Source organism: Ursus arctos, unplaced genomic scaffold (assembly GCF_023065955.2).
Source record: "Ursus arctos isolate Adak ecotype North America unplaced genomic scaffold, UrsArc2.0 scaffold_31, whole genome shotgun sequence".
NCBI classification, from domain to species: Eukaryota; Metazoa; Chordata; class Mammalia; order Carnivora; family Ursidae; genus Ursus; species Ursus arctos.
The window spans coordinates 34,807,240-34,940,365 of NW_026622997.1; positions in this window are offsets into that span (position 1 = coordinate 34,807,240).

The window sequence follows — 133,126 nt, forward strand, 5'->3', positions numbered from 1 at the left end:
AGCAGCCCGGGTGCCAGGGGGCTGCAGGGTGAGTACGGCCCTGGGGCTAAGACGTCCAGGATCCCCGGCGTGGCTGCGCAAGGCCCCTTGGAGGGGTCCCTCAGGGACCGCCCTAGGGTTAAGGTTACCCCCAGGTGGCCGGCAGGTCCGATCCGCCTGCTGTCTTTCGAGCGGAGGGGCCGCTTGAGGTGAGGGCGCTGACTGGTGGGAACGTGGGCCCAAGCGCTTTGGGGCGGGGGGCCATCAAAGCTCGCCGGGGACTCGGAGGGCCCTACCCGTTCTCCCGCCCTGAATGACCGGTGGCGCCCCTACGGCCCAGGTGGCGGTGGGCTGCAGGGTGAGTCCAGTGCTGGGGTTTGGAGCTTCCCAATCCCCGGCGTTAGGGCGCCCGGCCCCTTGGATGGGGCCCCTCAGGAGCCCACCTAGATATCGGGTTAGCCCCCAGGAGTCCGGCAAGCCCGATCTGCTGGATGTGCAGCGAGCGGAGGGGCAGGCCGAGCTGAGGGCGCTGAGGAGTGGGAACGTGGGCCCAAGCGCTTTGGGGCGGGGGCCATCGAAGGTCCGCGGGGGCTCGGAGGGCCCTGCCCCTTCTCCAGCCCTCAATGAGAGACAGCGCCCCTAGTGGCCCAGGTGGTGGACGGCAGCAGTGGTAGTCTGGCCCTGGGGCTCGGGGGTCCCCAATCCCCAGCGTTGCAGCCCCAGGCCCCTTGTCAGGGGCCTCTCGGGGACTGACCTAGGGTTAGGGTTAGCAAGAAGGATGCCGGCAGGCCCGAAATGCCCGCTTTGCAGCGAGTGGAGGGGCGAGCGGAGTGAGGGCGCTGGCGAGCTGGAGCCTTGGCCCAAACATTTTGGAGCGGGGGGGGGACCTTAGAAGGTTGCCTGCGGCACAGAGGGCCCTGCCCGTTCTCACGCCCTGAATGACCGGCGGGCCCCCTAGCGGCCCAGGTGGCGGGGGGCTGCAGGGTGAGTCCGGCGCTGGGTCTCGGGTCCCCAATCTCCGGCGTTGAGGCACCAGGCCCCTTGGGTGGGGCCCCTCAGGAGCCCACCTAGAGTTAGTGTTAGCCCCCGGGAGGCCGGCAAGCCTGACCTGCTGGATGTGCGGCGAGCAGAGGGGTAGGCCGAGCTGAGGGTGCTGAGGAGTGGGAGCGTGGGCCCAACCGTTCTGGCGCGGGGGCCTTCGAAGGTCATCAGGGGCTAGGAGGGCCCTGCTCCTTCTCCCGCCTGAATGACCGGCGGCGTCCCTAGCGGCCGGAGTGGTGGGGGGCTGCAGGGTGATTCCACCGCTGGGGTTCGGTGGTTCCCAATCCCCGGCGTTGGGTCGCCAAGCCCCTTGGGAGGGGCCCATCGGGGACCCACCTAGGGTTCGGGTTAGCCCCCAGGAGTCCGGCAGGTCCAATCCGCCTGCTGTGTTTCGAGCGGAGGGGCGGGTTGAGGTGAGGGCGCTGACTAGTGGGAACGTGGGCCCAAGCCCTTTGGGGCGGGGGGGCCGTCGAAGGTCGGCGGGGGCTCGGAGGGCCCTGCCCCTTCTCCCGCCTGAATGACTGGGGGGCGCCCCTAGCGGCCCGGGTGGCGGGGGGCTGCAGGGTGAGTCCAGCGCTGGGGTTTGGAGGTTCCCAATCGCCGGCGTTGGGGCGCCAAGCCCCTTGGGATGGGCCCCTCGGGGACCCACCTGGGGTTTGGGTTAGCCCCCAGGAGGCCTTCAGGCCCAATTCCCTGGCTGTGTGGCTCGCGGTGGGGCGGGCCGAGGGGAGGGAGCTGGAGAGCGGGACCGTGGGCCCACAGGTTTTGGCGCGGGGGCCTTCGAAGGAGGTCGGGGATAGGAGGGCCCTGCCCCTTCTCCCGCCTGAATGACCGGCGGTGCCCCTAGCAGCCCGGGTGCCAGGGGGCTGCAGGGTGAGTACGGCCCTGGGGCTAAGACGTCCAGGATCCCCGGCGTGGCTGCGCAAGGCCCCTTGGAGGGGTCCCTCGGGGACCGCCCTAGGGTTAAGGTTACCCCCAGGTGGCCGGCAGGTCCGATCCGCCTGCTGTCTTTCGAGCGGAGGGGCCGCTTGAGGTGAGGGCGCTGACTGGTGGGAACGTGGGCCCAAGCGCTTTGGGGCGGGGGGCCATCAAAGGTCGGCGGGGGCTCAGAGGGCCCTGCCCCTCCTCCAGCCCTGAATGAGCGGCAGCGCCCCTAGTGCCCAGGTGGTGGAGGGGCAGCAGTGTTAGTCTTGCCCTGGGGCTGGGGGTCCCCAATGCCTGGAGTTGCGGTGCCAGGCCCCTTGGGATGGGCTCTTCGGGGGCCCACCTAGGTTTAGGATTAGCCCTCAGGACGCCGGCAGGCAGGATCCACCGGCGGTGTGGCGAGCGGGGGGTGGGGCGGAGGGGAGGGCGCTGGAGAGATGGAGCGAGGGCCCAAGTGTTTTGGCGCACGGGGCCTTCGAAGCTCGCCGGGGACTCGGAGGGCCCTACCCGTTCTCCCGCCCTGAATGACCGGTGGCGCCCCTACGGCCCAGGTGGCGGTGGGCTGCAGGGTGAGTCCAGTGCTGGGGTTTGGAGCTTCCCAATCCCCGGCGTTAGGGCGCCAGGCCCCTTGGATGGGGCCCCTCAGGAGCCCACCTAGAGGTCGGGTTAGCCCCCAGGAGTCCGGCAAGCCCGATCTGCTGGATGTGCAGCGAGCGGAGGGGCAGGCCGAGCTGAGGGCGCTGAGGAGTGGGAACGTGGGCCCAAGCGCTTTGGGGCGGGGGCCATCGAAGGTCCGCGGGGGCTCGGAGGGCCCTGCCCCTTCTCCAGCCCTCAATGAGAGACAGCGCCCCTAGTGGCCCAGGTGGTGGACGGCAGCAGTGGTAGTCTGGCCCTGGGGCTCGGGGGTCCCCAATCCCCAGCGTTGCAGCCCCAGGCCCCTTGTCAGGGGCCTCTCGGGGACTGACCTAGGGTTAGGGTTAGCAAGAAGGATGCCGGCAGGCCCGAAATGCCCGCTTTGCAGCGAGTGGAGGGGCGAGCGGAGTGAGGGCGCTGGCGAGCTGGAGCCTTGGCCCAAACATTTTGGAGCGGGGGGGGGACCTTAGAAGGTTGCCTGCGGCACAGAGGGCCCTGCCCGTTCTCACGCCCTGAATGACCGGCGGGCCCCCTAGCGGCCCAGGTGGCGGGGGGCTGCAGGGTGAGTCCGGCGCTGGGTCTCGGGTCCCCAATCTCCGGCGTTGAGGCACCAGGCCCCTTGGGTGGGGCCCCTCAGGAGCCCACCTAGAGTTAGTGTTAGCCCCCGGGAGGCCGGCAAGCCTGACCTGCTGGATGTGCGGCGAGCAGAGGGGTAGGCCGAGCTGAGGGTGCTGAGGAGTGGGAGCGTGGGCCCAACCGTTCTGGCGCGGGGGCCTTCGAAGGTCATCAGGGGCTAGGAGGGCCCTGCTCCTTCTCCCGCCTGAATGACCGGCGGCGTCCCTAGCGGCCGGAGTGGTGGGGGGCTGCAGGGTGATTCCACCGCTGGGGTTCGGTGGTTCCCAATCCCCGGCGTTGGGTCGCCAAGCCCCTTGGGAGGGGCCCATCGGGGACCCACCTAGGGTTCGGGTTAGCCCCCAGGAGTCCGGCAGGTCCAATCCGCCTGCTGTGTTTCGAGCGGAGGGGCGGGTTGAGGTGAGGGCGCTGACTAGTGGGAACGTGGGCCCAAGCCCTTTGGGGCGGAGGGGCCGTCGAAGGTCGGCGGGGGCTCGGAGGGCCCTGCCCCTTCTCCCGCCTGAATGACTGGGGGGCGCCCCTAGCGGCCCGGGTGGCGGGGGGCTGCAGGGTGAGTCCAGCGCTGGGGTTTGGAGGTTCCCAATCGCCGGCGTTGGGGCGCCAAGCCCCTTGGGATGGGCCCCTCGGGGACCCACCTGGGGTTTGGGTTAGCCCCCAGGAGGCCTTCAGGCCCAATCCCCTGGCTGTGTGGCTCGCGGTGGGGCGGGCCGAGGGGAGGGAGCTGGAGAGCGGGACCGTGGGCCCACAGGTTTTGGCGCGGGGGCCTTCGAAGGAGGTCGGGGATAGGAGGGCCCTGCCCCTTCTCCCGCCTGAATGACCGGCGGTGCCCCTAGCAGCCCGGGTGCCAGGGGGCTGCAGGGTGAGTACGGCCCTGGGGCTAAGACGTCCAGGATCCCCGGCGTGGCTGCGCAAGGCCCCTTGGAGGGGTCCCTCGGGGACCGCCCTAGGGTTAAGGTTACCCCCAGGTGGCCGGCAGGTCCGATCCGCCTGCTGTCTTTCGAGCGGAGGGGCCGCTTGAGGTGAGGGCGCTGACTGGTGGGAACGTGGGCCCAAGCGCTTTGGGGCGGGGGGCCATCAAAGGTCGGCGGGGGCTCAGAGGGCCCTGCCCCTCCTCCAGCCCTGAATGAGCGGCAGCGCCCCTAGTGCCCAGGTGGTGGAGGGGCAGCAGTGTTAGTCTTGCCCTGGGGCTGGGGGTCCCCAATGCCTGGAGTTGCGGTGCCAGGCCCCTTGGGATGGGCTCTTCGGGGGCCCACCTAGGTTTAGGATTAGCCCTCAGGACGCCGGCAGGCAGGATCCACCGGCGGTGTGGCGAGCGGGGGGTGGGGCGGAGGGGAGGGCGCTGGAGAGATGGAGCGAGGGCCCAAGTGTTTTGGCGCACGGGGCCTTCGAAGCTCGCCGGGGACTCGGAGGGCCCTACCCGTTCTCCCGCCCTGAATGACCGGTGGCGCCCCTACGGCCCAGGTGGCGGTGGGCTGCAGGGTGAGTCCAGTGCTGGGGTTTGGAGCTTCCCAATCCCCGGCGTTAGGGCGCCAGGCCCCTTGGATGGGGCCCCTCAGGAGCCCACCTAGAGGTCGGGTTAGCCCCCAGGAGTCCGGCAAGCCCGATCTGCTGGATGTGCAGCGAGCGGAGGGGCAGGCCGAGCTGAGGGCGCTGAGGAGTGGGAACGTGGGCCCAAGCGCTTTGGGGCGGGGGCCATCGAAGGTCCGCGGGGGCTCGGAGGGCCCTGCCCCTTCTCCAGCCCTCAATGAGAGACAGCGCCCCTAGTGGCCCAGGTGGTGGACGGCAGCAGTGGTAGTCTGGCCCTGGGGCTCGGGGGTCCCCAATCCCCAGCGTTGCAGCCCCAGGCCCCTTCTCAGGGGCCTCTCGGGGACTGACCTAGGGTTAGGGTTAGCAAGAAGGATGCCGGCAGGCCCGAAATGCCCGCTTTGCAGCGAGTGGAGGGGCGAGCGGAGTGAGGGCGCTGGCGAGCTGGAGCCTTGGCCCAAACATTTTGGAGCGGGGGGGGGGACCTTAGAAGGTTGCCTGCGGCACAGAGGGCCCTGCCCGTTCTCACGCCCTGAATGACCGGCGGGCCCCCTAGCGGCCCAGGTGGCGGGGGGCTGCAGGGTGAGTCCGGCGCTGGGTCTCGGGTCCCCAATCTCCGGCGCTGAGGCGCCAGGCCCCTTGGGTGGGGCCCCTCAGGAGCCCACCTAGAGTTAGTGTTAGCCCCCGGGAGGCCGGCAAGCCCGACCTGCTGGATGTGCGGCGAGCAGAGGGGTAGGCCGAGCTGAGGGTGCTGAGGAGTGGGAGCGTGGGCCCAACCGTTTTGGCGCGGGGGCCTTCGAAGGTCATCAGGGGCTAGGAGGGCCCTGCTCCTTCTCCCGCCTGAATGACCAGCGGCGTCCCTAGCGGCCGGAGTGGTGGGGGGCTGCAGGGTGATTCCACCGCTGGGGTTCGGTGGTTCCCAATCCCCGGCGTTGGGTCGCCAAGCCCCTTGGGAGGGGCCCCTCGGGGACCCACCTAGGGTTCGGGTTAGCCCCCAGGAGTCCGGCAGGTCCAATCCGCCTGCTGTGTTTCGAGCGGAGGGGCGGGTTGAGGTGAGGGCGCTGACTAGTGGGAACGTGGGCCCAAGCCCTTTGGGGCGGGGGGGCCGTCGAAGGTCGGCGGGGGCTCGGAGGGCCCTGCCTCTTCTCCCGCCTGAATGACTGGGGGGCGCCCCTAGCGGCCCGGGTGGCGGGGGGCTGCAGGGTGAGTCCAGCGCTGGGGTTTGGAGGTTCCCAATCGCCGGCGTTGGGGCGCCAAGCCCCTTGGGATGGGCCCCTCGGGGACCCACCTGGGGTTTGGGTTAGCCCCCAGGAGGCCTTCAGGCCCAATCCCCTGGCTGTGTGGCTCGCGGTGGGGCGGGCCGAGGGGAGGGAGCTGGAGAGCAGGACCGTGGGCCCACAGGTTTTGGCGCGGGGGCCTTCGAAGGAGGTCGGGGATAGGAGGGCCCTGCCCCTTCTCCCGCCTGAATGACCGGCGGTGCCCCTAGCAGCCCGGGTGCCAGGGGGCTGCAGGGTGAGTACGGCCCTGGGGCTAAGACGTCCAGGATCCTCGGCGTGGCTGCCCAAGGCCCCTTGGAGGGGTCCCTCGGGGACCGCCCTAGGGTTAAGGTTACCCCCAGGTGGCCGGCAGGTCCGATCCGCCTGCTGTCTTTCGAGCGGAGGGGCCGCTTGAGGTGAGGGCGCTGACTGGTGGGAACGTGGGCCCAAGCGCTTTGGGGCGGGGGGCCATCAAAGCTCGCCGGGGACTCGGAGGGCCCTACCCGTTCTCCCGCCCTGAATGACCGGTGGCGCCCCTACGGCCCAGGTGGCGGTGGGCTGCAGGGTGAGTCCAGTGCTGGGGTTTGGAGCTTCCCAATCCCCGGCGTTAGGGCGCCAGGCCCCTTGGATGGGGCCCCTCAGGAGCCCACCTAGAGGTCGGGTTAGCCCCCAGGAGTCCGGCAAGCCCGATCTGCTGGATGTGCAGCGAGCGGAGGGGCAGGCCGAGCTGAGGGCGCTGAGGAGTGGGAACGTGGGCCCAAGCGCTTTGGGGCGGGGGCCATCGAAGGTCCGCGGGGGCTCGGAGGGCCCTGCCCCTTCTCCAGCCCTGAATGATAGACAGCGCCCCTAGTGGCCCAGGTGGTGGACGGCAGCAGTGGTAGTCTGGCCCTGGGGCTCGGGGGTCCCCAATCCCCAGCGTTGCAGCCCCAGGCCCCTTGTCAGGGGCCTCTCGGGGACTGACCTAGGGTGAGGGTTAGCAAGAAGGATGCCGGCAGGCCCGAAATGCCCGCTTTGCAGCGAGTGGAGGGGCGAGCGGAGTGAGGGCGCTGGCGAGCTGGAGCCTTGGCCCAAACATTTTGGAGCGGGGGGGCCTTCGAAGGTTGCCTGCGGCACAGAGGGCCCTGCCCGTTCTCACGCCCTGAATGACCGGCGGGCCCCCTAGCGGCCCAGGTGGCGGGGGGCTGCAGGGTGAGTCCGGCGGTGGGTCTCGGGTCCCCAATCTCCGGCGTTGAGGCGCCAGGCCCCTTGGGTGGGGCCCCTCAGGAGCCCACCTAGAGTTAGTGTTAGCCCCCGGGAGGCCGGCAAGCCCGACCTGCTGGATGTGCGGCGAGCAGAGGGGTAGGCCGAGCTGAGGGTGCTGAGGAGTGGGAGCGTGGGCCCAACCGTTTTGGCGCGGGGGCCTTCGAAGGTCATCAGGGGCTAGGAGGGCCCTGCTCCTTCTCCCGCCTGAATGACCGGCGGCGTCCCTAGCGGCCGGAGTGGTGGGGCGCTGCAGGGTGATTCCACCGCTGGGGTTCGGTGGTTCCCAATCCCCGGCGTTGGGTCGCCAAGCCCCTTGGGAGGGGCCCCTCGGGGACCCACCTAGGGTTCGGGTTAGCCCCCAGGAGTCCGGCAGGTCCAATCCGCCTGCTGTGTTTCGAGCGGAGGGGCGGGTTGAGGTGAGGGCGCTGACTAGTGGGAACGTGGGCCCAAGCCCTTTGGGGCGGGGGGGCCGTCGAAGGTCGGCGGGGGCTCGGAGGGCCCTGCCCCTTCTCCCGCCTGAATGACTGGGGGGCGCCCCTAGCGGCCCGGGTGGCGGGGGGCTGCAGGGTGAGTCCAGCGCTGGGGTTTGGAGGTTCCCAATCGCCGGCGTTGGGGCGCCAAGCCCCTTGGGATGGGCCCCTCGGGGACCCACCTAGGGTTTGGGTTAGCCCCCAGGAGGCCTTCAGGCCCAATCCCCTGGCTGTGTGGCTCGCGGTGGGGCGGGCCGAGGGGAGGGAGCTGGAGAGCGGGACCGTGGGCCCACAGGTTTTGGCGCGGGGGCCTTCGAAGGAGGTCGGGGATAGGAGGGCCCTGCCCCTTCTCCCGCCTGAATGACCGGCGGTGCCCCTAGCAGCCCGGGTGCCAGGGGGCTGCAGGGTGAGTACGGCCCTGGGGCTAAGACGTCCAGGATCCCCGGCGTGGCTGCGCAAGGCCCCTTGGAGGGGTCCCTCGGGGACCGCCCTAGGGTTAAGGTTACCCCCAGGTGGCCGGCAGGTCCGATCCGCCTGCTGTCTTTCGAGCGGAGGGGCCGCTTGAGGTGAGGGCGCTGACTGGTGGGAACGTGGGCCCAAGCGCTTTGGGGCGGGGGGCCATCAAAGGTCGGCGGGGGCTCAGAGGGCCCTGCCCCTCCTCCAGCCCTGAATGAGCGGCAGCGCCCCTAGTGCCCAGGTGGTGGAGGGGCAGCAGTGTTAGTCTTGCCCTGGGGCTGGGGGTCCCCAATGCCTGGAGTTGCGGTGCCAGGCCCCTTGGGATGGGCTCTTCGGGGGCCCACCTAGGTTTAGGATTAGCCCTCAGGACGCCGGCAGGCAGGATCCACCGGCGGTGTGGCGAGCGGGGGGTGGGGCGGAGGGGAGGGCGCTGGAGAGATGGAGCGAGGGCCCAAGTGTTTTGGCGCACGGGGCCTTCGAAGCTCGCCGGGGACTCGGAGGGCCCTACCCGTTCTCCCGCCCTGAATGACCGGTGGCGCCCCCACGGCCCAGGTGGCGGTGGGCTGCAGGGTGAGTCCAGTGCTGGGGTTTGGAGCTTCCCAATCCCCGGCGTTAGGGCGCCAGGCCCCTTGGATGGGGCCCCTCAGGAGCCCACCTAGAGGTCGGGTTAGCCCCCAGGAGTCCGGCAAGCCCGATCTGCTGGATGTGCAGCGAGCGGAGGGGCAGGCCGAGCTGAGGGCGCTGAGGAGTGGGAACGTGGGCCCAAGCGCTTTGGGGCGGGGGCCATCGAAGGTCCGCGGGGGCTCGGAGGGCCCTGCCCCTTCTCCAGCCCTCAATGAGAGACAGCGCCCCTAGTGGCCCAGGTGGTGGACGGCAGCAGTGGTAGTCTGGCCCTGGGGCTCGGGGGTCCCCAATCCCCAGCGTTGCAGCCCCAGGCCCCTTGTCAGGGGCCTCTCGGGGACTGACCTAGGGTTAGGGTTAGCAAGAAGGATGCCGGCAGGCCCGAAATGCCCGCTTTGCAGCGAGTGGAGGGGCGAGCGGAGTGAGGGCGCTGGCGAGCTGGAGCCTTGGCCCAAACATTTTGGAGCGGGGGGGCCTTCGAAGGTTGCCTGCGGCACAGAGGGCCCTGCCCGTTCTCACGCCCTGAATGACCGGCGGGCCCCCTAGCGGCCCAGGTGGCGGGGGGCTGCAGGGTGAGTCCGGCGGTGGGTCTCGGGTCCCCAATCTCCGGCGCTGAGGCGCCAGGCCCCTTGGGTGGGGCCCCTCAGGAGCCCACCTAGAGTTAGTGTTAGCCCCCGGGAGGCCGGCAAGCCCGACCTGCTGGATGTGCGGCGAGCAGAGGGGTAGGCCGAGCTGAGGGTGCTGAGGAGTGGGAGCGTGGGCCCAACCGTTTTGGCGCGGGGGCCTTCGAAGGTCATCAGGGGCTAGGAGGGCCCTGCTCCTTCTCCCGCCTGAATGACCGGCGGCGTCCCTAGCGGCCGGAGTGGTGGGGGGCTGCAGGGTGATTCCACCGCTGGGGTTCGGTGGTTCCCAATCCCCGGCGTTGGGTCGCCAAGCCCCTTGGGAGGGGCCCCTCGGGGACCCACCTAGGGTTCGGGTTAGCCCCCAGGAGTCCGGCAGGTCCAATCCGCCTGCTGTGTTTCGAGCGGAGGGGCGGGTTGAGGTGAGGGCGCTGACTAGTGGGAACGTGGGCCCAAGCCCTTTGGGGCGGGGGGGCCGTCGAAGGTCGGCGGGGGCTCGGAGGGCCCTGCCCCTTCTCCCGCCTGAATGACTGGGGGGCGCCCCTAGCGGCCCGGGTGGCGGGGGGCTGCAGGGTGAGTCCAGCGCTGGGGTTTGGAGGTTCCCAATCGCCGGCGTTGGGGCGCCAAGCCCCTTGGGATGGGCCCCTCGGGGACCCACCTGGGGTTTGGGTTAGCCCCCAGGAGGCCTTCAGGCCCAATCCCCTGGCTGTGTGGCTCGCGGTGGGGCGGGCCGAGGGGAGGGAGCTGGAGAGCGGGACCGTGGGCCCACAGGTTTTGGCGCGGGGGCCTTCGAAGGAGGTCGGGGATAGGAGGGCCCTGCCCCTTCTCCCGCCTGAATGACCGGCGGTGCCCCTAGCAGCCCGGGTGCCAGGGGGCTGCAGGGTGAGTACGGCCCTGGGGCTAAGACGTCCAGGATCCCCGGCGTGGCTGCGCAAGGCCCCTTGGAGGGGTCCCTCGGGGACCGCCCTAGGGTTAAGGTTACCCCCAGGTGGCCGGCAGGTCCGATCCACCTGCTGTCTTTCGAGCGGAGGGGCCGCTTGAGGTGAGGGCGCTGACTGGTGGGAACGTGGGCCCAAGCGCTTTGGGGCGGGGGGCCATCAAAGGTCGGCGGGGGCTCAGAGGGCCCTGCCCCTCCTCCAGCCCTGAATGAGCGGCAGCGCCCCTAGTGCCCAGGTGGTGGAGGGGCAGCAGTGTTAGTCTTGCCCTGGGGCTGGGGGTCCCCAATGCCTGGAGTTGCGGTGCCAGGCCCCTTGGGATGGGCTCTTCGGGGGCCCACCTAGGTTTAGGATTAGCCCTCAGGACGCCGGCAGGCAGGATCCACCGGCGGTGTGGCGAGCGGGGGGTGGGGCGGAGGGGAGGGCGCTGGAGAGATGGAGCGAGGGCCCAAGTGTTTTGGCGCACGGGGCCTTCGAAGCTCGCCGGGGACTCGGAGGGCCCTACCCGTTCTCCCGCCCTGAATGACCGGTGGCGCCCGTACGGCCCAGGTGGCGGTGGGCTGCAGGGTGAGTCCAGTGCTGGGGTTTGGAGCTTCCCAATCCCCGGCGTTAGGGCGCCAGGCCCCTTGGATGGGGCCCCTCAGGAGCCCACCTAGAGGTCGGGTTAGCCCCCAGGAGTCCGGCAAGCCCGATCTGCTGGATGTGCAGCGAGCGGAGGGGCAGGCCGAGCTGAGGGCGCTGAGGAGTGGGAACGTGGGCCCAAGCCCTTTGGGGCGGGGGCCATCGAAGGTCCGCGGGGGCTCGGAGGGCCCTGCCCCTTCTCCAGCCCTCAATGAGAGACAGCGCCCCTAGTGGCCCAGGTGGTGGACGGCAGCAGTGGTAGTCTGGCCCTGGGGCTTGGGGGTCCCCAATCCCCAGCGTTGCAGCCCCAGGCCCCTTGTCAGGGGCCTCTTGGGGACTGACCTAGGGTTAGGGTTAGCAAGAAGGATGCCGGCAGGCCCGAAATGCCCGCTTTGCAGCGAGTGGAGGGGCGAGCGGAGTGAGGGCGCTGGCGAGCTGGAGCCTTGGCCCAAACATTTTGGAGCGGGGGGGGGGGGGGGCCTTCGAAGGTTGCCTGCGGCACAGACGGCCCTGCCCATTCTCACGCCCTCAATGACCGGCGGGCCCCCTAGCGGCCCAGGTGGCGGGGGGCTGCAGGGTGAGTCCTGCGCTGGGTCTCGGGTCCCCAATCTCCGGCGTTGAGGCGCCAGGCCCCTTGGGTGGGGCCCCTCAGGAGCCCACCTAGAGTTAGTGTTAGCCCCCGGGAGGCCGGCAAGCCCGACCTGCTGGATGTGCGGCGAGCAGAGGGGTAGGCCGAGCTGAGGGTGCTGAGGAGTGGGAGCGTGGGCCCAACCGTTTTGGCGCGGGGGCCTTCGAAGGTCATCAGGGGCTAGGAGGGCCCTGCTCCTTCTCCCGCCTGAATGACCGGCGGCGTCCCTAGCGGCCGGAGTGGTGGGGGGCTGCAGGGTGATTCCACCGCTGGGGTTCGGTGGTTCCCAATCCCCGGCGTTGGGTCGCCAAGCCCCTTGGGAGGGGCCCCTCGGGGACCCACCTAGGGTTCGGGTTAGCCCCCAGGAGTCCGGCAGGTCCAATCCGCCTGCTGTGTTTCGAGCGGAGGGGCGGGTTGAGGTGAGGGCGCTGACTAGTGGGAACGTGGGCCCAAGCCCTTTGGGGCGGGGGGGCCGTCGAAGGTCGGCGGGGGCTCGGAGGGCCCTGCCCCTTCTCCCGCCTGAATGACTGGGGGGCGCCCCTAGCGGCCCGGGTGGCGGGGGGCTGCAGGGTGAGTCCAGCGCTGGGGTTTGGAGGTTCCCAATCGCCGGCGTTGGGGCGCCAAGCCCCTTGGGATGGGCCCCTCGGGGACCCACCTAGGGTTTGGGTTAGCCCGCAGGAGGCCTTCAGGCCCAATCCCCTGGCTGTGTGGCTCGCGGTGGGGCGGGCCGAGGGGAGGGAGCTGGAGAGCGGGACCGTGGGCCCACAGGTTTTGGCGCGGGGGCCTTCGAAGGAGGTCGGGGATAGGAGGGCCCTGCCCCTTCTCCCGCCTGAATGACCGGCGGTGCCCCTAGCAGCCCGGGTGCCAGGGGGCTGCAGGGTGAGTACGGCCCTGGGGCTAAGACGTCCAGGATCCCTGGTGTGGCTGCGCAAGGCCCCTTGGAGGGGTCCCTCGGGAACGCCCTAGGGTTAAGGTTACCCCCAGGTGGCCGGCAGGTCCGATCCGCCTGCTGTCTTTCGAGCGGAGGGGCCGCTTGAGGTGAGGGCGCTGACTGGCGGGAACGTGGGCCCAAGCGCTTTGGGGCGGGGGGCCATCAAAGGTCGGCGGGGGCTCAGAGGGCCCTGCCCCTCCTCCAGCCCTGAATGAGCGGCAGCGCCCCTAGTGCCCAGGTGGTGGAGGGGCAGCAGTGTTAGTCTTGCCCTGGGGCTGGGGGTCCCCAATGCCTGGAATTGCGGTGCCAGGCCCCTTGGGATGGGCTCTTCGGGGGCCCACCTAGGTTTAGGATTAGCCCTCAGGACGCCGGCAGGCAGGATCCACCGGCGGTGTGGCGAGCGGGGGGTGGGGCGGAGGGGAGGGCGCTGGAGAGCTGGAGCGAGGGCCCAAGTGTTTTGGCGCACGGGGCCTTCGAAGCTCGCCGGGGACTCGGAGGGCCCTACCCGTTCTCCCGCCCTGAATGACCGGTGGCGCCCCTACGGCCCAGGTGGCGGTGGGCTGCAGGGTGAGTCCAGTGCTGGGGTTTGGAGCTTCCCAATCCCCGGCGTTAGGGCGCCAGGCCCCTTGGATGGGGCCCCTCAGGAGCCCACCTAGAGGTCGGGTTAGCCCCCAGGAGTCCGGCAAGCCCGATCTGCTGGATGTGCAGCGAGCGGAGGGGCAGGCCGAGCTGAGGGCGCTGAGGAGTGGGAACGTGGGCCCAAGCGCTTTGGGGCGGGGGCCATCGAAGGTCCGCGGGGGCTCGGAGGGCCCTGCCCCTTCTCCAGCCCTCAATGAGAGACAGCGCCCCTAGTGGCCCAGGTGGTGGACGGCAGCAGTGGTAGTCTGGCCCTGGGGCTCGGGGGTCCCCAATCCCCAGCGTTGCAGCCCCAGGCCCCTTGTCAGGGGCCTCTCGGGGACTGACCTAGGGTTAGGGTTAGCAAGAAGGATGCCGGCAGGCCCGAAATGCCCGCTTTGCAGCGAGTGGAGGGGCGAGCGGAGTGAGGGCGCTGGCGAGCTGGAGCCTTGGCCCAAACATTTTGGAGCGGGGGGGGGGGCCTTCGAAGGTTGCCTGCGGCACAGAGGGCCCTGCCCGTTCTCACGCCCTGAATGACCGGCGGGCCCCCTAGCGGCCCAGGTGGCGGGGGGCTGCAGGGTGAGTCCGGCGCTGGGTCTCGGGTCCCCAATCTCGGTTGTTGAGGCGCCAGGCCCCTTGGGTGGGGCCCCTCAGGAGCCCACCTAGAGTTAGTGTTAGCCCCCGGGAGGCCGGCAAGCCCGACCTGCTGGATGTGCGCCGAGCGGGGGGTGGGGCGGAGGGGAGGGCGCTGGAGAGATGGAGCGAGGGCCCAAGTGTTTTGGCGCACGGGGCCTTCGAAGCTCGCCGGGGACTCGGAGGGCCCTACCCGTTCTCCCGCCCTGAATGACCGGTGGCGCCCCTACGGCCCAGGTGGCGGTGGGCTGCAGGGTGAGTCCAGTGCTGGGGTTTGGAGCTTCCCAATCCCCGGCGTTAGGGCGCCAGGCCCCTTGGATGGGGCCCCTCAGGAGCCCACCTAGAGGTCGGGTTAGCCCCCAGGAGTCCGGCAAGCCCGATCTGCTGGATGTGCAGCGAGCGGAGGGGCAGGCCGAGCTGAGGGCGCTGAGGAGTGGGAACGTGGGCCCAAGCGCTTTGGGGCGGGGGCCATCGAAGGTCCGCGGGGGCTCGGAGGGCCCTGCCCCTTCTCCAGCCCTCAATGAGAGACAGCGCCCCTAGTGGCCCAGGTGGTGGACGGCAGCAGTGGTAGTCTGGCCCTGGGGCTCGGGGGTCCCCAATCCCCAGCGTTGCAGCCCCAGGCCCCTTGTCAGGGGCCTCTCGGGGACTGACCTAGGGTTAGGGTTAGCAAGAAGGATGCCGGCAGGCCCGAAATGCCCGCTTTGCAGCGAGTGGAGGGGCGAGCGGAGTGAGGGCGCTGGCGAGCTGGAGCCTTGGCCCAAACATTTTGGAGCGGGGGGGGGGGGCCTTCGAAGGTTGCCTGCGGCACAGAGGGCCCTGCCCGTTCTCACGCCCTGAATGACCGGCGGGCCCCCTAGCGGCCCAGGTGGCGGGGGGCTGCAGGGTGAGTCCGGCGCTGGGTCTCGGGTCCCCAATCTCCGGCGCTGAGGCGCCAGGCCCCTTGGGTGGGGCCCCTCAGGAGCCCACCTAGAGTTAGTGTTAGCCCCCGGGAGGCCGGCAAGCCCGACCTGCTGGATGTGCGGCGAGCAGAGGGGTAGGCCGAGCTGAGGGTGCTGAGGAGTGGGAGCGTGGGCCCAACCGTTTTGGCGCGGGGGCCTTCGAAGGTCATCAGGGGCTAGGAGGGCCCTGCTCCTTCTCCCGCCTGAATGACCGGCGGCGTCCCTAGCGGCCGGAGTGGTGGGGGGCTGCAGGGTGATTCCACCGCTGGGGTTCGGTGGTTCCCAATCCCCGGCGTTGGGTCGCCAAGCCCCTTGGGAGGGGCCCCTCGGGGACCCACCTAGGGTTCGGGTTAGCCCCCAGGAGTCCGGCAGGTCCAATCCGCCTGCTGTGTTTCGAGCGGAGGGGCGGGTTGAGGTGAGGGCGCTGACTAGTGGGAACGTGGGCCCAAGCCCTTTGGGGCGGGGGGGCCGTCGAAGGTCGGCGGGGGCTCGGAGGGCCCTGCCCCTTCTCCCGCCTGAATGACTGGGGGGCGCCCCTAGCGGCCCGGGTGGCGGGGGGCTGCAGGGTGAGTCCAGCGCTGGGGTTTGGAGGTTCCCAATCGCCGGCGTTGGGGCGCCAAGCCCCTTGGGATGGGCCCCTCGGGGACCCACCTGGGGTTTGGGTTAGCCCCCAGGAGGCCTTCAGGCCCAATCCCCTGGCTGTGTGGCTCGCGGTGGGGCGGGCCGAGGGGAGGGAGCTGGAGAGCGGGACCGTGGGCCCACAGGTTTTGGCGCGGGGGCCTTCGAAGGAGGTCGGGGATAGGAGGGCCCTGCCCCTTCTCCCGCCTGAATGACCGGCGGTGCCCCTAGCAGCCCGGGTGCCAGGGGGCTGCAGGGTGAGTACGGCCGTGGGGCTAAGACGTCCAGGATCCCCGGCGTGGCTGCGCAAGGCCCCTTGGAGGGGTCCCTCGGGGACCGCCCTAGGGTTAAGGTTACCCCCAGGTGGCCGGCAGGTCCGATCCGCCTGCTGTCTTTCGAGCGGAGGGGCCGCTTGAGGTGAGGGCGCTGACTGGTGGGAACGTGGGCCCAAGCGCTTTGGGGCGGGGGGCCATCAAAGGTCGGCGGGGGCTCAGAGGGCCCTGCCCCTCCTCCAGCCCTGAATGAGCGGCAGCGCCCCTAGTGCCCAGGTGGTGGAGGGGCAGCAGTGTTAGTCTTGCCCTGGGGCTGGGGGTCCCCAATGCCTGGAGTTGCGGTGCCAGGCCCCTTGGGATGGGCTCTTCGGGGGCCCACCTAGGTTTAGGATTAGCCCTCAGGACGCCGGCAGGCAGGATCCACCGGCGGTGTGGCGAGCGGGGGGTGGGGCGGAGGGGAGGGCGCTGGAGAGATGGAGCGAGGGCCCAAGTGTTTTGGCGCACGGGGCCTTCGAAGCTCGCCGGGGACTCGGAGGGCCCTACCCGTTCTCCCGCCCTGAATGACCGGTGGCGCCCCTACGGCCCAGGTGGCGGTGGGCTGCAGGGTGAGTCCAGTGCTGGGGTTTGGAGCTTCCCAATCCCCGGCGTTAGGGCGCCAGGCCCCTTGGATGGGGCCCCTCAGGAGCCCACCTAGAGGTCGGGTTAGCCCCCAGGAGTCCGGCAAGCCCGATCTGCTGGATGTGCAGCGAGCGGAGGGGCAGGCCGAGCTGAGGGCGCTGAGGAGTGGGAACGTGGGCCCAAGCGCTTTGGGGCGGGGGCCATCGAAGGTCCGCGGGGGCTCGGAGGGCCCTGCCCCTTCTCCAGCCCTCAATGAGAGACAGCGCCCCTAGTGGCCCAGGTGGTGGACGGCAGCAGTGGTAGTCTGGCCCTGGGGCTCGGGGGTCCCCAATCCCCAGCGTTGCAGCCCCAGGCCCCTTGTCAGGGGCCTCTCGGGGACTGACCTAGGGTTAGGGTTAGCAAGAAGGATGCCGGCAGGCCCGAAATGCCCGCTTTGCAGCGAGTGGAGGGGCGAGCGGAGTGAGGGCGCTGGCGAGCTGGAGCCTTGGCCCAAACATTTTGGAGCGGGGGGGCCTTCGAAGGTTGCCTGCGGCACAGAGGGCCCTGCCCGTTCTCACGCCCTGAATGACCGGCGGGCCCCCTAGCGGCCCAGGTGGCGGGGGGCTGCAGGGTGAGTCCGGCGGTGGGTCTCGGGTCCCCAATCTCCGGCGCTGAGGCGCCAGGCCCCTTGGGTGGGGCCCCTCAGGAGCCCACCTAGAGTTAGTGTTAGCCCCCGGGAGGCCGGCAAGCCCGACCTGCTGGATGTGCGGCGAGCAGAGGGGTAGGCCGAGCTGAGGGTGCTGAGGAGTGGGAGCGTGGGCCCAACCGTTTTGGCGCGGGGGCCTTCGAAGGTCATCAGGGGCTAGGAGGGCCCTGCTCCTTCTCCCGCCTGAATGACCGGCGGCGTCCCTAGCGGCCGGAGTGGTGGGGGGCTGCAGGGTGATTCCACCGCTGGGGTTCGGTGGTTCCCAATCCCCGGCGTTGGGTCGCCAAGCCCCTTGGGAGGGGCCCCTCGGGGACCCACCTAGGGTTCGGGTTAGCCCCCAGGAGTCCGGCAGGTCCAATCCGCCTGCTGTGTTTCGAGCGGAGGGGCGGGTTGAGGTGAGGGCGCTGACTAGTGGGAACGTGGGCCCAAGCCCTTTGGGGCGGGGGGGCCGTCGAAGGTCGGCGGGGGCTCGGAGGGCCCTGCCCCTTCTCCCGCCTGAATGACTGGGGGGCGCCCCTAGCGGCCCGGGTGGCGGGGGGCTGCAGGGTGAGTCCAGCGCTGGGGTTTGGAGGTTCCCAATCGCCGGCGTTGGGGCGCCAAGCCCCTTGGGATGGGCCCCTCGGGGACCCACCTAGGGTTTGGGTTAGCCCCCAGGAGGCCTTCAGGCCCAATCCCCTGGCTGTGTGGCTCGCGGTGGGGCGGGCCGAGGGGAGGGAGCTGGAGAGCGGGACCGTGGGCCCACAGGTTTTGGCGCGGGGGCCTTCGAAGGAGGTCGGGGATAGGAGGGCCCTGCCCCTTCTCCCGCCTGAATGACCGGCGGTGCCCCTAGCAGCCCGGGTGCCAGGGGGCTGCAGGGTGAGTACGGCCCTGGGGCTAAGACGTCCAGGATCCCCGGCGTGGCTGCGCAAGGCCCCTTGGAGGGGTCCCTCGGGGACCGCCCTAGGGTTAAGGTTACCCCCAGGTGGCCGGCAGGTCCGATCCGCCTGCTGTCTTTCGAGCGGAGGGGCCGCTTGAGGTGAGGGCGCTGACTGGTGGGAACGTGGGCCCAAGCGCTTTGGGGCGGGGGGCCATCAAAGGTCGGCGGGGGCTCAGAGGGCCCTGCCCCTCCTCCAGCCCTGAATGAGCGGCAGCGCCCCTAGTGCCCAGGTGGTGGAGGGGCAGCAGTGTTAGTCTTGCCCTGGGGCTGGGGGTCCCCAATGCCTGGAGTTGCGGTGCCAGGCCCCTTGGGATGGGCTCTTCGGGGGCCCACCTAGGTTTAGGATTAGCCCTCAGGACGCCGGCAGGCAGGATCCACCGGCGGTGTGGCGAGCGGGGGGTGGGGCGGAGGGGAGGGCGCTGGAGAGATGGAGCGAGGGCCCAAGTGTTTTGGCGCACGGGGCCTTCGAAGCTCGCCGGGGACTCGGAGGGCCCTACCCGTTCTCCCGCCCTGAATGACCGGTGGCGCCCCTACGGCCCAGGTGGCGGTGGGCTGCAGGGTGAGTCCAGTGCTGGGGTTTGGAGCTTCCCAATCCCCGGCGTTAGGGCGCCAGGCCCCTTGGATGGGGCCCCTCAGGAGCCCACCTAGAGGTCGGGTTAGCCCCCAGGAGTCCGGCAAGCCCGATCTGCTGGATGTGCAGCGAGCGGAGGGGCAGGCCGAGCTGAGGGCGCTGAGGAGTGGGAACGTGGGCCCAAGCGCTTTGGGGCGGGGGCCATCGAAGGTCCGCGGGGGCTCGGAGGGCCCTGCCCCTTCTCCAGCCCTCAATGAGAGACAGCGCCCCTAGTGGCCCAGGTGGTGGACGGCAGCAGTGGTAGTCTGGCCCTGGGGCTCGGGGGTCCCCAATCCCCAGCGTTGCAGCCCCAGGCCCCTTGTCAGGGGCCTCTCGGGGACTGACCTAGGGTTAGGGTTAGCAAGAAGGATGCCGGCAGGCCCGAAATGCCCGCTTTGCAGCGAGTGGAGGGGCGATCGGAGTGAGGGCGCTGGCGAGCTGGAGCCTTGGCCCAAACATTTTGGAGCGGGGGGGGGGGCCTTCGAAGGTTGCCTGCGGCACAGAGGGCCCTGCCCGTTCTCACGCCCTGAATGACCGGCGGGCCCCCTAGCGGCCCAGGTGGCGGGGGGCTGCAGGGTGAGTCCGGCGCTGGGTCTCGGGTCCCCAATCTCCGTTGTTGAGGCGCCAGGCCCCTTGGGTGGGGCCCCTCAGGAGCCCACCTAGAGTTAGTGTTAGCCCCCGGGAGGCCGGCAAGCCCGACCTGCTGGATGTGCGCCGAACGGGGGGTGGGGTGGAGGGGAGGGCGCTGGAGAGATGGAGCGAGGGCCCAAGTGTTTTGGCGCACGGGGCCTTCGAAGCTCGCCGGGGACTCGGAGGGCCCTACCCGTTCTCCCGCCCTGAATGACCGGTGGCGCCCCTACGGCCCAGGTGGCGGTGGGCTGCAGGGTGAGTCCAGTGCTGGGGTTTGGAGCTTCCCAATCCCCGGCGTTAGGGCGCCAGGCCCCTTGGATGGGGCCCCTCAGGAGCCCACCTAGAGGTCGGGTTAGCCCCCAGGAGTCCGGCAAGCCCGATCTGCTAGATGGGCAGCGAGCGGAGGGGCAGGCCGAGCTGAGGGCGCTGAGGAGTGGGAACGTGGGCCCAAGCGCTTTGGGGCGGGGGCCATCGAAGGTCCGCGGGGGCTCGGAGGGCCCTGCCCCTTCTCCAGCCCTCAATGAGAGACAGCGCCCCTAGTGGCCCAGGTGGTGGACGGCAGCAGTGGTAGTCTGGCCCTGGGGCTCGGGGGTCCCCAATCCCCAGCGTTGCAGCCCCAGGCCCCTTGTCAGGGGCCTCTCGGGGACTGACCTAGGGTTAGGGTTAGCAAGAAGGATGCCGGCAGGCCCGAAATGCCCGCTGTGCTGCGAGTGGAGGGGCGAGCGGAGTGAGGGCGCTGGCGAGCTGGAGCCTTGGCCCAAACATTTTGGAGCGGGGGGGGGCCTTCGAAGGTTGCCTGCGGCACAGAGGGCCCTGCCCGTTCTCACGCCCTGAATGACCGGCGGGCCCCCTAGCGGCTCAGGTGGCGGGGGAATGCAGGGTGAGTCCGGCGCTGGGTCTCGGGTCCCCAATCTCCGGCGTTGAGGCGCCAGGCCCCTTGGGTGGGGCCCCTGAGGAGCCCACCTAGAGTTAGTGTTAGCCCCCGGGAGGCCGGCAAGCCCGACCTGCTGGATGTGCGGCGAGCAGAGGGGTAGGCCGAGCTGAGGGTGCTGAGGAGTGGGAGCGTGGGCCCAACCGTTTTGGCGCGGGGGCCTTCGAAGGTCATCAGGGGCTAGGAGGGCCCTGCTCCTTCTCCCGCCTGAATGACCGGCGGCGTCCCTAGCGGCCGGAGTGGTGGGGGGCTGCAGGGTGATTCCACCGCTGGGGTTCGGTGGTTCCCAATCCCCGGCGTTGGGTCGCCAAGCCCCTTGGGAGGGGCCCCTCGGGGACCCACCTAGGGTTCGGGTTAGCCCCCAGGAGTCCGGCAGGTCCAATCCGCCTGCTGTGTTTCGAGCGGAGGGGCGGGTTGAGGTGAGGGCGCTGACTAGTGGGAACGTGGGCCCAAGCCCTTTGGGGCGGGGGGCCGTCGAAGGTCGGCGGGGGCTCGGAGGGCCCTGCCCCTTCTCCCGCCTGAATGACTGGGGGGCGCCCCTAGCGGCCCGGGTGGCGGGGGGCTGCAGGGTGAGTCCAGCGCTGGGGTTTGGAGGTTCCCAATCGCCGGCGTTGGGGCGCCAAGCCCCTTGGGATGGGCCCCTCGGGGACCCACCTGGGGTTTGGGTTAGCCCCCAGGAGGCCTTCAGGCCCAATCCCCTGGCTGTGTGGCTCGCAGTGGGGCGGGCCGAGGGGAGGGAGCTGGAGAGCGGGACCGTGGGCCCACAGGTTTTGGCGCGGGGGCCTTCGAAGGAGGTCGGGGATAGGAGGGCCCTGCCCCTTCTCCCGCCTGAATGACCGGCGGTGCCCCTAGCAGCCCGGGTGCCAGGGGGCTGCAGGGTGAGTACGGCCCTGGGGCTAAGACGTCCAGGATCCCTGGCGTGGCTGCGCAAGGCCCCTTGGAGGGGTCCCTCGGGGACCGCCCTAGGGTTAAGGTTACCCCCAGGTGGCCGGCAGGTCCGATCCGCCTGCTGTCTTTCGAGCGGAGGGGCCGCTTGAGGTGAGGGCGCTGACTGGTGGGAACGTGGGCCCAAGCGCTTTGGGGCGGGGGGCCATCAAAGGTCGGCGGGGGCTCAGAGGGCCCTGCCCCTCCTCCAGCCCTGAATGAGCGGCAGCGCCCCTAGTGCCCAGGTGGTGGAGGGGCAGCAGTGTTAGTCTTGCCCTGGGGCTGGGGGTCCCCAATGCCTGGAGTTGCGGTGCCAGGCCCCTTGGGATGGGCTCTTCGGGGGCCCACCTAGGTTTAGGATTAGCCCTCAGGACGCCGGCAGGCAGGATCCACCGGCGGTGTGGCGAGCGGGGGGGTGGGGCGGAGGGGAGGGCGCTGGAGAGATGGAGCGAGGGCCCAAGTGTTTTGGCGCACGGGGCCTTCGAAGCTCGCCGGGGACTCGGAGGGCCCTACCCGTTCTCCCGCCCTGAATGACCGGTGGCGCCCCTACGGCCCAGGTGGCGGTGGGCTGCAGGGTGAGTCCAGTGCTGGGGTTTGGAGCTTCCCAATCCCCGGCGTTAGGGCGCCAGGCCCCTTGGATGGGGCCCCTCAGGAGCCCACCTAGAGGTCGGGTTAGCCCCCAGGAGTCCGGCAAGCCCGATCTGCTGGATGTGCAGCGAGCGGAGGGGCAGGCCGAGCTGAGGGCGCTGAGGAGTGGGAACGTGGGCCCAAGCGCTTTGGGGCGGGGGCCATCGAAGGTCCGCGGGGGCTCGGAGGGCCCTGCCCCTTCTCCAGCCCTCAATGAGAGACAGCGCCCCTAGTGGCCCAGGTGGTGGACGGCAGCAGTGGTAGTCTGGCCCTGGGGCTCGGGGGTCCCCAATCCCCAGCGTTGCAGCCCCAGGCCCCTTGTCAGGGGCCTCTCGGGGACTGACCTAGGGTTAGGGTTAGCAAGAAGGATGCCGGCAGGCCCGAAATGCCCGCTTTGCAGCGAGTGGAGGGGCGAGCGGAGTGAGGGCGCTGGCGAGCTGGAGCCTTGGCCCAAACATTTTGGAGCGGGGGGGCCTTCGAAGGTTGCCTGTGGCACAGAGGGACCTGCCCGTTCTCACGCCCTGAATGACCGGCGGGCCCCCTAGCGGCCCAGGTGGCGGGGGGCTGCAGGGTGAGTCTGGCGCTGGGTCTCGGGTCCCCAACCTCCGGCGTTGAGGCGCCAGGCCCCTTGGGTGGGGCCCCTCAGGAGCCCACCTAGAGTTAGTGTTAGCCCCCGGGAGGCCGGCAAGCCCGACCTGCTGGATGTGCGGCGAGCAGAGGGGTAGGCCGAGCTGAGGGTGCTGAGGAGTGGGAGCGTGGGCCCAACCGTTTTGGCGCGGGGGCCTTCGAAGGTCATCAGGGGCTAGGAGGGCCCTGCTCCTTCTCCCGCCTGAATGACCGGCGGCGTCCCTAGCGGCCGGAGTGGTGGGGGGCTGCAGGGTGATTCCGCCGCTGGGGTTCGGTGGTTCCCAATCCCCGGCGTTGGGTCGCCAAGCCCCTTGGGAGGGGCCCCTCGGGGACCCACCTAGGGTTCGGGTTAGCCCCCAGGAGTCCGGCAGGTCCAATCCGCCTGCTGTGTTTCGAGCGGAGGGGCGGGTTGAGGTGAGGGCGCTGACTAGTGGGAACGTGGGCCCAAGCCCTTTGGGGCGGGGGGGCCGTCGAAGGTCGGCGGGGGCTCGGAGGGCCCTGCCCCTTCTCCCGCCTGAATGACTGGGGGGCGCCCCTAGCGGCCCGGGTGGCGGGGGGCTGCAGGGTGAGTCCAGCGCTGGGGTTTGGAGGTTCCCAATCGCCGGCGTTGGGGCGCCAAGCCCCTTGGGATGGGCCCCTCGGGGACCCACCTGGGGTTTGGGTTAGCCCCCAGGAGGCCTTCAGGCCCAATCCCCTGGCTGTGTGGCTCGCGGTGGGGCGGGCCGAGGGGAGGGAGCTGGAGAGCGGGACCGTGGGCCCACAGGTTTTGGCGCGGGGGCCTTCGAAGGAGGTCGGGGATAGGAGGGCCCTGCCCCTTCTCCCGCCTGAATGACCGGCGGTGCCCCTAGCAGCCCGGGTGCCAGGGGGCTGCAGGGTGAGTACGGCCCTGGGGCTAAGACGTCCAGGATCCCCGGCGTGGCTGCGCAAGGCCCCTTGGAGGGGTCCCTCGGGGACCGCCCTAGGGTTAAGGTTACCCCCAGGTGGCCGGCAGGTCCGATCCGCCTGCTGTCTTTCGAGCGGAGGGGCCGCTTGAGGTGAGGGCGCTGACTGGTGGGAACGTGGGCCCAAGCGCTTTGGGGCGGGGGGCCATCAAAGGTCGGCGGGGGCTCAGAGGGCCCTGCCCCTCCTCCAGCCCTGAATGAGCGGCAGCGCCCCTAGTGCCCAGGTGGTGGAGGGGCAGCAGTGTTAGTCTTGCCCTGGGGCTGGGGGTCCCCAATGCCTGGAGTTGCGGTGCCAGGCCCCTTGGGATGGGCTCTTCGGGGGCCCACCTAGGTTTAGGATTAGCCCTCAGGACGCCGGCAGGCAGGATCCACCGGCGGTGTGGCGAGCGGGGGGTGGGGCGGAGGGGAGGGCCCTGGAGAGATGGAGCGAGGGCCCAAGTGTTTTGGCGCACGGGGCCTTCGAAGCTCGCCGGGGACTCGGAGGGCCCTACCCGTTCTCCCGCCCTGAATGACCGGTGGCGCCCCTACGGCCCAGGTGGCGGTGGGCTGCAGGGTGAGTCCAGTGCTGGGGTTTGGAGCTTCCCAATCCCCGGCGTTAGGGCGCCAGGCCCCTTGGATGGGGCCCCTCAGGAGCCCACCTAGACGTCGGGTTAGCCCCCAGGAGTCCGGCAAGCCCGATCTGCTGGATGTGCAGCGAGCGGAGGGGCAGGCCGAGCTGAGGGCGCTGAGGAGTGGGAACGTGGGCCCAAGCGCTTTGGGGCGGGGGCCATCGAAGGTCCGCGGGGGCTCGGAGGGCCCTGCCCCTTCTCCAGCCCTCAATGAGAGACAGCGCCCCTAGTGGCCCAGGTGGTGGACGGCAGCAGTGGTAGTCTGGCCCTGGGGCTCGGGGGTCCCCAATCCCCAGCGTTGCAGCCCCAGGCCCCTTGTCAGGGGCCTCTCGGGGACTGACCTAGGGTTAGGGTTAGCAAGAAGGATGCCGGCAGGCCCGAAATGCCCGCTTTGCAGCGAGAGGAGGGGCGATCGGAGTGAGGGCGCTGGCGAGCTGGAGCCTTGGCCCAAACATTTTGGAGCGGGGGGGGCCTTCGAAGGTTGCCTGCGGCACAGAGGGCCCTGCCCGTTCTCACGCCCTGAATGACCGGCGGGCCCCCTAGCGGCCCAGGTGGCGGGGGGCTGCAGGGTGAGTCCGGCGCTGGGTCTCGGGTCCCCAATCTCCGTTGTTGAGGCGCCAGGCCCCTTGGGTGGGGCCCCTCAGGAGCCCACCTAGAGTTAGTGTTAGCCCCCGGGAGGCCGGCAAGCCCGACCTGCTGGATGTGCGCCGAACGGGGGGTGGGGTGGAGGGGAGGGCGCTGGAGAGATGGAGCGAGGGCCCAAGTGTTTTGGCGCACGGGGCCTTCGAAGCTCGCCGGGGACTCGGAGGGCCCTACCCGTTCTCCCGCCCTGAATGACCGGTGGCGCCCCTACGGCCCAGGTGGCGGTGGGCTGCAGGGTGAGTCCAGTGCTGGGGTTTGGAGCTTCCCAATCCCCGGCGTTAGGGCGCCAGGCCCCTTGGATGGGGCCCCTCAGGAGCCCACCTAGAGGTCGGGTTAGCCCCCAGGAGTCCGGCAAGCCCGATCTGCTAGATGGGCAGCGAGCGGAGGGGCAGGCCGAGCTGAGGGCGCTGAGGAGTGGGAACGTGGGCCCAAGCGCTTTGGGGCGGGGGCCATCGAAGGTCCGCGGGGGCTCGGAGGGCCCTGCCCCTTCTCCAGCCCTCAATGAGAGACAGCGCCCCTAGTGGCCCAGGTGGTGGACGGCAGCAGTGGTAGTCTGGCCCTGGGGCTCGGGGGTCCCCAATCCCCAGCGTTGCAGCCCCAGGCCCCTTGTCAGGGGCCTCTCGGGGACTGACCTAGGGTTAGGGTTAGCAAGAAGGATGCCGGCAGGCCCGAAATGCCCGCTGTGCTGCGAGTGGAGGGGCGAGCGGAGTGAGGGCGCTGGCGAGCTGGAGCCTTGGCCCAAACATTTTGGAGCGGGGGGGCCTTCGAAGGTTGCCTGCGGCACAGAGGGCCCTGCCCGTTCTCACGCCCTGAATGACCGGCGGGCCCCCTAGCGGCTCAGGTGGCGGGGGAATGCAGGGTGAGTCCGGCGCTGGGTCTCGGGTCCCCAATCTCCGGCGTTGAGGCGCCAGGCCCCTTGGGTGGGGCCCCTGAGGAGCCCACCTAGAGTTAGTGTTAGCCCCCGGGAGGCCGGCAAGCCCGACCTGCTGGATGTGCGGCGAGCAGAGGGGTAGGCCGAGCTGAGGGTGCTGAGGAGTGGGAGCGTGGGCCCAACCGTTTTGGCGCGGGGGCCTTCGAAGGTCATCAGGGGCTAGGAGGGCCCTGCTCCTTCTCCCGCCTGAATGACCGGCGGCGTCCCTAGCGGCCGGAGTGGTGGGGGGCTGCAGGGTGATTCCACCGCTGGGGTTCGGTGGTTCCCAATCCCCGGCGTTGGGTCGCCAAGCCCCTTGGGAGGGGCCCCTCGGGGACCCACCTAGGGTTCGGGTTAGCCCCCAGGAGTCCGGCAGGTCCAATCCGCCTGCTGTGTTTCGAGCGGAGGGGCGGGTTGAGGTGAGGGCGCTGACTAGTGGGAACGTGGGCCCAAGCCCTTTGGGGCGGGGGGCCGTCGAAGGTCGGCGGGGGCTCGGAGGGCCCTGCCCCTTCTCCCGCCTGAATGACTGGGGGGCGCCCCTAGCGGCCCGGGTGGCGGGGGGCTGCAGGGTGAGTCCAGCGCTGGGGTTTGGAGGTTCCCAATCGCCGGCGTTGGGGCGCCAAGCCCCTTGGGATGGGCCCCTCGGGGACCCACCTGGGGTTTGGGTTAGCCCCCAGGAGGCCTTCAGGCCCAATCCCCTGGCTGTGTGGCTCGCAGTGGGGCGGGCCGAGGGGAGGGAGCTGGAGAGCGGGACCGTGGGCCCACAGGTTTTGGCGCGGGGGCCTTCGAAGGAGGTCGGGGATAGGAGGGCCCTGCCCCTTCTCCCGCCTGAATGACCGGCGGTGCCCCTAGCAGCCCGGGTGCCAGGGGGCTGCAGGGTGAGTACGGCCCTGGGGCTAAGACGTCCAGGATCCCTGGCGTGGCTGCGCAAGGCCCCTTGGAGGGGTCCCTCGGGGACCGCCCTAGGGTTAAGGTTACCCCCAGGTGGCCGGCAGGTCCGATCCGCCTGCTGTCTTTCGAGCGGAGGGGCCGCTTGAGGTGAGGGCGCTGACTGGTGGGAACGTGGGCCCAAGCGCTTTGGGGCGGGGGGCCATCAAAGGTCGGCGGGGGCTCAGAGGGCCCTGCCCCTCCTCCAGCCCTGAATGAGCGGCAGCGCCCCTAGTGCCCAGGTGGTGGAGGGGCAGCAGTGTTAGTCTTGCCCTGGGGCTGGGGGTCCCCAATGCCTGGAGTTGCGGTGCCAGGCCCCTTGGGATGGGCTCTTCGGGGGCCCACCTAGGTTTAGGATTAGCCCTCAGGACGCCGGCAGGCAGGATCCACCGGCGGTGTGGCGAGCGGGGGGGTGGGGCGGAGGGGAGGGCGCTGGAGAGATGGAGCGAGGGCCCAAGTGTTTTGGCGCACGGGGCCTTCGAAGCTCGCCGGGGACTCGGAGGGCCCTACCCGTTCTCCCGCCCTGAATGACCGGTGGCGCCCCTACGGCCCAGGTGGCGGTGGGCTGCAGGGTGAGTCCAGTGCTGGGGTTTGGAGCTTCCCAATCCCCGGCGTTAGGGCGCCAGGCCCCTTGGATGGGGCCCCTCAGGAGCCCACCTAGAGGTCGGGTTAGCCCCCAGGAGTCCGGCAAGCCCGATCTGCTGGATGTGCAGCGAGCGGAGGGGCAGGCCGAGCTGAGGGCGCTGAGGAGTGGGAACGTGGGCCCAAGCGCTTTGGGGCGGGGGCCATCGAAGGTCCGCGGGGGCTCGGAGGGCCCTGCCCCTTCTCCAGCCCTCAATGAGAGACAGCGCCCCTAGTGGCCCAGGTGGTGGACGGCAGCAGTGGTAGTCTGGCCCTGGGGCTCGGGGGTCCCCAATCCCCAGCGTTGCAGCCCCAGGCCCCTTGTCAGGGGCCTCTCGGGGACTGACCTAGGGTTAGGGTTAGCAAGAAGGATGCCGGCAGGCCCGAAATGCCCGCTTTGCAGCGAGTGGAGGGGCGAGCGGAGTGAGGGCGCTGGCGAGCTGGAGCCTTGGCCCAAACATTTTGGAGCGGGGGGGCCTTCGAAGGTTGCCTGTGGCACAGAGGGCCCTGCCCGTTCTCACGCCCTGAATGACCGGCGGGCCCCCTAGCGGCCCAGGTGGCGGGGGGCTGCAGGGTGAGTCTGGCGCTGGGTCTCGGGTCCCCAACCTCCGGCGTTGAGGCGCCAGGCCCCTTGGGTGGGGCCCCTCAGGAGCCCACCTAGAGTTAGTGTTAGCCCCCGGGAGGCCGGCAAGCCCGACCTGCTGGATGTGCGGCGAGCAGAGGGGTAGGCCGAGCTGAGGGTGCTGAGGAGTGGGAGCGTGGGCCCAACCGTTTTGGCGCGGGGGCCTTCGAAGGTCATCAGGGGCTAGGAGGGCCCTGCTCCTTCTCCCGCCTGAATGACCGGCGGCGTCCCTAGCGGCCGGAGTGGTGGGGGGCTGCAGGGTGATTCCGCCGCTGGGGTTCGGTGGTTCCCAATCCCCGGCGTTGGGTCGCCAAGCCCCTTGGGAGGGGCCCCTCGGGGACCCACCTAGGGTTCGGGTTAGCCCCCAGGAGTCCGGCAGGTCCAATCCGCCTGCTGTGTTTCGAGCGGAGGGGCGGGTTGAGGTGAGGGCGCTGACTAGTGGGAACGTGGGCCCAAGCCCTTTGGGGCGGGGGGGCCGTCGAAGGTCGGCGGGGGCTCGGAGGGCCCTGCCCCTTCTCCCGCCTGAATGACTGGGGGGCGCCCCTAGCGGCCCGGGTGGCGGGGGGCTGCAGGGTGAGTCCAGCGCTGGGGTTTGGAGGTTCCCAATCGCCGGCGTTGGGGCGCCAAGCCCCTTGGGATGGGCCCCTCGGGGACCCACCTGGGGTTTGGGTTAGCCCCCAGGAGGCCTTCAGGCCCAATCCCCTGGCTGTGTGGCTCGCGGTGGGGCGGGCCGAGGGGAGGGAGCTGGAGAGCGGGACCGTGGGCCCACAGGTTTTGGCGCGGGGGCCTTCGAAGGAGGTCGGGGATAGGAGGGCCCTGCCCCTTCTCCCGCCTGAATGACCGGCGGTGCCCCTAGCAGCCCGGGTGCCAGGGGGCTGCAGGGTGAGTACGGCCCTGGGGCTAAGACGTCCAGGATCCCCGGCGTGGCTGCGCAAGGCCCCTTGGAGGGGTCCCTCGGGGACCGCCCTAGGGTTAAGGTTACCCCCAGGTGGCCGGCAGGTCCGATCCGCCTGCTGTCTTTCGAGCGGAGGGGCCGCTTGAGGTGAGGGCGCTGACTGGTGGGAACGTGGGCCCAAGCGCTTTGGGGCGGGGGGCCATCAAAGGTCGGCGGGGGCTCAGAGGGCCCTGCCCCTCCTCCAGCCCTGAATGAGCGGCAGCGCCCCTAGTGCCCAGGTGGTGGAGGGGCAGCAGTGTTAGTCTTGCCCTGGGGCTGGGGGTCCCCAATGCCTGGAGTTGCGGTGCCAGGCCCCTTGGGATGGGCTCTTCGGGGGCCCACCTAGGTTTAGGATTAGCCCTCAGGACGCCGGCAGGCAGGATCCACCGGCGGTGTGGCGAGCGGGGGGTGGGGCGGAGGGGAGGGCCCTGGAGAGATGGAGCGAGGGCCCAAGTGTTTTGGCGCACGGGGCCTTCGAAGCTCGCCGGGGACTCGGAGGGCCCTACCCGTTCTCCCGCCCTGAATGACCGGTGGCGCCCCTACGGCCCAGGTGGCGGTGGGCTGCAGGGTGAGTCCAGTGCTGGGGTTTGGAGCTTCCCAATCCCCGGCGTTAGGGCGCCAGGCCCCTTGGATGGGGCCCCTCAGGAGCCCACCTAGACGTCGGGTTAGCCCCCAGGAGTCCGGCAAGCCCGATCTGCTGGATGTGCAGCGAGCGGAGGGGCAGGCCGAGCTGAGGGCGCTGAGGAGTGGGAACGTGGGCCCAAGCGCTTTGGGGCGGGGGCCATCGAAGGTCCGCGGGGGCTCGGAGGGCCCTGCCCCTTCTCCAGCCCTCAATGAGAGACAGCGCCCCTAGTGGCCCAGGTGGTGGACGGCAGCAGTGGTAGTCTGGCCCTGGGGCTCGGGGGTCCCCAATCCCCAGCGTTGCAGCCCCAGGCCCCTTGTCAGGGGCCTCTCGGGGACTGACCTAGGGTTAGGGTTAGCAAGAAGGATGCCGGCAGGCCCGAAATGCCCGCTTTGCAGCGAGAGGAGGGGCGATCGGAGTGAGGGCGCTGGCGAGCTGGAGCCTTGGCCCAAACATTTTGGAGCGGGGGGGGGCCTTCGAAGGTTGCCTGCGGCACAGAGGGCCCTGCCCGTTCTCACGCCCTGAATGACCGGCGGGCCCCCTAGCGGCCCAGGTGGCGGGGGGCTGCAGGGTGAGTCCGGCGCTGGGTCTCGGGTCCCCAATCTCCGTTGTTGAGGCGCCAGGCCCCTTGGGTGGGGCCCCTCAGGAGCCCACCTAGAGTTAGTGTTAGCCCCCGGGAGGCCGGCAAGCCCGACCTGCTGGATGTGCGCCGAACGGGGGGTGGGGTGGAGGGGAGGGCGCTGGAGAGATGGAGCGAGGGCCCAAGTGTTTTGGCGCACGGGGCCTTCGAAGCTCGCCGGGGACTCGGAGGGCCCTACCCGTTCTCCCGCCCTGAATGACCGGTGGCGCCCCTACGGCCCAGGTGGCGGTGGGCTGCAGGGTGAGTCCAGTGCTGGGGTTTGGAGCTTCCCAATCCCCGGCGTTAGGGCGCCAGGCCCCTTGGATGGGGCCCCTCAGGAGCCCACCTAGAGGTCGGGTTAGCCCCCAGGAGTCCGGCAAGCCCGATCTGCTAGATGGGCAGCGAGCGGAGGGGCAGGCCGAGCTGAGGGCGCTGAGGAGTGGGAACGTGGGCCCAAGCGCTTTGGGGCGGGGGCCATCGAAGGTCCGCGGGGGCTCGGAGGGCCCTGCCCCTTCTCCAGCCCTCAATGAGAGACAGCGCCCCTAGTGGCCCAGGTGGTGGACGGCAGCAGTGGTAGTCTGGCCCTGGGGCTCGGGGGTCCCCAATCCCCAGCGTTGCAGCCCCAGGCCCCTTGTCAGGGGCCTCTCGGGGACTGACCTAGGGTTAGGGTTAGCAAGAAGGATGCCGGCAGGCCCGAAATGCCCGCTGTGCTGCGAGTGGAGGGGCGAGCGGAGTGAGGGCGCTGGCGAGCTGGAGCCTTGGCCCAAACATTTTGGAGCGGGGGGGCCTTCGAAGGTTGCCTGCGGCACAGAGGGCCCTGCCCGTTCTCACGCCCTGAATGACCGGCGGGCCCCCTAGCGGCTCAGGTGGCGGGGGAATGCAGGGTGAGTCCGGCGCTGGGTCTCGGGTCCCCAATCTCCGGCGTTGAGGCGCCAGGCCCCTTGGGTGGGGCCCCTCAGGAGCCCACCTAGAGTTAGTGTTAGCCCCCGGGAGGCCGGCAAGCCCGACCTGCTGGATGTGCGGCGAGCAGAGGGGTAGGCCGAGCTGAGGGTGCTGAGGAGTGGGAGCGTGGGCCCAACCGTTTTGGCGCGGGGGCCTTCGAAGGTCATCAGGGGCTAGGAGGGCCCTGCTCCTTCTCCCGCCTGAATGACCGGCGGCGTCCCTAGCGGCCGGAGTGGTGGGGGGCTGCAGGGTGATTCCACCGCTGGGGTTCGGTGGTTCCCAATCCCCGGCGTTGGGTCGCCAAGCCCCTTGGGAGGGGCCCCTCGGGGACCCACCTAGGGTTCGGGTTAGCCCCCAGGAGTCCGGCAGGTCCAATCCGCCTGCTGTGTTTCGAGCGGAGGGGCGGGTTGAGGTGAGGGCGCTGACTAGTGGGAACGTGGGCCCAAGCCCTTTGGGGCGGGGGGCCGTCGAAGGTCGGCGGGGGCTCGGAGGGCCCTGCCCCTTCTCCCGCCTGAATGACTGGGGGGCGCCCCTAGCGGCCCGGGTGGCGGGGGGCTGCAGGGTGAGTCCAGCGCTGGGGTTTGGAGGTTCCCAATCGCCGGCGTTGGGGCGCCAAGCCCCTTGGGATGGGCCCCTCGGGGACCCACCTGGGGTTTGGGTTAGCCCCCAGGAGGCCTTCAGGCCCAATCCCCTGGCTGTGTGGCTCGCAGTGGGGCGGGCCGAGGGGAGGGAGCTGGAGAGCGGGACCGTGGGCCCACAGGTTTTGGCGCGGGGGCCTTCGAAGGAGGTCGGGGATAGGAGGGCCCTGCCCCTTCTCCCGCCTGAATGACCGGCGGTGCCCCTAGCAGCCCGGGTGCCAGGGGGCTGCAGGGTGAGTACGGCCCTGGGGCTAAGACGTCCAGGATCCCTGGCGTGGCTGCGCAAGGCCCCTTGGAGGGGTCCCTCGGGGACCGCCCTAGGGTTAAGGTTACCCCCAGGTGGCCGGCAGGTCCGATCCGCCTGCTGTCTTTCGAGCGGAGGGGCCGCTTGAGGTGAGGGCGCTGACTGGTGGGAACGTGGGCCCAAGCGCTTTGGGGCGGGGGGCCATCAAAGGTCGGCGGGGGCTCAGAGGGCCCTGCCCCTCCTCCAGCCCTGAATGAGCGGCAGCGCCCCTAGTGCCCAGGTGGTGGAGGGGCAGCAGTGTTAGTCTTGCCCTGGGGCTGGGGGTCCCCAATGCCTGGAGTTGCGGTGCCAGGCCCCTTGGGATGGGCTCTTCGGGGGCCCACCTAGGTTTAGGATTAGCCCTCAGGACGCCGGCAGGCAGGATCCACCGGCGGTGTGGCGAGCGGGGGGGTGGGGCGGAGGGGAGGGCGCTGGAGAGATGGAGCGAGGGCCCAAGTGTTTTGGCGCACGGGGCCTTCGAAGCTCGCCGGGGACTCGGAGGGCCCTACCCGTTCTCCCGCCCTGAATGACCGGTGGCGCCCCTACGGCCCAGGTGGCGGTGGGCTGCAGGGTGAGTCCAGTGCTGGGGTTTGGAGCTTCCCAATCCCCGGCGTTAGGGCGCCAGGCCCCTTGGATGGGGCCCCTCAGGAGCCCACCTAGAGGTCGGGTTAGCCCCCAGGAGTCCGGCAAGCCCGATCTGCTGGATGTGCAGCGAGCGGAGGGGCAGGCCGAGCTGAGGGCGCTGAGGAGTGGGAACGTGGGCCCAAGCGCTTTGGGGCGGGGGCCATCGAAGGTCCGCGGGGGCTCGGAGGGCCCTGCCCCTTCTCCAGCCCTCAATGAGAGACAGCGCCCCTAGTGGCCCAGGTGGTGGACGGCAGCAGTGGTAGTCTGGCCCTGGGGCTCGGGGGTCCCCAATCCCCAGCGTTGCAGCCCCAGGCCCCTTGTCAGGGGCCTCTCGGGGACTGACCTAGGGTTAGGGTTAGCAAGAAGGATGCCGGCAGGCCCGAAATGCCCGCTTTGCAGCGAGTGGAGGGGCGAGCGGAGTGAGGGCGCTGGCGAGCTGGAGCCTTGGCCCAAACATTTTGGAGCGGGGGGGCCTTCGAAGGTTGCCTGTGGCACAGAGGGCCCTGCCCGTTCTCACGCCCTGAATGACCGGCGGGCCCCCTAGCGGCCCAGGTGGCGGGGGGCTGCAGGGTGAGTCTGGCGCTGGGTCTCGGGTCCCCAACCTCCGGCGTTGAGGCGCCAGGCCCCTTGGGTGGGGCCCCTCAGGAGCCCACCTAGAGTTAGTGTTAGCCCCCGGGAGGCCGGCAAGCCCGACCTGCTGGATGTGCGGCGAGCAGAGGGGTAGGCCGAGCTGAGGGTGCTGAGGAGTGGGAGCGTGGGCCCAACCGTTTTGGCGCGGGGGCCTTCGAAGGTCATCAGGGGCTAGGAGGGCCCTGCTCCTTCTCCCGCCTGAATGACCGGCGGCGTCCCTAGCGGCCGGAGTGGTGGGGGGCTGCAGGGTGATTCCGCCGCTGGGGTTCGGTGGTTCCCAATCCCCGGCGTTGGGTCGCCAAGCCCCTTGGGAGGGGCCCCTCGGGGACCCACCTAGGGTTCGGGTTAGCCCCCAGGAGTCCGGCAGGTCCAATCCGCCTGCTGTGTTTCGAGCGGAGGGGCGGGTTGAGGTGAGGGCGCTGACTAGTGGGAACGTGGGCCCAAGCCCTTTGGGGCGGGGGGGCCGTCGAAGGTCGGCGGGGGCTCGGAGGGCCCTGCCCCTTCTCCCGCCTGAATGACTGGGGGGCGCCCCTAGCGGCCCGGGTGGCGGGGGGCTGCAGGGTGAGTCCAGCGCTGGGGTTTGGAGGTTCCCAATCGCCGGCGTTGGGGCGCCAAGCCCCTTGGGATGGGCCCCTCGGGGACCCACCTGGGGTTTGGGTTAGCCCCCAGGAGGCCTTCAGGCCCAATCCCCTGGCTGTGTGGCTCGCGGTGGGGCGGGCCGAGGGGAGGGAGCTGGAGAGCGGGACCGTGGGCCCACAGGTTTTGGCGCGGGGGCCTTCGAAGGAGGTCGGGGATAGGAGGGCCCTGCCCCTTCTCCCGCCTGAATGACCGGCGGTGCCCCTAGCAGCCCGGGTGCCAGGGGGCTGCAGGGTGAGTACGGCCCTGGGGCTAAGACGTCCAGGATCCCCGGCGTGGCTGCGCAAGGCCCCTTGGAGGGGTCCCTCGGGGACCGCCCTAGGGTTAAGGTTACCCCCAGGTGGCCGGCAGGTCCGATCCGCCTGCTGTCTTTCGAGCGGAGGGGCCGCTTGAGGTGAGGGCGCTGACTGGTGGGAACGTGGGCCCAAGCGCTTTGGGGCGGGGGGCCATCAAAGGTCGGCGGGGGCTCAGAGGGCCCTGCCCCTCCTCCAGCCCTGAATGAGCGGCAGCGCCCCTAGTGCCCAGGTGGTGGAGGGGCAGCAGTGTTAGTCTTGCCCTGGGGCTGGGGGTCCCCAATGCCTGGAGTTGCGGTGCCAGGCCCCTTGGGATGGGCTCTTCGGGGGCCCACCTAGGTTTAGGATTAGCCCTCAGGACGCCGGCAGGCAGGATCCACCGGCGGTGTGGCGAGCGGGGGGTGGGGCGGAGGGGAGGGCCCTGGAGAGATGGAGCGAGGGCCCAAGTGTTTTGGCGCACGGGGCCTTCGAAGCTCGCCGGGGACTCGGAGGGCCCTACCCGTTCTCCCGCCCTGAATGACCGGTGGCGCCCCTACGGCCCAGGTGGCGGTGGGCTGCAGGGTGAGTCCAGTGCTGGGGTTTGGAGCTTCCCAATCCCCGGCGTTAGGGCGCCAGGCCCCTTGGATGGGGCCCCTCAGGAGCCCACCTAGAGGTCGGGTTAGCCCCCAGGAGTCCGGCAAGCCCGATCTGCTGGATGTGCAGCGAGCGGAGGGGCAGGCCGAGCTGAGGGCGCTGAGGAGTGGGAACGTGGGCCCAAGCGCTTTGGGGCGGGGGCCATCGAAGGTCCGCGGGGGCTCGGAGGGCCCTGCCCCTTCTCCAGCCCTCAATGAGAGACAGCGCCCCTAGTGGCCCAGGTGGTGGACGGCAGCAGTGGTAGTCTGGCCCTGGGGCTCGGGGGTCCCCAATCCCCAGCGTTGCAGCCCCAGGCCCCTTGTCAGGGGCCTCTCGGGGACTGACCTAGGGTTAGGGTTAGCAAGAAGGATGCCGGCAGGCCCGAAATGCCCGCTTTGCAGCGAGAGGAGGGGCGATCGGAGTGAGGGCGCTGGCGAGCTGGAGCCTTGGCCCAAACATTTTGGAGCGGGGGGGGCCTTCGAAGGTTGCCTGCGGCACAGAGGGCCCTGCCCGTTCTCACGCCCTGAATGACCGGCGGGCCCCCTAGCGGCCCAGGTGGCGGGGGGCTGCAGGGTGAGTCCGGCGCTGGGTCTCGGGTCCCCAATCTCCGTTGTTGAGGCGCCAGGCCCCTTGGGTGGGGCCCCTCAGGAGCCCACCTAGAGTTAGTGTTAGCCCCCGGGAGGCCGGCAAGCCCGACCTGCTGGATGTGCGCCGAACGGGGGGTGGGGTGGAGGGGAGGGCGCTGGAGAGATGGAGCGAGGGCCCAAGTGTTTTGGCGCACGGGGCCTTCGAAGCTCGCCGGGGACTCGGAGGGCCCTACCCGTTCTCCCGCCCTGAATGACCGGTGGCGCCCCTACGGCCCAGGTGGCGGTGGGCTGCAGGGTGAGTCCAGTGCTGGGGTTTGGAGCTTCCCAATCCCCGGCGTTAGGGCGCCAGGCCCCTTGGATGGGGCCCCTCAGGAGCCCACCTAGAGGTCGGGTTAGCCCCCAGGAGTCCGGCAAGCCCGATCTGCTAGATGGGCAGCGAGCGGAGGGGCAGGCCGAGCTGAGGGCGCTGAGGAGTGGGAACGTGGGCCCAAGCGCTTTGGGGCGGGGGCCATCGAAGGTCCGCGGGGGCTCGGAGGGCCCTGCCCCTTCTCCAGCCCTCAATGAGAGACAGCGCCCCTAGTGGCCCAGGTGGTGGACGGCAGCAGTGGTAGTCTGGCCCTGGGGCTCGGGGGTCCCCAATCCCCAGCGTTGCAGCCCCAGGCCCCTTGTCAGGGGCCTCTCGGGGACTGACCTAGGGTTAGGGTTAGCAAGAAGGATGCCGGCAGGCCCGAAATGCCCGCTGTGCTGCGAGTGGAGGGGCGAGCGGAGTGAGGGCGCTGGCGAGCTGGAGCCTTGGCCCAAACATTTTGGAGCGGGGGGGCCTTCGAAGGTTGCCTGCGGCACAGAGGGCCCTGCCCGTTCTCACGCCCTGAATGACCGGCGGGCCCCCTAGCGGCTCAGGTGGCGGGGGAATGCAGGGTGAGTCCGGCGCTGGGTCTCGGGTCCCCAATCTCCGGCGTTGAGGCGCCAGGCCCCTTGGGTGGGGCCCCTCAGGAGCCCACCTAGAGTTAGTGTTAGCCCCCGGGAGGCCGGCAAGCCCGACCTGCTGGATGTGCGGCGAGCAGAGGGGTAGGCCGAGCTGAGGGTGCTGAGGAGTGGGAGCGTGGGCCCAACCGTTTTGGCGCGGGGGCCTTCGAAGGTCATCAGGGGCTAGGAGGGCCCTGCTCCTTCTCCCGCCTGAATGACCGGCGGCGTCCCTAGCGGCCGGAGTGGTGGGGGGCTGCAGGGTGATTCCACCGCTGGGGTTCGGTGGTTCCCAATCCCCGGCGTTGGGTCGCCAAGCCCCTTGGGAGGGGCCCCTCGGGGACCGCCGTAGGGTTAAGGTTACCCCCAGGTGGCCGGCAGGTCCGATCCGCCTGCTGTCTTTCGAGCGGAGGGGCCGCTTGAGGTGAGGGCGCTGACTGGTGGGAACGTGGGCCCAAGCGCTTTGGGGCGGGGGGCCATCAAAGGTCGGCGGGGGCTCAGAGGGCCCTGCCCCTCCTCCAGCCCTGAATGAGCGGCAGCGCCCCTAGTGCCCAGGTGGTGGAGGGGCAGCAGTGTTAGTCTTGCCCTGGGGCTGGGGGTCCCCAATGCCTGGAGTTGCGGTGCCAGGCCCCTTGGGATGGGCTCTTCGGGGGCCCACCTAGGTTTAGGATTAGCCCTCAGGACGCCGGCAGGCAGGATCCACCGGCGGTGTGGCGAGCGGGGGGGTGGGGCGGAGGGGAGGGCGCTGGAGAGATGGAGCGAGGGCCCAAGTGTTTTGGCGCACGGGGCCTTCGAAGCTCGCCGGGGACTCGGAGGGCCCTACCCGTTCTCCCGCCCTGAATGACCGGTGGCGCCCCTACGGCCCAGGTGGCGGTGGGCTGCAGGGTGAGTCCAGTGCTGGGGTTTGGAGCTTCCCAATCCCCGGCGTTAGGGCGCCAGGCCCCTTGGATGGGGCCCCTCAGGAGCCCACCTAGAGGTCGGGTTAGCCCCCAGGAGTCCGGCAAGCCCGATCTGCTGGATGTGCAGCGAGCGGAGGGGCAGGCCGAGCTGAGGGCGCTGAGGAGTGGGAACGTGGGCCCAAGCGCTTTGGGGCGGGGGCCATCGAAGGTCCGCGGGGGCTCGGAGGGCCCTGCCCCTTCTCCAGCCCTCAATGAGAGACAGCGCCCCTAGTGGCCCAGGTGGTGGACGGCAGCAGTGGTAGTCTGGCCCTGGGGCTCGGGGGTCCCCAATCCCCAGCGTTGCAGCCCCAGGCCCCTTGTCAGGGGCCTCTCGGGGACTGACCTAGGGTTAGGGTTAGCAAGAAGGATGCCGGCAGGCCCGAAATGCCCGCTTTGCAGCGAGTGGAGGGGCGAGCGGAGTGAGGGCGCTGGCGAGCTGGAGCCTTGGCCCAAACATTTTGGAGCGGGGGGGCCTTCGAAGGTTGCCTGCGGCACAGAGGGCCCTGCCCGTTCTCACGCCCTGAATGACCGGCGGGCCCCCTAGCGGCTCAGGTGGCGGGGGAATGCAGGGTGAGTCCGGCGCTGGGTCTCGGGTCCCCAATCTCCGGCGTTGAGGCGCCAGGCCCCTTGGGTGGGGCCCCTCAGGAGCCCACCTAGAGTTAGTGTTAGCCCCCGGGAGGCCGGCAAGCCCGACCTGCTGGATGTGCGGCGAGCAGAGGGGTAGGCCGAGCTGAGGGTGCTGAGGAGTGGGAGCGTGGGCCCAACCGTTTTGGCGCGGGGGCCTTCGAAGGTCATCAGGGGCTAGGAGGGCCCTGCTCCTTCTCCCGCCTGAATGACCGGCGGCGTCCCTAGCGGCCGGAGTGGTGGGGGGCTGCAGGGTGATTCCGCCGCTGGGGTTCGGTGGTTCCCAATCCCCGGCGTTGGGTCGCCAAGCCCCTTGGGAGGGGCCCCTCGGGGACCCACCTAGGGTTCGGGTTAGCCCCCAGGAGTCCGGCAGGTCCAATCCGCCTGCTGTGTTTCGAGCGGAGGGGCGGGTTGAGGTGAGGGCGCTGACTAGTGGGAACGTGGGCCCAAGCCCTTTGGGGCGGGGGGGCCGTCGAAGGTCGGCGGGGGCTCGGAGGGCCCTGCCCCTTCTCCCGCCTGAATGACTGGGGGGCGCCCCTAGCGGCCCGGGTGGCGGGGGGCTGCAGGGTGAGTCCAGCGCTGGGGTTTGGAGGTTCCCAATCGCCGGCGTTGGGGCGCCAAGCCCCTTGGGATGGGCCCCTCGGAGACCCACCTGGGGTTTGGGTTAGCCCCCAGGAGGCCTTCAGGCCCAATCCCCTGGCTGTGTGGCTCGCGGTGGGGCGGGCCGAGGGGAGGGAGCTGGAGAGCGGGACCGTGGGCCCACAGGTTTTGGCGCGGGGGCCTTCGAAGGAGGTCGGGGATAGGAGGGCCCTGCCCCTTCTCCCGCCTGAATGACCGGCGGTGCCCCTAGCAGCCCGGGTGCCAGGGGGCTGCAGGGTGAGTACGGCCCTGGGGCTAAGACGTCCAGGATCCCCGGCGTGGCTGCGCAAGGCCCCTTGGAGGGGTCCCTCGGGGACCGCCCTAGGGTTAAGGTTACCCCCAGGTGGCCGGCAGGTCCGATCCGCCTGCTGTCTTTCGAGCGGAGGGGCCGCTTGAGGTGAGGGCGCTGACTGGTGGGAACGTGGGCCCAAGCGCTTTGGGGCGGGGGGCCATCAAAGGTCGGCGGGGGCTCAGAGGGCCCTGCCCCTCCTCCAGCCCTGAATGAGCGGCAGCGCCCCTAGTGCCCAGGTGGTGGAGGGGCAGCAGTGTTAGTCTTGCCCTGGGGCTGGGGGTCCCCAATGCCTGGAGTTGCGGTGCCAGGCCCCTTGGGATGGGCTCTTCGGGGGCCCACCTAGGTTTAGGATTAGCCCTCAGGACGCCGGCAGGCAGGATCCACCGGCGGTGTGGCGAGCGGGGGGTGGGGCGGAGGGGAGGGCGCTGGAGAGATGGAGCGAGGGCCCAAGTGTTTTGGCGCACGGGGCCTTCGAAGCTCGCCGGGGACTCGGAGGGCCCTACCCGTTCTCCCGCCCTGAATGACCGGTGGCGCCCCTACGGCCCAGGTGGCGGTGGGCTGCAGGGTGAGTCCAGTGCTGGGGTTTGGAGCTTCCCAATCCCCGGCGTTAGGGCGCCAGGCCCCTTGGATGGGGCCCCTCAGGAGCCCACCTAGAGGTCGGGTTAGCCCCCAGGAGTCCGGCAAGCCCGATCTGCTGGATGTGCAGCGAGCGGAGGGGCAGGCCGAGCTGAGGGCGCTGAGGAGTGGGAACGTGGGCCCAAGCGCTTTGGGGCGGGGGCCATCGAAGGTCCGCGGGGGCTCGGAGGGCCCTGCCCCTTCTCCAGCCCTCAATGAGAGACAGCGCCCCTAGTGGCCCAGGTGGTGGACGGCAGCAGTGGTAGTCTGGCCCTGGGGCTCGGGGGTCCCCAATCCCCAGCGTTGCAGCCCCAGGCCCCTTGTCAGGGGCCTCTCGGGGACTGACCTAGGGTTAGGGTTAGCAAGAAGGATGCCGGCAGGCCCGAAATGCCCGCTTTGCAGCGAGAGGAGGGGCGAGCGGAGTGAGGGCGCTGGCGAGCTGGAGCCTTGGCCCAAACATTTTGGAGCGGGGGGGGCCTTCGAAGGTTGCCTGTGGCACAGAGGGCCCTGCCCGTTCTCACGCCCTGAATGACCGGCGGGCCCCCTAGCGGCCCAGGTGGCGGGGGGCTGCAGGGTGAGTCCGGCGCTGGGTCTCGGGTCCCCAATCTCCGTTGTTGAGGCGCCAGGCCCCTTGGGTGGGGCCCCTCAGGAGCCCACCTAGAGTTAGTGTTAGCCCCCGGGAGGCCGGCAAGCCCGACCTGCTGGATGTGCGCCGAACGGGGGGTGGGGTGGAGGGGAGGGCGCTGGAGAGATGGAGCGAGGGCCCAAGTGTTTTGGCGCACGGGGCCTTCGAAGCTCGCCGGGGACTCGGAGGGCCCTACCCGTTCTCCCGCCCTGAATGACCGGTGGCGCCCCTACGGCCCAGGTGGCGGTGGGCTGCAGGGTGAGTCCAGTGCTGGGGTTTGGAGCTTCCCAATCCCCGGCGTTAGGGCGCCAGGCCCCTTGGATGGGGCCCCTCAGGAGCCCACCTAGAGGTCGGGTTAGCCCCCAGGAGTCCGGCAAGCCCGATCTGCTAGATGTGCAGCGAGCGGAGGGGCAGGCCGAGCTGAGGGCGCTGAGGAGTGGGAACGTGGGCCCAAGCGCTTTGGGGCGGGGGCCATCGAAGGTCCGCGGGGGCTTGGAGGGCCCTGCCCCTTCTCCAGCCCTCAATGAGAGACAGCGCCCCTAGTGGCCCAGGTGGTGGACGGCAGCAGTGGTAGTCTGGCCCTGGGGCTCGGGGGTCCCCAATCCCCAGCGTTGCAGCCCCAGGCCCCTTGTCAGGGGCCTCTCGGGGACTGACCTAGGGTTAGGGTTAGCAAGAAGGATGCCGGCAGGCCCGAAATGCCCGCTGTGCTGCGAGTGGAGGGGCGAGCGGAGTGAGGGCGCTGGCGAGCTGGAGCCTTGGCCCAAACATTTTGGAGCGGGGGGGCCTTCGAAGGTTGCCTGCGGCACAGAGGGCCCTGCCCGTTCTCACGCCCTGAATGACCGGCGGGCCCCCTAGCGGCTCAGGTGGCGGGGGAATGCAGGGTGAGTCCGGCGCTGGGTCTCGGGTCCCCAATCTCCGGCGTTGAGGCGCCAGGCCCCTTGGGTGGGGCCCCTCAGGAGCCCACCTAGAGTTAGTGTTAGCCCCCGGGAGGCCGGCAAGCCCGACCTGCTGGATGTGCGGCGAGCAGAGGGGTAGGCCGAGCTGAGGGTGCTGAGGAGTGGGAGCGTGGGCCCAACCGTTTTGGCGCGGGGGCCTTCGAAGGTCATCAGGGGCTAGGAGGGCCCTGCTCCTTCTCCCGCCTGAATGACCAGCGGCGTCCCTAGCGGCCGGAGTGGTGGGGGGCTGCAGGGTGATTCCACCGCTGGGGTTCGGTGGTTCCCAATCCCCGGCGTTGGGTCGCCAAGCCCCTTGGGAGGGGCCCCTCGGGGACCCACCTAGGGTTCGGGTTAGCCCCCAGGAGTCCGGCAGGTCCAATCCGCCTGCTGTGTTTCGAGCGGAGGGGCGGGTTGAGGTGAGGGCGCTGACTAGTGGGAACGTGGGCCCAAGCCCTTTGGGGCGGGGGGCCGTCGAAGGTCGGCGGGGGCTCGGAGGGCCCTGCCCCTTCTCCCGCCTGAATGACTGGGGGGCGCCCCTAGCGGCCCGGGTGGCGGGGGGCTGCAGGGTGAGTCCAGCGCTGGGGTTTGGAGGTTCCCAATCGCCGGCGTTGGGGCGCCAAGCCCCTTGGGATGGGCCCCTCGGGGACCCACCTGGGGTTTGGGTTAGCCCCCAGGAGGCCTTCAGGCCCAATCCCCTGGCTGTGTGGCTCGCAGTGGGGCGGGCCGAGGGGAGGGAGCTGGAGAGCGGGACCGTGGGCCCACAGGTTTTGGCGCGGGGGCCTTCGAAGGAGGTCGGGGATAGGAGGGCCCTGCCCCTTCTCCCGCCTGAATGACCGGCGGTGCCCCTAGCAGCCCGGGTGCCAGGGGGCTGCAGGGTGAGTACGGCCCTGGGGCTAAGACGTCCAGGATCCCCGGCGTGGCTGCGCAAGGCCCCTTGGAGGGGTCCCTCGGGGACCGCCCTAGGGTTAAGGTTACCCCCAGGTGGCTGGCAGGTCCGATCCGCCTGCTGTCTTTCGAGCGGAGGGGCCGCTTGAGGTGAGGGCGCTGACTGGTGGGAACGTGGGCCCAAGCGCTTTGGGGCGGGGGGCCATCAAAGGTCGGCGGGGGCTCAGAGGGCCCTGCCCCTCCTCCAGCCCTGAATGAGCGGCAGCGCCCCTAGTGCCCAGGTGGTGGAGGGGCAGCAGTGTTAGTCTTGCCCTGGGGCTGGGGGTCCCCAATGCCTGGAGTTGCGGTGCCAGGCCCCTTGGGATGGGCTCTTCGGGGGCCCACCTAGGTTTAGGATTAGCCCTCAGGACGCCGGCAGGCAGGATCCACCGGCGGTGTGGCGAGCGGGGGGTGGGGCGGAGGGGAGGGCGCTGGAGAGATGGAGCGAGGGCCCAAGTGTTTTGGCGCACGGGGCCTTCGAAGCTCGCCGGGGACTCGGAGGGCCCTACCCGTTCTCCCGCCCTGAATGACCGGTGGCGCCCCTACGGCCCAGGTGGCGGTGGGCTGCAGGGTGAGTCCAGTGCTGGGGTTTGGAGCTTCCCAATCCCCGGCGTTAGGGCGCCAGGCCCCTTGGATGGGGCCCCTCAGGAGCCCACCTAGAGGTCGGGTTAGCCCCCAGGAGTCCGGCAAGCCCGATCTGCTGGATGTGCAGCGAGCGGAGGGGCAGGCCGAGCTGAGGGCGCTGAGGAGTGGGAACGTGGGCCCAAGCGCTTTGGGGCGGGGGCCATCGAAGGTCCGCGGGGGCTCGGAGGGCCCTGCCCCTTCTCCAGCCCTCAATGAGAGACAGCGCCCCTAGTGGCCCAGGTGGTGGACGGCAGCAGTGGTAGTCTGGCCCTGGGGCTCGGGGGTCCCCAATCCCCAGCGTTGCAGCCCCAGGCCCCTTGTCAGGGGCCTCTCGGGGACTGACCTAGGGTTAGGGTTAGCAAGAAGGATGCCGGCAGGCCCGAAATGCCCGCTTTGCAGCGAGTGGAGGGGCGAGCGGAGTGAGGGCGCTGGCGAGCTGGAGCCTTGGCCCAAACATTTTGGAGCGGGGGGGCCTTCGAAGGTTGCCTGCGGCACAGAGGGCCCTGCCCGTTCTCACGCCCTGAATGACCGGCGGGCCCCCTAGCGGCCCAGGTGGCGGGGGGCTGCAGGGTGAGTCCGGCGCTGGGTCTCGGGTCCCCAATCTCCGGCGTTGAGGCGCCAGGCCCCTTGGGTGGGGCCCCTCAGGAGCCCACCTAGAGTTAGTGTTAGCCCCCGGGAGGCCGGCAAGCCCGACCTGCTGGATGTGCGGCGAGCAGAGGGGTAGGCCGAGCTGAGGGTGCTGAGGAGTGGGAGCGTGGGCCCAACCGTTTTGGCGCGGGGGCCTTCTAAGGTCATCAGGGGCTAGGAGGGCCCTGCTCCTTCTCCCGCCTGAATGACCGGCGGCGTCCCTAGCGGCCGGAGTGGTGGGGGGCTGCAGGGTGATTCCGCCGCTGGGGTTCGGTGGTTCCCAATCCCCGGCGTTGGGTCGCCAAGCCCCTTGGGAGGGGCCCCTCGGGGACCCACCTAGGGTTCGGGTTAGCCCCCAGGAGTCCGGCAGGTCCAATCCGCCTGCTGTGTTTCGAGCGGAGGGGCGGGTTGAGGTGAGGGCGCTGACTAGTGGGAACGTGGGCCCAAGCCCTTTGGGGCGGGGGGGCCGTCGAAGGTCGGCGGGGGCTCGGAGGGCCCTGCCCCTTCTCCCGCCTGAATGACTGGGGGGCGCCCCTAGCGGCCCGGGTGGCGGGGGGCTGCAGGGTGAGTCCAGCGCTGGGGTTTGGAGGTTCCCAATCGCCGGCGTTGGGGCGCCAAGCCCCTTGGGATGGGCCCCTCGGGGACCCACCTGGGGTTTGGGTTAGCCCCCAGGAGGCCTTCAGGCCCAATCCCCTGGCTGTGTGGCTCGCGGTGGGGCGGGCCGAGGGGAGGGAGCTGGAGAGCGGGACCGTGGGCCCACAGGTTTTGGCGCGGGGGCCTTCGAAGGAGGTCGGGGATAGGAGGGCCCTGCCCCTTCTCCCGCCTGAATGACCGGCGGTGCCCCTAGCAGCCCGGGTGCCAGGGGGCTGCAGGGTGAGTACGGCCCTGGGGCTAAGACGTCCAGGATCCTCGGCGTGGCTGCGCAAGGCCCCTTGGAGGGGTCCCTCGGGGACCGCCCTAGGGTTAAGGTTACCCCCAGGTGGCCGGCAGGTCCGATCCGCCTGCTGTCTTTCGAGCGGAGGGGCCGCTTGAGGTGAGGGCGCTGACTGGTGGGAACGTGGGCCCAAGCGCTTTGGGGCGGGGGGCCATCAAAGCTCGCCGGGGACTCGGAGGGCCCTACCCGTTCTCCCGCCCTGAATGACCGGTGGCGCCCCTACGGCCCAGGTGGCGGTGGGCTGCAGGGTGAGTCCAGTGCTGGGGTTTGGAGCTTCCCAATCCCCGGCGTTAGGGCGCCAGGCCCCTTGGATGGGGCCCCTCAGGAGCCCACCTAGAGGTCGGGTTAGCCCCCAGGAGTCCGGCAAGCCCGATCTGCTGGATGTGCAGCGAGCGGAGGGGCAGGCCGAGCTGAGGGCGCTGAGGAGTGGGAACGTGGGCCCAAGCGCTTTGGGGCGGGGGCCATCGAAGGTCCGCGGGGGCTCGGAGGGCCCTGCCCCTTCTCCAGCCCTCAATGAGAGACAGCGCCCCTAGTGGCCCAGGTGGTGGACGGCAGCAGTGGTAGTCTGGCCCTGGGGCTCGGGGGTCCCCAATCCCCAGCGTTGCAGCCCCAGGCCCCTTGTCAGGGGCCTCTCGGGGACTGACCTAGGGTTAGGGTTAGCAAGAAGGATGCCGGCAGGCCCGAAATGCCCGCTTTGCAGCGAGTGGAGGGGCGAGCGGAGTGAGGGCGCTGGCGAGCTGGAGCCTTGGCCCAAACATTTTGGAGCGGGGGGGCCTTCGAAGGTTGCCTGCGGCACAGAGGGCCCTGCCCGTTCTCACGCCCTGAATGACCGGCGGGCCCCCTAGCGGCCCAGGTGGCGGGGGGCTGCAGGGTGAGTCCGGCGGTGGGTCTCGGGTCCCCAATCTCCGGCGTTGAGGCGCCACGCCCCTTGGGTGGGGCCCCTCAGGAGCCCACCTAGAGTTAGTGTTAGCCCCCGGGAGGCCGGCAAGCCCGACCTGCTGGATGTGCGGCGAGCAGAGGGGTAGGCCGAGCTGAGGGTGCTGAGGAGTGGGAGCGTGGGCCCAACCGTTTTGGCGCGGGGGCCTTCGAAGGTCATCAGGGGCTAGGAGGGCCCTGCTCCTTCTCCCGCCTGAATGACCAGCGGCGTCCCTAGCGGCCGGAGTGGTGGGGGGCTGCAGGGTGATTCCACCGCTGGGGTTCGGTGGTTCCCAATCCCCGGCGTTGGGTCGCCAAGCCCCTTGGGAGGGGCCCCTCGGGGACCCACCTAGGGTTCGGGTTAGCCCCCAGGAGTCCGGCAGGTCCAATCCGCCTGCTGTGTTTCGAGCGGAGGGGCGGGTTGAGGTGAGGGCGCTGACTAGTGGGAACGTGGGCCCAAGCCCTTTGGGGCGGGGGGGCCGTCGAAGGTCGGCGGGGGCTCGGAGGGCCCTGCCCCTTCTCCCGCCTGAATGACTGGGGGGCGCCCCTAGCGGCCCGGGTGGCGGGGGGCTGCAGGGTGAGTCCAGCGCTGGGGTTTGGAGGTTCCCAATCGCCGGCGTTGGGGCGCCAAGCCCCTTGGGATGGGCCCCTCGGGGACCGACCTGGGGTTTGGGTTAGCCCCCAGGAGGCCTTCAGGCCCAATCCCCTGGCTGTGTGGCTCGCGGTGGGGCGGGCCGAGGGGAGGGAGCTGGAGAGCGGGACCGTGGGCCCACAGGTTTTGGCGCGGGGGCCTTCGAAGGAGGTCGGGGATAGGAGGGCCCTGCCCCTTCTCCCGCCTGAATGACCGGCGGTGCCCCTAGCAGCCCGGGTGCCAGGGGGCTGCAGGGTGAGTACGGCCCTGGGGCTAAGACGTCCAGGATCCTCGGCGTGGCTGCGCAAGGCCCCTTGGAGGGGTCCCTCGGGGACCGCCCTAGGGTTAAGGTTACCCCCAGGTGGCCGGCAGGTCCGATCCGCCTGCTGTGTTTCGAGCGGAGGGGCCGCTTGAGGTGAGGGCGCTGACTGGTGGGAACGTGGGCCCAAGCGCTTTGGGGCGGGGGGCCATCAAAGCTCGCCGGGGACTCGGAGGGCCCTACCCGTTCTCCCGCCCTGAATGACCGGTGGCGCCCCTACGGCCCAGGTGGCGGTGGGCTGCAGGGTGAGTCCAGTGCTGGGGTTTGGAGCTTCCCAATCCCCGGCGTTAGGGCGCCAGGCCCCTTGGATGGGGCCCCTCAGGAGCCCACCTAGAGGTCGTGTTAGCCCCCAGGAGTCCGGCAAGCCCGATCTGCTGGATGTGCAGCGAGCGGAGGGGCAGGCCGAGCTGAGGGCGCTGAGGAGTGGGAACGTGGGCCCAAGCGCTTTGGGGCGGGGGCCATCGAAGGTCCGCGGGGGCTCGGAGGGCCCTGCCCCTTCTCCAGCCCTCAATGAGAGACAGCGCCCCTAGTGGCCCAGGTGGTGGACGGCAGCAGTGGTAGTCTGGCCCTGGGGCTCGGGGGTCCCCAATCCCCAGCGTGGCAGCCCCAGGCCCCTTGTCAGGGGCCTCTCGGGGACTGACCTAGGGTTAGGGTTAGCAAGAAGGATGCCGGCAGGCCCGAAATGCCCGCTTTGCAGCGAGTGGAGGGGCGAGCGGAGTGAGGGCGCTGGCGAGCTGGAGCCTTGGCCCAAACATTTTGGAGCGGGGGGGCCTTCGAAGGTTGCCTCCGGCACAGAGGGCCCTGCCCGTTCTCACGCCCTGAATGACCGGCGGGCCCCCTAGCGGCCCAGGTGGCGGGGGGCTGCAGGGTGAGTCCGGTGGTGGGTCTCGGGTCCCCAATCTCCGGCGTTGAGGCGCCAGGCCCCTTGGGTGGGGCCCCTCAGGAGCCCACCTAGAGTTAGTGTTAGCCCCCGGGAGGCCGGCAAGCCCGACCTGCTGGATGTGCGGCGAGCAGAGGGGTAGGCCGAGCTGAGGGTGCTGAGGAGTGGGAGCGTGGGCCCAACCGTTTTGGCGCGGGGGCCTTCGAAGGTCATCAGGGGCTAGGAGGGCCCTGCTCCTTCTCCCGCCTGAATGACCGGCGGCGTCCCTAGCGGCCGGAGTGGTGGGGGGCTGCAGGGTGATTCCGCCGCTGGGGTTCGGTGGTTCCCAATCCCCGGCGTTGGGTCGCCAAGCCCCTTGGGAGGGGCCCCTCGGGGACCCACCTAGGGTTCGGGTTAGCCCCCAGGAGTCTGGCAGGTCCAATCCGCCTGCTGTGTTTCGAGCGGAGGGGCGGGTTGAGGTGAGGGCGCTGACTAGTGGGAACGTGGGCCCAAGCCCTTTGGGGCGGGGGGGCCGTCGAAGGTCGGCGGGGGCTCGGAGGGCCCTGCCCCTTCTCCCGCCTGAATGACTGGGGGGCGCCCCTAGCGGCCCGGGTGGCGGGGGGCTGCAGGGTGAGTCCAGCGCTGGGGTTTGGAGGTTCCCAATCGCCGGCGTTGGGGTGCCAAGCCCCTTGGGATGGGCCCCTCGGGGACCCACCTGGGGTTTGGGTTAGCCCCCAGGAGGCCTTCAGGCCCAATCCCCTGGCTGTGTGGCTCGCGGTGGGGCGGGCCGAGGGGAGGGAGCTGGAGAGCGGGACCGTGGGCCCACAGGTTTTGGCGCGGGGGCCTTCGAAGGAGGTCGGGGATAGGAGGGCCCTGCCCCTTCTCCCGCCTGAATGACCGGCGGTGCCCCTAGCAGCCCGGGTGCCAGGGGGCTGCAGGGTGAGTACGGCCCTGGGGCTAAGACGTCCAGGATCCCCGGCGTGGCTGCGCAAGGCCCCTTGGAGGGGTCCCTCGGGGACCGCCCTAGGGTTAAGGTTACCCCCAGGTGGCTGGCAGGTCCGATCCGCCTGCTGTCTTTCGAGCGGAGGGGCCGCTTGAGGTGAGGGCGCTGACTGGTGGGAACGTGGGCCCAAGCGCTTTGGGGCGGGGGGCCATCAAAGGTCGGCGGGGGCTCAGAGGGCCCTGCCCCTCCTCCAGCCCTGAATGAGCGGCAGCGCCCCTAGTGCCCAGGTGGTGGAGGGGCAGCAGTGTTAGTCTTGCCCTGGGGCTGGGGGTCCCCAATGCCTGGAGTTGCGGTGCCAGGCCCCTTGGGATGGGCTCTTCGGGGGCCCACCTAGGTTTAGGATTAGCCCTCAGGACGCCGGCAGGCAGGATCCACCGGCGGTGTGGCGAGCGGGGGGTGGGGCGGAGGGGAGGGCGCTGGAGAGATGGAGCGAGGGCCCAAGTGTTTTGGCGCACGGGGCCTTCGAAGCTCGCCGGGGACTCGGAGGGCCCTACCCGTTCTCCCGCCCTGAATGACCGGTGGCGCCCCTACGGCCCAGGTGGCGGTGGGCTGCAGGGTGAGTCCAGTGCTGGGGTTTGGAGCTTCCCAATCCCCGGCGTTAGGGCGCCAGGCCCCTTGGATGGGGCCCCTCAGGAGCCCACCTAGAGGTCGGGTTAGCCCCCAGGAGTCCGGCAAGCCCGATCTGCTGGATGTGCAGCGAGCGGAGGGGCAGGCCGAGCTGAGGGCGCTGAGGAGTGGGAACGTGGGCCCAAGCGCTTTGGGGCGGGGGCCATCGAAGGTCCGCGGGGGCTCGGAGGGCCCTGCCCCTTCTCCAGCCCTCAATGAGAGACAGCGCCCCTAGTGGCCCAGGTGGTGGACGGCAGCAGTGGTAGTCTGGCCCTGGGGCTCGGGGGTCCCCAATCCCCAGCGTTGCAGCCCCAGGCCCCTTGTCAGGGGCCTCTCGGGGACTGACCTAGGGTTAGGGTTAGCAAGAAGGATGCCGGCAGGCCCGAAATGCCCGCTTTGCAGCGAGTGGAGGGGCGAGCGGAGTGAGGGCGCTGGCGAGCTGGAGCCTTGGCCCAAACATTTTGGAGCGGGGGGGGGCCTTCGAAGGTTGCCTGCGGCACAGAGGGCCCTGCCCGTTCTCACGCCCTGAATGACCGGCGGGCCCCCTAGCGGCCCAGGTGGCGGGGGGCTGCAGGGTGAGTCCGGCGCTGGGTCTCGGGTCCCCAATCTCCGGCGCTGAGGCGCCAGGCCCCTTGGGTGGGGCCCCTCAGGAGCCCACCTAGAGTTAGTGTTAGCCCCCGGGAGGCCGGCAAGCCCGACCTGCTGGATGTGCGGCGAGCAGAGGGGTAGGCCGAGCTGAGGGTGCTGAGGAGTGGGAGCGTGGGCCCAACCGTTTTGGCGCGGGGGCCTTCGAAGGTCATCAGGGGCTAGGAGGGCCCTGCTCCTTCTCCCGCCTGAATGACCGGCGGCGTCCCTAGCGGCCGGAGTGGTGGGGGGCTGCAGGGTGATTCCGCCGCTGGGGTTCGGTGGTTCCCAATCCCCGGCGTTGGGTCGCCAAGCCCCTTGGGAGGGGCCCCTCGGGGACCCACCTAGGGTTCGGGTTAGCCCCCAGGAGTCCGGCAGGTCCAATCCGCCTGCTGTGTTTCGAGCGGAGGGGCGGGTTGAGGTGAGGGCGCTGACTAGTGGGAACGTGGGCCCAAGCCCTTTGGGGCGGGGGGGCCGTCGAAGGTCGGCGGGGGCTCGGAGGGCCCTGCCCCTTCTCCCGCCTGAATGACTGGGGGGCGCCCCTAGCGGCCCGGGTGGCGGGGGGCTGCAGGGTGAGTCCAGCGCTGGGGTTTGGAGGTTCCCAATCGCCGGCGTTGGGGCGCCAAGCCCCTTGGGATGGGCCCCTCGGGGACCCACCTGGGGTTTGGGTTAGCCCCCAGGAGGCCTTCAGGCCCAATCCCCTGGCTGTGTGGCTCGCGGTGGGGCGGGCCGAGGGGAGGGAGCTGGAGAGCGGGACCGTGGGCCCACAGGTTTTGGCGCGGGGGCCTTCGAAGGAGGTCGGGGATAGGAGGGCCCTGCCCCTTCTCCCGCCTGAATGACCGGCGGTGCCCCTAGCAGCCCGGGTGCCAGGGGGCTGCAGGGTGAGTACGGCCCTGGGGCTAAGACGTCCAGGATCCCCGGCGTGGCTGCGCAAGGCCCCTTGGAGGGGTCCCTCGGGGACCGCCCTAGGGTTAAGGTTACCCCCAGGTGGCCGGCAGGTCCGATCCGCCTGCTGTCTTTCGAGCGGAGGGGCCGCTTGAGGTGAGGGCGCTGACTGGTGGGAACGTGGGCCCAAGCGCTTTGGGGCGGGGGGCCATCAAAGGTCGGCGGGGGCTCAGAGGGCCCTGCCCCTCCTCCAGCCCTGAATGAGCGGCAGCGCCCCTAGTGCCCAGGTGGTGGAGGGGCAGCAGTGTTAGTCTTGCCCTGGGGCTGGGGGTCCCCAATGCCTGGAGTTGCGGTGCCAGGCCCCTTGGGATGGGCTCTTCGGGGGCCCACCTAGGTTTAGGATTAGCCCTCAGGACGCCGGCAGGCAGGATCCACCGGCGGTGTGGCGAGCGGGGGGTGGGGCGGAGGGGAGGGCGCTGGAGAGATGGAGCGAGGGCCCAAGTGTTTTGGCGCACGGGGCCTTCGAAGCTCGCCGGGGACTCGGAGGGCCCTACCCGTTCTCCCGCCCTGAATGACCGGTGGCGCCCCTACGGCCCAGGTGGCGGTGGGCTGCAGGGTGAGTCCAGTGCTGGGGTTTGGAGCTTCCCAATCCCCGGCGTTAGGGCGCCAGGCCCCTTGGATGGGGCCCCTCAGGAGCCCACCTAGAGGTCGGGTTAGCCCCCAGGAGTCCGGCAAGCCCGATCTGCTGGATGTGCAGCGAGCGGAGGGGCAGGCCGAGCTGAGGGCGCTGAGGAGTGGGAACGTGGGCCCAAGCGCTTTGGGGCGGGGGCCATCGAAGGTCCGCGGGGGCTCGGAGGGCCCTGCCCCTTCTCCAGCCCTCAATGAGAGACAGCGCCCCTAGTGGCCCAGGTGGTGGACGGCAGCAGTGGTAGTCTGGCCCTGGGGCTCGGGGGTCCCCAATCCCCAGCGTTGCAGCCCCAGGCCCCTTGTCAGGGGCCTCTCGGGGACTGACCTAGGGTTAGGGTTAGCAAGAAGGATGCCGGCAGGCCCGAAATGCCCGCTTTGCAGCGAGTGGAGGGGCGAGCGGAGTGAGGGCGCTGGCGAGCTGGAGCCTTGGCCCAAACATTTTGGAGCGGGGGGCCTTCGAAGGTTGCCTGCGGCACAGAGGGCCCTGCCCGTTCTCACGCCCTGAATGACCGGCGGGCCCCCTAGCGGCCCAGGTGGCGGGGGGCTGCAGGGTGAGTCCGGCGCTGGGTCTCGGGTCCCCAATCTCCGGCGTTGAGGCGCCAGGCCCCTTGGGTGGGGCCCCTCAGGAGCCCACCTAGAGTTAGTGTTAGCCCCCGGGAGGCCGGCAAGCCCGACCTGCTGGATGTGCGGCGAGCAGAGGGGTAGGCCGAGCTGAAGGTGCTGAGGAGTGGGAGCGTGGGCCCAACCGTTTTGGCGCGGGGGCCTTCGAAGGTCATCAGGGGCTAGGAGGGCCCTGCTCCTTCTCCCGCCTGAATGACCGGCGGCGTCCCTAGCGGCCGGAGTGGTGGGGGGCTGCAGGGTGATTCCACCGCTGGGGTTCGGTGGTTCCCAATCCCCGGCGTTGGGTCGCCAAGCCCCTTGGGAGGGGCCCCTCGGGGACCCACCTAGGGTTCGGGTTAGCCCCCAGGAGTCCGGCAGGTCCAATCCGCCTGCTGTGTTACGAGCGGAGGGGCGGGTTGAGGTGAGGGCGCTGACTAGTGGGAACGTGGGCCCAAGCCCTTTGGGGCGGGGGGGGCCGTCGAAGGTCGGCGGGGGCTCGGAGGGCCCTGCCCCTTCTCCCGCCTGAATGACTGGGGGGCGCCCCTAGCGGCCCGGGTGGCGGGGGGCTGCAGGGTGAGTCCAGCGCTGGGGTTTGGAGGTTCCCAATCGCCGGCGTTGGGGCGCCAAGCCCCTTGGGATGGGCCCCTCGGGGACCCACCTGGGGTTTGGGTTAGCCCCCAGGAGGCCTTCAGGCCCAATCCCCTGGCTGTGTGGCTCGCGGTGGGGCGGGCCGAGGGGAGGGAGCTGGAGAGCGGGACCGTGGGCCCACAGGTTTTGGCGCGGGGGCCTTCGAAGGAGGTCGGGGATAGGAGGGCCCTGCCCCTTCTCCCGCCTGAATGACCGGCGGTGCCCCTAGCAGCCCGGGTGCCAGGGGGCTGCAGGGTGAGTACGGCCCTGGGGCTAAGACGTCCAGGATCCCCGGCGTGGCTGCGCAAGGCCCCTTGGAGGGGTCCCTCGGGGACCGCCCTAGGGTTAAGGTTACCCCCAGGTGGCCGGCAGGTCCGATCCGCCTGCTGTCTTTCGAGCGGAGGGGCCGCTTGAGGTGAGGGCGCTGACTGGTGGGAACGTGGGCCCAAGCGCTTTGGGGCGGGGGGCCATCAAAGGTCGGCGGGGGCTCAGAGGGCCCTGCCCCTCCTCCAGCCCTGAATGAGCGGCAGCGCCCCTAGTGCCCAGGTGGTGGAGGGGCAGCAGTGTTAGTCTTGCCCTGGGGCTGGGGGTCCCCAATGCCTGGAGTTGCGGTGCCAGGCCCCTTGGGATGGGCTCTTCGGGGGCCCACCTAGGTTTAGGATTAGCCCTCAGGACGCCGGCAGGCAGGATCCACCGGCGGTGTGGCGAGCGGGGGGTGGGGCGGAGGGGAGGGCGCTGGAGAGATGGAGCGAGGGCCCAAGTGTTTTGGCGCACGGGGCCTTCGAAGCTCGCCGGGGACTCGGAGGGCCCTACCCGTTCTCCCGCCCTGAATGACCGGTGGCGCCCCTACGGCCCAGGTGGCGGTGGGCTGCAGGGTGAGTCCAGTGCTGGGGTTTGGAGCTTCCCAATCCCCGGCGTTAGGGCGCCAGGCCCCTTGGATGGGGCCCCTCAGGAGCCCACCTAGAGGTCGGGTTAGCCCCCAGGAGTCCGGCAAGCCCGATCTGCTGGATGTGCAGCGAGCGGAGGGGCAGGCCGAGCTGAGGGCGCTGAGGAGTGGGAACGTGGGCCCAAGCGCTTTGGGGCGGGGGCCATCGAAGGTCCGCGGGGGCTCGGAGGGCCCTGCCCCTTCTCCAGCCCTCAATGAGAGACAGCGCCCCTAGTGGCCCAGGTGGTGGACGGCAGCAGTGGTAGTCTGGCCCTGGGGCTCGGGGGTCCCCAATCCCCAGCGTTGCAGCCCCAGGCCCCTTGTCAGGGGCCTCTCGGGGACTGACCTAGGGTTAGGGTTAGCAAGAAGGATGCCGGCAGGCCCGAAATGCCCGCTTTGCAGCGAGTGGAGGGGCGAGCGGAGTGAGGGCGCTGGCGAGCTGGAGCCTTGGCCCAAACATTTTGGAGCGGGGGGGCCTTCGAAGGTTGCCTGCGGCACAGAGGGCCCTGCCCGTTCTCACGCCCTGAATGACCGGCGGGCCCCCTAGCGGCCCAGGTGGCGGGGGGCTGCAGGGTGAGTCCGGCGCTGGGTCTCGGGTCCCCAATCTCCGGCGTTGAGGCGCCAGGCCCCTTGGGTGGGGCCCCTCAGGAGCCCACCTAGAGTTAGTGTTAGCCCCCGGGAGGCCGGCAAGCCCGACCTGCTGGATGTGCGGCGAGCAGAGGGGTAGGCCGAGCTGAGGGTGCTGAGGAGTGGGAGCGTGGGCCCAACCGTTTTGGCGCGGGGGCCTTCGAAGGTCATCAGGGGCTAGGAGGGCCCTGCTCCTTCTCCCGCCTGAATGACCGGCGGCGTCCCTAGCGGCCGGAGTGGTGGGGGGCTGCAGGGTGATTCCGCCGCTGGGGTTCGGTGGTTCCCAATCCCCGGCGTTGGGTCGCCAAGCCCCTTGGGAGGGGCCCCTCGGGGACCCACCTAGGGTTCGGGTTAGCCCCCAGGAGTCCGGCAGGTCCAATCCGCCTGCTGTGTTTCGAGCGGAGGGGCGGGTTGAGGTGAGGGCGCTGACTAGTGGGAACGTGGGCCCAAGCCCTTTGGGGCGGGGGGGCCGTCGAAGGTCGGCGGGGGCTCGGAGGGCCCTGCCCCTTCTCCCGCCTGAATGACTGGGGGGCGCCCCGAGCGGCCCGGGTGGCGGGGGGCTGCAGGGTGAGTCCAGCGCTGGGGTTTGGAGGTTCCCAATCGCCGGCGTTGGGGCGCCAAGCCCCTTGGGATGGGCCCCTCGGGGACCCACCTGGGGTTTGGGTTAGCCCCCAGGAGGCCTTCAGGCCCAATCCCCTGGCTGTGTGGCTCGCGGTGGGGCGGGCCGAGGGGAGGGAGCTGGAGAGCGGGACCGTGGGCCCACAGGTTTTGGCGCGGGGGCCTTCGAAGGAGGTCGGGGATAGGAGGGCCCTGCCCCTTCTCCCGCCTGAATGACCGGCGGTGCCCCTAGCAGCCCGGGTGCCAGGGGGCTGCAGGGTGAGTACGGCCCTGGGGCTAAGACGTCCAGGATCCCCGGCGTGGCTGCGCAAGGCCCCTTGGAGGGGTCCCTCGGGGACCGCCCTAGGGTTAAGGTTACCCCCAGGTGGCCGGCAGGTCCGATCCGCCTGCTGTCTTTCGAGCGGAGGGGCCGCTTGAGGTGAGGGCGCTGACTGGTGGGAACGTGGGCCCAAGCGCTTTGGGGCGGGGGGCCATCAAAGGTCGGCGGGGGCTCAGAGGGCCCTGCCCCTCCTCCAGCCCTGAATGAGCGGCAGCCCCCCGAGTGCCCAGGTGGTGGAGGGGCAGCAGTGTTAGTCTTGCCCTGGGGCTGGGGGTCCCCAATGCCTGGAGTTGCGGTGCCAGGCCCCTTGGGATGGGCTCTTCGGGGGCCCACCTAGGTTTAGGATTAGCCCTCAGGACGCCGGCAGGCAGGATCCACCGGCGGTGTGGCGAGCGGGGGGTGGGGCGGAGGGGAGGGCGCTGGAGAGATGGAGCGAGGGCCCAAGTGTTTTGGCGCACGGGGCCTTCGAAGCTCGCCGGGGACTCGGAGGGCCCTACCCGTTCTCCCGCCCTGAATGACCGGTGGCGCCCCTACGGCCCAGGTGGCGGTGGGCTGCAGGGTGAGTCCAGTGCTGGGGTTTGGAGCTTCCCAATCCCCGGCGTTAGGGCGCCAGGCCCCTTGGATGGGGCCCCTCAGGAGCCCACCTAGAGGTCGGGTTAGCCCCCAGGAGTCCGGCAAGCCCGATCTGCTGGATGTGCAGCGAGCGGAGGGGCAGGCCGAGCTGAGGGCGCTGAGGAGTGGGAACGTGGGCCCAAGCGCTTTGGGGCGGGGGCCATCGAAGGTCCGCGGGGGCTCGGAGGGCCCTGCCCCTTCTCCAGCCCTCAATGAGAGACAGCGCCCCTAGTGGCCCAGGTGGTGGACGGCAGCAGTGGTAGTCTGGCCCTGGGGCTCGGGGGTCCCCAATCCCCAGCGTTGCAGCCCCAGGCCCCTTGTCAGGGGCCTCTCGGGGACTGACCTAGGGTTAGGGTTAGCAAGAAGGATGCCGGCAGGCCCGAAATGCCCGCTTTGCAGCGAGTGGAGGGGCGAGCGGAGTGAGGGCGCTGGCGAGCTGGAGCCTTGGCCCAAACATTTTGGAGCGGGGGGGGGGGCCTTCGAAGGTTGCCTGCGGCACAGAGGGCCCTGCCCGTTCTCACGCCCTGAATGACCGGCGGGCCCCCTAGCGGCCCAGGTGGCGGGGGGCTGCAGGGTGAGTCCGGCGCTGGGTCTCGGGTCCCCAATCTCCGGCGCTGAGGCGCCAGGCCCCTTGGGTGGGGCCCCTCAGGAGCCCACCTAGAGTTAGTGTTAGCCCCCGGGAGGCCGGCAAGCCCGACCTGCTGGATGTGCGGCGAGCAGAGGGGTAGGCCGAGCTGAGGGTGCTGAGGAGTGGGATCGTGGGCCCAACCGTTTTGGCGCGGGGGCCTTCGAAGGTCATCAGGGGCTAGGAGGGCCCTGCTCCTTCTCCCGCCTGAATGACCGGCGGCGTCCCTAGCGGCCGGAGTGGTGGGGGGCTGCAGGGTGATTCCGCCGCTGGGGTTCGGTGGTTCCCAATCCCCGGCGTTGGGTCGCCAAGCCCCTTGGGAGGGGCCCCTCGGGGACCCACCTAGGGTTCGGGTTAGCCCCCAGGAGTCCGGCAGGTCCAATCCGCCTGCTGTGTTTCGAGCGGAGGGGCGGGTTGAGGTGAGGGCGCTGACTAGTGGGAACGTGGGCCCAAGCCCTTTGGGGCGGGGGGCCGTCGAAGGTCGGCGGGGGCTCGGAGGGCCCTGCCCCTTCTCCCGCCTGAATGACTGGGGGGCGCCCCTAGCGGCCCGGGTGGCGGGGGGCTGCAGGGTGAGTCCAGCGCTGGGGTTTGGAGGTTCCCAATCGCCGGCGTTGGGGCGCCAAGCCCCTTGGGATGGGCCCCTCGGGGACCCACCTGGGGTTTGGGTTAGCCCCCAGGAGGCCTTCAGGCCCAATCCCCTGGCTGTGTGGCTCGCAGTGGGGCGGGCCGAGGGGAGGGAGCTGGAGAGCGGGACCGTGGGCCCACAGGTTTTGGCGCGGGGGCCTTCGAAGGAGGTCGGGGATAGGAGGGCCCTGCCCCTTCTCCCGCCTGAATGACCGGCGGTGCCCCTAGCAGCCCGGGTGCCAGGGGGCTGCAGGGTGAGTACGGCCCTGGGGCTAAGACGTCCAGGATCCCCGGCGTGGCTGCGCAAGGCCCCTTGGAGGGGTCCCTCGGGGACCGCCCTAGGGTTAAGGTTACCCCCAGGTGGCCGGCAGGTCCGATCCGCCTGCTGTCTTTCGAGCGGAGGGGCCGCTTGAGGTGAGGGCGCTGACTGGTGGGAACGTGGGCCCAAGCGCTTTGGGGCGGGGGGCCATCAAAGGTCGGCGGGGGCTCAGAGGGCCCTGCCCCTCCTCCAGCCCTGAATGAGCGGCAGCGCCCCTAGTGCCCAGGTGGTGGAGGGGCAGCAGTGTTAGTCTTGCCCTGGGGCTGGGGGTCCCCAATGCCTGGAGTTGTGGTGCCAGGCCCCTTGGGATGGGCTCTTCGGGGGCCCACCTAGGTTTAGGATTAGCCCTCAGGCCGCCGGCAGGCAGGATCCACCGGCGGTGTGGCGAGCGGGGGGTGGGGCGGAGGGGAGGGCGCTGGAGAGATGGAGCGAGGGCCCAAGTGTTTTGGCGCACGGGGCCTTCGAAGCTCGCCGGGGACTCGGAGGGCCCTACCCGTTCTCCCGCCCTGAATGACCGGTGGCGCCCCTACGGCCCAGGTGGCGGTGGGCTGCAGGGTGAGTCCAGTGCTGGGGTTTGGAGCTTCCCAATCCCCGGCGTTAGGGCGCCAGGCCCCTTGGATGGGGCCCCTCAGGAGCCCACCTAGAGGTCGGGTTAGCCCCCAGGAGTCCGGCAAGCCCGATCTGCTGGATGTGCAGCGAGCGGAGGGGCAGGCCGAGCTGAGGGCGCTGAGGAGTGGGAACGTGGGCCCAAGCGCTTTGGGGCGGGGGCCATCGAAGGTCCGCGGGGGCTCGGAGGGCCCTGCCCCTTCTCCAGCCCTCAATGAGAGACAGCGCCCCTAGTGGCCCAGGTGGTGGACGGCAGCAGTGGTAGTCTGGCCCTGGGGCTCGGGGGTCCCCAATCCCCAGCGTTGCAGCCCCAGGCCCCTTGTCAGGGGCCTCTCGGGGACTGACCTAGGGTTAGGGTTAGCAAGAAGGATGCCGGCAGGCCCGAAATGCCCGCTTTGCAGCGAGTGGAGGGGCGAGCGGAGTGAGGGCGCTGGCGAGCTGGAGCCTTGGCCCAAACATTTTGGAGCGGGGGGGCCTTCGAAGGTTGCCTGCGGCACAGAGGGCCCTGCCCGTTCTCACGCCCTGAATGACCGGCGGGCCCCCTAGCGGCCCAGGTGGCGGGGGGCTGCAGGGTGAGTCCGGCGCTGGGTCTCGGGTCCCCAATCTCCGGCGTTGAGGCGCCAGGCCCCTTGGGTGGGGCCCCTCAGGAGCCCACCTAGAGTTAGTGTTAGCCCCCGGGAGGCCGGCAAGCCCGACCTGCTGGATGTGCGGCGAGCAGAGGGGTAGGCCGAGCTGAGGGTGCTGAGGAGTGGGAGCGTGGGCCCAACCGTTTTGGCGCGGGGGCCTTCTAAGGTCATCAGGGGCTAGGAGGGCCCTGCTCCTTCTCCCGCCTGAATGACCGGCGGCGTCCCTAGCGGCCGGAGTGGTGGGGGGCTGCAGGGTGATTCCGCCGCTGGGGTTCGGTGGTTCCCAATCCCCGGCGTTGGGTCGCCAAGCCCCTTGGGAGGGGCCCCTCGGGGACCCACCTAGGGTTCGGGTTAGCCCCCAGGAGTCCGGCAGGTCCAATCCGCCTGCTGTGTTTCGAGCGGAGGGGCGGGTTGAGGTGAGGGCGCTGACTAGTGGGAACGTGGGCCCAAGCCCTTTGGGGCGGGGGGGCCGTCGAAGGTCGGCGGGGGCTCGGAGGGCCCTGCCCCTTCTCCCGCCTGAATGACTGGGGGGCGCCCCTAGCGGCCCGGGTGGCGGGGGGCTGCAGGGTGAGTCCAGCGCTGGGGTTTGGAGGTTCCCAATCGCCGGCGTTGGGGCGCCAAGCCCCTTGGGATGGGCCCCTCGGGGACCCACCTGGGGTTTGGGTTAGCCCCCAGGAGGCCTTCAGGCCCAATCCCCTGGCTGTGTGGCTCGCGGTGGGGCGGGCCGAGGGGAGGGAGCTGGAGAGCGGGACCGTGGGCCCACAGGTTTTGGCGCGGGGGCCTTCGAAGGAGGTCGGGGATAGGAGGGCCCTGCCCCTTCTCCCGCCTGAATGACCGGCGGTGCCCCTAGCAGCCCGGGTGCCAGGGGGCTGCAGGGTGAGTACGGCCCTGGGGCTAAGACGTCCAGGATCCTCGGCGTGGCTGTGCAAGGCCCCTTGGAGGGGTCCCTCGGGGACCGCCCTAGGGTTAAGGTTACCCCCAGGTGGCCGGCAGGTCCGATCCGCCTGCTGTCTTTCGAGCGGAGGGGCCGCTTGAGGTGAGGGCGCTGACTGGTGGGAACGTGGGCCCAAGCGCTTTGGGGCGGGGGGCCATCAAAGCTCGCCGGGGACTCGGAGGGCCCTACCCGTTCTCCCGCCCTGAATGACCGGTGGCGCCCCTACGGCCCAGGTGGCGGTGGGCTGCAGGGTGAGTCCAGTGCTGGGGTTTGGAGCTTCCCAATCCCCGGCGTTAGGGCGCCAGGCCCCTTGGATGGGGCCCCTCAGGAGCCCACCTAGAGGTCGTGTTAGCCCCCAGGAGTCCGGCAAGCCCGATCTGCTGGATGTGCAGCGAGCGGAGGGGCAGGCCGAGCTGAGGGCGCTGAGGAGTGGGAACGTGGGCCCAAGCGCTTTGGGGCGGGGGCCATCGAAGGTCCGCGGGGGCTCGGAGGGCCCTGCCCCTTCTCCAGCCCTCAATGAGAGACAGCGCCCCTAGTGGCCCAGGTGGTGGACGGCAGCAGTGGTAGTCTGGCCCTGGGGCTCGGGGGTCCCCAATCCCCAGCGTTGCAGCCCCAGGCCCCTTGTCAGGGGCCTCTCGGGGACTGACCTAGGGTTAGGGTTAGCAAGAAGGATGCCGGCAGGCCCGAAATGCCCGCTTTGCAGCGAGTGGAGGGGCGAGCGGAGTGAGGGCGCTGGCGAGCTGGAGCCTTGGCCCAAACATTTTGGAGCGGGGGGGCCTTCGAAGGTTGCCTGCGGCACAGAGGGCCCTGCCCGTTCTCACGCCCTGAATGACCGGCGGGCCCCCTAGCGGCCCAGGTGGCGGGGGGCTGCAGGGTGAGTCCGGCGCTGGGTCTCGGGTCCCCAATCTCCGGCGTTGAGGCGCCACGCCCCTTGGGTGGGGCCCCTCAGGAGCCCACCTAGAGTTAGTGTTAGCCCCCGGGAGGCCGGCAAGCCCGACCTGCTGGATGTGCGGCGAGCAGAGGGGTAGGCCGAGCTGAGGGTGCTGAGGAGTGGGAGCGTGGGCCCAACCGTTTTGGCGCGGGGGCCTTCGAAGGTCATCAGGGGCTAGGAGGGCCCTGCACCTTCTCCCGCCTGAATGACCAGCGGCGTCCCTAGCGGCCGGAGTGGTGGGGGGCTGCAGGGTGATTCCACCGCTGGGGTTCGGTGGTTCCCAATCCCCGGCGTTGGGTCGCCAAGCCCCTTGGGAGGGGCCCCTCGGGGACCCACCTAGGGTTCGGGTTAGCCCCCAGGAGTCCGGCAGGTCCAATCCGCCTGCTGTGTTTCGAGCGGAGGGGCGGGTTGAGGTGAGGGCGCTGACTAGTGGGAACGTGGGCCCAAGCCCTTTGGGGCGGGGGGGCCGTCGAAGGTCGGCGGGGGCTCGGAGGGCCCTGCCCCTTCTCCCGCCTGAATGACTGGGGGGCGCCCCTAGCGGCCCGGGTGGCGGGGGGCTGCAGGGTGAGTCCAGCGCTGGGGTTTGGAGGTTCCCAATCGCCGGCGTTGGGGCGCCAAGCCCCTTGGGATGGGCCCCTCGGGGACCCACCTGGGGTTTGGGTTAGCCCCCAGGAGGCCTTCAGGCCCAATCCCCTGGCTGTGTGGCTCGCGGTGGGGCGGGCCGAGGGGAGGGAGCTGGAGAGCGGGACCGTGGGCCCACAGGTTTTGGCGCGGGGGCCTTCGAAGGAGGTCGGGGATAGGAGGGCCCTGCCCCTTCTCCCGCCTGAATGACCGGCGGTGCCCCTAGCAGCCCGGGTGCCAGGGGGCTGCAGGGTGAGTACGGCCCTGGGGCTAAGACGTCCAGGATCCCCGGCGTGGCTGCGCAAGGCCCCTTGGAGGGGTCCCTCGGGGACCGCCCTAGGGTTAAGGTTACCCCCAGGTGGCCGGCAGGTCCGATCCGCCTGCTGTCTTTCGAGCGGAGGGGCCGCTTGAGGTGAGGGCGCTGACTGGTGGGAACGTGGGCCCAAGCGCTTTGGGGCGGGGGGCCATCAAAGGTCGGCGGGGGCTCAGAGGGCCCTGCCCCTCCTCCAGCCCTGAATGAGCGGCAGCGCCCCTAGTGCCCAGGTGGTGGAGGGGCAGCAGTGTTAGTCTTGCCCTGGGGCTGGGGGTCCCCAATGCCTGGAGTTGCGGTGCCAGGCCCCTTGGGATGGGCTCTTCGGGGGCCCACCTAGGTTTAGGATTAGCCCTCAGGACGCCGGCAGGCAGGATCCACCGGCGGTGTGGCGAGCGGGGGGTGGGGCGGAGGGGAGGGCGCTGGAGAGATGGAGCGAGGGCCCAAGTGTTTTGGCGCACGGGGCCTTCGAAGCTCGCCGGGGACTCGGAGGGCCCTACCCGTTCTCCCGCCCTGAATGACCGGTGGCGCCCCTACGGCCCAGGTGGCGGTGGGCTGCAGGGTGAGTCCAGTGCTGGGGTTTGGAGCTTCCCAATCCCCGGCGTTAGGGCGCCAGGCCCCTTGGATGGGGCCCCTCAGGAGCCCACCTAGAGGTCGGGTTAGCCCCCAGGAGTCCGGCAAGCCCGATCTGCTGGATGTGCAGCGAGCGGAGGGGCAGGCCGAGCTGAGGGCGCTGAGGAGTGGGAACGTGGGCCCAAGCGCTTTGGGGCGGGGGCCATCGAAGGTCCGCGGGGGCTCGGAGGGCCCTGCCCCTTCTCCAGCCCTCAATGAGAGACAGCGCCCCTAGTGGCCCAGGTGGTGGACGGCAGCAGTGGTAGTCTGGCCCTGGGGCTCGGGGGTCCCCAATCCCCAGCGTTGCAGCCCCAGGCCCCTTGTCAGGGGCCTCTCGGGGACTGACCTAGGGTTAGGGTTAGCAAGAAGGATGCCGGCAGGCCCGAAATGCCCGCTTTGCAGCGAGTGGAGGGGCGAGCGGAGTGAGGGCGCTGGCGAGCTGGAGCCTTGGCCCAAACATTTTGGAGCGGGGGGGCCTTCGAAGGTTGCCTGCGGCACAGAGGGCCCTGCCCGTTCTCACGCCCTGAATGACCGGCGGGCCCCCTAGCGGCCCAGGTGGCGGGGGGCTGCAGGGTGAGTCCGGCGCTGGGTCTCGGGTCCCCAATCTCCGGCGTTGAGGCGCCAGGCCCCTTGGGTGGGGCCCCTCAGGAGCCCACCTAGAGTTAGTGTTAGCCCCCGGGAGGCCGGCAAGCCCGACCTGCTGGATGTGCGGCGAGCAGAGGGGTAGGCCGAGCTGAGGGTGCTGAGGAGTGGGAGCGTGGGCCCAACCGTTTTGGCGCGGGGGCCTTCGAAGGTCATCAGGGGCTAGGAGGGCCCTGCTCCTTCTCCCGCCTGAATGACCGGCGGCGTCCCTAGCGGCCGGAGTGGTGGGGGGCTGCAGGGTGATTCCGCCGCTGGGGTTCGGTGGTTCCCAATCCCCGGCGTTGGGTCGCCAAGCCCCTTGGGAGGGGCCCCTCGGGGACCCACCTAGGGTTCGGGTTAGCCCCCAGGAGTCCGGCAGGTCCAATCCGCCTGCTGTGTTTCGAGCGGAGGGGCGGGTTGAGGTGAGGGCGCTGACTAGTGGGAACGTGGGCCCAAGCCCTTTGGGGCGGGGGGGCCGTCGAAGGTCGGCGGGGGCTCGGAGGGCCCTGCCCCTTCTCCCGCCTGAATGACTGGGGGGCGCCCCGAGCGGCCCGGGTGGCGGGGGGCTGCAGGGTGAGTCCAGCGCTGGGGTTTGGAGGTTCCCAATCGCCGGCGTTGGGGCGCCAAGCCCCTTGGGATGGGCCCCTCGGGGACCCACCTGGGGTTTGGGTTAGCCCCCAGGAGGCCTTCAGGCCCAATCCCCTGGCTGTGTGGCTCGCGGTGGGGCGGGCCGAGGGGAGGGAGCTGGAGAGCGGGACCGTGGGCCCACAGGTTTTGGCGCGGGGGCCTTCGAAGGAGGTCGGGGATAGGAGGGCCCTGCCCCTTCTCCCGCCTGAATGACCGGCGGTGCCCCTAGCAGCCCGGGTGCCAGGGGGCTGCAGGGTGAGTACGGCCCTGGGGCTAAGACGTCCAGGATCCCCGGCGTGGCTGCGCAAGGCCCCTTGGAGGGGTCCCTCGGGGACCGCCCTAGGGTTAAGGTTACCCCCAGGTGGCCGGCAGGTCCGATCCGCCTGCTGTCTTTCGAGCGGAGGGGCCGCTTGAGGTGAGGGCGCTGACTGGTGGGAACGTGGGCCCAAGCGCTTTGGGGCGGGGGGCCATCAAAGGTCGGCGGGGGCTCAGAGGGCCCTGCCCCTCCTCCAGCCCTGAATGAGCGGCAGCCCCCCGAGTGCCCAGGTGGTGGAGGGGCAGCAGTGTTAGTCTTGCCCTGGGGCTGGGGGTCCCCAATGCCTGGAGTTGCGGTGCCAGGCCCCTTGGGATGGGCTCTTCGGGGGCCCACCTAGGTTTAGGATTAGCCCTCAGGACGCCGGCAGGCAGGATCCACCGGCGGTGTGGCGAGCGGGGGGTGGGGCGGAGGGGAGGGCGCTGGAGAGATGGAGCGAGGGCCCAAGTGTTTTGGCGCACGGGGCCTTCGAAGCTCGCCGGGGACTCGGAGGGCCCTACCCGTTCTCCCGCCCTGAATGACCGGTGGCGCCCCTACGGCCCAGGTGGCGGTGGGCTGCAGGGTGAGTCCAGTGCTGGGGTTTGGAGCTTCCCAATCCCCGGCGTTAGGGCGCCAGGCCCCTTGGATGGGGCCCCTCAGGAGCCCACCTAGAGGTCGGGTTAGCCCCCAGGAGTCCGGCAAGCCCGATCTGCTGGATGTGCAGCGAGCGGAGGGGCAGGCCGAGCTGAGGGCGCTGAGGAGTGGGAACGTGGGCCCAAGCGCTTTGGGGCGGGGGCCATCGAAGGTCCGCGGGGGCTCGGAGGGCCCTGCCCCTTCTCCAGCCCTCAATGAGAGACAGCGCCCCTAGTGGCCCAGGTGGTGGACGGCAGCAGTGGTAGTCTGGCCCTGGGGCTCGGGGGTCCCCAATCCCCAGCGTTGCAGCCCCAGGCCCCTTGTCAGGGGCCTCTCGGGGACTGACCTAGGGTTAGGGTTAGCAAGAAGGATGCCGGCAGGCCCGAAATGCCCGCTTTGCAGCGAGTGGAGGGGCGAGCGGAGTGAGGGCGCTGGCGAGCTGGAGCCTTGGCCCAAACATTTTGGAGCGGGGGGGGGGCCTTCGAAGGTTGCCTGCGGCACAGAGGGCCCTGCCCGTTCTCACGCCCTGAATGACCGGCGGGCCCCCTAGCGGCCCAGGTGGCGGGGGGCTGCAGGGTGAGTCCGGCGCTGGGTCTCGGGTCCCCAATCTCCGGCGCTGAGGCGCCAGGCCCCTTGGGTGGGGCCCCTCAGGAGCCCACCTAGAGTTAGTGTTAGCCCCCGGGAGGCCGGCAAGCCCGACCTGCTGGATGTGCGGCGAGCAGAGGGGTAGGCCGAGCTGAGGGTGCTGAGGAGTGGGATCGTGGGCCCAACCGTTTTGGCGCGGGGGCCTTCGAAGGTCATCAGGGGCTAGGAGGGCCCTGCTCCTTCTCCCGCCTGAATGACCGGCGGCGTCCCTAGCGGCCGGAGTGGTGGGGGGCTGCAGGGTGATTCCGCCGCTGGGGTTCGGTGGTTCCCAATCCCCGGCGTTGGGTCGCCAAGCCCCTTGGGAGGGGCCCCTCGGGGACCCACCTAGGGTTCGGGTTAGCCCCCAGGAGTCCGGCAGGTCCAATCCGCCTGCTGTGTTTCGAGCGGAGGGGCGGGTTGAGGTGAGGGCGCTGACTAGTGGGAACGTGGGCCCAAGCCCTTTGGGGCGGGGGGCCGTCGAAGGTCGGCGGGGGCTCGGAGGGCCCTGCCCCTTCTCCCGCCTGAATGACTGGGGGGCGCCCCTAGCGGCCCGGGTGGCGGGGGGCTGCAGGGTGAGTCCAGCGCTGGGGTTTGGAGGTTCCCAATCGCCGGCGTTGGGGCGCCAAGCCCCTTGGGATGGGCCCCTCGGGGACCCACCTGGGGTTTGGGTTAGCCCCCAGGAGGCCTTCAGGCCCAATCCCCTGGCTGTGTGGCTCGCAGTGGGGCGGGCCGAGGGGAGGGAGCTGGAGAGCGGGACCGTGGGCCCACAGGTTTTGGCGCGGGGGCCTTCGAAGGAGGTCGGGGATAGGAGGGCCCTGCCCCTTCTCCCGCCTGAATGACCGGCGGTGCCCCTAGCAGCCCGGGTGCCAGGGGGCTGCAGGGTGAGTACGGCCCTGGGGCTAAGACGTCCAGGATCCCCGGCGTGGCTGCGCAAGGCCCCTTGGAGGGGTCCCTCGGGGACCGCCCTAGGGTTAAGGTTACCCCCAGGTGGCCGGCAGGTCCGATCCGCCTGCTGTCTTTCGAGCGGAGGGGCCGCTTGAGGTGAGGGCGCTGACTGGTGGGAACGTGGGCCCAAGCGCTTTGGGGCGGGGGGCCATCAAAGGTCGGCGGGGGCTCAGAGGGCCCTGCCCCTCCTCCAGCCCTGAATGAGCGGCAGCGCCCCTAGTGCCCAGGTGGTGGAGGGGCAGCAGTGTTAGTCTTGCCCTGGGGCTGGGGGTCCCCAATGCCTGGAGTTGTGGTGCCAGGCCCCTTGGGATGGGCTCTTCGGGGGCCCACCTAGGTTTAGGATTAGCCCTCAGGCCGCCGGCAGGCAGGATCCACCGGCGGTGTGGCGAGCGGGGGGTGGGGCGGAGGGGAGGGCGCTGGAGAGATGGAGCGAGGGCCCAAGTGTTTTGGCGCACGGGGCCTTCGAAGCTCGCCGGGGACTCGGAGGGCCCTACCCGTTCTCCCGCCCTGAATGACCGGTGGCGCCCCTACGGCCCAGGTGGCGGTGGGCTGCAGGGTGAGTCCAGTGCTGGGGTTTGGAGCTTCCCAATCCCCGGCGTTAGGGCGCCAGGCCCCTTGGATGGGGCCCCTCAGGAGCCCACCTAGAGGTCGGGTTAGCCCCCAGGAGTCCGGCAAGCCCGATCTGCTGGATGTGCAGCGAGCGGAGGGGCAGGCCGAGCTGAGGGCGCTGAGGAGTGGGAACGTGGGCCCAAGCGCTTTGGGGCGGGGGCCATCGAAGGTCCGCGGGGGCTCGGAGGGCCCTGCCCCTTCTCCAGCCCTCAATGAGAGACAGCGCCCCTAGTGGCCCAGGTGGTGGACGGCAGCAGTGGTAGTCTGGCCCTGGGGCTCGGGGGTCCCCAATCCCCAGCGTTGCAGCCCCAGGCCCCTTGTCAGGGGCCTCTCGGGGACTGACCTAGGGTTAGGGTTAGCAAGAAGGATGCCGGCAGGCCCGAAATGCCCGCTTTGCAGCGAGTGGAGGGGCGAGCGGAGTGAGGGCGCTGGCGAGCTGGAGCCTTGGCCCAAACATTTTGGAGCGGGGGGGCCTTCGAAGGTTGCCTGCGGCACAGAGGGCCCTGCCCGTTCTCACGCCCTGAATGACCGGCGGGCCCCCTAGCGGCCCAGGTGGCGGGGGGCTGCAGGGTGAGTCCGGCGCTGGGTCTCGGGTCCCCAATCTCCGGCGTTGAGGCGCCAGGCCCCTTGGGTGGGGCCCCTCAGGAGCCCACCTAGAGTTAGTGTTAGCCCCCGGGAGGCCGGCAAGCCCGACCTGCTGGATGTGCGGCGAGCAGAGGGGTAGGCCGAGCTGAGGGTGCTGAGGAGTGGGAGCGTGGGCCCAACCGTTTTGGCGCGGGGGCCTTCTAAGGTCATCAGGGGCTAGGAGGGCCCTGCTCCTTCTCCCGCCTGAATGACCGGCGGCGTCCCTAGCGGCCGGAGTGGTGGGGGGCTGCAGGGTGATTCCGCCGCTGGGGTTCGGTGGTTCCCAATCCCCGGCGTTGGGTCGCCAAGCCCCTTGGGAGGGGCCCCTCGGGGACCCACCTAGGGTTCGGGTTAGCCCCCAGGAGTCCGGCAGGTCCAATCCGCCTGCTGTGTTTCGAGCGGAGGGGCGGGTTGAGGTGAGGGCGCTGACTAGTGGGAACGTGGGCCCAAGCCCTTTGGGGCGGGGGGGCCGTCGAAGGTCGGCGGGGGCTCGGAGGGCCCTGCCCCTTCTCCCGCCTGAATGACTGGGGGGCGCCCCTAGCGGCCCGGGTGGCGGGGGGCTGCAGGGTGAGTCCAGCGCTGGGGTTTGGAGGTTCCCAATCGCCGGCGTTGGGGCGCCAAGCCCCTTGGGATGGGCCCCTCGGGGACCCACCTGGGGTTTGGGTTAGCCCCCAGGAGGCCTTCAGGCCCAATCCCCTGGCTGTGTGGCTCGCGGTGGGGCGGGCCGAGGGGAGGGAGCTGGAGAGCGGGACCGTGGGCCCACAGGTTTTGGCGCGGGGGCCTTCGAAGGAGGTCGGGGATAGGAGGGCCCTGCCCCTTCTCCCGCCTGAATGACCGGCGGTGCCCCTAGCAGCCCGGGTGCCAGGGGGCTGCAGGGTGAGTACGGCCCTGGGGCTAAGACGTCCAGGATCCTCGGCGTGGCTGTGCAAGGCCCCTTGGAGGGGTCCCTCGGGGACCGCCCTAGGGTTAAGGTTACCCCCAGGTGGCCGGCAGGTCCGATCCGCCTGCTGTCTTTCGAGCGGAGGGGCCGCTTGAGGTGAGGGCGCTGACTGGTGGGAACGTGGGCCCAAGCGCTTTGGGGCGGGGGGCCATCAAAGCTCGCCGGGGACTCGGAGGGCCCTACCCGTTCTCCCGCCCTGAATGACCGGTGGCGCCCCTACGGCCCAGGTGGCGGTGGGCTGCAGGGTGAGTCCAGTGCTGGGGTTTGGAGCTTCCCAATCCCCGGCGTTAGGGCGCCAGGCCCCTTGGATGGGGCCCCTCAGGAGCCCACCTAGAGGTCGTGTTAGCCCCCAGGAGTCCGGCAAGCCCGATCTGCTGGATGTGCAGCGAGCGGAGGGGCAGGCCGAGCTGAGGGCGCTGAGGAGTGGGAACGTGGGCCCAAGCGCTTTGGGGCGGGGGCCATCGAAGGTCCGCGGGGGCTCGGAGGGCCCTGCCCCTTCTCCAGCCCTCAATGAGAGACAGCGCCCCTAGTGGCCCAGGTGGTGGACGGCAGCAGTGGTAGTCTGGCCCTGGGGCTCGGGGGTCCCCAATCCCCAGCGTTGCAGCCCCAGGCCCCTTGTCAGGGGCCTCTCGGGGACTGACCTAGGGTTAGGGTTAGCAAGAAGGATGCCGGCAGGCCCGAAATGCCCGCTTTGCAGCGAGTGGAGGGGCGAGCGGAGTGAGGGCGCTGGCGAGCTGGAGCCTTGGCCCAAACATTTTGGAGCGGGGGGGCCTTCGAAGGTTGCCTGCGGCACAGAGGGCCCTGCCCGTTCTCACGCCCTGAATGACCGGCGGGCCCCCTAGCGGCCCAGGTGGCGGGGGGCTGCAGGGTGAGTCCGGCGCTGGGTCTCGGGTCCCCAATCTCCGGCGTTGAGGCGCCACGCCCCTTGGGTGGGGCCCCTCAGGAGCCCACCTAGAGTTAGTGTTAGCCCCCGGGAGGCCGGCAAGCCCGACCTGCTGGATGTGCGGCGAGCAGAGGGGTAGGCCGAGCTGAGGGTGCTGAGGAGTGGGAGCGTGGGCCCAACCGTTTTGGCGCGGGGGCCTTCGAAGGTCATCAGGGGCTAGGAGGGCCCTGCACCTTCTCCCGCCTGAATGACCAGCGGCGTCCCTAGCGGCCGGAGTGGTGGGGGGCTGCAGGGTGATTCCACCGCTGGGGTTCGGTGGTTCCCAATCCCCGGCGTTGGGTCGCCAAGCCCCTTGGGAGGGGCCCCTCGGGGACCCACCTAGGGTTCGGGTTAGCCCCCAGGAGTCCGGCAGGTCCAATCCGCCTGCTGTGTTTCGAGCGGAGGGGCGGGTTGAGGTGAGGGCGCTGACTAGTGGGAACGTGGGCCCAAGCCCTTTGGGGCGGGGGGGCCGTCGAAGGTCGGCGGGGGCTCGGAGGGCCCTGCCCCTTCTCCCGCCTGAATGACTGGGGGGCGCCCCTAGCGGCCCGGGTGGCGGGGGGCTGCAGGGTGAGTCCAGCGCTGGGGTTTGGAGGTTCCCAATCGCCGGCGTTGGGGCGCCAAGCCCCTTGGGATGGGCCCCTCGGGGACCGACCTGGGGTTTGGGTTAGCCCCCAGGAGGCCTTCAGGCCCAATCCCCTGGCTGTGTGGCTCGCGGTGGGGCGGGCCGAGGGGAGGGAGCTGGAGAGCGGGACCGTGGGCCCACAGGTTTTGGCGCGGGGGCCTTCGAAGGAGGTCGGGGATAGGAGGGCCCTGCCCCTTCTCCCGCCTGAATGACCGGCGGTGCCCCTAGCAGCCCGGGTGCCAGGGGGCTGCAGGGTGAGTACGGCCCTGGGGCTAAGACGTCCAGGATCCTCGGCGTGGCTGCGCAAGGCCCCTTGGAGGGGTCCCTCGGGGACCGCCCTAGGGTTAAGGTTACCCCCAGGTGGCCGGAAGGTCCGATCCGCCTGCTGTCTTTCGAGCGGAGGGGCCGCTTGAGGTGAGGGCGCTGACTGGTGGGAACGTGGGCCCAAGCGCTTTGGGGCGGGGGGCCATCAAAGCTCGCCGGGGACTCGGAGGGCCCTACCCGTTCTCCCGCCCTGAATGACCGGTGGCGCCCCTACGGCCCAGGTGGCGGTGGGCTGCAGGGTGAGTCCAGTGCTGGGGTTTGGAGCTTCCCAATCCCCGGCGTTAGGGCGCCAGGCCCCTTGGATGGGGCCCCTCAGGAGCCCACCTAGAGGTCGGGTTAGCCCCCAGGAGTCCGGCAAGCCCGATCTGCTGGATGTGCAGCGAGCGGAGGGGCAGGCCGAGCTGAGGGCGCTGAGGAGTGGGAACGTGGGCCCAAGCGCTTTGGGGCGGGGGCCATCGAAGGTCCGCGGGGGCTCGGAGGGCCCTGCCCCTTCTCCAGCCCTCAATGAGAGACAGCGCCCCTAGTGGCCCAGGTGGTGGACGGCAGCAGTGGTAGTCTGGCCCTGGGGCTCGGGGGTCCCCAATCCCCAGCGTGGCAGCCCCAGGCCCCTTGTCAGGGGCCTCTCGGGGACTGACCTAGGGTTAGGGTTAGCAAGAAGGATGCCGGCAGGCCCGAAATGCCCGCTTTGCAGCGAGTGGAGGGGCGAGCGGAGTGAGGGCGCTGGCGAGCTGGAGCCTTGGCCCAAACATTTTGGAGCGGGGGGGCCTTCGAAGGTTGCCTGCGGCACAGAGGGCCCTGCCCGTTCTCACGCCCTGAATGACCGGCGGGCCCCCTAGCGGCCCAGGTGGCGGGGGGCTGCAGGGTGAGTCCGCTGGTGGGTCTCGGGTCCCCAATCTCCGGCGTTGAGGCGCCAGGCCCCTTGGGTGGGGCCCCTCAGGAGCCCACCTAGAGTTAGTGTTAGCCCCCGGGAGGCCGGCAAGCCCGACCTGCTGGATGTGCGGCGAGCAGAGGGGTAGGCCGAGCTGAGGGTGCTGAGGAGTGGGAGCGTGGGCCCAACCGTTTTGGCGCGGGGGCCTTCGAAGGTCATCAGGGGCTAGGAGGGCCCTGCTCCTTCTCCCGCCTGAATGACCGGCGGCGTCCCTAGCGGCCGGAGTGGTGGGGGGCTGCAGGGTGATTCCACCGCTGGGGTTCGGTGGTTCCCAATCCCCGGCGTTGGGTCGCCAAGCCCCTTGGGAGGGGCCCCTCGGGGACCCACCTAGGGTTCGGGTTAGCCCCCAGGAGTCCGGCAGGTCCAATCCGCCTGCTGTGTTTCGAGCGGAGGGGCGGATTGAGGTGAGGGCGCTGACTAGTGGGAACGTGGGCCCAAGCCCTTTGGGGCGGGGGGGCCGTCGAAGGTCGGCGGGGGCTCGGAGGGCCCTGCCCCTTCTCCCGCCTGAATGACTGGGGGGCGCCCCTAGCGGCCCGGGTGGCGGGGGGCTGCAGGGTGAGTCCAGCGCTGGGGTTTGGAGGTTCCCAATCGCCGGCGTTGGGGCGCCAAGCCCCTTGGGATGGGCCCCTCGGGGACCCACCTAGGGTTTGGGTTAGCCCCCAGGAGGCCTTCAGGCCCAATCCCCTGGCTGTGTGGCTCGCGGTGGGGCGGGCCGAGGGGAGGGAGCTGGAGAGCGGGACCGTGGGCCCACAGGTTTTGGCGCGGGGGCCTTCGAAGGAGGTCGGGGATAGGAGGGCCCTGCCCCTTCTCCCGCCTGAATGACCGGCGGTGCCCCTAGCAGCCCGGGTGCCAGGGGGCTGCAGGGTGAGTACGGCCCTGGGGCTAAGACGTCCAGGATCCCCGGCGTGGCTGCGCAAGGCCCCTTGGAGGGGTCCCTCGGGGACCGCCCTAGGGTTAAGGTTACCCCCAGGTGGCCGGCAGGTCCGATCCGCCTGCTGTCTTTCGAGCGGAGGGGCCGCTTGAGGTGAGGGCGCTGACTGGTGGGAACGTGGGCCCAAGCGCTTTGGGGCGGGGGGCCATCAAAGGTCGGCGGGGGCTCAGAGGGCCCTGCCCCTCCTCCAGCCCTGAATGAGCGGCAGCGCCCCTAGTGCCCAGGTGGTGGAGGGGCAGCAGTGTTAGTCTTGCCCTGGGGCTGGGGGTCCCCAATGCCTGGAGTTGCGGTGCCAGGCCCCTTGGGATGGGCTCTTCGGGGGCCCACCTAGGTTTAGGATTAGCCCTCAGGACGCCGGCAGGCAGGATCCACCGGCGGTGTGGCGAGCGGGGGGTGGGGCGGAGGGGAGGGCGCTGGAGAGATGGAGCGAGGGCCCAAGTGTTTTGGCGCACGGGGCCTTCGAAGCTCGCCGGGGACTCGGAGGGCCCTACCCGTTCTCCCGCCCTGAATGACCGGTGGCGCCCCTACGGCCCAGGTGGCGGTGGGCTGCAGGGTGAGTCCAGTGCTGGGGTTTGGAGCTTCCCAATCCCCGGCGTTAGGGCGCCAGGCCCCTTGGATGGGGCCCCTCAGGAGCCCACCTAGAGGTCGGGTTAGCCCCCAGGAGTCCGGCAAGCCCGATCTGCTGGATGTGCAGCGAGCGGAGGGGCAGGCCGAGCTGAGGGCGCTGAGGAGTGGGAACGTGGGCCCAAGCGCTTTGGGGCGGGGGCCATCGAAGGTCCGCGGGGGCTCGGAGGGCCCTGCCCCTTCTCCAGCCCTCAATGAGAGACAGCGCCCCTAGTGGCCCAGGTGGTGGACGGCAGCAGTGGTAGTCTGGCCCTGGGGCTCGGGGGTCCCCAATCCCCAGCGTTGCAGCCCCAGGCCCCTTGTCAGGGGCCTCTCGGGGACTGACCTAGGGTTAGGGTTAGCAAGAAGGATGCCGGCAGGCCCGAAATGCCCGCTTTGCAGCGAGTGGAGGGGCGAGCGGAGTGAGGGCGCTGGCGAGCTGGAGCCTTGGCCCAAACATTTTGGAGCGGGGGGGGGGCCTTCGAAGGTTGCCTGCGGCACAGAGGGCCCTGCCCGTTCTCACGCCCTGAATGACCGGCGGGCCCCCTAGCGGCCCAGGTGGCGGGGGGCTGCAGGGTGAGTCCGGCGCTGGGTCTCGGGTCCCCAATCTCCGGCGCTGAGGCGCCAGGCCCCTTGGGTGGGGCCCCTCAGGAGCCCACCTAGAGTTAGTGTTAGCCCCCGGGAGGCCGGCAAGCCCGACCTGCTGGATGTGCGGCGAGCAGAGGGGTAGGCCGAGCTGAGGGTGCTGAGGAGTGGGAGCGTGGGCCCAACCGTTTTGGCGCGGGGGCCTTCGAAGGTCATCAGGGGCTAGGAGGGCCCTGCTCCTTCTCCCGCCTGAATGACCGGCGGCGTCCCTAGCGGCCGGAGTGGTGGGGGGCTGCAGGGTGATTCCGCCGCTGGGGTTCGGTGGTTCCCAATCCCCGGCGTTGGGTCGCCAAGCCCCTTGGGAGGGGCCCCTCGGGGACCCACCTAGGGTTCGGGTTAGCCCCCAGGAGTCCGGCAGGTCCAATCCGCCTGCTGTGTTTCGAGCGGAGGGGCGGGTTGAGGTGAGGGCGCTGACTAGTGGGAACGTGGGCCCAAGCCCTTTGGGGCGGGGGGGCCGTCGAAGGTCGGCGGGGGCTCGGAGGGCCCTGCCCCTTCTCCCGCCTGAATGACTGGGGGGCGCCCCTAGCGGCCCGGGTGGCGGGGGGCTGCAGGGTGAGTCCAGCGCTGGGGTTTGGAGGTTCCCAATCGCCGGCGTTGGGGCGCCAAGCCCCTTGGGATGGGCCCCTCGGGGACCCACCTGGGGTTTGGGTTAGCCCCCAGGAGGCCTTCAGGCCCAATCCCCTGGCTGTGTGGCTCGCGGTGGGGCGGGCCGAGGGGAGGGAGCTGGAGAGCGGGACCGTGGGCCCACAGGTTTTGGCGCGGGGGCCTTCGAAGGAGGTCGGGGATAGGAGGGCCCTGTCCCTTCTCCCGCCTGAATGACCGGCAGTGCCCCTAGCAGCCCGGGTGCCAGGGGGCTGCAGGGTGAGTACGGCCCTGGGGCTAAGACGTCCAGGATCCCCGGCGTGGCTGCGCAAGGCCCCTTGGAGGGGTCCCTCGGGGACCGCCCTAGGGTTAAGGTTACCCCAGGTGGCCGGCAGGTCCGATCCGCCTGCTGTCTTTCGAGCGGAGGGGCCGCTTGAGGTGAGGGCGCTGACTGGTGGGAACGTGGGCCCAAGCGCTTTGGGGCGGGGGGCCATCAAAGGTCGGCGGGGGCTCAGAGGGCCCTGCCCCTCCTCCAGCCCTGAATGAGCGGCAGCGCCCCTAGTGCCCAGGTGGTGGAGGGGCAGCAGTGTTAGTCTTGCCCTGGGGCTGGGGGTCCCCAATGCCTGGAGTTGCGGTGCCAGGCCCCTTGGGATGGGCTCTTCGGGGGCCCACCTAGGTTTAGGATTAGCCCTCAGGACGCCGGCAGGCAGGATCCACCGGCGGTGTGGCGAGCGGGGGGGTGGGGCGGAGGGGAGGGCGCTGGAGAGATGGAGCGAGGGCCCAAGTGTTTTGGCGCACGGGGCCTTCGAAGCTCGCCGGGGACTCGGAGGGCCCTACCCGTTCTCCCGCCCTGAATGACCGGTGGCGCCCCTACGGCCCAGGTGGCGGTGGGCTGCAGGGTGAGTCCAGTGCTGGGGTTTGGAGCTTCCCAATCCCCGGCGTTAGGGCGCCAGGCCCCTTGGATGGGGCCCCTCAGGAGCCCACCTAGAGGTCGGGTTAGCCCCCAGGAGTCCGGCAAGCCCGATCTGCTGGATGTGCAGCGAGCGGAGGGGCAGGCCGAGCTGAGGGCGCTGAGGAGTGGGAACGTGGGCCCAAGCGCTTTGGGGCGGGGGCCATCGAAGGTCCGCGGGGGCTCGGAGGGCCCTGCCCCTTCTCCAGCCCTCAATGAGAGACAGCGCCCCTAGTGGCCCAGGTGGTGGACGGCAGCAGTGGTAGTCTGGCCCTGGGGCTCGGGGGTCCCCAATCCCCAGCGTTGCAGCCCCAGGCCCCTTGTCAGGGGCCTCTCGGGGACTGACCTAGGGTTAGGGTTAGCAAGAAGGATGCCGGCAGGCCCGAAATGCCCGCTTTGCAGCGAGTGGAGGGGCGAGCGGAGTGAGGGCGCTGGCGAGCTGGAGCCTTGGCCCAAACATTTTGGAGCGGGGGGCCTTCGAAGGTTGCCTGCGGCACAGAGGGCCCTGCCCGTTCTCACGCCCTGAATGACCGGCGGGCCCCCTAGCGGCCCAGGTGGCGGGGGGCTGCAGGGTGAGTCCGGCGCTGGGTCTCGGGTCCCCAATCTCCGGCGTTGAGGCGCCAGGCCCCTTGGGTGGGGCCCCTCAGGAGCCCACCTAGAGTTAGTGTTAGCCCCCGGGAGGCCGGCAAGCCCGACCTGCTGGATGTGCGGCGAGCAGAGGGGTAGGCCGAGCTGAGGGTGCTGAGGAGTGGGAGCGTGGGCCCAACCGTTTTGGCGCGGGGGCCTTCGAAGGTCATCAGGGGCTAGGAGGGCCCTGCTCCTTCTCCCGCCTGAATGACCGGCGGCGTCCCTAGCGGCCGGAGTGGTGGGGGGCTGCAGGGTGATTCCACCGCTGGGGTTCGGTGGTTCCCAATCCCCGGCGTTGGGTCGCCAAGCCCCTTGGGAGGGGCCCCTCGGGGACCCACCTAGGGTTCGGGTTAGCCCCCAGGAGTCCGGCAGGTCCAATCCGCCTGCTGTGTTTCGAGCGGAGGGGCGGGTTGAGGTGAGGGCGCTGACTAGTGGGAACGTGGGCCCAAGCCCTTTGGGGCGGGGGGGCCGTCGAAGGTCGGCGGGGGCTCGGAGGGCCCTGCCCCTTCTCCCGCCTGAATGACTGGGGGGCGCCCCTAGCGGCCCGGGTGGCGGGGGGCTGCAGGGTGAGTCCAGCGCTGGGGTTTGGAGGTTCCCAATCGCCGGCGTTGGGGCGCCAAGCCCCTTGGGATGGGCCCCTCGGGGACCCACCTGGGGTTTGGGTTAGCCCCCAGGAGGCCTTCAGGCCCAATCCCCTGGCTGTGTGGCTCGCGGTGGGGCGGGCCGAGGGGAGGGAGCTGGAGAGCGGGACCGTGGGCCCACAGGTTTTGGCGCGGGGGCCTTCGAAGGAGGTCGGGGATAGGAGGGCCCTGCCCCTTCTCCCGCCTGAATGACCGGCGGTGCCCCTAGCAGCCCGGGTGCCAGGGGGCTGCAAGGTGAGTACGGCCGTGGGGCTAAGACGTCCAGGATCCCCGGCGTGGCTGCGCAAGGCCCCTTGGAGGGGTCCCTCGGGGACCGCCCTAGGGATAAGGTTACCCCCAGGTGGCCGGCAGGTCCGATCCGCCTGCTGTCTTTCGAGCGGAGGGGCCGCTTGAGGTGAGGGCGCTGACTGGTGGGAACGTGGGCCCAAGCGCTTTGGGGCGGGGGGCCATCAAAGCTCGCCGGGGACTCGGAGGGCCCTACCCGTTCTCCCGCCCTGAATGACCGGTGGCGCCCCTACGGCCCAGGTGGCGGTGGGCTGCAGGGTGAGTCCAGTGCTGGGGTTTGGAGCTTCCCAATCCCCGGCGTTAGGGCGCCAGGCCCCTTGGATGGGGCCCCTCAGGAGCCCACCTAGAGGTCGGGTTAGCCCCCAGGAGTCCGGCAAGCCCGATCTGCTGGATGTGCAGCGAGCGGAGGGGCAGGCCGAGCTGAGGGCGCTGAGGAGTGGGAACGTGGGCCCAAGCGCTTTGGGGCGGGGGCCATCGAAGGTCCGCGGGGGCTCGGAGGGCCCTGCCCCTTCTCCAGCCCTCAATGAGAGACAGCGCCCCTAGTGGCCCAGGTGGTGGACGGCAGCAGTGGTAGTCTGGCCCTGGGGCTCGGGGGTCCCCAATCCCCAGCGTTGCAGCCCCAGGCCCCTTGTCAGGGGCCTCTCGGGGACTGACCTAGGGTTAGGGTTAGCAAGAAGGATGCCGGCAGGCCCGAAATGCCCGCTTTGCAGCGAGTGGAGGGGCGAGCGGAGTGAGGGCGCTGGCGAGCTGGAGCCTTGGCCCAAACATTTTGGAGCGGGGGGGCCTTCGAAGGTTGCCTGTGGCACAGAGGGCCCTGCCCGTTCTCACGCCCTGAATGACCGGCGGGCCCCCTAGCGGCCCAGGTGGCGGGGGGCTGCAGGGTGAGTCTGGCGCTGGGTCTCGGGTCCCCAACCTCCGGCGTTGAGGCGCCAGGCCCCTTGGGTGGGGCCCCTCAGGAGCCCACCTAGAGTTAGTGTTAGCCCCCGGGAGGCCGGCAAGCCCGACCTGCTGGATGTGCGGCGAGCAGAGGGGTAGGCCGAGCTGAGGGTGCTGAGGAGTGGGAGCGTGGGCCCAACCGTTTTGGCGCGGGGGCCTTCGAAGGTCATCAGGGGCTAGGAGGGCCCTGCTCCTTCTCCCGCCTGAATGACCGGCGGCGTCCCTAGCGGCCGGAGTGGTGGGGGGCTGCAGGGTGATTCCGCCGCTGGGGTTCGGTGGTTCCCAATCCCCGGCGTTGGGTCGCCAAGCCCCTTGGGAGGGGCCCCTCGGGGACCCACCTAGGGTTCGGGTTAGCCCCCAGGAGTCCGGCAGGTCCAATCCGCCTGCTGTGTTTCGAGCGGAGGGGCGGGTTGAGGTGAGGGCGCTGACTAGTGGGAACGTGGGCCCAAGCCCTTTGGGGCGGGGGGGCCGTCGAAGGTCGGCGGGGGCTCGGAGGGCCCTGCCCCTTCTCCCGCCTGAATGACTGGGGGGCGCCCCTAGCGGCCCGGGTGGCGGGGGGCTGCAGGGTGAGTCCAGCGCTGGGGTTTGGAGGTTCCCAATCGCCGGCGTTGGGGCGCCAAGCCCCTTGGGATGGGCCCCTCGGGGACCCACCTGGGGTTTGGGTTAGCCCCCAGGAGGCCTTCAGGCCCAATCCCCTGGCTGTGTGGCTCGCGGTGGGGCGGGCCGAGGGGAGGGAGCTGGAGAGCGGGACCGTGGGCCCACAGGTTTTGGCGCGGGGGCCTTCGAAGGAGGTCGGGGATAGGAGGGCCCTGCCCCTTCTCCCGCCTGAATGACCGGCGGTGCCCATGGCAGCCCGGGTGCCAGGGGGCTGCAGGGTGAGTACGGCCCTGGGGCTAAGACGTCCAGGATCCCCGGCGTGGCTGCGCAAGGCCCCTTGGAGGGGTCCCTCGGGGACCGCCCTAGGGTTAAGGTTACCCCCAGGTGGCCGGCAGGTCCGATCCGCCTGCTGTCTTTCGAGCGGAGGGGCCGCTTGAGGTGAGGGCGCTGACTGGTGGGAACGTGGGCCCAAGCGCTTTGGGGCGGGGGGCCATCAAAGGTCGGCGGGGGCTCAGAGGGCCCTGCCCCTCCTCCAGCCCTGAATGAGCGGCAGCGCCCCTAGTGCCCAGGTGGTGGAGGGGCAGCAGTGTTAGTCTTGCCCTGGGGCTGGGGGTCCCCAATGCCTGGAGTTGCGGTGCCAGGCCCCTTGGGATGGGCTCTTCGGGGGCCCACCTAGGTTTAGGATTAGCCCTCAGGACGCCGGCAGGCAGGATCCACCGGCGGTGTGGCGAGCGGGGGGTGGGGCGGAGGGGAGGGCGCTGGAGAGATGGAGCGAGGGCCCAAGTGTTTTGGCGCACGGGGCCTTCGAAGCTCGCCGGGGACTCGGAGGGCCCTACCCGTTCTCCCGCCCTGAATGACCGGTGGCGCCCCTACGGCCCAGGTGGCGGTGGGCTGCAGGGTGAGTCCAGTGCTGGGGTTTGGAGCTTCCCAATCCCCGGCGTTAGGGCGCCAGGCCCCTTGGATGGGGCCCCTCAGGAGCCCACCTAGAGGTCGGGTTAGCCCCCAGGAGTCCGGCAAGCCCGATCTGCTGGATGTGCAGCGAGCGGAGGGGCAGGCCGAGCTGAGGGCGCTGAGGAGTGGGAACGTGGGCCCAAGCCCTTTGGGGCGGGGGCCATCGAAGGTCCGCGGGGGCTCGGAGGGCCCTGCCCCTTCTCCAGCCCTCAATGAGAGACAGCGCCCCTAGTGGCCCAGGTGGTGGACGGCAGCAGTGGTAGTCTGGCCCTGGGGCTCGGGGGTCCCCAATCCCCAGCGTTGCAGCCCCAGGCCCCTTGTCAGGGGCCTCTCGGGGACTGACCTAGGGTTAGGGTTAGCAAGAAGGATGCCGGCAGGCCCGAAATGCCCGCTTTGCAGCGAGTGGAGGGGCGAGCGGAGTGAGGGCGCTGGCGAGCTGGAGCCTTGGCCCAAACATTTTGGAGCGGGGGGGGGGGACCTTAGAAGGTTGCCTGCGGCACAGAGGGCCCTGCCCGTTCTCACGCCCTGAATGACCGGCGGGCCCCCTAGCGGCCCAGGTGGCGGGGGGCTGCAGGGTGAGTCCGGCGCTGGGTCTCGGGTCCCCAATCTCCGGCGTTGAGGCGCCAGGCCCCTTGGGTGGGGCCCCTCAGGAGCCCACCTAGAGTTAGTGTTAGCCCCCGGGAGGCCGGCAAGCCTGACCTGCTGGATGTGCGGCGAGCAGAGGGGTAGGCCGAGCTGAGGGTGCTGAGGAGTGGGAGCGTGGGCCCAACCGTTCTGGCGCGGGGGCCTTCGAAGGTCATCAGGGGCTAGGAGGGCCCTGCTCCTTCTCCCGCCTGAATGACCGGCGGCGTCCCTAGCGGCCGGAGTGGTGGGGGGCTGCAGGGTGATTCCACCGCTGGGGTTCGGTGGTTCCCAATCCCCGGCGTTGGGTCGCCAAGCCCCTTGGGAGGGGCCCATCGGGGACCCACCTAGGGTTCGGGTTAGCCCCCAGGAGTCCGGCAGGTCCAATCCGCCTGCTGTGTTTCGAGCGGAGGGGCGGGTTGAGGTGAGGGCGCTGACTAGTGGGAACGTGGGCCCAAGCCCTTTGGGGCGGGGGGGCCGTCGAAGGTCGGCGGGGGCTCGGAGGGCCCTGCCCCTTCTCCCGCCTGAATGACTGGGGGGCGCCCCTAGCGGCCCGGGTGGCGGGGGGCTGCAGGGTGAGTCCAGCGCTGGGGTTTGGAGGTTCCCAATCGCCGGCGTTGGGGCGCCAAGCCCCTTGGGATGGGCCCCTCGGGGACCCACCTGGGGTTTGGGTTAGCCCCCAGGAGGCCTTCAGGCCCAATCCCCTGGCTGTGTGGCTCGCGGTGGGGCGGGCCGAGGGGAGGGAGCTGGAGAGCGGGACCGTGGGCCCACAGGTTTTGGCGCGGGGGCCTTCGAAGGAGGTCGGGGATAGGAGGGCCCTGCCCCTTCTCCCGCCTGAATGACCGGCGGTGCCCCTAGCAGCCCGGGTGCCAGGGGGCTGCAGGGTGAGTACGGCCCTGGGGCTAAGACGTCCAGGATCCCCGGCGTGGCTGCGCAAGGCCCCTTGGAGGGGTCCCTCGGGGACCGCCCTAGGGTTAAGGTTACCCCCAGGTGGCCGGCAGGTCCGATCCGCCTGCTGTCTTTCGAGCGGAGGGGCCGCTTGAGGTGAGGGCGCTGACTGGTGGGAACGTGGGCCCAAGCGCTTTGGGGCGGGGGGCCATCAAAGGTCGGCGGGGGCTCAGAGGGCCCTGCCCCTCCTCCAGCCCTGAATGAGCGGCAGCGCCCCTAGTGCCCAGGTGGTGGAGGGGCAGCAGTGTTAGTCTTGCCCTGGGGCTGGGGGTCCCCAATGCCTGGAGTTGCGGTGCCAGGCCCCTTGGGATGGGCTCTTCGGGGGCCCACCTAGGTTTAGGATTAGCCCTCAGGACGCCGGCAGGCAGGATCCACCGGCGGTGTGGCGAGCGGGGGGTGGGGCGGAGGGGAGGGCGCTGGAGAGATGGAGCGAGGGCCCAAGTGTTTTGGCGCACGGGGCCTTCGAAGCTCGCCGGGGACTCGGAGGGCCCTACCCGTTCTCCCGCCCTGAATGACCGGTGGCGCCCCTACGGCCCAGGTGGCGGTGGGCTGCAGGGTGAGTCCAGTGCTGGGGTTTGGAGCTTCCCAATCCCCGGCGTTAGGGCGCCAGGCCCCTTGGATGGGGCCCCTCAGGAGCCCACCTAGAGGTCGGGTTAGCCCCCAGGAGTCCGGCAAGCCCGATCTGCTGGATGTGCAGCGAGCGGAGGGGCAGGCCGAGCTGAGGGCGCTGAGGAGTGGGAACGTGGGCCCAAGCGCTTTGGGGCGGGGGCCATCGAAGGTCCGCGGGGGCTCGGAGGGCCCTGCCCCTTCTCCAGCCCTCAATGAGAGACAGCGCCCCTAGTGGCCCAGGTGGTGGACGGCAGCAGTGGTAGTCTGGCCCTGGGGCTCGGGGGTCCCCAATCCCCAGCGTTGCAGCCCCAGGCCCCTTGTCAGGGGCCTCTCGGGGACTGACCTAGGGTGAGGGTTAGCAAGAAGGATGCCAGCAGGCCCGAAATGCCCGCTTTGCAGCGAGTGGAGGGGCGAGCGGAGTGAGGGCGCTGGCGAGCTGGAGCCTTGTCCCAAACATTTTGGAGCGGGGGGCCTTCGAAGGTTGCCTGCGGCACAGAGGGCCCTGCCCGTTCTCACGCCCTGAATGACCGGCGGGCCCCCTAGCGGCCCAGGTGGCGGGGGGCTGCAGGGTGAGTCCGGCGCTGGGTCTCGGGTCCCCAATCTCCGGCGCTGGGTCTCGGGTCCCCAATCTCCGGCGCTGAGGCGCCAGGCCCCTTGGGTGGGGCCCCTCAGGAGCCCACCTAGAGTTAGTGTTAGCCCCCGGGAGGCCGGCAAGCCCGACCTGCTGGATGTGCGGCGAGCAGAGGGGTAGGCCGAGCTGAGGGTGCTGAGGAGTGGGAGCGTGGGCCCAACCGTTTTGGCGCGGGGGCCTTCGAAGGTCATCAGGGGCTAGGAGGGCCCTGCTCCTTCTCCCGCCTGAATGACCGGCGGCGTCCCTAGCGGCCGGAGTGGTGGGGGGCTGCAGGGTGATTCCACCGCTGGGGTTCGGTGGTTCCCAATCCCCGGCGTTGGGTCGCCAAGCCCCTTGGGAGGGGCCCCTCGGGGACCCACCTAGGGTTCGGGTTAGCCCCCAGGAGTCCGGCAGGTCCAATCCGCCTGCTGTGTTTCGAGCGGAGGGGCGGGTTGAGGTGAGGGCGCTGACTAGTGGGAACGTGGGCCCAAGCCCTTTGGGGCGGGGGGGCCGTCGAAGGTCGGCGGGGGCTCGGAGGGCCCTGCCCCTTCTCCCGCCTGAATGACTGGGGGGCGCCCCTAGCGGCCCGGGTGGCGGGGGGCTGCAGGGTGAGTCCAGCGCTGGGGTTTGGAGGTTCCCAATCGCCGGCGTTGGGGCGCCAAGCCCCTTGGGATGGGCCCCTCGGGTACCCACCTGGGGTTTGGGTTAGCCCCCAGGAGGCCTTCAGGCCCAATCCCCTGGCTGTGTGGCTCGCGGTGGGGCGGGCCGAGGGGAGGGAGCTGGAGAGCGGGACCGTGGGCCCACAGGTTTTGGCGCGGGGGCCTTCGAAGGAGGTCGGGGATAGGAGGGCCCTGCCCCTTCTCCCGCCTGAATGACCGGCGGTGCCCCTAGCAGCCCGGGTGCCAGGGGGCTGCAAGGTGAGTACGGCCGTGGGGCTAAGACGTCCAGGATCCCCGGCGTGGCTGCGCAAGGCCCCTTGGAGGGGTCCCTCGGGGACCGCCCTAGGGTTAAGGTTACCCCCAGGTGGCCGGCAGGTCCGATCCGCCTGCTGTCTTTCGAGCGGAGGGGCCGCTTGAGGTGAGGGCGCTGACTGGTGGGAACGTGGGCCCAAGCGCTTTGGGGCGGGGGGCCATCAAAGCTCGCCGGGGACTCGGAGGGCCCTACCCGTTCTCCCGCCCTGAATGACCGGTGGCGCCCCTACGGCCCAGGTGGCGGTGGGCTGCAGGGTGAGTCCAGTGCTGGGGTTTGGAGCTTCCCAATCCCCGGCATTAGGGCGCCAGGCCCCTTGGATGGGGCCCCTCAGGAGCCCACCTAGAGGTCGGGTTAGCCCCCAGGAGTCCGGCAAGCCCGATCTGCTGGATGTGCAGCGAGCGGAGGGGCAGGCCGAGCTGAGGGCGCTGAGGAGTGGGAACGTGGGCCCAAGCGCTTTGGGGCGGGGGCCATCGAAGGTCCGCGGGGGCTCGGAGGGCCCTGCCCCTTCTCCAGCCCTGAATGATAGACAGCGCCCCTAGTGGCCCAGGTGGTGGACGGCAGCAGTGGTAGTCTGGCCCTGGGGCTCGGGGGTCCCCAATCCCCAGCGTTGCAGCCCCAGGCCCCTTGTCAGGGGCCTCTCGGGGACTGACCTAGGGTTAGGGTTAGCAAGAAGGATGCCGGCAGGCCCGAAATGCCCGCTTTGCAGCGAGTGGAGGGGCGAGCGGAGTGAGGGCGCTGGCGAGCTGGAGCCTTGGCCCAAACATTTTGGAGCGGGGGGGCCTTCGAAGGTTGCCTGTGGCACAGAGGGCCCTGCCCGTTCTCACGCCCTGAATGACCGGCGGGCCCCCTAGCGGCCCAGGTGGCGGGGGGCTGCAGGATGAGTCTGGCGATGGGTCTCGGGTCCCCAACCTCCGGCGTTGAGGCGCCAGGCCCCTTGGGTGGGGCCCCTCAGGAGCCCACCTAGAGTTAGTGTTAGCCCCCGGGAGGCCGGCAAGCCCGACCTGCTGGATGTGCAGCGAGCAGAGGGGTAGGCCGAGCTGAGGGTGCTGAGGAGTGGGAGCGTGGGCCCAACCGTTTTGGCGCGGGGGCCTTCGAAGGTCATCAGGGGCTAGGAGGGCCCTGCTCCTTCTCCCGCCTGAATGACCGGCGGCGTCCCTAGCGGCCGGAGTGGTGGGGGGCTGCAGGGTGATTCCGCCGCTGGGGTTCGGTGGTTCCCAATCCCCGGCGTTGGGTCGCCAAGCCCCTTGGGAGGGGCCCCTCGGGGACCCACCTAGGGTTCGGGTTAGCCCCCAGGAGTCCGGCAGGTCCAATCCGCCTGCTGTGTTTCGAGCGGAGGGGCGGGTTGAGGTGAGGGCGCTGACTAGTGGGAACGTGGGCCCAAGCCCTTTCGGGCGGGGGGGCCGTCGAAGGTCGGCGGGGGCTCGGAGGGCCCTGCCCCTTCTCCCGCCTGAATGACTGGGGGGCGCCCCTAGCGGCCCGGGTGGCGGGGGGCTGCAGGGTGAGTCCAGCGCTGGGGTTTGGAGGTTCCCAATCGCCGGCGTTGGGGCGCCAAGCCCCTTGGGATGGGCCCCTCGGGGACCCACCTGGGGTTTGGGTTAGCCCCCAGGAGGCCTTCAGGCCCAATCCCCTGGCTGTGTGGCTCGCGGTGGGGCGGGCCGAGGGGAGGGAGCTGGAGAGCGGGACCGTGGGCCCACAGGTTTTGGCGCGGGGGCCTTCGAAGGAGGTCGGGGATAGGAGGGCCCTGCCCCTTCTCCCGCCTGAATGACCGGCGGTGCCCCTAGCAGCCCGGGTGCCAGGGGGCTGCAGGGTGAGTACGGCCCTGGGGCTAAGACGTCCAGGATCCCCGGCGTGGCTGCGCAAGGCCCCTTGGAGGGGTCCCTCGGGGACCGCCCTAGGGTTAAGGTTACCCCCAGGTGGCCGGCAGGTCCGATCCACCTGCTGTCTTTCGAGCGGAGGGGCCGCTTGAGGTGAGGGCGCTGACTGGTGGGAACGTGGGCCCAAGCGCTTTGGGGCGGGGGGCCATCAAAGGTCGGCGGGGGCTCAGAGGGCCCTGCCCCTCCTCCAGCCCTGAATGAGCGGCAGCGCCCCTAGTGCCCAGGTGGTGGAGGGGCAGCAGTGTTAGTCTTGCCCTGGGGCTGGGGGTCCCCAATGCCTGGAGTTGCGGTGCCAGGCCCCTTGGGATGGGCTCTTCGGGGGCCCACCTAGGTTTAGGATTAGCCCTCAGGACGCCGGCAGGCAGGATCCACCGGCGGTGTGGCGAGCGGGGGGTGGGGCGGAGGGGAGGGCGCTGGAGAGATGGAGCGAGGGCCCAAGTGTTTTGGCGCACGGGGCCTTCGAAGCTCGCCGGGAACTCGGAGGGCCCTACCCGTTCTCCCGCCCTGAATGACCGGTGGCGCCCCTACGGCCCAGGTGGCGGTGGGCTGCAGGGTGAGTCCAGTGCTGGGGTTTGGAGCTTCCCAATCCCCGGCGTTAGGGCGCCAGGCCCCTTGGATGGGGCCCCTCAGGAGCCCACCTAGAGGTCGGGTTAGCCCCCAGGAGTCCGGCAAGCCCGATCTGCTGGATGTGCAGCGAGCGGAGGGGCAGGCCGAGCTGAGGGCGCTGAGGAGTGGGAACGTGGGCCCAAGCGCTTTGGGGCGGGGGCCATCGAAGGTCCGCGGGGGCTCGGAGGGCCCTGCCCCTTCTCCAGCCCTCAATGAGAGACAGCGCCCCTAGTGGCCCAGGTGGTGGACGGCAGCAGTGGTAGTCTGGCCCTGGGGCTCGGGGGTCCCCAATCCCCAGCGTTGCAGCCCCAGGCCCCTTGTCAGGGGCCTCTCGGGGACTGACCTAGGGTTAGGGTTAGCAAGAAGGATGCCGGCAGGCCCGAAATGCCCGCTTTGCAGCGAGAGGAGGGGCGATCGGAGTGAGGGCGCTGGCGAGCTGGAGCCTTGGCCCAAACATTTTGGAGCGGGGGGGGGCCTTCGAAGGTTGCCTGCGGCACAGAGGGCCCTGCCCATTCTCACGCCCTGAATGACCGGCGGGCCCCCTAGCGGCCCAGGTGGCGGGGGGCTGCAGGGTGAGTCCAGCGCTGGGTCTCGGGTCCCCAATCTCCGTTGTTGAGGCGCCAGGGCCCTTGGGTGGGGCCCCTCAGGAGCCCACCTAGAGTTAGTGTTAGCCCCCGGGAGGCCGGCAAGCCCGACCTGCTGGATGTGCGCCGAACGGGGGGTGGGGTGGAGGGGAGGGCGCTGGAGAGATGGAGCGAGGGCCCAAGTGTTTTGGCGCACGGGGCCTTCGAAGCTCGCCGGGGACTCGGAGGGCCCTACCCGTTCTCCCGCCCTGAATGACCGGTGGCGCCCCTACGGCCCAGGTGGCGGTGGGCTGCAGGGTGAGTCCAGTGCTGGGGTTTGGAGCTTCCCAATCCCCGGCGTTAGGGCGCCAGGCCCCTTGGATGGGGCCCCTCAGGAGCCCACCTAGAGGTCGGGTTAGCCCCCAGGAGTCCGGCAAGCCCGATCTGCTGGATGTGCAGCGAGCGGAGGGGCAGGCCGAGCTGAGGGCGCTGAGGAGTGGGAACGTGGGCCCAAGCGCTTTGGGGCGGGGGCCATCGAAGGTCCGCGGGGGCTCGGAGGGCCCTGCCCCTTCTCCAGCCCTGAATGATAGACAGCGCCCCTAGTGGCCCAGGTGGTGGACGGCAGCAGTGGTAGTCTGGCCCTGGGGCTCGGGGGTCCCCAATCCCCAGCGTTGCAGCCCCAGGCCCCTTGTCAGGGGCCTCTCGGGGACTGACCTAGGGTTAGGGTTAGCAAGAAGGATGCCGGCAGGCCCGAAATGCCCGCTTTGCAGCGAGTGGAGGGGCGAGCGGAGTGAGGGCGCTGGCGAGCTGGAGCCTTGGCCCAAACATTTTGGAGCGGGGGGGCCTTCGAAGGTTGCCTGCGGCACAGAGGGCCCTGCCCGTTCTCACGCCCTGAATGACCGGCGGGCCCCCTAGCGGCCCAGGTGGCGGGGGGCTGCAGGGTGAGTCCGGCGGTGGGTCTCGGGTCCCCAATCTCCGGCGTTGAGGCGCCAGGCCCCTTGGGTGGGGCCCCTCAGGAGCCCACCTAGAGTTAGTGTTAGCCCCCGGGAGGCCGGCAAGCCCGACCTGCTGGATGTGCGGCGAGCAGAGGGGTAGGCCGAGCTGAGGGTGCTGAGGAGTGGGAGCGTGGGCCCAACCGTTTTGGCGCGGGGGCCTTCGAAGGTCATCAGGGGCTAGGAGGGCCCTGCTCCTTCTCCCGCCTGAATGACCAGCGGCGTCCCTAGCGGCCGGAGTGGTGGGGGGCTGCAGGGTGATTCCACCGCTGGGGTTCGGTGGTTCCCAATCCCCGGCGTTGGGTCGCCAAGCCCCTTGGGAGGGGCCCCTCGGGGACCCACCTAGGGTTCGGGTTAGCCCCCAGGAGTCCGGCAGGTCCAATCCGCCTGCTGTGTTTCGAGCGGAGGGGCGGGTTGAGGTGAGGGCGCTGACTAGTGGGAACGTGGGCCCAAGCCCTTTCGGGCGGGGGGGCCGTCGAAGGTCGGCGGGGGCTCGGAGGGCCCTGCCTCTTCTCCCGCCTGAATGACTGGGGGGCGCCCCTAGCGGCCCGGGTGGCGGGGGGCTGCAGGGTGAGTCCAGCGCTGGGGTTTGGAGGTTCCCAATCGCCGGCGTTGGGGCGCCAAGCCCCTTGGGATGGGCCCCTCGGGGACCCACCTGGGGTTTGGGTTAGCCCCCAGGAGGCCTTCAGGCCCAATCCCCTGGCTGTGTGGCTCGCGGTGGGGCGGGCCGAGGGGAGGGAGCTGGAGAGCGGGACCGTGGGCCCACAGGTTTTGGCGCGGGGGCCTTCGAAGGAGGTCGGGGATAGGAGGGCCCTGCCCCTTCTCCCGCCTGAATGACCGGCGGTGCCCCTAGCAGCCCGGGTGCCAGGGGGCTGCAGGGTGAGTACGGCCCTGGGGCTAAGACGTCCAGGATCCTCGGCGTGGCTGCGCAAGGCCCCTTGGAGGGGTCCCTCGGGGACCGCCCTAGGGTTAAGGTTACCCCCAGGTGGCCGGCAGGTCCGATCCGCCTGCTGTCTTTCGAGCGGAGGGGCCGCTTGAGGTGAGGGCGCTGACTGGTGGGAACGTGGGCCCAAGCGCTTTGGGGCGGGGGGCCATCAAAGCTCGCCGGGGACTCGGAGGGCCCTACCCGTTCTCCCGCCCTGAATGACCGGTGGCGCCCCTACGGCCCAGGTGGCGGTGGGCTGCAGGGTGAGTCCAGTGCTGGGGTTTGGAGCTTCCCAATCCCCGGCGTTAGGGCGCCAGGCCCCTTGGATGGGGCCCCTCAGGAGCCCACCTAGAGGTCGGGTTAGCCCCCAGGAGTCCGGCAAGCCCGATCTGCTGGATGTGCAGCGAGCGGAGGGGCAGGCCGAGCTGAGGGCGCTGAGGAGTGGGAACGTGGGCCCAAGCGCTTTGGGGCGGGGGCCATCGAAGGTCCGCGGGGGCTCGGAGGGCCCTGCCCCTTCTCCAGCCCTGAATGATAGACAGCGCCCCTAGTGGCCCAGGTGGTGGACGGCAGCAGTGGTAGTCTGGCCCTGGGGCTCGGGGGTCCCCAATCCCCAGCGTTGCAGCCCCAGGCCCCTTGTCAGGGGCCTCTCGGGGACTGACCTAGGGTTAGGGTTAGCAAGAAGGATGCCGGCAGGCCCGAAATGCCCGCTTTGCAGCGAGTGGAGGGGCGAGCGGAGTGAGGGCGCTGGCGAGCTGGAGCCTTGGCCCAAACATTTTGGAGCGGGGGGGCCTTCGAAGGTTGCCTGCGGCACAGAGGGCCCTGCCCGTTCTCACGCCCTGAATGACCGGCGGGCCCCCTAGCGGCCCAGGTGGCGGGGGGCTGCAGGGTGAGTCCGGCGGTGGGTCTCGGGTCCCCAATCTCCGGCGTTGAGGCGCCAGGCCCCTTGGGTGGGGCCCCTCAGGAGCCCACCTAGAGTTAGTGTTAGCCCCCGGGAGGCCGGCAAGCCCGACCTGCTGGATGTGCGGCGAGCAGAGGGGTAGGCCGAGCTGAGGGTGCTGAGGAGTGGGAGCGTGGGCCCAACCGTTTTGGCGCGGGGGCCTTCGAAGGTCATCAGGGGCTAGGAGGGCCCTGCTCCTTCTCCCGCCTGAATGACCGGCGGCGTCCCTAGCGGCCGGAGTGGTGGGGGGCTGCAGGGTGATTCCACCGCTGGGGTTCGGTGGTTCCCAATCCCCGGCGTTGGGTCGCCAAGCCCCTTGGGAGGGGCCCCTCGGGGACCCACCTAGGGTTCGGGTTAGCCCCCAGGAGTCCGGCAGGTCCAATCCGCCTGCTGTGTTTCGAGCGGAGGGGCGGGTTGAGGTGAGGGCGCTGACTAGTGGGAACGTGGGCCCAAGCCCTTTGGGGCGGGGGGGCCGTCGAAGGTCGGCGGGGGCTCGGAGGGCCCTGCCCCTTCTCCCGCCTGAATGACTGGGGGGCGCCCCTAGCGGCCCGGGTGGCGGGGGGCTGCAGGGTGAGTCCAGCGCTGGGGTTTGGAGGTTCCCAATCGCCGGCGTTGGGGCGCCAAGCCCCTTGGGATGGGCCCCTCGGGGACCCACCTAGGGTTTGGGTTAGCCCCCAGGAGGCCTTCAGGCCCAATCCCCTGGCTGTGTGGCTCGCGGTGGGGCGGGCCGAGGGGAGGGAGCTGGAGAGCGGGACCGTGGGCCCACAGGTTTTGGCGCGGGGGCCTTCGAAGGAGGTCGGGGATAGGAGGGCCCTGCCCCTTCTCCCGCCTGAATGACCGGCGGTGCCCCTAGCAGCCCGGGTGCCAGGGGGCTGCAGGGTGAGTACGGCCCTGGGGCTAAGACGTCCAGGATCCCCGGCGTGGCTGCGCAAGGCCCCTTGGAGGGGTCCCTCGGGGACCGCCCTAGGGTTAAGGTTACCCCCAGGTGGCCGGCAGGTCCGATCCGCCTGCTGTCTTTCGAGCGGAGGGGCCGCTTGAGGTGAGGGCGCTGACTGGTGGGAACGTGGGCCCAAGCGCTTTGGGGCGGGGGGCCATCAAAGGTCGGCGGGGGCTCAGAGGGCCCTGCCCCTCCTCCAGCCCTGAATGAGCGGCAGCGCCCCTAGTGCCCAGGTGGTGGAGGGGCAGCAGTGTTAGTCTTGCCCTGGGGCTGGGGGTCCCCAATGCCTGGAGTTGCGGTGCCAGGCCCCTTGGGATGGGCTCTTCGGGGGCCCACCTAGGTTTAGGATTAGCCCTCAGGACGCCGGCAGGCAGGATCCACCGGCGGTGTGGCGAGCGGGGGGTGGGGCGGAGGGGAGGGCGCTGGAGAGATGGAGCGAGGGCCCAAGTGTTTTGGCGCACGGGGCCTTCGAAGCTCGCCGGGGACTCGGAGGGCCCTACCCGTTCTCCCGCCCTGAATGACCGGTGGCGCCCCCACGGCCCAGGTGGCGGTGGGCTGCAGGGTGAGTCCAGTGCTGGGGTTTGGAGCTTCCCAATCCCCGGCGTTAGGGCGCCAGGCCCCTTGGATGGGGCCCCTCAGGAGCCCACCTAGAGGTCGGGTTAGCCCCCAGGAGTCCGGCAAGCCCGATCTGCTGGATGTGCAGCGAGCGGAGGGGCAGGCCGAGCTGAGGGCGCTGAGGAGTGGGAACGTGGGCCCAAGCGCTTTGGGGCGGGGGCCATCGAAGGTCCGCGGGGGCTCGGAGGGCCCTGCCCCTTCTCCAGCCCTCAATGAGAGACAGCGCCCCTAGTGGCCCAGGTGATGGACGGCAGCAGTGGTAGTCTGGCCCTGGGGCTCGGGGGTCCCCAATCCCCAGCGTTGCAGCCCCAGGCCCCTTGTCAGGGGCCTCTCGGGGACTGACCTAGGGTTAGGGTTAGCAAGAAGGATGCCGGCAGGCCCGAAATGCCCGCTTTGCAGCGAGTGGAGGGGCGAGCGGAGTGAGGGCGCTGGCGAGCTGGAGCCTTGGCCCAAACATTTTGGAGCGGGGGGGCCTTCGAAGGTTGCCTGCGGCACAGAGGGCCCTGCCCGTTCTCACGCCCTGAATGACCGGCGGGCCCCCTAGCGGCCCAGGTGGCGGGGGGCTGCAGGGTGAGTCCGGCGCTGGGTCTCGGGTCCCCAATCTCCGGCGCTGAGGCGCCAGGCCCCTTGGGTGGGGCCCCTGAGGAGCCCACCTAGAGTTAGTGTTAGCCCCCGGGAGGCCGGCAAGCCCGACCTGCTGGATGTGCGGGGAGCAGAGGGGTAGGCCGAGCTGAGGGTGCTGAGGAGTGGGAGCGTGGGCCCAACCGTTTTGGCGCGGGGGCCTTCGAAGGTCATCAGGGGCTAGGAGGGCCCTGCTCCTTCTCCCGCCTGAATGACCGGCGGCGTCCCTAGCGGCCGGAGTGGTGGGGGGCTGCAGGGTGATTCCACCGCTGGGGTTCGGTGGTTCCCAATCCCCGGCGTTGGGTCGCCAAGCCCCTTGGGAGGGGCCCCTCGGGGACCCACCTAGGGTTCGGGTTAGCCCCCAGGAGTCCGGCAGGTCCAATCCGCCTGCTGTGTTTCGAGCGGAGGGGCGGGTTGAGGTGAGGGCGCTGACTAGTGGGAACGTGGGCCCAAGCCCTTTGGGGCGGGGGGGCCGTCGAAGGTCGGCGGGGGCTCGGAGGGCCCTGCCCCTTCTCCCGCCTGAATGACTGGGGGGCGCCCCTAGCGGCCCGGGTGGCGGGGGGCTGCAGGGTGAGTCCAGCGCTGGGGTTTGGAGGTTCCCAATCGCCGGCGTTGGGGCGCCAAGCCCCTTGGGATGGGCCCCTCGGGGACCCACCTGGGGTTTGGGTTAGCCCCCAGGAGGCCTTCAGGCCCAATCCCCTGGCTGTGTGGCTCGCGGTGGGGCGGGCCGAGGGGAGGGAGCTGGAGAGCGGGACCGTGGGCCCACAGGTTTTGGCGCGGGGGCCTTCGAAGGAGGTCGGGGATAGGAGGGCCCTGCCCCTTCTCCCGCCTGAATGACCGGCGGTGCCCCTAGCAGCCCGGGTGCCAGGGGGCTGCAGGGTGAGTACGGCCGTGGGGCTAAGACGTCCAGGATCCCCGGCGTGGCTGCGCAAGGCCCCTTGGAGGGGTCCCTCGGGGACCGCCCTAGGGTTAAGGTTACCCCCAGGTGGCCGGCAGGTCCGATCCGCCTGCTGTCTTTCGAGCGGAGGGGCCGCTTGAGGTGAGGGCGCTGACTGGTGGGAACGTGGGCCCAAGCGCTTTGGGGCGGGGGGCCATCAAAGGTCGGCGGGGGCTCAGAGGGCCCTGCCCCTCCTCCAGCCCTGAATGAGCGGCAGCGCCCCTAGTGCCCAGGTGGTGGAGGGGCAGCAGTGTTAGTCTTGCCCTGGGGCTGGGGGTCCCCAATGCCTGGAGTTGCGGTGCCAGGCCCCTTGGGATGGGCTCTTCGGGGGCCCACCTAGGTTTAGGATTAGCCCTCAGGACGCCGGCAGGCAGGATCCACCGGCGGTGTGGCGAGCGGGGGGTGGGGCGGAGGGGAGGGCGCTGGAGAGATGGAGCGAGGGCCCAAGTGTTTTGGCGCACGGGGCCTTCGAAGCTCGCCGGGGACTCGGAGGGCCCTACCCGTTCTCCCGCCCTGAATGACCGGTGGCGCCCCTACGGCCCAGGTGGCGGTGGGCTGCAGGGTGAGTCCAGTGCTGGGGTTTGGAGCTTCCCAATCCCCGGCGTTAGGGCGCCAGGCCCCTTGGATGGGGCCCCTCAGGAGCCCACCTAGAGGTCGGGTTAGCCCCCAGGAGTCCGGCAAGCCCGATCTGCTGGATGTGCAGCGAGCGGAGGGGCAGGCCGAGCTGAGGGCGCTGAGGAGTGGGAACGTGGGCCCAAGCGCTTTGGGGCGGGGGCCATCGAAGGTCCGCGGGGGCTCGGAGGGCCCTGCCCCTTCTCCAGCCCTCAATGAGAGACAGCGCCCCTAGTGGCCCAGGTGGTGGACGGCAGCAGTGGTAGTCTGGCCCTGGGGCTCGGGGGTCCCCAATCCCCAGCGTTGCAGCCCCAGGCCCCTTGTCAGGGGCCTCTCGGGGACTGACCTAGGGTTAGGGTTAGCAAGAAGGATGCCGGCAGGCCCGAAATGCCCGCTTTGCAGCGAGTGGAGGGGCGAGCGGAGTGAGGGCGCTGGCGAGCTGGAGCCTTGGCCCAAACATTTTGGAGCGGGAGGGCCTTCGAAGGTTGCCTGCGGCACAGAGGGCCCTGCCCGTTCTCACGCCCTGAATGACCGGCGGGCCCCCTAGCGGCCCAGGTGGCGGGGGGCTGCAGGGTGAGTCCGGCGCTGGGTCTCGGGTCCCCAATCTCCGGCGCTGAGGCGCCAGGCCCCTTGGGTGGGGCCCCTCAGGAGCCCACCTAGAGTTAGTGTTAGCCCCCGGGAGGCCGGCAAGCCCGACCTGCTGGATGTGCGGCGAGCAGAGGGGTAGGCCGAGCTGAGGGTGCTGAGGAGTGGGAGCGTGGGCCCAACCGTTTTGGCGCGGGGGCCTTCGAAGGTCATCAGGGGCTAGGAGGGCCCTGCTCCTTCTCCCGCCTGAATGACCGGCGGCGTCCCTAGCGGCCGGAGTGGTGGGGGGCTGCAGGGTGATTCCACCGCTGGGATTCGGTGGTTCCCAATCCCCGGCGTTGGGTCGCCAAGCCCCTTGGGAGGGGCCCCTCGGGGACCCACCTAGGGTTCGGGTTAGCCCCCAGGAGTCCGGCAGGTCCAATGCGCCTGCTGTGTTTCGAGCGGAGGGGCGGGTTGAGGTGAGGGCGCTGACTAGTGGGAACGTGGGCCCAAGCCCTTTGGGGCGGGGGGGCCGTCGAAGGTCGGCGGGGGCTCGGAGGGCCCTGCCCCTTCTCCCGCCTGAATGACTGGGGGGCGCCCCTAGCGGCCCGGGTGGCGGGGGGCTGCAGGGTGAGTCCAGCGCTGGGGTTTGGAGGTTCCCAATCGCCGGCGTTGGGGCGCCAAGCCCCTTGGGATGGGCCCCTCGGGGACCCACCTAGGGTTTGGGTTAGCCCCCAGGAGGCCTTCAGGCCCAATCCCCTGGCTGTGTGGCTCGCGGTGGGGCGGGCCGAGGGGAGGGAGCTGGAGAGCGGGACCGTGGGCCCACAGGTTTTGGCGCGGGGGCCTTCGAAGGAGGTCGGGGATAGGAGGGCCCTGCCCCTTCTCGCGCCTGAATGACCGGCGGTGCCCCTAGCAGCCCGGGTGCCAGGGGGCTGCAGGGTGAGTACGGCCCTGGGGCTAAGACGTCCAGGATCCCCGGCGTGGCTGCGCAAGGCCCCTTGGAGGGGTCCCTCGGGGACCGCCCTAGGGTTAAGGTTACCCCCAGGTGGCCGGCAGGTCCGATCCGCCTGCTGTCTTTCGAGCGGAGGGGCCGCTTGAGGTGAGGGCGCTGACTGGTGGGAACGTGGGCCCAAGCGCTTTGGGGCGGGGGGCCATCAAAGGTCGGCGGGGGCTCAGAGGGCCCTGCCCCTCCTCCAGCCCTGAATGAGCGGCAGCGCCCCTAGTGCCCAGGTGGTGGAGGGGCAGCAGTGTTAGTCTTGCCCTGGGGCTGGGGGTCCCCAATGCCTGGAGTTGCGGTGCCAGGCCCCTTGGGATGGGCTCTTCGGGGGCCCACCTAGGTTTAGGATTAGCCCTCAGGACGCCGGCAGGCAGGATCCACCGGCGGTGTGGCGAGCGGGGGGTGGGGCGGAGGGGAGGGCGCTGGAGAGATGGAGCGAGGGCCCAAGTGTTTTGGCGCACGGGGCCTTCGAAGCTCGCCGGGGACTCGGAGGGCCCTACCCGTTCTCCCGCCCTGAATGACCGGTGGCGCCCCTACGGCCCAGGTGGCGGTGGGCTGCAGGGTGAGTCCAGTGCTGGGGTTTGGAGCTTCCCAATCCCCGGCGTTAGGGCGCCAGGCCCCTTGGATGGGGCCCCTCAGGAGCCCACCTAGAGGTCGGGTTAGCCCCCAGGAGTCCGGCAAGCCCGATCTGCTGGATGTGCAGCGAGCGGAGGGGCAGGCCGAGCTGAGGGCGCTGAGGAGTGGGAACGTGGGCCCAAGCGCTTTGGGGCGGGGGCCATCGAAGGTCCGCGGGGGCTCGGAGGGCCCTGCCCCTTCTCCAGCCCTCAATGAGAGACAGCGCCCCTAGTGGCCCAGGTGGTGGACGGCAGCAGTGGTAGTCTGGCCCTGGGGCTCGGGGGTCCCCAATCCCCAGCGTTGCAGCCCCAGGCCCCTTGTCAGGGGCCTCTCGGGGACTGACCTAGGGTTAGGGTTAGCAAGAAGGATGCCGGCAGGCCCGAAATGCCCGCTTTGCAGCGAGAGGAGGGGCGATCGGAGTGAGGGCGCTGGCGAGCTGGAGCCTTGGCCCAAACATTTTGGAGCGGGGGGGGCCTTCGAAGGTTGCCTGCGGCACAGAGGGCCCTGCCCGTTCTCACGCCCTGAATGACCGGCGGGCCCCCTAGCGGCCCAGGTGGCGGGGGGCTGCAGGGTGAGTCCGGCGCTGGGTCTCGGGTCCCCAATCTCCGTTGTTGAGGCGCCAGGCCCCTTGGGTGGGGCCCCTCAGGAGCCCACCTAGAGTTAGTGTTAGCCCCCGGGAGGCCGGCAAGCCCGACCTGCTGGATGTGCGCCGAACGGGGGGTGGGGTGGAGGGGAGGGCGCTGGAGAGATGGAGCGAGGGCCCAAGTGTTTTGGCGCACGGGGCCTTCGAAGCTCGCCGGGGACTCGGAGGGCCCTACCCGTTCTCCCGCCCTGAATGACCGGTGGCGCCCCTACGGCCCAGGTGGCGGTGGGCTGCAGGGTGAGTCCAGTGCTGGGGTTTGGAGCTTCCCAATCCCCGGCGTTAGGGCGCCAGGCCCCTTGGATGGGGCCCCTCAGGAGCCCACCTAGAGGTCGGGTTAGCCCCCAGGAGTCCGGCAAGCCCGATCTGCTAGATGGGCAGCGAGCGGAGGGGCAGGCCGAGCTGAGGGCGCTGAGGAGTGGGAACGTGGGCCCAAGCGCTTTGGGGCGGGGGCCATCGAAGGTCCGCGGGGGCTCGGAGGGCCCTGCCCCTTCTCCAGCCCTCAATGAGAGACAGCGCCCCTAGTGGCCCAGGTGGTGGACGGCAGCAGTGGTAGTCTGGCCCTGGGGCTCGGGGGTCCCCAATCCCCAGCGTTGCAGCCCCAGGCCCCTTGTCAGGGGCCTCTCGGGGACTGACGTAGGGTTAGGGTTAGCAAGAAGGATGCCGGCAGGCCCGAAATGCCCGCTGTGCTGCGAGTGGAGGGGCGAGCGGAGTGAGGGCGCTGGCGAGCTGGAGCCTTGGCCCAAACATTTTGGAGCGGGGGGGCCTTCGAAGGTTGCCTGCGGCACAGAGGGCCCTGCCCGTTCTCACGCCCTGAATGACCGGCGGGCCCCCTAGCGGCTCAGGTGGCGGGGGAATGCAGGGTGAGTCCGGCGCTGGGTCTCGGGTCCCCAATCTCCGGCGTTGAGGCGCCAGGCCCCTTGGGTGGGGCCCCTCAGGAGCCCACCTAGAGTTAGTGTTAGCCCCCGGGAGGCCGGCAAGCCCGACCTGCTGGATGTGCGGCGAGCAGAGGGGTAGGCCGAGCTGAGGGTGCTGAGGAGTGGGAGCGTGGGCCCAACCGTTTTGGCGCGGGGGCCTTCGAAGGTCATCAGGGGCTAGGAGGGCCCTGCTCCTTCTCCCGCCTGAATGACCGGCGGCGTCCCTAGCGGCCGGAGTGGTGGGGGGCTGCAGGGTGATTCCACCGCTGGGGTTCGGTGGTTCCCAATCCCCGGCGTTGGGTCGCCAAGCCCCTTGGGAGGGGCCCCTCGGGGACCCACCTAGGGTTCGGGTTAGCCCCCAGGAGTCCGGCAGGTCCAATCCGCCTGCTGTGTTTCGAGCGGAGGGGCGGGTTGAGGTGAGGGCGCTGACTAGTGGGAACGTGGGCCCAAGCCCTTTGGGGCGGGGGGCCGTCGAAGGTCGGCGGGGGCTCGGAGGGCCCTGCCCCTTCTCCCGCCTGAATGACTGGGGGGCGCCCCTAGCGGCCCGGGTGGCGGGGGGCTGCAGGGTGAGTCCAGCGCTGGGGTTTGGAGGTTCCCAATCGCCGGCGTTGGGGCGCCAAGCCCCTTGGGATGGGCCCCTCGGGGACCCACCTGGGGTTTGGGTTAGCCCCCAGGAGGCCTTCAGGCCCAATCCCCTGGCTGTGTGGCTCGCAGTGGGGCGGGCCGAGGGGAGGGAGCTGGAGAGCGGGACCGTGGGCCCACAGGTTTTGGCGCGGGGGCCTTCGAAGGAGGTCGGGGATAGGAGGGCCCTGCCCCTTCTCCCGCCTGAATGACCGGCGGTGCCCCTAGCAGCCCGGGTGCCAGGGGGCTGCAGGGTGAGTACGGCCCTGGGGCTAAGACGTCCAGGATCCCTGGCGTGGCTGCGCAAGGCCCCTTGGAGGGGTCCCTCGGGGACCGCCCTAGGGTTAAGGTTACCCCCAGGTGGCCGGCAGGTCCGATCCGCCTGCTGTCTTTCGAGCGGAGGGGCCGCTTGAGGTGAGGGCGCTGACTGGTGGGAACGTGGGCCCAAGCGCTTTGGGGCGGGGGGCCATCAAAGGTCGGCGGGGGCTCAGAGGGCCCTGCCCCTCCTCCAGCCCTGAATGAGCGGCAGCGCCCCTAGTGCCCAGGTGGTGGAGGGGCAGCAGTGTTAGTCTTGCCCTGGGGCTGGGGGTCCCCAATGCCTGGAGTTGCGGTGCCAGGCCCCTTGGGATGGGCTCTTCGGGGGCCCACCTAGGTTTAGGATTAGCCCTCAGGACGCCGGCAGGCAGGATCCACCGGCGGTGTGGCGAGCGGGGGGGTGGGGCGGAGGGGAGGGCGCTGGAGAGATGGAGCGAGGGCCCAAGTGTTTTGGCGCACGGGGCCTTCGAAGCTCGCCGGGGACTCGGAGGGCCCTACCCGTTCTCCCGCCCTGAATGACCGGTGGCGCCCCTACGGCCCAGGTGGCGGTGGGCTGCAGGGTGAGTCCAGTGCTGGGGTTTGGAGCTTCCCAATCCCCGGCGTTAGGGCGCCAGGCCCCTTGGATGGGGCCCCTCAGGAGCCCACCTAGAGGTCGGGTTAGCCCCCAGGAGTCCGGCAAGCCCGATCTGCTGGATGTGCAGCGAGCGGAGGGGCAGGCCGAGCTGAGGGCGCTGAGGAGTGGGAACGTGGGCCCAAGCGCTTTGGGGCGGGGGCCATCGAAGGTCCGCGGGGGCTCGGAGGGCCCTGCCCCTTCTCCAGCCCTCAATGAGAGACAGCGCCCCTAGTGGCCCAGGTGGTGGACGGCAGCAGTGGTAGTCTGGCCCTGGGGCTCGGGGGTCCCCAATCCCCAGCGTTGCAGCCCCAGGCCCCTTGTCAGGGGCCTCTCGGGGACTGACCTAGGGTTAGGGTTAGCAAGAAGGATGCCGGCAGGCCCGAAATGCCCGCTTTGCAGCGAGTGGAGGGGCGAGCGGAGTGAGGGCGCTGGCGAGCTGGAGCCTTGGCCCAAACATTTTGGAGCGGGGGGGCCTTCGAAGGTTGCCTGTGGCACAGAGGGCCCTGCCCGTTCTCACGCCCTGAATGACCGGCGGGCCCCCTAGCGGCCCAGGTGGCGGGGGGCTGCAGGGTGAGTCTGGCGCTGGGTCTCGGGTCTCCAACCTCCGGCGTTGAGGCGCCAGGCCCCTTGGGTGGGGCCCCTCAGGAGCCCACCTAGAGTTAGTGTTAGCCCCCGGGAGGCCGGCAAGCCCGACCTGCTGGATGTGCGGCGAGCAGAGGGGTAGGCCGAGCTGAGGGTGCTGAGGAGTGGGAGCGTGGGCCCAACCGTTTTGGCGCGGGGGCCTTCGAAGGTCATCAGGGGCTAGGAGGGCCCTGCTCCTTCTCCCGCCTGAATGACCGGCGGCGTCCCTAGCGGCCGGAGTGGTGGGGGGCTGCAGGGTGATTCCGCCGCTGGGGTTCGGTGGTTCCCAATCCCCGGCGTTGGGTCGCCAAGCCCCTTGGGAGGGGCCCCTCGGGGACCCACCTAGGGTTCGGGTTAGCCCCCAGGAGTCCGGCAGGTCCAATCCGCCTGCTGTGTTTCGAGCGGAGGGGCGGGTTGAGGTGAGGGCGCTGACTAGTGGGAACGTGGGCCCAAGCCCTTTGGGGCGGGGGGGCCGTCGAAGGTCGGCGGGGGCTCGGAGGGCCCTGCCCCTTCTCCCGCCTGAATGACTGGGGGGCGCCCCTAGCGGCCCGGGTGGCGGGGGGCTGCAGGGTGAGTCCAGCGCTGGGGTTTGGAGGTTCCCAATCGCCGGCGTTGGGGCGCCAAGCCCCTTGGGATGGGCCCCTCGGGGACCCACCTGGGGTTTGGGTTAGCCCCCAGGAGGCCTTCAGGCCCAATCCCCTGGCTGTGTGGCTCGCGGTGGGGCGGGCCGAGGGGAGGGAGCTGGAGAGCGGGACCGTGGGCCCACAGGTTTTGGCGCGGGGGCCTTCGAAGGAGGTCGGGGATAGGAGGGCCCTGCCCCTTCTCCCGCCTGAATGACCGGCGGTGCCCCTAGCAGCCCGGGTGCCAGGGGGCTGCAGGGTGAGTACGGCCCTGGGGCTAAGACGTCCAGGATCCCCGGCGTGGCTGCGCAAGGCCCCTTGGAGGGGTCCCTCGGGGACCGCCCTAGGGTTAAGGTTACCCCCAGGTGGCCGGCAGGTCCGATCCGCCTGCTGTCTTTCGAGCGGAGGGGCCGCTTGAGGTGAGGGCGCTGACTGGTGGGAACGTGGGCCCAAGCGCTTTGGGGCGGGGGGCCATCAAAGGTCGGCGGGGGCTCAGAGGGCCCTGCCCCTCCTCCAGCCCTGAATGAGCGGCAGCGCCCCTAGTGCCCAGGTGGTGGAGGGGCAGCAGTGTTAGTCTTGCCCTGGGGCTGGGGGTCCCCAATGCCTGGAGTTGCGGTGCCAGGCCCCTTGGGATGGGCTCTTCGGGGGCCCACCTAGGTTTAGGATTAGCCCTCAGGACGCCGGCAGGCAGGATCCACCGGCGGTGTGGCGAGCGGGGGGTGGGGCGGAGGGGAGGGCCCTGGAGAGATGGAGCGAGGGCCCAAGTGTTTTGGCGCACGGGGCCTTCGAAGCTCGCCGGGGACTCGGAGGGCCCTACCCGTTCTCCCGCCCTGAATGACCGGTGGCGCCCCTACGGCCCAGGTGGCGGTGGGCTGCAGGGTGAGTCCAGTGCTGGGGTTTGGAGCTTCCCAATCCCCGGCGTTAGGGCGCCAGGCCCCTTGGATGGGGCCCCTCAGGAGCCCACCTAGAGGTCGGGTTAGCCCCCAGGAGTCCGGCAAGCCCGATCTGCTGGATGTGCAGCGAGCGGAGGGGCAGGCCGAGCTGAGGGCGCTGAGGAGTGGGAACGTGGGCCCAAGCGCTTTGGGGCGGGGGCCATCGAAGGTCCGCGGGGGCTCGGAGGGCCCTGCCCCTTCTCCAGCCCTCAATGAGAGACAGCGCCCCTAGTGGCCCAGGTGGTGGACGGCAGCAGTGGTAGTCTGGCCCTGGGGCTCGGGGGTCCCCAATCCCCAGCGTTGCAGCCCCAGGCCCCTTGTCAGGGGCCTCTCGGGGACTGACCTAGGGTTAGGGTTAGCAAGAAGGATGCCGGCAGGCCCGAAATGCCCGCTTTGCAGCGAGAGGAGGGGCGATCGGAGTGAGGGCGCTGGCGAGCTGGAGCCTTGGCCCAAACATTTTGGAGCGGGGGGGGGCCTTCGAAGGTTGCCTGCGGCACAGAGGGCCCTGCCCGTTCTCACGCCCTGAATGACCGGCGGGCCCCCTAGCGGCCCAGGTGGCGGGGGGCTGCAGGGTGAGTCCGGCGCTGGGTCTCGGGTCCCCAATCTCCGTTGTTGAGGCGCCAGGCCCCTTGGGTGGGGCCCCTCAGGAGTCCACCTAGAGTTAGTGTTAGCCCCCGGGAGGCCGGCAAGCCCGACCTGCTGGATGTGCGCCGAACGGGGGGTGGGGTGGAGGGGAGGGCGCTGGAGAGATGGAGCGAGGGCCCAAGTGTTTTGGCGCACGGGGCCTTCGAAGCTCGCCGGGGACTCGGAGGGCCCTACCCGTTCTCCCGCCCTGAATGACCGGTGGCGCCCCTATGGCCCAGGTGGCGGTGGGCTGCAGGGTGAGTCCAGTGCTGGGGTTTGGAGCTTCCCAATCCCCGGCGTTAGGGCGCCAGGCCCCTTGGATGGGGCCCCTCAGGAGCCCACCTAGAGGTCGGGTTAGCCCCCAGGAGTCCGGCAAGCCCGATCTGCTAGATGGGCAGCGAGCGGAGGGGCAGGCCGAGCTGAGGGCGCTGAGGAGTGGGAACGTGGGCCCAAGCGCTTTGGGGCGGGGGCCATCGAAGGTCCGCGGGGGCTCGGAGGGCCCTGCCCCTTCTCCAGCCCTCAATGAGAGACAGCGCCCCTAGTGGCCCAGGTGGTGGACGGCAGCAGTGGTAGTCTGGCCCTGGGGCTCGGGGGTCCCCAATCCCCAGCGTTGCAGCCCCAGGCCCCTTGTCAGGGGCCTCTCGGGGACTGACCTAGGGTTAGGGTTAGCAAGAAGGATGCCGGCAGGCCCGAAATGCCCGCTGTGCTGCGAGTGGAGGGGCGAGCGGAGTGAGGGCGCTGGCGAGCTGGAGCCTTGGCCCAAACATTTTGGAGCGGGGGGGCCTTCGAAGGTTGCCTGCGGCACAGAGGGCCCTGCCCGTTCTCACGCCCTGAATGACCGGCGGGCCCCCTAGCTTCTCAGGTGGCGGGGGAATGCAGGGTGAGTCCGGCGCTGGGTCTCGGGTCCCCAATCTCCGGCGTTGAGGCGCCAGGCCCCTTGGGTGGGGCCCCTCAGGAGCCCACCTAGAGTTAGTGTTAGCCCCCGGGAGGCCGGCAAGCCCGACCTGCTGGATGTGCGGCGAGCAGAGGGGTAGGCCGAGCTGAGGGTGCTGAGGAGTGGGAGCGTGGGCCCAACCGTTTTGGCGCGGGGGCCTTCGAAGGTCATCAGGGGCTAGGAGGGCCCTGCTCCTTCTCCCGCCTGAATGACCGGCGGCGTCCCTAGCGGCCGGAGTGGTGGGGGGCTGCAGGGTGATTCCACCGCTGGGGTTCGGTGGTTCCCAATCCCCGGCGTTGGGTCGCCAAGCCCCTTGGGAGGGGCCCCTCGGGGACCCACCTAGGGTTCGGGTTAGCCCCCAGGAGTCCGGCAGGTCCAATCCGCCTGCTGTGTTTCGAGCGGAGGGGCGGGTTGAGGTGAGGGCGCTGACTAGTGGGAACGTGGGCCCAAGCCCTTTGGGGCGGGGGGCCGTCGAAGGTCGGCGGGGGCTCGGAGGGCCCTGCCCCTTCTCCCGCCTGAATGACTGGGGGGCGCCCCTAGCGGCCCGGGTGGCGGGGGGCTGCAGGGTGAGTCCAGCGCTGGGGTTTGGAGGTTCCCAATCGCCGGCGTTGGGGCGCCAAGCCCCTTGGGATGGGCCCCTCGGGGACCCACCTGGGGTTTGGGTTAGCCCCCAGGAGGCCTTCAGGCCCAATCCCCTGGCTGTGTGGCTCGCAGTGGGGCGGGCCGAGGGGAGGGAGCTGGAGAGCGGGACCGTGGGCCCACAGGTTTTGGCGCGGGGGCCTTCGAAGGAGGTCGGGGATAGGAGGGCCCTGCCCCTTCTCCCGCCTGAATGACCGGCGGTGCCCCTAGCAGCCCGGGTGCCAGGGGGCTGCAGGGTGAGTACGGCCCTGGGGCTAAGACGTCCAGGATCCCTGGCGTGGCTGCGCAAGGCCCCTTGGAGGGGTCCCTCGGGGACCGCCCTAGGGTTAAGGTTACCCCCAGGTGGCCGGCAGGTCCGATCCGCCTGCTGTCTTTCGAGCGGAGGGGCCGCTTGAGGTGAGGGCGCTGACTGGTGGGAACGTGGGCCCAAGCGCTTTGGGGCGGGGGGCCATCAAAGGTCGGCGGGGGCTCAGAGGGCCCTGCCCCTCCTCCAGCCCTGAATGAGCGGCAGCGCCCCTAGTGCCCAGGTGGTGGAGGGGCAGCAGTGTTAGTCTTGCCCTGGGGCTGGGGGTCCCCAATGCCTGGAGTTGCGGTGCCAGGCCCCTTGGGATGGGCTCTTCGGGGGCCCACCTAGGTTTAGGATTAGCCCTCAGGACGCCGGCAGGCAGGATCCACCGGCGGTGTGGCGAGCGGGGGGGTGGGGCGGAGGGGAGGGCGCTGGAGAGATGGAGCGAGGGCCCAAGTGTTTTGGCGCACGGGGCCTTCGAAGCTCGCCGGGGACTCGGAGGGCCCTACCCGTTCTCCCGCCCTGAATGACCGGTGGCGCCCCTACGGCCCAGGTGGCGGTGGGCTGCAGGGTGAGTCCAGTGCTGGGGTTTGGAGCTTCCCAATCCCCGGCGTTAGGGCGCCAGGCCCCTTGGATGGGGCCCCTCAGGAGCCCACCTAGAGGTCGGGTTAGCCCCCAGGAGTCCGGCAAGCCCGATCTGCTGGATGTGCAGCGAGCGGAGGGGCAGGCCGAGCTGAGGGCGCTGAGGAGTGGGAACGTGGGCCCAAGCGCTTTGGGGCGGGGGCCATCGAAGGTCCGCGGGGGCTCGGAGGGCCCTGCCCCTTCTCCAGCCCTCAATGAGAGACAGCGCCCCTAGTGGCCCAGGTGGTGGACGGCAGCAGTGGTAGTCTGGCCCTGGGGCTCGGGGGTCCCCAATCCCCAGCGTTGCAGCCCCAGGCCCCTTGTCAGGGGCCTCTCGGAAACTGACCTAGGGTTAGGGTTAGCAAGAAGGATGCCGGCAGGCCCGAAATGCCCGCTTTGCAGCGAGTGGAGGGGCGAGCGGAGTGAGGGCGCTGGCGAGCTGGAGCCTTGGCCCAAACATTTTGGAGCGGGGGGGCCTTCGAAGGTTGCCTGTGGCACAGAGGGCCCTGCCCGTTCTCACGCCCTGAATGACCGGCGGGCCCCCTAGCGGCCCAGGTGGCGGGGGGCTGCAGGGTGAGTCCGGCGCTGGGTCTCGGGTCCCCAATCTCCGTTGTTGAGGCGCCAGGCCCCTTGGGTGGGGCCCCTCAGGAGTCCACCTAGAGTTAGTGTTAGCCCCCGGGAGGCCGGCAAGCCCGACCTGCTGGATGTGCGCCGAACGGGGGGTGGGGTGGAGGGGAGGGCGCTGGAGAGATGGAGCGAGGGCCCAAGTGTTTTGGCGCACGGGGCCTTCGAAGCTCGCCGGGGACTCGGAGGGCCCTACCCGTTCTCCCGCCCTGAATGACCGGTGGCGCCCCTATGGCCCAGGTGGCGGTGGGCTGCAGGGTGAGTCCAGTGCTGGGGTTTGGAGCTTCCCAATCCCCGGCGTTAGGGCGCCAGGCCCCTTGGATGGGGCCCCTCAGGAGCCCACCTAGAGGTCGGGTTAGCCCCCAGGAGTCCGGCAAGCCCGATCTGCTAGATGGGCAGCGAGCGGAGGGGCAGGCCGAGCTGAGGGCGCTGAGGAGTGGGAACGTGGGCCCAAGCGCTTTGGGGCGGGGGCCATCGAAGGTCCGCGGGGGCTCGGAGGGCCCTGCCCCTTCTCCAGCCCTCAATGAGAGACAGCGCCCCTAGTGGCCCAGGTGGTGGACGGCAGCAGTGGTAGTCTGGCCCTGGGGCTCGGGGGTCCCCAATCCCCAGCGTTGCAGCCCCAGGCCCCTTGTCAGGGGCCTCTCGGGGACTGACCTAGGGTTAGGGTTAGCAAGAAGGATGCCGGCAGGCCCGAAATGCCCGCTGTGCTGCGAGTGGAGGGGCGAGCGGAGTGAGGGCGCTGGCGAGCTGGAGCCTTGGCCCAAACATTTTGGAGCGGGGGGGCCTTCGAAGGTTGCCTGCGGCACAGAGGGCCCTGCCCGTTCTCACGCCCTGAATGACCGGCGGGCCCCCTAGCGGCTCAGGTGGCGGGGGAATGCAGGGTGAGTCCGGCGCTGGGTCTCGGGTCCCCAATCTCCGGCGTTGAGGCGCCAGGCCCCTTGGGTGGGGCCCCTCAGGAGCCCACCTAGAGTTAGTGTTAGCCCCCGGGAGGCCGGCAAGCCCGACCTGCTGGATGTGCGGCGAGCAGAGGGGTAGGCCGAGCTGAGGGTGCTGAGGAGTGGGAGCGTGGGCCCAACCGTTTTGGCGCGGGGGCCTTCGAAGGTCATCAGGGGCTAGGAGGGCCCTGCTCCTTCTCCCGCCTGAATGACCGGCGGCGTCCCTAGCGGCCGGAGTGGTGGGGGGCTGCAGGGTGATTCCACCGCTGGGGTTCGGTGGTTCCCAATCCCCGGCGTTGGGTCGCCAAGCCCCTTGGGAGGGGCCCCTCGGGGACCCACCTAGGGTTCGGGTTAGCCCCCAGGAGTCCGGCAGGTCCAATCCGCCTGCTGTGTTTCGAGCAGAGGGGCGGGTTGAGGTGAGGGCGCTGACTAGTGGGAACGTGGGCCCAAGCCCTTTGGGGCGGGGGGCCGTCGAAGGTCGGCGGGGGCTCGGAGGGCCCTGCCCCTTCTCCCGCCTGAATGACTGGGGGGCGCCCCTAGCGGCCCGGGTGGCGGGGGGCTGCAGGGTGAGTCCAGCGCTGGGGTTTGGAGGTTCCCAATCGCCGGCGTTGGGGCGCCAAGCCCCTTGGGATGGGCCCCTCGGGGACCCACCTGGGGTTTGGGTTAGCCCCCAGGAGGCCTTCAGGCCCAATCCCCTGGCTGTGTGGCTCGCAGTGGGGCGGGCCGAGGGGAGGGAGCTGGAGAGCGGGACCGTGGGCCCACAGGTTTTGGCGCGGGGGCCTTCGAAGGAGGTCGGGGATAGGAGGGCCCTGCCCCTTCTCCCGCCTGAATGACCGGCGGTGCCCCTAGCAGCCCGGGTGCCAGGGGGCTGCAGGGTGAGTACGGCCCTGGGGCTAAGACGTCCAGGATCCCTGGCGTGGCTGCGCAAGGCCCCTTGGAGGGGTCCCTCGGGGACCGCCCTAGGGTTAAGGTTACCCCCAGGTGGCCGGCAGGTCCGATCCGCCTGCTGTCTTTCGAGCGGAGGGGCCGCTTGAGGTGAGGGCGCTGACTGGTGGGAACGTGGGCCCAAGCGCTTTGGGGCGGGGGGCCATCAAAGGTCGGCGGGGGCTCAGAGGGCCCTGCCCCTCCTCCAGCCCTGAATGAGCGGCAGCGCCCCTAGTGCCCAGGTGGTGGAGGGGCAGCAGTGTTAGTCTTGCCCTGGGGCTGGGGGTCCCCAATGCCTGGAGTTGCGGTGCCAGGCCCCTTGGGATGGGCTCTTCGGGGGCCCACCTAGGTTTAGGATTAGCCCTCAGGACGCCGGCAGGCAGGATCCACCGGCGGTGTGGCGAGCGGGGGGGTGGGGCGGAGGGGAGGGCGCTGGAGAGATGGAGCGAGGGCCCAAGTGTTTTGGCGCACGGGGCCTTCGAAGCTCGCCGGGGACTCGGAGGGCCCTACCCGTTCTCCCGCCCTGAATGACCGGTGGCGCCCCTACGGCCCAGGTGGCGGTGGGCTGCAGGGTGAGTCCAGTGCTGGGGTTTGGAGCTTCCCAATCCCCGGCGTTAGGGCGCCAGGCCCCTTGGATGGGGCCCCTCAGGAGCCCACCTAGAGGTCGGGTTAGCCCCCAGGAGTCCGGCAAGCCCGATCTGCTGGATGTGCAGCGAGCGGAGGGGCAGGCCGAGCTGAGGGCGCTGAGGAGTGGGAACGTGGGCCCAAGCGCTTTGGGGCGGGGGCCATCGAAGGTCCGCGGGGGCTCGGAGGGCCCTGCCCCTTCTCCAGCCCTCAATGAGAGACAGCGCCCCTAGTGGCCCAGGTGGTGGACGGCAGCAGTGGTAGTCTGGCCCTGGGGCTCGGGGGTCCCCAATCCCCAGCGTTGCAGCCCCAGGCCCCTTGTCAGGGGCCTCTCGGGGACTGACCTAGGGTTAGGGTTAGCAAGAAGGATGCCGGCAGGCCCGAAATGCCCGCTTTGCAGCGAGTGGAGGGGCGAGCGGAGTGAGGGCGCTGGCGAGCTGGAGCCTTGGCCCAAACATTTTGGAGCGGGGGGGCCTTCGAAGGTTGCCTGTGGCACAGAGGGCCCTGCCCGTTCTCACGCCCTGAATGACCGGCGGGCCCCCTAGCGGCCCAGGTGGCGGGGGGCTGCAGGGTGAGTCTGGCGCTGGGTCTCGGGTCCCCAACCTCCGGCGTTGAGGCGCCAGGCCCCTTGGGTGGGGCCCCTCAGGAGCCCACCTAGAGTTAGTGTTAGCCCCCGGGAGGCCGGCAAGCCCGACCTGCTGGATGTGCGGCGAGCAGAGGGGTAGGCCGAGCTGAGGGTGCTGAGGAGTGGGAGCGTGGGCCCAACCGTTTTGGCGCGGGGGCCTTCGAAGGTCATCAGGGGCTAGGAGGGCCCTGCTCCTTCTCCCGCCTGAATGACCGGCGGCGTCCCTAGCGGCCGGAGTGGTGGGGGGCTGCAGGGTGATTCCGCCGCTGGGGTTCGGTGGTTCCCAATCCCCGGCGTTGGGTCGCCAAGCCCCTTGGGAGGGGCCCCTCGGGGACCCACCTAGGGTTCGGGTTAGCCCCCAGGAGTCCGGCAGGTCCAATCCGCCTGCTGTGTTTCGAGCGGAGGGGCGGGTTGAGGTGAGGGCGCTGACTAGTGGGAACGTGGGCCCAAGCCCTTTGGGGCGGGGGGGCCGTCGAAGGTCGGCGGGGGCTCGGAGGGCCCTGCCCCTTCTCCCGCCTGAATGACTGGGGGGCGCCCCTAGCGGCCCGGGTGGCGGGGGGCTGCAGGGTGAGTCCAGCGCTGGGGTTTGGAGGTTCCCAATCGCCGGCGTTGGGGCGCCAAGCCCCTTGGGATGGGCCCCTCGGGGACCCACCTGGGGTTTGGGTTAGCCCCCAGGAGGCCTTCAGGCCCAATCCCCTGGCTGTGTGGCTCGCGGTGGGGCGGGCCGAGGGGAGGGAGCTGGAGAGCGGGACCGTGGGCCCACAGGTTTTGGCGCGGGGGCCTTCGAAGGAGGTCGGGGATAGGAGGGCCCTGCCCCTTCTCCCGCCTGAATGACCGGCGGTGCCCCTAGCAGCCCGGGTGCCAGGGGGCTGCAGGGTGAGTACGGCCCTGGGGCTAAGACGTCCAGGATCCCCGGCGTGGCTGCGCAAGGCCCCTTGGAGGGGTCCCTCGGGGACCGCCCTAGGGTTAAGGTTACCCCCAGGTGGCCGGCAGGTCCGATCCGCCTGCTGTCTTTCGAGCGGAGGGGCCGCTTGAGGTGAGGGCGCTGACTGGTGGGAACGTGGGCCCAAGCGCTTTGGGGCGGGGGGCCATCAAAGGTCGGCGGGGGCTCAGAGGGCCCTGCCCCTCCTCCAGCCCTGAATGAGCGGCAGCGCCCCTAGTGCCCAGGTGGTGGAGGGGCAGCAGTGTTAGTCTTGCCCTGGGGCTGGGGGTCCCCAATGCCTGGAGTTGCGGTGCCAGGCCCCTTGGGATGGGCTCTTCGGGGGCCCACCTAGGTTTAGGATTAGCCCTCAGGACGCCGGCAGGCAGGATCCACCGGCGGTGTGGCGAGCGGGGGGTGGGGCGGAGGGGAGGGCGCTGGAGAGATGGAGCGAGGGCCCAAGTGTTTTGGCGCACGGGGCCTTCGAAGCTCGCCGGGGACTCGGAGGGCCCTACCCGTTCTCCCGCCCTGAATGACCGGTGGCGCCCCTACGGCCCAGGTGGCGGTGGGCTGCAGGGTGAGTCCAGTGCTGGGGTTTGGAGCTTCCCAATCCCCGGCGTTAGGGCGCCAGGCCCCTTGGATGGGGCCCCTCAGGAGCCCACCTAGAGGTCGGGTTAGCCCCCAGGAGTCCGGCAAGCCCGATCTGCTGGATGTGCAGCGAGCGGAGGGGCAGGCCGAGCTGAGGGCGCTGAGGAGTGGGAACGTGGGCCCAAGCGCTTTGGGGCGGGGGCCATCGAAGGTCCGCGGGGGCTCGGAGGGCCCTGCCCCTTCTCCAGCCCTCAATGAGAGACAGCGCCCCTAGTGGCCCAGGTGGTGGACGGCAGCAGTGGTAGTCTGGCCCTGGGGCTCGGGGGTCCCCAATCCCCAGCGTTGCAGCCCCAGGCCCCTTGTCAGGGGCCTCTCGGGGACTGACCTAGGGTTAGGGTTAGCAAGAAGGATGCCGGCAGGCCCGAAATGCCCGCTTTGCAGCGAGAGGAGGGGCGATCGGAGTGAGGGCGCTGGCGAGCTGGAGCCTTGGCCCAAACATTTTGGAGCGGGGGGGGCCTTCGAAGGTTGCCTGCGGCACAGAGGGCCCTGCCCGTTCTCACGCCCTGAATGACCGGCGGGCCCCCTAGCGGCCCAGGTGGCGGGGGGCTGCAAGGTGAGTCCGGCGCTGGGTCTCGGGTCCCCAATCTCCGTTGTTGAGGCGCCAGGCCCCTTGGGTGGGGCCCCTCAGGAGCCCACCTAGAGTTAGTGTTAGCCCCCGGGAGGCCGGCAAGCCCGACCTGCTGGATGTGCGCCGAACGGGGGGTGGGGTGGAGGGGAGGGCGCTGGAGAGATGGAGCGAGGGCCCAAGTGTTTTGGCGCACGGGGCCTTCGAAGCTCGCCGGGGACTCGGAGGGCCCTACCCGTTCTCCCGCCCTGAATGACCGGTGGCGCCCCTACGGCCCAGGTGGCGGTGGGCTGCAGGGTGAGTCCAGTGCTGGAGTTTGGAGCTTCCCAATCCCCGGCGTTAGGGCGCCAGGCCCCTTGGATGGGGCCCCTCAGGAGCCCACCTAGAGGTCGGGTTAGCCCCCAGGAGTCCGGCAAGCCCGATCTGCTAGATGGGCAGCGAGCGGAGGGGCAGGCCGAGCTGAGGGCGCTGAGGAGTGGGAACGTGGGCCCAAGCGCTTTGGGGCGGGGGCCATCGAAGGTCCGCGGGGGCTCGGAGGGCCCTGCCCCTTCTCCAGCCCTCAATGAGAGACAGCGCCCCTAGTGGCCCAGGTGGTGGACGGCAGCAGTGGTAGTCTGGCCCTGGGGCTCGGGGGTCCCCAATCCCCAGCGTTGCAGCCCCAGGCCCCTTGTCAGGGGCCTCTCGGGGACTGACCTAGGGTTAGGGTTAGCAAGAAGGATGCCGGCAGGCCCGAAATGCCCGCTGTGCTGCGAGTGGAGGGGCGAGCGGAGTGAGGGCGCTGGCGAGCTGGAGCCTTGGCCCAAACATTTTGGAGCGGGGGGGCCTTCGAAGGTTGCCTGCGGCACAGAGGGCCCTGCCCGTTCTCACGCCCTGAATGACCGGCGGGCCCCCTAGCGGCTCAGGTGGCGGGGGAATGCAGGGTGAGTCCGGCGCTGGGTCTCGGGTCCCCAATCTCCGGCGTTGAGGCGCCAGGCCCCTTGGGTGGGGCCCCTCAGGAGCCCACCTAGAGTTAGTGTTAGCCCCCGGGAGGCCGGCAAGCCCGACCTGCTGGATGTGCGGCGAGCAGAGGGGTAGGCCGAGCTGAGGGTGCTGAGGAGTGGGAGCGTGGGCCCAACCGTTTTGGCGCGGGGGCCTTCGAAGGTCATCAGGGGCTAGGAGGGCCCTGCTCCTTCTCCCGCCTGAATGACCGGCGGCGTCCCTAGCGGCCGGAGTGGTGGGGGGCTGCAGGGTGATTCCACCGCTGGGGTTCGGTGGTTCCCAATCCCCGGCGTTGGGTCGCCAAGCCCCTTGGGAGGGGCCCCTCGGGGACCCACCTAGGGTTCGGGTTAGCCCCCAGGAGTCCGGCAGGTCCAATCCGCCTGCTGTGTTTCGAGCGGAGGGGCGGGTTGAGGTGAGGGCGCTGACTAGTGGGAACGTGGGCCCAAGCCCTTTGGGGCGGGGGGCCGTCGAAGGTCGGCGGGGGCTCGGAGGGCCCTGCCCCTTCTCCCGCCTGAATGACTGGAGGGCGCCCCTAGCGGCCCGGGTGGCGGGGGGCTGCAGGGTGAGTCCAGCGCTGGGGTTTGGAGGTTCCCAATCGCCGGCGTTGGGGCGCCAAGCCCCTTGGGATGGGCCCCTCGGGGACCCACCTGGGGTTTGGGTTAGCCCCCAGGAGGCCTTCAGGCCCAATCCCCTGGCTGTGTGGCTCGCAGTGGGGCGGGCCGAGGGGAGGGAGCTGGAGAGCGGGACCGTGGGCCCACAGGTTTTGGCGCGGGGGCCTTCGAAGGAGGTCGGGGATAGGAGGGCCCTGCCCCTTCTCCCGCCTGAATGACCGGCGGTGCCCCTAGCAGCCCGGGTGCCAGGGGGCTGCAGGGTGAGTACGGCCCTGGGGCTAAGACGTCCAGGATCCCTGGCGTGGCTGCGCAAGGCCCCTTGGAGGGGTCCCTCGGGGACCGCCCTAGGGTTAAGGTTACCCCCAGGTGGCCGGCAGGTCCGATCCGCCTGCTGTCTTTCGAGCGGAGGGGCCGCTTGAGGTGAGGGCGCTGACTGGTGGGAACGTGGGCCCAAGCGCTTTGGGGCGGGGGGCCATCAAAGGTCGGCGGGGGCTCAGAGGGCCCTGCCCCTCCTCCAGCCCTGAATGAGCGGCAGCGCCCCTAGTGCCCAGGTGGTGGAGGGGCAGCAGTGTTAGTCTTGCCCTGGGGCTGGGGGTCCCCAATGCCTGGAGTTGCGGTGCCAGGCCCCTTGGGATGGGCTCTTCGGGGGCCCACCTAGGTTTAGGATTAGCCCTCAGGACGCCGGCAGGCAGGATCCACCGGCGGTGTGGCGAGCGGGGGGGTGGGGCGGAGGGGAGGGCGCTGGAGAGATGGAGCGAGGGCCCAAGTGTTTTGGCGCACGGGGCCTTCGAAGCTCGCCGGGGACTCGGAGGGCCCTACCCGTTCTCCCGCCCTGAATGACCGGTGGCGCCCCTACGGCCCAGGTGGCGGTGGGCTGCAGGGTGAGTCCAGTGCTGGGGTTTGGAGCTTCCCAATCCCCGGCGTTAGGGCGCCAGGCCCCTTGGATGGGGCCCCTCAGGAGCCCACCTAGAGGTCGGGTTAGCCCCCAGGAGTCCGGCAAGCCCGATCTGCTGGATGTGCAGCGAGCGGAGGGGCAGGCCGAGCTGAGGGCGCTGAGGAGTGGGAACGTGGGCCCAAGCGCTTTGGGGCGGGGGCCATCGAAGGTCCGCGGGGGCTCGGAGGGCCCTGCCCCTTCTCCAGCCCTCAATGAGAGACAGCGCCCCTAGTGGCCCAGGTGGTGGACGGCAGCAGTGGTAGTCTGGCCCTGGGGCTCGGGGGTCCCCAATCCCCAGCGTTGCAGCCCCAGGCCCCTTGTCAGGGGCCTCTCGGGGACTGACCTAGGGTTAGGGTTAGCAAGAAGGATGCCGGCAGGCCCGAAATGCCCGCTTTGCAGCGAGTGGAGGGGCGAGCGGAGTGAGGGCGCTGGCGAGCTGGAGCCTTGGCCCAAACATTTTGGAGCGGGGGGGCCTTCGAAGGTTGCCTGCGGCACAGAGGGCCCTGCCCGTTCTCACGCCCTGAATGACCGGCGGGCCCCCTAGCGGCTCAGGTGGCGGGGGAATGCAGGGTGAGTCCGGCGCTGGGTCTCGGGTCCCCAATCTCCGGCGTTGAGGCGCCAGGCCCCTTGGGTGGGGCCCCTCAGGAACCCACCTAGAGTTAGTGTTAGCCCCCGGGAGGCCGGCAAGCCCGACCTGCTGGATGTGCGGCGAGCAGAGGGGTAGGCCGAGCTGAGGGTGCTGAGGAGTGGGAGCGTGGGCCCAACCGTTTTGGCGCGGGGGCCTTCGAAGGTCATCAGGGGCTAGGAGGGCCCTGCTCCTTCTCCCGCCTGAATGACCGGCGGCGTCCCTAGCGGCCGGAGTGGTGGGGGGCTGCAGGGTGATTCCGCCGCTGGGGTTCGGTGGTTCCCAATCCCCGGCGTTGGGTCGCCAAGCCCCTTGGGAGGGGCCCCTCGGGGACCCACCTAGGGTTCGGGTTAGCCCCCAGGAGTCCGGCAGGTCCAATCCGCCTGCTGTGTTTCGAGCGGAGGGGCGGGTTGAGGTGAGGGCGCTGACTAGTGGGAACGTGGGCCCAAGCCCTTTGGGGCGGGGGGGCCGTCGAAGGTCGGCGGGGGCTCGGAGGGCCCTGCCCCTTCTCCCGCCTGAATGACTGGGGGGCGCCCCTAGCGGCCCGGGTGGCGGGGGGCTGCAGGGTGAGTCCAGCGCTGGGGTTTGGAGGTTCCCAATCGCCGGCGTTGGGGCGCCAAGCCCCTTGGGATGGGCCCCTCGGAGACCCACCTGGGGTTTGGGTTAGCCCCCAGGAGGCCTTCAGGCCCAATCCCCTGGCTGTGTGGCTCGCGGTGGGGCGGGCCGAGGGGAGGGAGCTGGAGAGCGGGACCGTGGGCCCACAGGTTTTGGCGCGGGGGCCTTCGAAGGAGGTCGGGGATAGGAGGGCCCTGCCCCTTCTCCCGCCTGAATGACCGGCGGTGCCCCTAGCAGCCCGGGTGCCAGGGGGCTGCAGGGTGAGTACGGCCCTGGGGCTAAGACGTCCAGGATCCCCGGCGTGGCTGCGCAAGGCCCCTTGGAGGGGTCCCTCGGGGACCGCCCTAGGGTTAAGGTTACCCCCAGGTGGCCGGCAGGTCCGATCCGCCTGCTGTCTTTCGAGCGGAGGGGCCGCTTGAGGTGAGGGCGCTGACTGGTGGGAACGTGGGCCCAAGCGCTTTGGGGCGGGGGGCCATCAAAGGTCGGCGGGGGCTCAGAGGGCCCTGCCCCTCCTCCAGCCCTGAATGAGCGGCAGCGCCCCTAGTGCCCAGGTGGTGGAGGGGCAGCAGTGTTAGTCTTGCCCTGGGGCTGGGGGTCCCCAATGCCTGGAGTTGCGGTGCCAGGCCCCTTGGGATGGGCTCTTCGGGGGCCCACCTAGGTTTAGGATTAGCCCTCAGGACGCCGGCAGGCAGGATCCACCGGCGGTGTGGCGAGCGGGGGGTGGGGCGGAGGGGAGGGCGCTGGAGAGATGGAGCGAGGGCCCAAGTGTTTTGGCGCACGGGGCCTTCGAAGCTCGCCGGGGACTCGGAGGGCCCTACCCGTTCTCCCGCCCTGAATGACCGGTGGCGCCCCTACGGCCCAGGTGGCGGTGGGCTGCAGGGTGAGTCCAGTGCTGGGGTTTGGAGCTTCCCAATCCCCGGCGTTAGGGCGCCAGGCCCCTTGGATGGGGCCCCTCAGGAGCCCACCTAGAGGTCGGGTTAGCCCCCAGGAGTCCGGCAAGCCCGATCTGCTGGATGTGCAGCGAGCGGAGGGGCAGGCCGAGCTGAGGGCGCTGAGGAGTGGGAACGTGGGCCCAAGCGCTTTGGGGCGGGGGCCATCGAAGGTCCGCGGGGGCTCGGAGGGCCCTGCCCCTTCTCCAGCCCTGAATGAGAGACAGCGCCCCTAGTGGCCCAGGTGGTGGACGGCAGCAGTGGTAGTCTGGCCCTGGGGCTCGGGGGTCCCCAATCCCCAGCGTTGCAGCCCCAGGCCCCTTGTCAGGGGCCTCTCGGGGACTGACCTAGGGTTAGGGTTAGCAAGAAGGATGCCGGCAGGCCCGAAATGCCCGCTTTGCAGCGAGTGGAGGGGCGAGCGGAGTGAGGGCGCTGGCGAGCTGGAGCCTTGGCCCAAACATTTTGGAGCGGGGGGGCCTTCGAAGGTTGCCTGTGGCACAGAGGGCCCTGCCCGTTCTCACGCCCTGAATGACCGGCGGGCCCCCTAGCGGCCCAGGTGGCGGGGGGCTGCAGGGTGAGTCCGGCGCTGGGTCTCGGGTCCCCAATCTCCGGCGTTGAGGCGCCAGGCCCCTTGGGTGGGGCCCCTCAGGAGTCCACCTAGAGTTAGTTTAGCCCCCGGGAGGCCGGCAAGCCCGACCTGCTGGATGTGCGGTGAGCAGAGGGGTAGGCCGAGCTGAGGGTGCTGAGGAGTGGGAGCGTGGGCCCAACCGTTTTGGCGCGGGGGCCTTCGAAGGTCATCAGGGGCTAGGAGGGCCCTGCTCCTTCTCCCGCCTGAATGACCGGCGGCGTCCCTAGCGGCCGGAGTGGTGGGGGGCTGCAGGGTGATTCCGCCGCTGGGGTTCGGTGGTTCCCAATCCCCGGCGTTGGGTCGCCAAGCCCCTTGGGAGGGGCCCCTCGGGGACCCACCTAGGGTTCGGGTTAGCCCCCAGGAGTCCGGCAGGTCCAATCCGCCTGCTGTGTTTCGAGCGGAGGGGCGGGTTGAGGTGAGGGCGCTGACTAGTGGGAACGTGGGCCCAAGCCCTTTGGGGCGGGGGGGCCGTCGAAGGTCGGCGGGGGCTCGGAGGGCCCTGCCCCTTCTCCCGCCTGAATGACTGGGGGGCGCCCCTAGCGGCCCGGGTGGCGGGGGGCTGCAGGGTGAGTCCAGCGCTGGGGTTTGGAGGTTCCCAATCGCCGGCGTTGGGGCGCCAAGCCCCTTGGGATGGGCCCCTCGGGGACCCACCTGGGGTTTGGGTTAGCCCCCAGGAGGCCTTCAGGCCCAATCCCCTGGCTGTGTGGCTCGCGGTGGGGTGGGCCGAGGGGAGGGAGCTGGAGAGCGGGACCGTGGGCCCACAGGTTTTGGCGCGGGGGCCTTCGAAGGAGGTCGGGGATAGGAGGGCCCTGCCCCTTCTCCCGCCTGAATGACCGGCGGTGCCCCTAGCAGCCCGGGTGCCAGGGGGCTGCAGGGTGAGTACGGCCCTGGGGCTAAGACGTCCAGGATCCCCGGCGTGGCTGCGCAAGGCCCCTTGGAGGGGTCCCTCGGGGACCGCCCTAGGGTTAAGGTTACCCCCAGGTGGCCGGCAGGTCCGATCCGCCTGCTGTCTTTCGAGCGGAGGGGCCGCTTGAGGTGAGGGCGCTGACTGGTGGGAACGTGGGCCCAAGCGCTTTGGGGCGGGGGGCCATCAAAGGTCGGCGGGGGCTCAGAGGGCCCTGCCCCTCCTCCAGCCCTGAATGAGCGGCAGCGCCCCTAGTGCCCAGGTGGTGGAGGGGCAGCAGTGTTAGTCTTGCCCTGGGGCTGGGGGTCCCCAATGCCTGGAGTTGCGGTGCCAGGCCCCTTGGGATGGGCTCTTCGGGGGCCCACCTAGGTTTAGGATTAGCCCTCAGGACGCCGGCAGGCAGGATCCACCGGCGGTGTGGCGAGCGGGGGGGTGGGGCGGAGGGGAGGGCGCTGGAGAGATGGAGCGAGGGCCCAAGTGTTTTGGCGCACGGGGCCTTCGAAGCTCGCCGGGGACTCGGAGGGCCCTACCCGTTCTCCCGCCCTGAATGACCGGTGGCGCCCCTACGGCCCAGGTGGCGGTGGGCTGCAGGGTGAGTCCAGTGCTGGGGTTTGGAGCTTCCCAATCCCCGGCGTTAGGGCGCCAGGCCCCTTGGATGGGGCCCCTCAGGAGCCCACCTAGAGGTCGGGTTAGCCCCCAGGAGTCCGGCAAGCCCGATCTGCTGGATGTGCAGCGAGCGGAGGGGCAGGCCGAGCTGAGGGCGCTGAGGAGTGGGAACGTGGGCCCAAGCGCTTTGGGGCGGGGGCCATCGAAGGTCCGCGGGGGCTCGGAGGGCCCTGCCCCTTCTCCAGCCCTCAATGAGAGACAGCGCCCCTAGTGGCCCAGGTGGTGGACGGCAGCAGTGGTAGTCTGGCCCTGGGGCTCGGGGGTCCCCAATCCCCAGCGTTGCAGCCCCAGGCCCCTTGTCAGGGGCCTCTCGGGGACTGACCTAGGGTTAGGGTTAGCAAGAAGGATGCCGGCAGGCCCGAAATGCCCGCTTTGCAGCGAGAGGAGGGGCGAGCGGAGTGAGGGCGCTGGCGAGCTGGAGCCTTGGCCCAAACATTTTGGAGCGGGGGGGGCCTTCGAAGGTTGCCTGCGGCACAGAGGGCCCTGCCCGTTCTCACGCCCTGAATGACCGGCGGGCCCCCTAGCGGCCCAGGTGGCGGGGGGCTGCAGGGTGAGTCCGGCGCTGGGTCTCGGGTCCCCAATCTCCGTTGTTGAGGCGCCAGGCCCCTTGGGTGGGGCTCCTCAGGAGCCCACCTAGAGTTAGTGTTAGCCCCCGGGAGGCCGGCAAGCCCGACCTGCTGGATGTGCGCCGAACGGGGGGTGGGGTGGAGGGGAGGGCGCTGGAGAGATGGAGCGAGGGCCCAAGTGTTTTGGCGCACGGGGCCTTCGAAGCTCGCCGGGGACTCGGAGGGCCCTACCCGTTCTCCCGCCCTGAATGACCGGTGGCGCCCCTACGGCCCAGGTGGCGGTGGGCTGCAGGGTGAGTCCAGTGCTGGGGTTTGGAGCTTCCCAATCCCCGGCGTTAGGGCGCCAGGCCCCTTGGATGGGGCCCCTCAGGAGCCCACCTAGAGGTCGGGTTAGCCCCCAGGAGTCCGGCAAGCCCGATCTGCTGGATGTGTAGCGAGCGGAGGGGCAGGCCGAGCTGAGGGCGCTGAGGAGTGGGAACGTGGGCCCAAGCCCTTTGGGGCGGGGGCCATCGAAGGTCCGCGGGGGCTCGGAGGGCCCTGCCCCTTCTCCAGCCCTGAATGATAGACAGCGCCCCTAGTGGCCCAGGTGGTGGACGGCAGCAGTGGTAGTCTGGCCCTGGGGCTCGGGGGTCCCCAATCCCCAGCGTTGCAGCCCCAGGCCCCTTGTCAGGGGCCTCTCGGGGACTGACCTAGGGTTAGGGTTAGCAAGAAGGATGCCGGCAGGCCCGAAATGCCCGCTTTGCAGCGAGTGGAGGGGCGAGCGGAGTGAGGGCGCTGGCGAGCTGGAGCCTTGGCCCAAACATTTTGGAGCGGGGGGGCCTTCGAAGGTTGCCTGCGGCACAGAGGGCCCTGCCCGTTCTCACGCCCTGAATGACCGGCGGGCCCCCTAGCGGCCCAGGTGGCGGGGGGCTGCAGGGTGAGTCCGGCGGTGGGTCTCGGGTCCCCAATCTCCGGCGTTGAGGCGCCAGGCCCCTTGGGTGGGGCCCCTCAGGAGCCCACCTAGAGTTAGTGTTAGCCCCCGGGAGGCCGGCAAGCCCAACCTGCTGGATGTGCGGCGAGCAGAGGGGTAGGCCGAGCTGAGGGTGCTGAGGAGTGGGAGCGTGGGCCCAACCGTTTTGGCGCGGGGGCCTTCGAAGGTCATCAGGGGCTAGGAGGGCCCTGCTCCTTCTCCCGCCTGAATGACCGGCGGCGTCCCTAGCGGCCGGAGTGGTGGGGGGCTGCAGGGTGATTCCACCGCTGGGGTTCGGTGGTTCCCAATCCCCGGCGTTGGGTCGCCAAGCCCCTTGGGAGGGGCCCCTCGGGGACCCACCTAGGGTTCGGGTTAGCCCCCAGGAGTCCGGCAGGTCCAATCCGCCTGCTGTGTTTCGAGCGGAGGGGCGGGTTGAGGTGAGGGCGCTGACTAGTGGGAACGTGGGCCCAAGCCCTTTGGGGCGGGGGGCCGTCGAAGGTCGGCGGGGGCTCGGAGGGCCCTGCCCCTTCTCCCGCCTGAATGACTGGGGGGCGCCCCTAGCGGCCCGGGTGGCGGGGGGCTGCAGGGTGAGTCCAGCGCTGGGGTTTGGAGGTTCCCAATCGCCGGCGTTGGGGCGCCAAGCCCCTTGGGATGGGCCCCTCGGGGACCCACCTGGGGTTTGGGTTAGCCCCCAGGAGGCCTTCAGGCCCAATCCCCTGGCTGTGTGGCTCGCAGTGGGGCGGGCCGAGGGGAGGGAGCTGGAGAGCGGGACCGTGGGCCCACAGGTTTTGGCGCGGGGGCCTTCGAAGGAGGTCGGGGATAGGAGGGCCCTGCCCCTTCTCCCGCCTGAATGACCGGCGGTGCCCCTAGCAGCCCGGGTGCCAGGGGGCTGCAGGGTGAGTACGGCCCTGGGGCTAAGACGTCCAGGATCCCCGGCGTGGCTGCGCAAGGCCCCTTGGAGGGGTCCCTCGGGGACCGCCCTAGGGTTAAGGTTACCCCCAGGTGGCCGGCAGGTCCGATCCGCCTGCTGTCTTTCGAGCGGAGGGGCCGCTTGAGGTGAGGGCGCTGACTGGTGGGAACGTGGGCCCAAGCGCTTTGGGGCGGGGGGCCATCAAAGGTCGGCGGGGGCTCAGAGGGCCCTGCCCCTCCTCCAGCCCTGAATGAGCGGCAGCGCCCCTAGTGCCCAGGTGGTGGAGGGGCAGCAGTGTTAGTCTTGCCCTGGGGCTGGGGGTCCCCAATGCCTGGAGTTGCGGTGCCAGGCCCCTTGGGATGGGCTCTTCGGGGGCCCACCTAGGTTTAGGATTAGCCCTCAGGACGCCGGCAGGCAGGATCCACCGGCGGTGTGGCGAGCGGGGGGGTGGGGCGGAGGGGAGGGCGCTGGAGAGATGGAGCGAGGGCCCAAGTGTTTTGGCGCACGGGGCCTTCGAAGCTCGCCGGGGACTCGGAGGGCCCTACCCGTTCTCCCGCCCTGAATGACCGGTGGCGCCCCTACGGCCCAGGTGGCGGTGGGCTGCAGGGTGAGTCCAGTGCTGGGGTTTGGAGCTTCCCAATCCCCGGCGTTAGGGCGCCAGGCCCCTTGGATGGGGCCCCTCAGGAGCCCACCTAGAGGTCGGGTTAGCCCCCAGGAGTCCGGCAAGCCCGATCTGCTGGATGTGCAGCGAGCGGAGGGGCAGGCCGAGCTGAGGGCGCTGAGGAGTGGGAACTTGGGCCCAAGCGCTTTGGGGCGGGGGCCATCGAAGGTCCGCGGGGGCTCGGAGGGCCCTGCCCCTTCTCCAGCCCTCAATGAGAGACAGCGCCCCTAGTGGCCCAGGTGGTGGACGGCAGCAGTGGTAGTCTGGCCCTGGGGCTCGGGGGTCCCCAATCCCCAGCGTTGCAGCCCCAGGCCCCTTGTCAGGGGCCTCTCGGGGACTGACCTAGGGTTAGGGTTAGCAAGAAGGATGCCGGCAGGCCCGAAATGCCCGCTTTGCAGCGAGTGGAGGGGCGAGCGGAGTGAGGGCGCTGGCGAGCTGGAGCCTTGGCCCAAACATTTTGGAGCGGGGGGGCCTTCGAAGGTTGCCTGTGGCACAGAGGGCCCTGCCCGTTCTCACGCCCTGAATGACCGGCGGGCCCCCTAGCGGCCCAGGTGGCGGGGGGCTGCAGGGTGAGTCTGGCGCTGGGTCTCGGGTCCCCAACCTCCGGCGTTGAGGCGCCAGGCCCCTTGGGTGGGGCCCCTCAGGAGCCCACCTAGAGTTAGTGTTAGCCCCCGGGAGGCCGGCAAGCCCGACCTGCTGGATGTGCGGCGAGCAGAGGGGTAGGCCGAGCTGAGGGTGCTGAGGAGTGGGAGCGTGGGCCCAACCGTTTTGGCGCGGGGGCCTTCGAAGGTCATCAGGGGCTAGGAGGGCCCTGCTCCTTCTCCCGCCTGAATGACCGGCGGCGTCCCTAGCGGCCGGAGTGGTGGGGGGCTGCAGGGTGATTCCACCGCTGGGGTTCGGTGGTTCCCAATCCCCGGCGTTGGGTCGCCAAGCCCCTTGGGAGGGGCCCCTCGGGGACCCACCTAGGGTTCGGGTTAGCCCCCAGGAGTCCGGCAGGTCCAATCCGCCTGCTGTGTTTCGAGCGGAGGGGCGGGTTGAGGTGAGGGCGCTGACTAGTGGGAACGTGGGCCCAAGCCCTTTGGGGCGGGGGGGCCGTCGAAGGTCGGCGGGGGCTCGGAGGGCCCTGCCCCTTCTCCCGCCTGAATGACTGGGGGGCGCCCCTAGCGGCCCGGGTGGCGGGGGGCTGCAGGGTGAGTCCAGCGCTGGGGTTTGGAGGTTCCCAATCGCCGGCGTTGGGGCGCCAAGCCCCTTGGGATGGGCCCCTCGGGGACCCACCTGGGGTTTGGGTTAGCCCCCAGGAGGCCTTCAGGCCCAATCCCCTGGCTGTGTGGCTCGCGGTGGGGCGGGCCGAGGGGAGGGAGCTGGAGAGCGGGACCGTGGGCCCACAGGTTTTGGCGCGGGGGCCTTCGAAGGAGGTCGGGGATAGGAGGGCCCTGCCCCTTCTCCCGCCTGAATGACCGGCGGTGCCCCTAGCAGCCCGGGTGCCAGGGGGCTGCAGGGTGAGTACGGCCCTGGGGCTAAGACGTCCAGGATCCCCGGCGTGGCTGCGCAAGGCCCCTTGGAGGGGTCCCTCGGGGACCGCCCTAGGGTTAAGGTTACCCCCAGGTGGCCGGCAGGTCCGATCCGCCTGCTGTCTTTCGAGCGGAGGGGCCGCTTGAGGTGAGGGCGCTGACTGGTGGGAACGTGGGCCCAAGCGCTTTGGGGCGGGGGGCCATCAAAGGTCGGCGGGGGCTCAGAGGGCCCTGCCCCTCCTCCAGCCCTGAATGAGCGGCAGCGCCCCTAGTGCCCAGGTGGTGGAGGGGCAGCAGTGTTAGTCTTGCCCTGGGGCTGGGGGTCCCCAATGCCTGGAGTTGCGGTGCCAGGCCCCTTGGGATGGGCTCTTCGGGGGCCCACCTAGGTTTAGGATTAGCCCTCAGGACGCCGGCAGGCAGGATCCACCGGCGGTGTGGCGAGCGGGGGGTGGGGCGGAGGGGAGGGCGCTGGAGAGATGGAGCGAGGGCCCAAGTGTTTTGGCGCACGGGGCCTTCGAAGCTCGCCGGGGACTCGGAGGGCCCTACCCGTTCTCCCGCCCTGAATGACCGGTGGCGCCCCTACGGCCCAGGTGGCGGTGGGCTGCAGGGTGAGTCCAGTGCTGGGGTTTGGAGCTTCCCAATCCCCGGCGTTAGGGCGCCAGGCCCCTTGGATGGGGCCCCTCAGGAGCCCACCTAGAGGTCGGGTTAGCCCCCAGGAGTCCGGCAAGCCCGATCTGCTGGATGTGCAGCGAGCGGAGGGGCAGGCCGAGCTGAGGGCGCTGAGGAGTGGGAACGTGGGCCCAAGCGCTTTGGGGCGGGGGCCATCGAAGGTCCGCGAGGGCTCGGAGGGCCCTGCCCCTTCTCCAGCCCTGAATGATAGACAGCGCCCCTAGTGGCCCAGGTGGTGGACGGCAGCAGTGGTAGTCTGGCCCTGGGGCTCGGGGGTCCCCAATCCCCAGCGTTGCAGCCCCAGGCCCCTTGTCAGGGGCCTCTCGGGGACTGACCTAGGGTTAGGGTTAGCAAGAAGGATGCCGGCAGGCCCGAAATGCCCGCTTTGCAGCGAGTGGAGGGGCGAGCGGAGTGAGGGCGCTGGCGAGCTGGAGCCTTGGCCCAAACATTTTGGAGCGGGGGGGCCTTCGAAGGTTGCCTGCGGCACAGAGGGCCCTGCCCGTTCTCACGCCCTGAATGACCGGCGGGCCCCCTAGCGGCCCAGGTGGCGGGGGGCTGCAGGGTGAGTCCGGCGCTGGGTCTCGGGTCCCCAATCTCCGGCGTTGAGGCGCCAGGCCCCTTGGGTGGGGCCCCTCAGGAGCCCACCTAGAGTTAGTGTTAGCCCCCGGGAGGCCGGCAAGCCCGACCTGCTGGATGTGCGGCGAGCAGAGGGGTAGGCCGAGCTGAGGGTGCTGAGGAGTGGGAGCGTGGGCCCAACCGTTTTGGCGCGGGGGCCTTCGAAGGTCATCAGGGGCTAGGAGGGCCCTGCTCCTTCTCCCGCCTGAATGACCGGCGGCGTCCCTAGCGGCCGGAGTGGTGGGGGGCTGCAGGGTGATTCCACCGCTGGGGTTCGGTGGTTCCCAATCCCCGGCGTTGGGTCGCCAAGCCCCTTGGGAGGGGCCCCTCGGGGACCCACCTAGGGTTCGGGTTAGCCCCCAGGAGTCCGGCAGGTCCAATCCGCCTGCTGTGTTTCGAGCGGAGGGGCGGGTTGAGGTGAGGGCGCTGACTAGTGGGAACGTGGGCCCAAGCCCTTTGGGGCGGGGGGGCCGTCGAAGGTCGGCGGGGGCTCGGAGGGCCCTGCCCCTTCTCCCGCCTGAATGACTGGGGGGCGCCCCTAGCGGCCCGGGTGGCGGGGGGCTGCAGGGTGAGTCCAGCGCTGGGGTTTGGAGGTTCCCAATCGCCGGCGTTGGGGCGCCAAGCCCCTTGGGATGGGCCCCTCGGGGACCCACCTGGGGTTTGGGTTAGCCCCCAGGAGGCCTTCAGGCCCAATCCCCTGGCTGTGTGGCTCGCGGTGGGGCGGGCCGAGGGGAGGGAGCTGGAGAGCGGGACCGTGGGCCCACAGGTTTTGGCGCGGGGGCCTTCGAAGGAGGTCGGGGATAGGAGGGCCCTGCCCCTTCTCCCGCCTGAATGACCGGCGGTGCCCCTAGCAGCCCGGGTGCCAGGGGGCTGCAGGGTGAGTACGGCCCTGGGGCTAAGACGTCCAGGATCCCCGGCGTGGCTGCGCAAGGCCCCTTGGAGGGGTCCCTCGGGGACCGCCCTAGGGTTAAGGTTACCCCCAGGTGGCCGGCAGGTCCGATCCGCCTGCTGTCTTTCGAGCGGAGGGGCCGCTTGAGGTGAGGGCGCTGACTGGTGGGAACGTGGGCCCAAGCGCTTTGGGGCGGGGGGCCATCAAAGGTCGGCGGGGGCTCAGAGGGCCCTGCCCCTCCTCCAGCCCTGAATGAGCGGCAGCGCCCCTAGTGCCCAGGTGGTGGAGGGGCAGCAGTGTTAGTCTTGCCCTGGGGCTGGGGGTCCCCAATGCCTGGAGTTGCGGTGCCAGGCCCCTTGGGATGGGCTCTTCGGGGGCCCACCTAGGTTTAGGATTAGCCCTCAGGACGCCGGCAGGCAGGATCCACCGGCGGTGTGGCGAGCGGGGGGTGGGGCGGAGGGGAGGGCGCTGGAGAGATGGAGCGAGGGCCCAAGTGTTTTGGCGCACGGGGCCTTCGAAGCTCGCCGGGGACTCGGAGGGCCCTACCCGTTCTCCCGCCCTGAATGACCGGTGGCGCCCCTACGGCCCAGGTGGCGGTGGGCTGCAGGGTGAGTCCAGTGCTGGGGTTTGGAGCTTCCCAATCCCCGGCGTTAGGGCGCCAGGCCCCTTGGATGGGGCCCCTCAGGAGCCCACCTAGAGGTCGGGTTAGCCCCCAGGAGTCCGGCAAGCCCGATCTGCTGGATGTGCAGCGAGCGGAGGGGCAGGCCGAGCTGAGGGCGCTGAGGAGTGGGAACGTGGGCCCAAGCGCTTTGGGGCGGGGGCCATCGAAGGTCCGCGGGGGCTCGGAGGGCCCTGCCCCTTCTCCAGCCCTCAATGAGAGACAGCGCCCCTAGTGGCCCAGGTGGTGGACGGCAGCAGTGGTAGTCTGGCCCTGGGGCTCGGGGGTCCCCAATCCCCAGCGTTGCAGCCCCAGGCCCCTTGTCAGGGGCCTCTCGGGGACTGACCTAGGGTTAGGGTTAGCAAGAAGGATGCCGGCAGGCCCGAAATGCCCGCTTTGCAGCGAGAGGAGGGGCGAGCGGAGTGAGGGCGCTGGCGAGCTGGAGCCTTGGCCCAAACATTTTGGAGCGGGGGGGGCCTTCGAAGGTTGCCTGTGGCACAGAGGGCCCTGCCCGTTCTCACGCCCTGAATGACCGGCGGGCCCCCTAGCGGCCCAGGTGGCGGGGGGCTGCAAGGTGAGTCCGGCGCTGGGTCTCGGGTCCCCAATCTCCGTTGTTGAGGCGCCAGGCCCCTTGGGTGGGGCCCCTCAGGAGCCCACCTAGAGTTAGTGTTAGCCCCCGGGAGGCCGGGAAGCCCGACCTGCTGGATGTGCGCCGAACGGGGGGTGGGGTGGAGGGGAGGGCGCTGGAGAGATGGAGCGAGGGCCCAAGTGTTTTGGCGCACGGGGCCTTCGAAGCTCGCCGGGGACTCGGAGGGCCCTACCCGTTCTCCCGCCCTGAATGACCGGTGGCGCCCCTACGGCCCAGGTGGCGGTGGGCTGCAGGGTGAGTCCAGTGCTGGGGTTTGGAGCTTCCCAATCCCCGGCGTTAGGGCGCCAGGCCCCTTGGATGGGGCCCCTCAGGAGCCCACCTAGAGGTCGGGTTAGCCCCCAGGAGTCCGGCAAGCCCGATCTGCTAGATGTGCAGCGAGCGGAGGGGCAGGCCGAGCTGAGGGCGCTGAGGAGTGGGAACGTGGGCCCAAGCGCTTTGGGGCGGGGGCCATCGAAGGTCCGCGGGGGCTCGGAGGGCCCTGCCCCTTCTCCAGCCCTCAATGAGAGACAGCGCCCCTAGTGGCCCAGGTGGTGGACGGCAGCAGTGGTAGTCTGGCCCTGGGGCTCGGGGGTCCCCAATCCCCAGCGTTGCAGCCCCAGGCCCCTTGTCAGGGGCCTCTCGGGGACTGACCTAGGGTTAGGGTTAGCAAGAAGGATGCCGGCAGGCCCGAAATGCCCGCTGTGCTGCGAGTGGAGGGGCGAGCGGAGTGAGGGCGCTGGCGAGCTGGAGCCTTGGCCCAAACATTTTGGAGCGGGGGGGCCTTCGAAGGTTGCCTGCGGCACAGAGGGCCCTGCCCGTTCTCACGCCCTGAATGACCGGCGGGCCCCCTAGCGGCTCAGGTGGCGGGGGAATGCAGGGTGAGTCCGGCGCTGGGTCTCGGGTCCCCAATCTCCGGCGTTGAGGCGCCAGGCCCCTTGGGTGGGGCCCCTCAGGAGCCCACCTAGAGTTAGTGTTAGCCCCCGGGAGGCCGGCAAGCCCGACCTGCTGGATGTGCGGCGAGCAGAGGGGTAGGCCGAGCTGAGGGTGCTGAGGAGTGGGAGCGTGGGCCCAACCGTTTTGGCGCGGGGGCCTTCGAAGGTCATCAGGGGCTAGGAGGGCCCTGCTCCTTCTCCCGCCTGAATGACCGGCGGCGTCCCTAGCGGCCGGAGTGGTGGGGGGCTGCAGGGTGATTCCACCGCTGGGGTTCGGTGGTTCCCAATCCCCGGCGTTGGGTCGCCAAGCCCCTTGGGAGGGGCCCCTCGGGGACCCACCTAGGGTTCGGGTTAGCCCCCAGGAGTCCGGCAGGTCCAATCCGCCTGCTGTGTTTCGAGCGGAGGGGCGGGTTGAGGTGAGGGCGCTGACTAGTGGGAACGTGGGCCCAAGCCCTTTGGGGCGGGGGGCCGTCGAAGGTCGGCGGGGGCTCGGAGGGCCCTGCCCCTTCTCCCGCCTGAATGACTGGGGGGCGCCCCTAGCGGCCCGGGTGGCGGGGGGCTGCAGGGTGAGTCCAGCGCTGGGGTTTGGAGGTTCCCAATCGCCGGCGTTGGGGCGCCAAGCCCCTTGGGATGGGCCCCTCGGGGACCCACCTGGGGTTTGGGTTAGCCCCCAGGAGGCCTTCAGGCCCAATCCCCTGGCTGTGTGGCTCGCAGTGGGGCGGGCCGAGGGGAGGGAGCTGGAGAGCGGGACCGTGGGCCCACAGGTTTTGGCGCGGGGGCCTTCGAAGGAGGTCGGGGATAGGAGGGCCCTGCCCCTTCTCCCGCCTGAATGACCGGCGGTGCCCCTAGCAGCCCGGGTGCCAGGAGGCTGCAGGGTGAGTACGGCCCTGGGGCTAAGACGTCCAGGATCCCCGGCGTGGCTGCGCAAGGCCCCTTGGAGGGGTCCCTCGGGGACCGCCCTAGGGTTAAGGTTACCCCCAGGTGGCTGGCAGGTCCGATCCGCCTGCTGTCTTTCGAGCGGAGGGGCCGCTTGAGGTGAGGGCGCTGACTGGTGGGAACGTGGGCCCAAGCGCTTTGGGGCGGGGGGCCATCAAAGGTCGGCGGGGGCTCAGAGGGCCCTGCCCCTCCTCCAGCCCTGAATGAGCGGCAGCGCCCCTAGTGCCCAGGTGGTGGAGGGGCAGCAGTGTTAGTCTTGCCCTGGGGCTGGGGGTCCCCAATGCCTGGAGTTGCGGTGCCAGGCCCCTTGGGATGGGCTCTTCGGGGGCCCACCTAGGTTTAGGATTAGCCCTCAGGACGCCGGCAGGCAGGATCCACCGGCGGTGTGGCGAGCGGGGGGTGGGGCGGAGGGGAGGGCGCTGGAGAGATGGAGCGAGGGCCCAAGTGTTTTGGCGCACGGGGCCTTCGAAGCTCGCCGGGGACTCGGAGGGCCCTACCCGTTCTCCCGCCCTGAATGACCGGTGGCGCCCCTACGGCCCAGGTGGCGGTGGGCTGCAGGGTGAGTCCAGTGCTGGGGTTTGGAGCTTCCCAATCCCCGGCGTTAGGGCGCCAGGCCCCTTGGATGGGGCCCCTCAGGAGCCCACCTAGAGGTCGGGTTAGCCCCCAGGAGTCCGGCAAGCCCGATCTGCTGGATGTGCAGCGAGCGGAGGGGCAGGCCGAGCTGAGGGCGCTGAGGAGTGGGAACGTGGGCCCAAGCGCTTTGGGGCGGGGGCCATCGAAGGTCCGCGGGGGCTCGGAGGGCCCTGCCCCTTCTCCAGCCCTCAATGAGAGACAGCGCCCCTAGTGGCCCAGGTGGTGGACGGCAGCAGTGGTAGTCTGGCCCTGGGGCTCGGGGGTCCCCAATCCCCAGCGTTGCAGCCCCAGGCCCCTTGTCAGGGGCCTCTCGGGGACTGACCTAGGGTTAGGGTTAGCAAGAAGGATGCCGGCAGGCCCGAAATGCCCGCTTTGCAGCGAGTGGAGGGGCGAGCGGAGTGAGGGCGCTGGCGAGCTGGAGCCTTGGCCCAAACATTTTGGAGCGGGGGGGCCTTCGAAGGTTGCCTGCGGCACAGAGGGCCCTGCCCGTTCTCACGCCCTGAATGACCGGCGGGCCCCCTAGCGGCCCAGGTGGCGGGGGGCTGCAGGGTGAGTCCGGCGCTGGGTCTCGGGTCCCCAATCTCCGGCGTTGAGGCGCCACGCCCCTTGGGTGGGGCCCCTCAGGAGCCCACCTAGAGTTAGTGTTAGCCCCCGGGAGGCCGGCAAGCCCGACCTGCTGGATGTGCGGCGAGCAGAGGGGTAGGCCGAGCTGAGGGTGCTGAGGAGTGGGAGCGTGGGCCCAACCGTTTTGGCGCGGGGGCCTTCGAAGGTCATCAGGGGCTAGGAGGGCCCTGCTCCTTCTCCCGCCTGAATGACCAGCGGCGTCCCTAGCGGCCGGAGTGGTGGGGGGCTGCAGGGTGATTCCACCGCTGGGGTTCGGTGGTTCCCAATCCCCGGCGTTGGGTCGCCAAGCCCCTTGGGAGGGGCCCCTCGGGGACCCACCTAGGGTTCGGGTTAGCCCCCAGGAGTCCGGCAGGTCCAATCCGCCTGCTGTGTTTCGAGCGGAGGGGCGGGTTGAGGTGAGGGCGCTGACTAGTGGGAACGTGGGCCCAAGCCCTTTGGGGCGGGGGGGCCGTCGAAGGTCGGCGGGGGCTCGGAGGGCCCTGCCCCTTCTCCCGCCTGAATGACTGGGGGGCGCCCCTAGCGGCCCGGGTGGCGGGGGGCTGCAGGGTGAGTCCAGCGCTGGGGTTTGGAGGTTCCCAATCGCCGGCGTTGGGGCGCCAAGCCCCTTGGGATGGGCCCCTCGGGGACCCACCTGGGGTTTGGGTTAGCCCCCAGGAGGCCTTCAGGCCCAATCCCCTGGCTGTGTGGCTCGCGGTGGGGCGGGCCGAGGGGAGGGAGCTGGAGAGCGGGACCGTGGGCCCACAGGTTTTGGCGCGGGGGCCTTCGAAGGAGGTCGGGGATAGGAGGGCCCTGCCCCTTCTCCCGCCTGAATGACCGGCGGTGCCCCTAGCAGCCCGGGTGCCAGGAGGCTGCAGGGTGAGTACGGCCCTGGGGCTAAGACGTCCAGGATCCCCGGCGTGGCTGCGCAAGGCCCCTTGGAGGGGTCCCTCGGGGACCGCCCTAGGGTTAAGGTTACCCCCAGGTGGCTGGCAGGTCCGATCCGCCTGCTGTCTTTCGAGCGGAGGGGCCGCTTGAGGTGAGGGCGCTGACTGGTGGGAACGTGGGCCCAAGCGCTTTGGGGCGGGGGGCCATCAAAGGTCGGCGGGGGCTCAGAGGGCCCTGCCCCTCCTCCAGCCCTGAATGAGCGGCAGCGCCCCTAGTGCCCAGGTGGTGGAGGGGCAGCAGTGTTAGTCTTGCCCTGGGGCTGGGGGTCCCCAATGCCTGGAGTTGCGGTGCCAGGCCCCTTGGGATGGGCTCTTCGGGGGCCCACCTAGGTTTAGGATTAGCCCTCAGGACGCCGGCAGGCAGGATCCACCGGCGGTGTGGCGAGCGGGGGGTGGGGCGGAGGGGAGGGCGCTGGAGAGATGGAGCGAGGGCCCAAGTGTTTTGGCGCACGGGGCCTTCGAAGCTCGCCGGGGACTCGGAGGGCCCTACCCGTTCTCCCGCCCTGAATGACCGGTGGCGCCCCTACGGCCCAGGTGGCGGTGGGCTGCAGGGTGAGTCCAGTGCTGGGGTTTGGAGCTTCCCAATCCCCGGCGTTAGGGCGCCAGGCCCCTTGGATGGGGCCCCTCAGGAGCCCACCTAGAGGTCGGGTTAGCCCCCAGGAGTCCGGCAAGCCCGATCTGCTGGATGTGCAGCGAGCGGAGGGGCAGGCCGAGCTGAGGGCGCTGAGGAGTGGGAACGTGGGCCCAAGCGCTTTGGGGCGGGGGCCATCGAAGGTCCGCGGGGGCTCGGAGGGCCCTGCCCCTTCTCCAGCCCTCAATGAGAGACAGCGCCCCTAGTGGCCCAGGTGGTGGACGGCAGCAGTGGTAGTCTGGCCCTGGGGCTCGGGGGTCCCCAATCCCCAGCGTTGCAGCCCCAGGCCCCTTGTCAGGGGCCTCTCGGGGACTGACCTAGGGTTAGGGTTAGCAAGAAGGATGCCGGCAGGCCCGAAATGCCCGCTTTGCAGCGAGTGGAGGGGCGAGCGGAGTGAGGGCGCTGGCGAGCTGGAGCCTTGGCCCAAACATTTTGGAGCGGGGGGGCCTTCGAAGGTTGCCTGCGGCACAGAGGGCCCTGCCCGTTCTCACGCCCTGAATGACCGGCGGGCCCCCTAGCGGCCCAGGTGGCGGGGGGCTGCAGGGTGAGTCCGGCGGTGGGTCTCGGGTCCCCAATCTCCGGCGTTGAGGCGCCACGCCCCTTGGGTGGGGCCCCTCAGGAGCCCACCTAGAGTTAGTGTTAGCCCCCGGGAGGCCGGCAAGCCCGACCTGCTGGATGTGCGGCGAGCAGAGGGGTAGGCCGAGCTGAGGGTGCTGAGGAGTGGGAGCGTGGGCCCAACCGTTTTGGCGCGGGGGCCTTCGAAGGTCATCAGGGGCTAGGAGGGCCCTGCTCCTTCTCCCGCCTGAATGACCGGCGGCGTCCCTAGCGGCCGGAGTGGTGGGGGGCTGCAGGGTGATTCCACCGCTGGGGTTCGGTGGTTCCCAATCCCCGGCGTTGGGTCGCCAAGCCCCTTGGGAGGGGCCCCTCGGGGACCCACCTAGGGTTCGGGTTAGCCCCCAGGAGTCCGGCAGGTCCAATCCGCCTGCTGTGTTTCGAGCGGAGGGGCGGGTTGAGGTGAGGGCGCTGACTAGTGGGAACGTGGGCCCAAGCCCTTTGGGGCGGGGGGGCCGTCGAAGGTCGGCGGGGGCTCGGAGGGCCCTGCCCCTTCTCCCGCCTGAATGACTGGGGGGCGCCCCTAGCGGCCCGGGTGGCGGGGGGCTGCAGGGTGAGTCCAGCGCTGGGGTTTGGAGGTTCCCAATCGCCGGCGTTGGGGCGCCAAGCCCCTTGGGATGGGCCCCTCGGGGACCGACCTGGGGTTTGGGTTAGCCCCCAGGAGGCCTTCAGGCCCAATCCCCTGGCTGTGTGGCTCGCGGTGGGGCGGGCCGAGGGGAGGGAGCTGGAGAGCGGGACCGTGGGCCCACAGGTTTTGGCGCGGGGGCCTTCGAAGGAGGTCGGGGATAGGAGGGCCCTGCCCCTTCTCCCGCCTGAATGACCGGCGGTGCCCCTAGCAGCCCGGGTGCCAGGGGGCTGCAGGGTGAGTACGGCCCTGGGGCTAAGACGTCCAGGATCCCCGGCGTGGCTGCCCAAGGCCCCTTGGAGGGGTCCCTCGGGGACCGCCCTAGGGTTAAGGTTACCCCCAGGTGGCTGGCAGGTCCGATCCGCCTGCTGTCTTTCGAGCGGAGGGGCCGCTTGAGGTGAGGGCGCTGACTGGTGGGAACGTGGGCCCAAGCGCTTTGGGGCGGGGGGCCATCAAAGCTCGCCGGGGACTCGGAGGGCCCTACCCGTTCTCCCGCCCTGAATGACCGGTGGCGCCCCTACGGCCCAGGTGGCGGTGGGCTGCAGGGTGAGTCCAGTGCTGGGGTTTGGAGCTTCCCAATCCCCGGCGTTAGGGCGCCAGGCCCCTTGGATGGGGCCCCTCAGGAGCCCACCTAGAGGTCGGGTTAGCCCCCAGGAGTCCGGCAAGCCCGATCTGCTGGATGTGCAGCGAGCGGAGGGGCAGGCCGAGCTGAGGGCGCTGAGGAGTGGGAACGTGGGCCCAAGCGCTTTGGGGCGGGGGCCATCGAAGGTCCGCGGGGGCTCGGAGGGCCCTGCCCCTTCTCCAGCCCTCAATGAGAGACAGCGCCCCTAGTGGCCCAGGTGGTGGACGGCAGCAGTGGTAGTCTGGCCCTGGGGCTCGGGGGTCCCCAATCCCCAGCGTGGCAGCCCCAGGCCCCTTGTCAGGGGCCTCTCGGGGACTGACCTAGGGTTAGGGTTAGCAAGAAGGATGCCGGCAGGCCCGAAATGCCCGCTTTGCAGCGAGTGGAGGGGCGAGCGGAGTGAGGGCGCTGGCGAGCTGGAGCCTTGGCCCAAACATTTTGGAGCGGGGGGGCCTTCGAAGGTTGCCTGCGGCACAGAGGGCCCTGCCCGTTCTCACGCCCTGAATGACCGGCGGGCCCCCTAGCGGCCCAGGTGGCGGGGGGCTGCAGGGTGAGTCCGCTGGTGGGTCTCGGGTCCCCAATCTCCGGCGTTGAGGCGCCAGGCCCCTTGGGTGGGGCCCCTCAGGAGCCCACCTAGAGTTAGTGTTAGCCCCCGGGAGGCCGGCAAGCCCGACCTGCTGGATGTGCGGCGAGCAGAGGGGTAGGCCGAGCTGAGGGTGCTGAGGAGTGGGAGCGTGGGCCCAACCGTTTTGGCGCGGGGGCCTTCGAAGGTCATCAGGGGCTAGGAGGGCCCTGCTCCTTCTCCCGCCTGAATGACCGGCGGCGTCCCTAGCGGCCGGAGTGGTGGGGGGCTGCAGGGTGATTCCACCGCTGGGGTTCGGTGGTTCCCAATCCCCGGCGTTGGGTCGCCAAGCCCCTTGGGAGGGGCCCCTCGGGGACCCACCTAGGGTTCGGGTTAGCCCCCAGGAGTCCGGCAGGTCCAATCCGCCTGCTGTGTTTCGAGCGGAGGGGCGGATTGAGGTGAGGGCGCTGACTAGTGGGAACGTGGGCCCAAGCCCTTTGGGGCGGGGGGGCCGTCGAAGGTCGGCGGGGGCTCGGAGGGCCCTGCCCCTTCTCCCGCCTGAATGACTGGGGGGCGCCCCTAGCGGCCCGGGTGGCGGGGGGCTGCAGGGTGAGTCCAGCGCTGGGGTTTGGAGGTTCCCAATCGCCGGCGTTGGGGCGCCAAGCCCCTTGGGATGGGCCCCTCGGGGACCCACCTAGGGTTTGGGTTAGCCCCCAGGAGGCCTTCAGGCCCAATCCCCTGGCTGTGTGGCTCGCGGTGGGGCGGGCCGAGGGGAGGGAGCTGGAGAGCGGGACCGTGGGCCCACAGGTTTTGGCGCGGGGGCCTTCGAAGGAGGTCGGGGATAGGAGGGCCCTGCCCCTTCTCCCGCCTGAATGACCGGCGGTGCCCCTAGCAGCCCGGGTGCCAGGGGGCTGCAGGGTGAGTACGGCCCTGGGGCTAAGACGTCCAGGATCCCCGGCGTGGCTGCCCAAGGCCCCTTGGAGGGGTCCCTCGGGGACCGCCCTAGGGTTAAGGTTACCCCCAGGTGGCTGGCAGGTCCGATCCGCCTGCTGTCTTTCGAGCGGAGGGGCCGCTTGAGGTGAGGGCGCTGACTGGTGGGAACGTGGGCCCAAGCGCTTTGGGGCGGGGGGCCATCAAAGCTCGCCGGGGACTCGGAGGGCCCTACCCGTTCTCCCGCCCTGAATGACCGGTGGCGCCCCTACGGCCCAGGTGGCGGTGGGCTGCAGGGTGAGTCCAGTGCTGGGGTTTGGAGCTTCCCAATCCCCGGCGTTAGGGCGCCAGGCCCCTTGGATGGGGCCCCTCAGGAGCCCACCTAGAGGTCGGGTTAGCCCCCAGGAGTCCGGCAAGCCCGATCTGCTGGATGTGCAGCGAGCGGAGGGGCAGGCCGAGCTGAGGGCGCTGAGGAGTGGGAACGTGGGCCCAAGCGCTTTGGGGCGGGGGCCATCGAAGGTCCGCGGGGGCTCGGAGGGCCCTGCCCCTTCTCCAGCCCTCAATGAGAGACAGCGCCCCTAGTGGCCCAGGTGGTGGACGGCAGCAGTGGTAGTCTGGCCCTGGGGCTCGGGGGTCCCCAATCCCCAGCGTGGCAGCCCCAGGCCCCTTGTCAGGGGCCTCTCGGGGACTGACCTAGGGTTAGGGTTAGCAAGAAGGATGCCGGCAGGCCCGAAATGCCCGCTTTGCAGCGAGTGGAGGGGCGAGCGGAGTGAGGGCGCTGGCGAGCTGGAGCCTTGGCCCAAACATTTTGGAGCGGGGGGGCCTTCGAAGGTTGCCTGCGGCACAGAGGGCCCTGCCCGTTCTCACGCCCTGAATGACCGGCGGGCCCCCTAGCGGCCCAGGTGGCGGGGGGCTGCAGGGTGAGTCCGCTGGTGGGTCTCGGGTCCCCAACCTCCGGCGTTGAGGCGCCAGGCCCCTTGGGTGGGGCCCCTCAGGAGCCCACCTAGAGTTAGTGTTAGCCCCCGGGAGGCCGGCAAGCCCGACCTGCTGGATGTGCGGCGAGCAGAGGGGTAGGCCGAGCTGAGGGTGCTGAGGAGTGGGAGCGTGGGCCCAACCGTTTTGGCGCGGGGGCCTTCGAAGGTCATCAGGGGCTAGGAGGGCCCTGCTCCTTCTCCCGCCTGAATGACCGGCGGCGTCCCTAGCGGCCGGAGTGGTGGGGGGCTGCAGGGTGATTCCGCCGCTGGGGTTCGGTGGTTCCCAATCCCCGGCGTTGGGTCGCCAAGCCCCTTGGGAGGGGCCCCTCGGGGACCCACCTAGGGTTCGGGTTAGCCCCCAGGAGTCCGGCAGGTCCAATCCGCCTGCTGTGTTTCGAGCGGAGGGGCGGGTTGAGGTGAGGGCGCTGACTAGTGGGAACGTGGGCCCAAGCCCTTTGGGGCGGGGGGGCCGTCGAAGGTCGGCGGGGGCTCGGAGGGCCCTGCCCCTTCTCCCGCCTGAATGACTGGGGGGCGCCCCTAGCGGCCCGGGTGGCGGGGGGCTGCAGGGTGAGTCCAGCGCTGGGGTTTGGAGGTTCCCAATCGCCGGCGTTGGGGCGCCAAGCCCCTTGGGATGGGCCCCTCGGGGACCCACCTGGGGTTTGGGTTAGCCCCCAGGAGGCCTTCAGGCCCAATCCCCTGGCTGTGTGGCTCGCGGTGGGGCGGGCCGAGGGGAGGGAGCTGGAGAGCGGGACCGTGGGCCCACAGGTTTTGGCGCGGGGGCCTTCGAAGGAGGTCGGGGATAGGAGGGCCCTGCCCCTTCTCCCGCCTGAATGACCGGCGGTGCCCCTAGCAGCCCGGGTGCCAGGGGGCTGCAGGGTGAGTACGGCCCTGGGGCTAAGACGTCCAGGATCCCCGGCGTGGCTGCGCAAGGCCCCTTGGAGGGGTCCCTCGGGGACCGCCCTAGGGTTAAGGTTACCCCCAGGTGGCCGGCAGGTCCGATCCGCCTGCTGTCTTTCGAGCGGAGGGGCCGCTTGAGGTGAGGGCGCTGACTGGTGGGAACGTGGGCCCAAGCGCTTTGGGGCGGGGGGCCATCAAAGGTCGGCGGGGGCTCAGAGGGCCCTGCCCCTCCTCCAGCCCTGAATGAGCGGCAGCGCCCCTAGTGCCCAGGTGGTGGAGGGGCAGCAGTGTTAGTCTTGCCCTGGGGCTGGGGGTCCCCAATGCCTGGAGTTGCGGTGCCAGGCCCCTTGGGATGGGCTCTTCGGGGGCCCACCTAGGTTTAGGATTAGCCCTCAGGACGCCGGCAGGCAGGATCCACCGGCGGTGTGGCGAGCGGGGGGTGGGGCGGAGGGGAGGGCGCTGGAGAGATGGAGCGAGGGCCCAAGTGTTTTGGCGCACGGGGCCTTCGAAGCTCGCCGGGGACTCGGAGGGCCCTACCCGTTCTCCCGCCCTGAATGACCGGTGGCGCCCCTACGGCCCAGGTGGCGGTGGGCTGCAGGGTGAGTCCAGTGCTGGGGTTTGGAGCTTCCCAATCCCCGGCGTTAGGGCGCCAGGCCCCTTGGATGGGGCCCCTCAGGAGCCCACCTAGAGGTCGGGTTAGCCCCCAGGAGTCCGGCAAGCCCGATCTGCTGGATGTGCAGCGAGCGGAGGGGCAGGCCGAGCTGAGGGCGCTGAGGAGTGGGAACGTGGGCCCAAGCGCTTTGGGGCGGGGGCCATCGAAGGTCCGCGGGGGCTCGGAGGGCCCTGCCCCTTCTCCAGCCCTCAATGAGAGACAGCGCCCCTAGTGGCCCAGGTGGTGGACGGCAGCAGTGGTAGTCTGGCCCTGGGGCTCGGGGGTCCCCAATCCCCAGCGTTGCAGCCCCAGGCCCCTTGTCAGGGGCCTCTCGGGGACTGACCTAGGGTTAGGGTTAGCAAGAAGGATGCCGGCAGGCCCGAAATGCCCGCTTTGCAGCGAGAGGAGGGGCGATCGGAGTGAGGGCGCTGGCGAGCTGGAGCCTTGGCCCAAACATTTTGGAGCGGGGGGGGCCTTCGAAGGTTGCCTGCGGCACAGAGGGCCCTGCCCGTTCTCACGCCCTGAATGACCGGCGGGCCCCCTAGCGGCCCAGGTGGCGGGGGGCTGCAAGGTGAGTCCGGCGCTGGGTCTCGGGTCCCCAATCTCCGTTGTTGAGGCGCCAGGCCCCTTGGGTGGGGCCCCTCAGGAGCCCACCTAGAGTTAGTGTTAGCCCCCGGGAGGCCGGCAAGCCCGACCTGCTGGATGTGCGCCGAACG